The 144179-nt window shown below is 46.9% G+C and overlaps 1 pseudogene; it reads left to right on the forward strand.

Annotated features, from left to right (window-relative positions):
• The first annotated feature begins 42597 nt into the window (after positions 1-42597).
• On the forward strand, positions 42598-97708 carry LOC143803822 (uncharacterized; annotated as a pseudogene).
• The last annotated feature ends 46471 nt before the right edge of the window (positions 97709-144179 follow it).

Genomic DNA, 144179 nt, shown 5'->3' on the forward strand with positions numbered 1-144179 from the left:
GTGCCACCCTGTGGTCGGCGCTCATAGCAATGAGCTTCGCTCCAATGTAGCAGAGCCAATCAGGCTATGCCAGCTTCTAGCCTCCCATGGAGGCTATTGAAGCATCGCAAAAGTATAAAAAAAAAAAAAAAATGTGAAAAAATAAAAAAAATAAAAGTTTAAATCACCCCCCGTTCGCCCCATTCAAAATAAAACAATAAAATCAAATATACACATATTTGGTATCGCCATGTTCAGAATCGCCCGATCTATCAATAAAAAAGGGATTAACCAGATCGCTAAACGGCGTAGGGAGAAAAAAATTAGAAACGCCAGAATTCCTTTTTTCTGGTCACCGCGACATTACATTAAAATGCAATAACGGGCGATCAAAAGAACTTATCTGCAACAAAATTGTACAATTAAAAATGTCAGCTCAGCACGCAAAGAATAAGCCCTCACCCGACCCCAGATCACGAAAAATGGAGATGCTACGGGTATCGTAAAATTGCGCAAATTTTTTTTTACATGAGAGAGACAAATTAAGAGAATATTTGACTCCAAGGATCCCATTTTTATACATTTTTTCAAACATATTTGTAATGGCAAATTTACATTCATATGTTTTATGAAAGTGATATTTTCTCAATAAGTCAGTAAATTAAGAAGGAACCTATATTTTCCATAAGGCTACTATTTAATTTTTTACCACCAGAAATATGTGAATTAAAAGGAACCTAAGAGGAGAAGGGAGTTCTTCCTTCTCAAGAGAAAGGAAAGCCATTTGGGGTGACAGTGTATAGTGTTAAGAAGTTTATTACTTAATGGACAAACCCGATACCATAGATTCTTGATCTTAGGAGAGTTCCAATAAAAATATGCAATAAGTCACTTTTTTCCCACAATTTCTCCAGCAGTTAGGGGGATAAGCTGAATTAATTTTACAAAGTCTAAATGGTGTATAATACAATCTGGTAAGAATCTTCTAATACGATTATTGGAGGGATGTACAGATATTGGATGCTAAAGACAGTTTTATACTCTACTCCCATTGATCTGGTGATAGGATTTTTTAAGTCCTCTACCCATTTAATCATATGAAAGTTTTTTTCAAAGTGACAATCTGTGTTGAGATGATTGTATAAACGATTAGTATTCCAAAATAATTTGTTGTTTGTTTTCCTTAATAACAGTCCTATGATCTCAGAAATAGGAGCTTTGCTAAGATGGAATCTGTTCTTTAATCAATAGGAAATGTAGAAAATCTATGCTAGATAAATATTTTAATTTAAGATCTTTAAAGGAAACTGGCACTAACACACACACATATATATATATATATATATATATATATATATACGGTATATATTTAATCTTTTTAATGCCTACCAGGATGCAATATTCGGGAATTTCTCCTTTACCCAAATAGTTGATGACAGTGAGAGGAAATGTTTTTACTTGATCAAACTTGGATATTCTTTTAGTGCATTTTGCTATTATTTCCATGCTAGGATAAAGGCTCTAATGATGGGATTAAGAGGTTCTGGCTGAATTGTTTCCATGTTTAATGAGTAGTTCTTTAAGAGGAGGATTTTTATTATTAAATATTTCCATTACCAACCAAGCATTCGATGAATGATCTACTAACCAGGTCTTACTTTGATTGATAAGATTGGAGAGGTAATAACAGAATAAATTTGGAAGACCCAGACCGCCTCTAGATTTGTTTTTCCATAGGATACCCCTTGCTATTTTGCCTTTTGTTATTCCAAATATAGTTATTAAGCACAGATTGCAATTTCGTGATAAAAGTAAGGGCGATAAAAAGGGGTATGGCTGTAAAGACAGAAAAAAATTTAAAGGGTGAACATTTTAAATGCCATTATTTTCCCAAACCAGGGCAGTTCAGATTTGCTTAAATTGTTCAAATCTTTTAGGCTATGTGCACACGTTCAGGAAAGTGTGCAGTAGTTGCCTGAGCAAATCCAGACTTTTTCCGCGTTTTTATCGCGTTTTTTTCCAGAGCTTCCCAATGCAATAATATAGCGACAAAAACCCGAAAAATCCACAAAATTAACCCCTTTCTGCCATTGGACGTACTATTCCGTCCATGTGGGGTGGGCCCTAATTCCCAAGGACGGAATAGTACGTCCAGCAGGATCGGCCGCGCTCACGGGGGGAGCGCGGCCGATCGCGGCCGGGTGTCAGCTGCCTATCGCAGCTGACATCCGGCACTATGTGCGAGGAGCGGTCACGGACCGCCCCCGGCACATTAACCCCCGGCACACCGCGATCAAACATGAACGCGGTGTGCCGGCGGTACAGGGAAGCATTGCGCAGGGAGGGGGCTCCCTGCGTGCTTCCCTGAGACCCCCGGAGCAACGCGATGTGATCGCGTTGCTGCGAGGGTCTCTTACCTCCTATCCCTGCAGGCCCCGGATCCAAAATGGCCGCAGGGCTGCATCCGGGTCCTGCAGGGATTACTTCCGGGTGCCGTGCAGGTGCTGGTAAGCCTGCACGGCTGTAAGTGAGATCGGTGATCTGACAGAGTGCTGTGCACACTGTCAGATCACCGATCTGTGATGTCCCCCCCTGGGACAAAGTAAAAAAGTAAAAAAAAAAAATTCCCACATGTGTAAAAAAAAAAATAAAAAAAAAATTCCTAAATAAAGGAAAAAAATATATATTATTCCCATAAATACATTTCTATATCTAAATAAAAAAAATCAAACAATAAAAGTACACATATTTAGTATCGCCGCGTCCGTAACGACCCCACCTATAAAACTATATCACTAGTTAACCCCTTCAGTGAACACCGTAAAAAAAAAAAAAAACGAGGCAAAAAACAACGCTTTATTCTCATACCGCCAAACAAAAAGTAGAATAACACGCGATCAAAAAGACGGATATAAATAACCATGGTACCGCTGAAAACGTCATCTTGTCCCGCAAAAAACGAGCCACCATATAGCATCATCAGCGAAAAAATAAAAAAGTTATAGTCCTCAGAATAAAGCGATGCCAAAATAATTATTTGTTCTATAAAATAGTTTTTATCGTATAAAAGCGCCAAAACATAAAAAAATGATAGAAATGAGGTATCGCTGTAATCATACTGACCCGAAGAATAAAACTGCTTTATCAATTTTACCAAACGCGGAACGGTATAAACGCCTCCCCCAAAAGAAATTCATGAATAGCTGGTTTTTGGTCATTCTGCCTCACAAAAATTGGAATAAAAAGCGATCAAAAAATCTCCCGTGCCCGAGCATATTACCAATAAAAACGTCAACTCGTCCCACAAAAAACAAGACCTCACATGACTCTGTGGACTCAAATATGGAAAAATTATAGCTCTCAAAATGTGGTAACGCAAAAAATATTTTTTGCAATAAAAAGCTTCTTTCAGTGTGTGACGGCTGCCAATCATAAAAATGCGCTAAAAAACCCGCTATGAAAGTAAATCAAACCCCCCTTCATCACCCCCTTAGTTAGGGAAAAATAAAAAAAATTAAAAAATGTATTTATTTCCATTTTACCATTAGGGCTAGGGCTAGGGTTAGGGCTAGGGTTAGGGTTGGGGCTAGGGTTAGGGTTAGGGCTAGGGTTGGGGCTAGGGTTAGGGTTGGGGCTAGGGTTAGGGTTGGGGCTAGGGTTAGGGTTGGGGCTAGGGTTAGGGTTGGGGCTAGGGTTAGGGTTAGGGCTAGGGTTATGGTTAGGGTTAGGGCTAGGGTTATGGTTGGGGCTAGGGTTAGGGTTGGGGCTAGGGTTAGGGTTGGGGCTAGGGTTAGGGTTAAGGCTACAGTTAGGGTTGGGGCTAAAGTTAGGGTTAGGGTTGGGGCTAAAGTTAGGGTTACGGTTTGGATTACATTTACGGTTGGGAATAAGGTTGGGATTAGGGTTAGGGGTGTGTCTGGGTTAGAGGTGTGGTTAGGGTTACAGCTGGGATTAGGGTTAGGGGTGTGTTTGGATTAGGGTTTCAGTTATAATTGGGGGGTTTCCACTGTTTAGGCACATCAGGGGCTCTCCAAACGCGACATGGCGTCCGATCTCAATTTCAGCCAATTCTGTGTTGAAAAAGTAAAACAGTACTCCTTCCCTTCCGAGCTCTCCCGTGCGCCCAAACAGTGGTTTACCCCCACATATGGGGTATCAGCATACTCGGAACACATTGGAGAACAACTTTTGGGGTCCAATTTCTCCTGTTACCCTTGGGAAAATACAAAACTGGGGGCTAAAATATAATTCTTGTGGAAAAAAAAAAAAATTTTATTTGCACGGCTCTGCGTTATAAACTGTAGTGAAACAATTGGGGGTTCAAAGCTCTCACAACACATCTAGATGAGTTCCTTAGGGGGTCTACGTTCCAAAATGGTGTCACTTGTGGGGGGTTTCTACTGTTTAGGTTCATTAGGGCCTCTGCAAACGCAATGTGACGCCTGCAGACCATTCCATCTAAGTCTGCATTCCAAATGGCGCTCCTTCCCTTCCGAGCCCTCCCATGCGCCCAAACGGTGGTTCCCCCCCACATATTGGTTATCAGCGTACTCAAGACAAATTGGACAACAACTTTTGGGGTCCAATTTCTCCTGTTACCCTTGGGAAAATACAAAACTGGGGGCTAAAAAATAATTTGGGGGGGAAATTTTTTTTTTTTATTTTCACGGCTATGCGTTATAAACTGTAGTGAAACACTTGAGGGTTCAAAACTCTCACAATACATCTAGATGAGTTTCTTAGGGGGTCTACTTTCCAAAATGGTGTCACTTGTGGGGGGTTTCTACTGTTTAGGTACATTAGGGCCTCTGCAAACGCAATGTGACGCCTGCAGACCATTCCATCTAAGTCTGCATTCCAAATGGCGCTCCTTCCCTTCAGAGCCCTCCCATGCGCCCAAACGGTGGTTCCCCCCCACATATTGGGTATCAGAGTACTCAAGACAAATTGGACAACAACTTTTGGGGTCCAATTTCTCCTGTTACCCTTGGGAAAATAGAAGACTGGGGGCTAAAAAATAATTTTTGGGGGAATTTGTTTATTTTTTTATTTTCACGGCTATGCGTGATAAACTGTAGTGAAACACTTGAGGGTTCAAAACTCTCACAATACATCTAGATGAGTTGCTTTGGGGGTCTACTTTCCAAAATGGTGTCACTTGTGGGGGGTTTCTACTGTTTAGGTACATTAGGGCCTCTGCAAACGCAATGTGACGCCTGCAGACCATTCCATCTAAGTCTGCATTCCAAATGGCGCTCTTTCCCTTCCGAGCCCTCCCATGCGCCCAAACGGTGGTTCCCCCCCACATATTGGTTATCAGCGTACTCAAGACAAATTGGACAACAACTTTTGGGGTCCAATTTCTCCTGTTACCCTTGGGAAAATACAAAACTGGGGGCTAAAAAATAATTTTGAGGGGAAATTTTTTTATTTTTATTTTTACGGCTATGCGTTATAAACTGTAGTGAAACACTTGAGGGTTCAAAACTCTCACAATACATCTAGATGAGTTGCTTAGGGGGTCTACTTTCCAAAATGGTGTCACTTGTGGGGGGTTTCTACTGTTTAGGTACATTAGGGCCTCTGCAAACGCAATGTGACGCCTGCAGACCATTCCATCTAAGTCTGCATTCCAAATGGCGCTCCTTCCCTTCCGAGCCCTCCCATGCGCCCAAACGGTGGTTCCCCCCCACATATTGGGTATCAGCGTACTCAAGACAAATTGGACAACAACTTTTGGGGTCCAATTTCTCCTGTTACCCTTGGGAAAATACAAGACTGGGGGCTAAAAAATAATTTTGGGGGGAATTTGTTTATTTTTTTATTTTCACGGCTATGCGTGATAAACTGTAGTGAAACACTTGAGGGTTCAAAACTCTCACAATACATCTAGATGAGTTGCTTTGGGGGTCTACTTTCCAAAATGGTGTCACTTGTGGGGGGTTTCTACTGTTTAGATACATTAGGGCCTCTGCAAACGCAATGTGACGCCTGCAGACCATTCCATCTAAGTCTGCATTCCAAATGGCGCTCCTTCCCTTCCGAGCCCTCCCATGCGCCCAAACAGTGGTTCCCCCCCACATATTGGGTATCAGCGTACTCAAGACAAATTGGACAACGACTTTTGGGGTCCAATTTCTCCTGTTACCCTCGGGAAAATACAAAACTGGGGGCTAAAAAATAATTTTTGTGGGAAAAAATGTTCATTTTTTTTTTACGGCTCTGCATTATAAACTTCTGTGAAGCACTTGGTGGGTCAAAGTGCTCACTACACCTCTAGATAAGTTCCTTAGGGGGTCTACTTTCCAAAATGGTGTCACTTGTGGGGGGTTTTAATGTTTAGGCACATCAGTGGCTCTCCAAACGCAACATGGCGTCCCATCTCAATTCCTGTCAATTTTTCATTGAAAAGTCAAATGGCGCTCCTTCCCTTCCGAGCTCTCCCATGCGCCCAAACAGTGGTTTACCCCCACATATGGGGTATCAGCGTACTCAGGACAAATTGTACAACAACTTTTGGGGTCCAATTTCTTCTCTTACCCTTGGGAAAATAAAAAATTGGGGGTGAAAAGATCATTTTTGTGAAAAAATATGATTTTTTATTTTTACAGTTCTGCATTATAAACTTCTGTAAAGCACTTGGTGGGTCAAAGTGCTCACCACACCTCTAGATAAGTTCCTTAGGGGGTCTACTTTCCAAAATGGTGTCATTTGTGGGGGGTTTCAATGTTTAGGCACATTAGTGGCTCTCCAAAGGCAACAAGGCGTCCCACCTCAATTCCTGTCAATTTTGCATTGAAAAGTCAAACGGCACTCCTTCCCTTCCGAGCTCTCCCATGTGACCAAACAGTGGTTTACCCCCACATATGGGGTATCAGCGTACTCAGGACAAATTGTGCAACAACTTTTGGGGTCCATTTTCTCCTGTTACCCTTGGTAAAATAAAACAAATTGGAGCTGAAGTAAATTTTGTGTGAAAAAAAGTTAAATGTTCATTTTTATTTAAACATTCCAAAAACTCCTGTGAAACACCTGAAGGGTTAATAAACTTCTTGAATGTGGTTTTGAGCACCTTGAGGGGTGCAGTTTTTAGAATGGTGTCACACTTGGGTATTTTCTATCATATAGACCCCTCAAAATGACTTCAAATGAGATGTGGTCCCTAAAAAAAAATGGTGTTGTAAAAATGAGAAATTGCTGGTCAACTTTTAACCCTTATAACTCCCTAACAAAAAAAATGTTGGTTCCAAAATTGTGCTGATGTAAAGTAGACATGTGGGAAATGTTACTTATTAAGTATTTTGTGTGACATATCACTGTGATTTAATTGCATAAAAATTCAAAGTTGGAAAATTGCGAAATTTTCAAAATTTTCGCCAAATTTCTGTTTTTTTCACAAATAAACGCAGGTAATATCAAAGAAATTTTACCACTATCATGAAGTACAATATGTCATGAGAAAACAGTGTCAGAATCACCGGGTTCTGTTGAAGCGTTCCAGCGTTATAACCTCATAAAGGGACAGTGGTCAGAATTGTAAAAATTGGCCCGGTCCATAACGTGCAAACCACCCTTGGGGGTGAAGGGGTTAATGAACATGCTGCGTTTTTTTTTACCGCGATGCATTTTTTTCGCGGAAAAAAACGCAGCATGTGCACAAAAATTGCAGAATGCATTAAAAATGATGGGATGCTTATGTAAGTTTTTTTTTTAGCATTTTTTCAGCGGAAAATGGCCAAAAAAACGCAAAAAAATCCTGAGTGTGCACATAGCCTAAGGGTAGTATCAATAATCATGCTCATATGAAGTGTCACAGTTGTATTAAGATTTGTGTGGAAAATCCCCAAATAGGAAAGAGTCATCATCAACCCAATTATAAGAAGAAATCTCTTGTATGTTGTTTATCAATGAAATATCCATGTTGAAGTGTAATATATTAGATTTTTCTGCTTTGATTTTAAAGTACGAGGCTCTAGAGAAGGAATCCAACAAAATTTGAGATTTATTAATAAAGATGAATGGATCTTTCAAGGACAGCAAGAGGTCATCTGCATACAGATCAATTTTTAAATGACAATTTGGAACTTGAATACCTTTGATGTTGGGGTTATTTCTGACTTTTTTTTAGCTAATGCTTGTATGGTGCCATTGGATATAGGAACAGATGTAGAAAAATGATTGTTGGCATAAATCTTGGCAATAGGTTCAGAGTATAAGGTCATTATTTTAGATTTAATTTAGTTATTAAATCGAATTTCAGTAAAGTTGTCTTCAGATAATCCCAATTCATTCAGTCAAAGGCATTCTCTGCATCAAGAGTGATAATCAGAGAAGGAATTTTCGAAGAGCTCATGATGTTGATGATGTTTAGAGCCCTCCTGGTGCCATGCAATGATTGGCGACTCTCAATAAAGTCTAACTGGTCATTGTTAATAATTTTTGGCAATAATTTAGGAATTTACAATGTCTTTGGGGTGGAGTTTAACATTACCGTTAGATGTTACAATTTTATTGTTTTTGGTTTCTAGTCTTGCCTGTTTTTAATGTTCAGCCATATAACTATTTGGTTTGTTAGAAAAGGTATAAAGATTCATTTTTGATGATTTAATGTAAGAATCAAATTCAGAAAATATATTTTTTTAACTCTTGCATTATCTTAAGAATTTCTAATTGCAAAGATGGAATGGGAGAAGCTTTTTAATTCTTGTTTTAACTTAGGGATCATCTCTCTTTTCTTTTTCTTGTTTCTTGAAGAGATCTGCATCAGAGAACCCCTCAAAACAGCTTTGTGAGCGTTCCAAATAGTATGGTAAATGGACATATCGAATCTGAAGCATTGTCTGATTAATACTTTTTAATAGCTAAGAACTTCCTTCTTATGGTCAGGCATATGCAGCAAAAAAAGAGTTAACTTTCCAAAGCATATTAGTCTGAAGTGAAGGGCCCAAGCTGACCTCTCCCAACACCAAGGAATGATCCAAAAACGATTTAGGATTAATTGAGACTTTAATAAATTTAGAAATTGCAAAAATAAGATAAGGTCAATGCGTGATGAGATTTTATGGCCTTCACAGAAATGAATGAATTCTCTTGAGGTCATGTTAATAGATCTAAAAAAAAAAAAATAGCTTTTTTGTATCCAATCTTTAAGCGCCAATGAAGGTGCCAGAGAGGGAGAAGTAGAGTCATTAGAGCAATCAGGAACCATATAAAAGTCTCCTAAAATTTAATTTTCTCCTTTCTTCTTGAATTTTTTTGCTGCGTTGGTCAAGGAATCATACTTGCTTTTTTATTAGGAACAAATATATTTATGATGGAACAAAGTTGATTGTCAAAATTGCAAATTAAAATATGGAATCTTCCTTCTTCATCATGAAATTCTTGAATAAATTTAAAGGGAATTTAATCTTTTATTATTGTAACTCCTCCTGCTTTTTTCATTCTATTAAGAGACATAAATATGTGGGAGTAAATTTTATGGAATAATTTAGGGTGATTTTGTTTAGCCAATTTTATTTTTATTTTTTGTAGACATATTACACATCTGCTTTTGTGTTTTTTATTTCCTTCCATGTAATGTGCCTTTCCCAGGACTGTTAAGACCCCTAACATTAAGGCTATGTGCACACGTTCAGCATCTTTCGCGTTTTTTTCGCGTTTTTAAAAACGTGAAAAAATCACGAAAAAATGCATGCATTAAGCATCCTATTATTAGAATGCAATCTGCAATTTTTGTGCACATGTTGCGTTTTCTTCCACGGCGGAATCACAATCCGGAAAAAAACGCAACATGTTCATTCCTTGTGCGGAATCGCGGGGATTCCGCACTCATAGGAATGCATTGGTCCACTTACTTTCTGCATGTGGCAATTACGGACGTGTGCACATAGCCTAAGGCTAGGTTCACACTGCGTTAACAGCAGCCCGTTCAGCACATACGTTAACGGGCTGCTGTTAACGCAAGTGTCGACTTGTCACATCGCTAGCGCAGATAGAGCATCTGCTAGCTCTATCTGCACTAGCAGGGCTGGACTGAGAAACGCTGCAGCCCGCGTTCCAGGGTCCATCACTCAATGACGGCACATGGCCCATTGTGGGCGTGCGCTAGCGATGCATCTGACATAGGAAGTAATGGCGGCGTTAACGAACTACGTTACACCGCGTTATGCCGCCGTGTAACGTAGTCCTTCTAACGGACGCCACTAGCGCAATGTGAACCCAGCCTAATTGTCAAAATCTTTGTTTTCATAATATAGTAAATATAAACCAAACCTCAGCTACAAATAACAATTAAATTAACAATGAAAAAATAGTATCTTTGTTTTTGATGCTATAAGGCCGGTTTCACATTTGCAGTTGTGTCCGCAGTGTTTCTTCTGCAATTATCCGCATGCGTTGTGTATTCCTATATTTAACATTAGAGATGCATGTGTCTGCGATTGGTTGCGTTTTGCCGCGTTTGGCGACGCATGCGTTGTTTCGTCGTCTGCGGTTTGGCGCGGTAAACGCTACATGTAGTGATTTTAGAGGCGTCAATTTGCCGCCTAGAAATGTATGCGGTTGTTAGCGGATGGAATGCAGCAAAAAAACGCATTGCTGTCTATGTGAACGCATGCGGCTGCAAGCACATGCGTTTGCTTGCGTTTCTGAACGCATGCGTTGCATCACAGGAAAACATGTCTAGACACCAATAAGCCACCCCCCACATACAAGGTGATAAAGGGAGGGAGTGGACATTTGCAGGTCATTACTCAGCAGACAGAGAACCAGACAAGAAAGACGAAAGCACCTTGGAGGAATAAGCCACCCCCCACATACAAGGTGATAAAGGGAGGGAGTGGACATTTGCAGGTCATTACTCAGCAGACAGAGAACCAGACCAGAAAGACGAAAGCACCTTGGAGGAAACAAGACTTTGAACAATGTGAGCATATCCTAGCCAATGCCTTTATTTTCTATTTTCTGTCTCTACATGTACTAATTTCTTCCATTTCTTTCTTTCTGCATGCATCAGAATGTCATCTTCTTCTGAGGAGGAGCAACGTCCTAGGCCTGCACAAGCCGAACATGTCAGTGAAGTGAGTACTCACCTCCTCAGATTGGTAAGTATTCACTGTCACATCTACACATGTGACAATTTTGTTTTCCTTTTTTTAGAGCACCTCTTCCATTGCAGCAGAGGCTGAGCAGTTCACGGTCGGGTGGCAAGGCGGCAGCGTGTAAGTATACCTGGCTGACTGTTTACTGTATCCTCACTTTAGTATTTTTGAATCTTCCTTTCTTTACTTTCCTCTTTCTTTACATTTTTCTTCTGGACTCCTTTTTTATCTTGACTTTCATTATTCATGCCATTTCTATGCCTCTGTTTTCTTTCTTTTCCTTATGTCTCAAACCTTAATGGCTTAATTTATTTTTTAGGTTCCAGAACGTGAGGACCTCATTGACAACAATATCCTCATCTCTCTGGTCCATGAGCGAGTCCCGTTGTGGGACACCCGGGTTCTGCAGCACTCGGACAACGTGACGATCCGGCGGCTATGGAATGAGGTGGCCAAAGCGATGTGGGATGGCTGGGACAACGCCCCGACTCGGGTCTGAAATGCATTTTGTAAGTATTGCAATGCAGTGTGATGCAGCAGAGACCTTGGCCATACTCACAAAACTGTGTGTGATGACAGAAACTCTCAAGAGTTTCTCTCATTACACACAGATGTGTGATCTTGGCCAAAAGTCCATTGTCTAACCATTAATTTTTGTTTTTTCAACAGTGCTCAAAGTCAAAACACATTGGCGTTTGATGAAGGACCGCTTCAACAAGGACCTTCGTCAAGAGAGCCGTGTTCCTAGTGGTTCTGGAGCAAGGATCCGAAAATATAAATACCACCGCATTCTGGCATTTTTAAGACTGGTCCTTGTCCAGAGAACGTAAGTATTTTTTTCGGTGTATTAGGTTGTGTTGTTTTGCCATAATCTGTATATTTCTATTTCACAGGAGTTGGCGTTTTGTAAATGTTTGGTATTATTTTTTTTTCTTTTTTACAGCACATGGAGCAGCACTGTTGACCCAGGTTCTGGAGCGGTCCCTCATCAGACAGCCATGGACCCGTCCCAGCCATCCAGCAGCGCTGCAGCAAGTGGGCCTGCCACACTAACTGGAGACCAGGAGGCTGTTCCATCAGGTGTTCCCCTTTCCCAGTCCTCTGCCTTTGCCCCTTTTTTTGGGGCTTCTCCCGGCAGCGGCAGAGAGCCTCGGACAGGTCACTCATGCCCGAGTTTTTGCACTTGAGCTCGGTTTTTTACGATGGACTCAAGGCGTTGGGTGACCGCCTGGATACTGCCATTAGCCATAAGAATACACGTATCCAGGAGGTCACCAAAAGCCTTGACCAAGTAAAAGCCGACCTCCAGAGGCCAGCACATCATTTTTTTATCAAATTGAACAGGGCATGTCGGAACACCTTACTCCTGATCTACAGCTTAGTGTCATGCAAGCCTGCAATGCTGCTTACGTGCAGGCTATGCAGCAGAGTTGGTATTTTCAGCAGACAGTGGTGGCATATCCACCTGTGCCAACACTGTCACACTTGACCTCAATGCCGACCTCTGCTGCATACCACTGCACGGCCACCTCCATTCCAAGCACTGCCAGACACCACTACAGCACCACCTCCATGCCGAGTGCTGTAGGACAGCCCACCGCCACCACCATGACAACTGCTGCTCCTGCTTGGACCTCCTCCACTGACACCACCATGCAGCAGCAGGACCCTGGCATGGCCTTCCGCTCCGCCACCACGACGCAGCAGGACCCTGGTATGATCTTCCGTTCCACCACCATGATGCAGCAGGACCTTGGCATGGCCTTCCGCTCCACCACCATGATGCAGCAGGACCCTGGCATGGTCTTCCAACCTCCTACCGCAATCATGCAGCAGCAGCAGCGGGGCAAAGACACTGACAGTTCGACCACTATGACCAGGCCGCAAGAAATGAGCCCGCCGAGGCTCCCCAGACCGCAGCGCCGATCCCAAAAAGGGAAAAAAAAATAGCGGACTATTTCTATTCCTCCCCCTCACCTCCCAATGTGTCTGTAATGTCAGGCTTGTCTCACCCTTCCAGTGTGTCTCAGCCCTCTCATGTGTCGAGCCCCATCCCCGATCTGCCAGACCCCAGTAATTTAATTGCCCCTTCTCCTGCCACCCCTGCGTCGTCCACAGTGAGTCAAGCTTTACAGCTACATACCCCCCATTTCCAGCACTCTACCCCAAGCAGGCGCAGTTAATTTTTTTTTTTTAAATAAATAAGAATGTTTTTTGCTCCCAAAAATGTTTTGTTAATGGCGTTTTTTGCCGCCGGCAACACACACCGTGCACCAAATAAAACACTGCGCCGCACACTTTATTTTTTGGCCACATCATAGCTCCAGTAGTTAGCAAGTACAACACTGCAGCTTTGTGTGTCTTTAGTATAGAGATATGAGGTGGGCCAAAAAATTTATACTTGTATTTTCTCCATAATCTCTTTCTTCTGCTTAGGGCTCATTTCCACTTGGGAGAAACACGTCCGTGTCTCGCATGTGGAAACCAAGCTGTGGCGCCAGCACTCCAGAGTGGAGTGTGCGGCCGCATAGGAACACATGGAGCTGCACGCACCGCTCTCGAGTGCCGGTGCCAGAGCTTGGTTTCCACATGCGAGACAAGGACATGTTTCTCGCAAGTGGAAATGAGCCCTTAGCCTATGACTAGTGTTGAAAACTGAAGAGAAAATGGTGGCAATACAATGCAGAACTATACTCAACAGGTCATGTGTCCAAAAACTCATTAGTTAGGACACCTGACCTGGTGAGAAGAGAACTGCCTTGTATAACCTCCACTTTCTCTCATGTGTACGTAATCCATTTCACACAAAGTGAAGGGACGATGGCGGTCATACAAGGCATATCTATGCTCACCTGGCCATGTGTCAGAAATAGTGAATTCATGAGGCTGTTAGATATGCATCATGAATTCATTATTTCTGAAACCTGACTTGCTGAGTATAGATCTGTTTTGTATTAAACACGGGCCAGTACTTAGAGTTTCTGCTGCCCTAGGCACTTTTAGTGCTGCCTCCCCCATTGGTGAGTATGACACTATCGGCAGTGACTTTGCCATAAATCGCTGATGTGAAAGCAGCCTTTTGCAGCAGATCCGGCAGTTTTTCCTCATCTGCCGTGTAACGGATCACTTATGGCAACAGTGTGTTCGGCCTCATTCATTCCCTATGGGACTTGCGGACATGTACGGCACTTGCGGTTTTGCTGCGATCCGGTAAATGCTTTACTTGCAGCAATGGAAAGCACTAGCAGCAGTGTTTTTTGTATCACCGCAAGTGCAAAACCGCAAGTGCCGCACATGTCTGCAAGTAGCCATCACTACCTGTCCCTGCACCTTACTAGCTCTTCCGTAACCATCCCTCCCTGACCTACAACTACACTATAAAGCTTTACAAAATCAATTTATTAACTGCCATATTCCTATGATAATGAGGCTCCAGGTTACGGGGTAGACTGGGACAGGCAGTCTCCGGGTCTCCATTCTCGTTGTGCACACCCTCAGTCCCTGCCTCACTCACTCCACAGACCTCCCTCCACTGGACCCCATAATTGCCGCTCGCAGTAGCATACTGGCAGAGGTGTATCTAGGTTTTCTGGCACCAGGGGCAAGAATTCATTTTGGTGCCCAACCTCCACCAAGGACATATGCGAGTTTCACACTTAGTCTTGTACCCACGAGCCTCTCTCCCTAATGCTCTCAATGTTCAGTGAAAAACAGAGAAGCAGAAGAGAAGCTCGTTGTCACAGGACCACAAGTATGAAAGTCACATATGAGTGAAGTGTCCATGTGACGACTACTGGAACCTGCAGAGTTGAATCCTGACATCGCAGCTTCTGAATTCTCACAGCTAATGCACTGCACACTTTTAGGATTCTCCCTGGCCGGTGGACAGTCATGTCAGCACAAGCATGCGATTTGTATACTTCTGACCACATTCTGACTAGACGTGCCCAGCCTCACTCAGTTCATTTTCATTGATGGAGGGCACACATGTCTAGCCAGAATGTGACCGCATTAATGTAAATCCCCAGCACGAGAGAATGCTGACAGCGTGCAGTGCGCACTGTGAGAACTCAGAAGTCTGCCGTCACAAAGAATGACTTCAGACTCATCACAAACCTGGACATCCCCTTTTAAGCTCCTAACATAAACAAAAACATGAGAGTTAGTTAGTATCACAAATAACATTTACATCTAGGTACCTGATAGATGACGTCACCACTGGAGCCGTTCTCCTTCATTTCTTCATCTTGTCCAGATCCCATGATGCGTTTTCTCATCCACAGCCGTCTCTGCAGACCTCCATCTTCTCCGCTCTTTTGCAGAAAATCTCCACATGACGCCCTTAAGGATACAAGTGTCATAACGCTCCTGAATAAAAAATTGCCCCTCACTATATTGTCTGCACAAAATATGACCCTTACATTGTCCCACTTATGGTACATGCTCTTCACACTGACCTCTCCTTTCCATACCGGCCCCCTCTTCACACTGTCCTCTTACACTGTGTCCCCCCTATAGGGCCCAGTATTTATACTGTACTCTCTCATCACACTCCCCCTCCTTGGTTTACTGTCCCCTCCTGGCTGTGCCCTTACACTGTCCCTCCATGCTACGCCCCCACTACTCAGTTTCTATTCTGTGCCCACTCACTTTTCTCCCTCCCATACTATTCCCCTCCCTCCTCATACTGTCTCTTCTCACATCCCTCCTGTTCACCATACTGTCTCCTCATATATTTACCCCCTCACTTTCTATACTGCCTGCTCACCTGTCTCCCCATACTTTGCCCACATCCCATCACCATCACTCCCCGTACTCTGTTCACATCCATTTTTCACATCGCTACTCATACTGTGTCCACACACATTCCCCGGTTCGCTCCCCATACTGTCTGCACCCATCCCCCCATATTGTTTCCTCATATATGCCCCCATTCCCCCATACTGTTTCCTCATACATGCCCCCCATTCCCCAGTACTGTTTCCTCATAGAGTACAGACCAAAAGTTTGGACACACCTTCTCATTTAAAGATTTTTCTGTATTTTCATGACTATGAAAATTGTAAATTCACACTGAAGGCATCAAAACTATGAATTAACACATGTGGAATTATATACTTAACAAAATAGTGTGAAACAACAGAAAATATGTCTTATATTCTAGGTTCTTCAAAGTAGCCACCTTTTGCTTTGATGACTGCTTTGCACACTCTTGGCATTCTCTTGATGAGCTTCAAGAGGTAGTCACCGGAAATAGTCTTCCAACAATCTTGAAGGAGTTTCCAGAGATGCTTAGCACTTGTTGGCCCTCTTGCCTTCACTCTGCGGTCCAGCTCACCCCAAACCATCTCGATTGGGTTCAGGTCTGGTGACTGTGGAGGCCAGGTCATCTGGCGTAGCATCCCATCACTCTCCTTCTTGGTCAAATAGCCCTTACACAGCCTGGAGGTGTGTTTGAGGTCATTGTCCTGTTGAAAAATAAATGATGGTCCAACTAAACGCAAACTGGATGGAATAGTATGCCACTGCAAGATGCTGTGGTAGCCATGCTGGTTCAGTATGCCTTCAATTTTGAATAAATCCCCAACAGTGTCACCAGCAAAGCACCCTCACACCATCACACCTCCTCCTCCATGCTTCACGGTGTGAACCAGGCATGTAGAGTCCATTCGTTCACCTTTTCTGCGCAGCACAAAGACACAGTGATTGGATCCAAAGATCTCAAATTTGGACTCATCAGACCAAAGCACAGATTTCCACTGGTCTGATATCCATTCCTTGTGTTCTTTAGCCCAAACAAGTCTCTTCTGCTTGTTTCCTGTTCTTAGCAGTGGTTTTCTAGCAGCTATTTTACTATGAAGGCCTGCTGCACAAAGTCTCCTCTTAACAGTTGTTGTAGAGATGTGTCTGCTGCTAGAACTCTGTGTGGCATTGACCTGGTCTCTAATCTGAGCTGCTGTTGACCTGCGATTTCTGAGGCTGGTGACTCGGATAAACTTATCCTCAGAAGCAGACGTGACTCTTGGTCTTCCTTTCCTGAGGCGGTCCTCATGTGAGCCAATTTCTTTGTAGTGCTTGATGGTTTTTGCAACTGCACTTGGGGACACTTTCAAAGTTTTCCCAATTTTTCGGACTGACTGACCTTCATTTCTTAAAGTAAAGATGGCCACTCGTTTTTCTTTACTTAGCTGCTTTTTTCTTGCCATAATACAAATTCTAACAGTCTATTCAGTAGGATTATCAGCTGTGTATCCACCAGACTTCTGCCCAACACAACTGATGGTCCCAACCCATTTATAAAGCAAGAAATCCCACTTATTAAACCGGACAGGGCGCACCTGTGAAGTGAAAACCATTTCCGGTGACTACCTCTTGAAGCTCATCAATAGAATGCCAAGAGTGTGCAAAGCAGTCATCAAAGCAAAAGGTGGCTACTTTGAAGAACTTAGAATAAAATACATATTTTCAGTTGTTTCACACTTTTTTGTTAAGTATATAATTCCACATGTGTTAATTCATAGTTTTGATGCCTTCAGTGTGAATTTATAATTTTCATAGTCATGAAAATACAGAAAAATCTTTAAATGAGAAGGTGTGTCCAAACTTTTGGTCTGTACTGTACATGTCCCCCATCCTCCCATCCTGTATGCATGACTCGGCTCCCCCATCCTCCCATCCTGCATGCATGGCTCCCCCATCCTCTTATCTTGTATGCATGGCTCGGCTCCATCATCCTCCCATCCTGTATGCATGGCTCCCCCACCCTGTATGCATGGCTCGGCTCCCCCATCTTCCCACCCTGTGTGCATGGCTCTCCCATCCTCCCACCCTGTGTGCATGGCTCCCTCATCCTCCCACCCTGTGTGCATGGCTCCCCCATCCTCCTACCCTGTGTGCATGGCTCCCCCATCCTCCCACCCTGTGTGCATGGCTCCCCCATCCTCCCACCCTGTGTGCATGGCTCCCCCATCCTCCCACCCTGTGTGCATGGCTCCCCATCCTCCCACCCTGTGTGCATGGCTCCCCTATCCTCTCACCCTATGTGCACGGCTCCCCCATCCTCCCACCCTGTGTGCATGGCTCTGCTCCCCCATCCTCCCACCCTGTGTGCATGGCTCCCCCATCCTCCCACCCTGTGTGCATGACTCCCCATCCTCCCACCCTGTTTGCATGTCTTAGCTCCCCCATCCTCCCACCCTGCGTGCATGGCTCAGCTCCCCCATCCTCCCACCCTGTGTGCATGGCTCAGCTCCCTCATCCTCCCACCCTGTGTGCATGGCTCGGCTCCCCCATCCTCCCACCCTGTGTGCATGGCTCCCCCATCCTCTCACCCTGTGTGCATGGCTCCCCCATCCTCTCACCCTGTGTGCATGGATCCCCCATCCTCTCACCCTGTGTGCATGGCTCCCCCGTCCTCCCACCCTGTGTGCATGGCTCCCCCGTCCTCCCACCCTGTGTGCATGGCTCCCCCATCCTCCCACCCTGTGTGCATGGCTCCCCCATCCTCTCACCCTGTGTGCATGGCTCCCCGTCCTCCCACCCTGTGTGCATCGCTCCCCTGTCCTCCCACCCTCTGTGCATGGCTCCCCCGTCCTCCCACCCTGTGTGCATGGCTCCCCGTCCTCCCACCCTGTGTGCATGGCTCCCCCATCCTCCTCCCATCCTCCTCCTGTCCTCCTCCATCTTCCTGTCATACTCACCTTTCTCTCACCGCGCAGCGCAGAACTTCCTGTATGAGCTGTCAAGTGGTACTGCTCATTAAGGTGATGAATATGCATCCATATTTATCATCTTAATGAGCAGTACCACGTGACCGCTGAGGATAGGATGAGCTGCCAGTGCTGAGACGGAACTGCAGGCACCGCTGGAGGAAGGTGAGTATGAAGTCTTCAAGGAGGTGGGGGGGTGAGGAGGGGGGGCAGGCACTTGACCTCAGACTTTGTAAAAAAAAAAGAGAAATCCTTGCTCAAATGCGCCCCCCCCCCCCGCATCCTGGTGCCCTAGGCACATGCCCTCAAGTGCCTAGTGGCAAATATGGCCCTAATTAAACAGCCATCGTCTCTTCAGTCTGTGTCCAATAGATACTGCAGAACAGAATCAGGACGCAATGACGTCGACAACCTTTCCCCTAACAACCTAAGTGGCTTGTAGAGGAACTACATAGGAGACACAGTCAAGATACCAAAAAAATTAAGTTTATTAACAAGAAATATTAGGAACATTTAAAACATAACTGGTACAGATCAAAACCCAACAGGACATTTACACAATATTGTCTTGACATGCCAAATGTCCAATATCAGAATTAAAAAAGGCAGCAAATTGGTTCCGCATGTGGCCAACTTCAGCAGTTGACCGCACCGGGTGATGCTGGTAATCTGGCAATGGGTTTGCTACTGGTTCATCCAGTTCAATGTTGGGTTGCTCCTTAGCCATTATGTAATTGTGGAGAACCACACAGGCTTTGACCACCTCATCGACTGTCTCCATTTTTAGATTAATGGCTGTTGCAAGAATGCACCATTTTGAGACTAGAATCCCAAAGGTACACTCTACTGTTCTTCGGGCCCTGGTCAGTCTGTAGTTAAAGATCCTTTTAGTGTGATTCAAGTCCCGACTGGAATATGGCTTCAGCAGGTTTTCACACATCTGAAAGGCCTCGTCCCCAACCATAACAAATGGCATCGGTGGACCTTGAGTGTTGGGGAGAGGTCGTGGCCATGGAAAATTAAAATTTTTGCCATACACATGTCGGCCCATATCCGAGTTCTTGAAAGTCTGGGAATCGTTGCCACGGCCAAAAGCTCCAATGTCCACGGCGATGAAGCGACAGTCCGCATCTGCTATTGCCATGAGCACAACAGAAAAATATTTTTTTATAGTTGAAGTACTCCGATCCTGTTCTGGTTGATTTGATAATGCGGATGTGCTTTCCATACACCGCACCCAAACAGTTGGGGAAATCACACACACTCCAGAATTTCTCTGCAATTCCCATCCACATGTCCTCGGTGGGTATGGGTATAAATTCATCCCGAAGAACATTCCACAAAGCCCGGCAGGTGTCCGTAACTATTCCAGACAAGGTGGAAATTCCAAGCTGGTACTGGAAATGGAGCGATGATAAGCTCTCTCCGTTTGCCAGAAATCTGTAATAAAAAATAAAAAAATTACAATCAATTCTATTTATGGTGTTGTTCTGCTAAAGACATAAAGGAAAATACAAAGAATACATGTCAGACCAACCAAAATTATGACTGGCATTTGTTTAGAATTGTTACGTACCTTAATGTAACCAGCAGATGTTCCTCTGCTAGAATCACTCTACGGAGCTGGGTGTCCTGTCTCCGGATGGCTCCTTGGACACGACCAAGCAAATCACAAAAAGAGTCTTGCGACATCCTGGTATATTCCGGGAATTTGTCCGGGTTGGCATTAAGCTCGCCATATAGCGTGTGATAGGCTCCACGGCTCTCACGGAGTTCGATAATGGGGTGTCATCAAAAACGCCTACGCCGTGTCCTTCTCCATCTTTAGCGATTTCTGTGTTGCTCCAAAGCAAACTCACAGGCAAGAAATAGCTTGATGCTTAAATCCAGGTTGAAATAAAAGCTCTCCATGCGAAGATCCATCATGACATAGGATACAGTAGCACACTGTTAAGATTTCAGCAGTCCTAGGGTCTATATATAGATATCCCATAATACACGCCCTCTGTAGTCCCATTGGCGGTGTCTGGTTATCTATATTTTTCTCCTGTAAAATTTTCCACCATGCGCACAAAAACCGCAAACGCATGACAAAACGCATGGAAAAGCGTGAAAACGCAGCGTTTGTACGTGTTTCTATGTTTTTTTCCTGCACTTGCGGATGCGGATTAAACGCTGCGGATTCGAACGCAAATGTGAAACTAGCCTAAGACAATCAAAGTCCTCCTGAAAAAAACATACTAATCCAGAGTGTTGGCTTCCTATTGGGGAAAATGTTCGTGAAAGGCGATCCGGAAATACCTCTTAGCATTAAAAGAGAATATTAATCCAGATGCAAGTCCTCAGAAGAAAAATTAAAAAGTAAATGTTCCACAAAAGGTGTTACGCTTCTGTATTGTGGGGAAACCAAGTATAAACAGTTAAAAAAAATTTCATGCAAAAAAAAAATTACGGTATATGAAAATAATAAAGACATTTCTTCAACTAATTAAGTAAGTCCTCTACATGTGCAGAAATTAAATTAGAATAAGCAAGGTCCCCCTACCATGAAAACAAAATTAATGTAACCTTAACATGCTATAGAACAGAGGTGTCAAACTGCATCCCTCGAGGGCCGCCAACAGGTCATGTTTTCAGGATTTCCTTAGCATTCCACAAGGTGCTGGAATCATTCTGTGCAGGTGATTAAATTATCACCTGTGCAATACAAGGAAATCTGTTGTGAATTCTGCTCTTGGGTTCCCTCCGGTGGTTGTTGGTGGTAGTGCAGTTGCCTCTGGGTTGCAATCCTGGGCAGGTGTTTCTGCTGATTGCAGCTGTGACTGGGCTATTTAGGTGTGCAGGATCCATTAGCCCTTGCCAGTTGTCAATTGTTCTTGGAGGTGTTACATCTCTGTCTGGTTCCTCCTGCTCTGCTGCCAATTCAGCTAAGATAAGTTTCTGTTTTTGTCTTTGCAGCACACATGCTGTGTGCTTTACAATTCAGTGCAATTCATTGTGTTTATTTGTCCAGCTTAGACTGTGTTTGGATTTTTCAGTCATGTTGGATTCTCAGGAGATGCAGATATACATTCCATGTCTTTAGTTAGATGTGGTATTTTTGTATTATCTGCTGTGGATATTTTTAGGAATTTAATACTCACCGCTTAGTACTCTGTCCTATCCTTTTCTATTTAGCTAGAGGTGCCTCTTTTGCTAAATGCTGTTTTCTGCCTGCGTGTGTCTTTACTCTTATATTCACAGTCAATATTTGTGGGGGGCTGCCTATCCTTTGGGGTTCTGCTCTGAGGCAAGATAGAATTCTAATTTCCATCTATAGGGGTATTTAGTCCTCCGGCTGTGTCGAGGTGTCTAGGATGTGTTAGGTACACCCCACGGCTACTTCTAGTTGCGGTGTCAGTTTAGGGTTTGCGGTCAGTACAGGTACCACCTACTCCAGAGAAAGTCTCATGTGGCTCCAAGGTTACCAGATCATAACAGTACAACTGGCCCACAATAAGTTAAATGCATCTCAGAAGAAGGGAAGAAAGGTGTTGAGCCATTTTTTTTTTCCGTAGCCTACTTTGTCTTTCCTTCCCTCTTTTTTTCTGGGTGACTGAGGAGTTTTGTGCTAGCATGGATGTTCAGGGATTAGCTTCTCGTGTAGACCAGCTTGCTGCTAGGGTACAGGGTATTTCTGATTATATTGTTCAGACTCCGGTTTTAGAGCCTAGGATTCCTGATTTGTTTTTTGGGGACAGGTCCAAATTCTTCAGTTTTAAAAACAACTGTAAACTGTTTTTTTTCTCTGAGACCTCGATCCTCTGGTGATCCCATTCAGCAGGTTAAAATTGTCATCTCCCTGCTGCGTGGCGATCCTCAGGATTGGGCATTTTCCCTGGAATCTGGGAATCCGGCCTTGCTTAATGTAGACGCCTTTTTTCAGGCTTTAGGATTATTATATGATGAACCAAATCTGTGGATCAAGCGGAGAAGACCTTGTTGGCCCTGTCTCAGGGTCAAGAAGCGGCAGAATTGTATTGTCAGAAATTTAGAAAATGGTCTGTGTTGACTAAATGGAATGATGATGCTTTGGCGGCAATTTTCAGAAAGGGTCTTTCTGAATCCGTTAAAGATGTTATGGTGGGGTTTCCCACGCCTGTCGGTCTGAGTGATTCTATGTCTCTGGCCATTCAGATTGATCGGCGCTTGCGGGAGCGCAGAACTGTGCGCGCTGTGGCGTTGTCCTCAGAGCAGATGCCTGAGCCAATGCAGTGTGATAGGATTCTGTCTAGAACGGACAACAAGGATTCAGACGTCAGAATAGGTTGTGTTTTTATTGTGGCGATGCTTCTCATGTCATTTCAGTCTGCCCTAAGCGTACTAAGAGGATCGCTAGTTCAGTTACCATGAGTACTGTACAACCTAAATTTCTGTTATCTGTATCCTTGATCTGCTCATTGTCATCATTTTCTGTCATGGCGTTTGTGGATTCAGGCGCCGCCTTGAACTTAATGGACTTTGAGTTTGCCAGGTGTTGTGGTTTCCCCTTGCAGTCTTTGCAGAACCCTATTCCTTTGAGGGGCATTGATGCTACACCTTTGGCTAAAAATAAATCCCAGTTTTGGACACAGGTGACCATGTGCATGGCACCAGCCCATCAGGAAGATTGTCGTTTTCTGGTGTTGCATAATTTGCATGATGCTATTGTGCTGGGTTTTCCATGGTTGCAGGTACATAATCCTGTGTTGGATTGGAAGTCTATGTCTGTGACTAGTTGGGGTTGTCAGGGGGTTCATAATGATGTTCCTTTGATGTCAATCTCCTCTTCTCCCTCTTCTGAAATTCCAGAGTTTTTGTCTGATTTTCAGGATGTATTCGATGAGCCCAAGTCCAGTTCCCTTCCACCGCATAGGGACTGTGATTGTGCTATTGACTTGATTCCAGGCTGTAAGTTTCCTAAGGGCCGACTTTTCAACCTGTCTGTGCCTGAACATACCGCCATGCGGAGTTATGTTAAGGAGTCTTTGGAGAAAGGGCATATTCGGCCATCTTCTTCACCGTTGGGAGCGGGATTTTTTTTTGTTGCTAATAGGGTTGAGCGACTTTCATTTTTTTAAGATCGAGTAGGGTTTTGGGAAACCCGATTTTGTCCAGAGTCGAGTCGAGTGCAGTCGGCCGATTATCGCTAAAAATCGGGGATCGACCGAAACACGAAACCCAATGCAAGTCAATGGGGAAGCATAGTCGGCAGTGAGTGGAGGCCAGGAAAACACCTACAGTGCCCATTTTAATGCCAAAAACATCCATTCTTGTTTCTGAAGCTTGCCAATCTTAATTAACTGTATAATAATAGTTGGGCATAGGGAATTGGGGGAAAGTTGTGGGGGGAGTAGGGCTGGCTCAAGTTTTTCGTGGGCCCAGGAAATGCGGACTACGTCACGGCGGTGTTGCAGGGAAAGGTAAGTATTTAAAAGTTGCAAGTGCTGTGATCCTGAGCAAGCAGGGGGGGCCCACTCGTTCGCATTGCCACTGGCACAGGGCCCCTCAAAGTACGGCGGTGTGTTTGCATGGCGGGGGCGCCTCCCACCAGCAGCGACACTTTTGCGTACTCTGAGGGGCCCTGTGCCAGTGACGTCGCCAACGAGTATGCCCCCCCACCTGATGAAGGAACCTGCACTTTCATCTGCACCTTCCTCTTTGTCCCTGTGTAAGGTGGTATAACATGCGGGAAGGGGAACCTTACTTTCAGCAGGGACAGATTCTGGCTGTGTAGAGTACAAGGGGAATGTAGTGGTCTAGGTCAATGTACCAGCAGACTCATTTAGCAGTGGCTGGGCAATGGGCAGGATGAGGAGGAAACAGATATAGGGCCAAAGAATAAAGTAGGCTACATGCAGTTCAAAATTGGTAACAGGACTAAACAGGCGGCATTGCTTTGTTCAGTGGAGTAGCAAACCCAAGAGCAGCAGACACTGTTTCAAGGGCCTAACCACACTAGTAGGCCAAATGCAGTTTAATATCTGATAGTATAGGGCGAAAGCCAGAATGTGGAAGCTCAGCTTTGTTCAGTTGAGGACAACACCAGGGAGGGGCAGACACCTTTAGTAGGCCGGAAAAGCCTATTGCATTTTTTAAAATGGTAATTTGGAGCAGAAGGTTGAAGCTCAGCTTTATTTAGTTGAGGGCAACACCAGGGAGGGGCAGAAGCCGTTAGTAGGCCCTAACCACCATTTTTTTTTTTTTTAAAACCACTTAATGAGAGCCGGAAGGTTGAAGCTCAGCTTTATTTAGTTGAGGACAACACCAGGGAGGGGCAGAAGCCGTTAGTAGGCCCTAACCACCATTTTTTTTTTAAAACCACTTAATGAGAGCCGGAAGGTTGAAGCTCAGCTTTATTTAGTTGAGGACAACACCAGGGAGGGGCAGAAGCCGTTAGTAGGCCCTAACCACCATTTTTTTTTTTTTTAAAACCACTTAATGAGAGCCGGAAGGTTGAAGCTCAGCTTTATTTAGTTGAGGACAACACCAGGGAGGGGCAGAAGCCGTTAGTAGGCCCTAACCACCATTTTTTTTTTAAAACCACTTAATGAGAGCCGGAAGGTTGAAGCTCAGCTTTATTTAGTTGAGGACAACACCAGGGAGGGGCAGAAGCCGTTAGTAGGCCCTAACCACCATTTTTTTTTTTTAAACCACATAATGAGAGCCGGAAGGTTGAAGCTCAGCTTTATTTAGTTGAGGACAACACCAGGGAGGGGCAGAAGCCGTTAGTAGGCCCTAACCACCATTTTTTTTTTTTTTAAAACCACTTAATGAGAGCCGGAAGGTTGAAGCTCAGCTTTATTTAGTTGAGGACAACACCAGGGAGGGGCAGAAGCCGTTAGTAGGCCCTAACCACCATTTTTTTTTAAAAACCACTTAATGAGAGCCGGAAGGTTGAAGCTCAGCTTTATTTAGTTGAGGACAACACCAGGGAGGGGCAGAAGCCGTTAGTAGGCCCTAACCACCATTTTTTTTTTTAAAACCACATAATGAGAGCCGGAAGGTTGAAGCTCAGCTTTATTTAGTTGAGGACAACACCAGGGAGGGGCAGAAGCCGTTAGTAGGCCCTAACCACCATTTTTTTTTTTTTTAAAACCACTTAATGAGAGCCGGAAGGTTGAAGCTCAGCTTTATTTAGTTGAGGACAACACCAGGGAGGGGCAGAAGCCGTTAGTAGGCCCTAACCACCATTTTTTTTTTAAAACCACTTAATGAGAGCCGGAAGGTTGAAGCTCAGCTTTATTTAGTTGAGGACAACACCAGGGAGGGGCAGAAGCCGTTAGTAGGCCCTAACCACCATTTTTTTTTTTTAAACCACATAATGAGAGCCGGAAGGTTGAAGCTCAGCTTTATTTAGTTGAGGACAACACCAGGGAGGGGCAGAAGCCGTTAGTAGGCCCTAACCACCATTTTTTTTTTTAAAACCACATAATGAGAGCCGGAAGGTTGAAGCTCAGCTTTATTTAGTTGAGGGCAACACCAGGGAGGGGCAGAAGCCGTTAGTAGGCCCTAACCAAAGTTGAAGGCCAAATGCAGTTTAATTTCTGATACTATAGGCCGAAAGCCAGAAGGTGGAAGTTCCGATTTAGACAGTGGAGGACAATTTGAATTAGGGACTGCAGACAGACTTAGTAGGCTGTCCCCTGTGGACCATGCATCCACCACATTAACCCATTGCGCCGTAATGGACACGTAATCTTCCGTGGCCATGCCTACAGGTCCATGCGTCTGTTGTCAGGTGCACCTTTGTACTCACAGATTGCCAGAGTGCATGGACAATGCGGTCTTCTACATGCTGGTGGAGGGTTGGGATGGCTTTTCTCGCAAAAGAAGTGTCGACTGGTTAGCTTGTAGCGTGGTACAGCGTAGTCCATCATGGCCTTATTAATAGTAAATAAAATATATAACTAGGCTCTATGAACTTTTAAATAGGTTCCAGGGGTACACGGGCAGCATTGGTGTGGTCAGTGGAGGAGTATTGCAAGTAGGGGCTGCAGACAGGCTATCAAAGGCCTAAAATAACAAACAGTAGGCAGTCATGGCAGTTTTACATCGGTTACATGGATACACAGGCAGGCACTCCAGGCAGCATTGTGCTCAGTGGAGGAGTATTGCAAGTAGGGGCCGCAGACAGGCTATCAAAGGCCTAAAATAACAAACAGTAGGCAGTCATGGCAGTTTTACATCGGTTACATGGATACACAGGCAGGCACTCCAGGCAGCATTGTGGTCAGTGGAGGAGTATTGCAAGTAGGGGCCGCAGACAGGCTATCAAAGGCCTAAAATAACAAACAGTAGGCAGTCATGGCAGTTTTACATCGGTTACATGGATACACAGGCAGCTAGGTGGTGAGTGGAGGAGTATTTAAAGTAAGGACCGCAGACAGGCTATCAAAGGCCTAACATAACAAACAATAGGCTCATGGCAGTTTTACAGCGGTTACATGGATACACGGGCAGGCAGCTTGGTGGTGGTGAGTGGAGGAGTATTTAAAGTAGGGACCGCAGACAGGCTATCAAAGGCCTAACATAACAAACAATAGGCTCATGGCAGTTTTACAGCGGTTACATGGATACACGGGCAGGCAGCTTGGTGGTGAGTGGAGGAGTATTTAAAGTATGGACCGCAGACAGGCTTCGAAGGCCTAACACAATAAAATGGGCTGGCTGTAGGCACTTTAAAATTGGTTCCAGGGGTACACGGGCAGCAGTGGTCTGGTCAGTGGAGGCCTAGTGGAAGTATGGACCGCAGACAGGCTTCGAAGGCCTAACACAATAAAATGGGCTGGCTGTAGGCACTTTAAAATTGGTTCCAGGGGTACACGGGCAGCAGTGGTCTGGTCAGTGGAGGCCTAGTGGAAGTATGGACCGCAGACAGGCTTCGAAGGCCTAACACAATAAAATGGGCTGGCTGTAGGCACTTTAAAATTGGTTCCAGGGGTACACGGGCAGCAGTGGTCTGGTCAGTGGAGGCCTAGTGGAAGTATGGACCGCAGACAGGCTTCGAAGGCCTAACACAATAAAATGGGCTGGCTGTAGGCACTTTAAAATTGGTTCCAGGGGTACACGGGCAGCAGTGGTCTGGTCAGTGGAGGACTAGTGGAAGTATGGACCGCAGACAGGCTTCGAAGGCCTAACACAATAAAATGGGCTGGCTGTAGGCACTTTAAAATTGGTTCCAGGGGTACACGGGCAGCAGTGGTCTGGTCAGTGGAGGACTAGTGGAAGGAGGGAGCGCAGAAAGGCTTCAAAGGCCTAAAATAACAAACAATAGGCTCATGGCAGTTTTACAGCGGTTACATGGATACACGGGCAGGCAGCTTGGTGGTGGTGAGTGGAGGAGTATTTAAAGTAGGGACCGCAGACAGGCTATCAAAGGCCTAACATAAAAAAACAATAGGCTCATGGCAGTTTCACAGCGGTTACATGGATACACGGGCAGGCAGCTTGGTGGTGGTGAGTGGAGGAGTATTTAAAGTAGGGACCGCAGACAGGCTATCAAAGGCCTAACATAACAAACAATAGGCTCATGGCAGTTTTACAGCGGTTACATGGATACACGGGCAGGCAGCTTGGTGGTGAGTGGAGGAGTATTTAAAGTATGGACCGCAGACAGGCTTCGAAGGCCTAACACAATAAAATGGGCTGGCTGTAGGCACTTTAAAATTGGTTCCAGGGGTACACGGGCAGCAGTGGTCTGGTCAGTGGAGGCCTAGTGGAAGGAGGGACCGCAGACAGGCTTCGAAGGCCTAACACAATAAAATGGGCTGGCTGTAGGCACTTTAAAATTGGTTCCAGGGGTACACGGGCAGCAGTGGTCTGGTCAGTGGAGGCCTAGTGGAAGTATGGACCGCAGACAGGCTTCGAAGGCCTAACACAATAAAATGGGCTGGCTGTAGGCACTTTAAAATTGGTTCCAGGGGTACACGGGCAGCAGTGGTCTGGTCAGTGGAGGCCTAGTGGAAGTATGGACCGCAGACAGGCTTCGAAGGCCTAACACAATAAAATGGGCTGGCTGTAGGCACTTTAAAATTGGTTCCAGGGGTACACGGGCAGCAGTGGTCTGGTCAGTGGAGGCCTAGTGGAAGTATGGACCGCAGACAGGCTTCGAAGGCCTAACACAATAAAATGGGCTGGCTGTAGGCACTTTAAAATTGGTTCCAGGGGTACACGGGCAGCAGTGGTCTGGTCAGTGGAGGACTAGTGGAAGGAGGGAGCGCAGAAAGGCTTCAAAGGCCTAAAATAACAAACAATAGGCTCATGGCAGTTTTACAGCGGTTACATGGATACACGGGCAGGCAGCTTGGTGGTCAGTGGAGGAGTAGGGACCGCAGACAGGCTATCAAAGGCCTAAAATAACAAACAATAGGCTCATGGCAGTTTTACAGCGGTTACATGGATACACGGGCAGGCAGCTTGGTGCTGAGTGGAGGAGTAGTGCAAGGAGTGTCTGTCCCAGTACTCCCAAAATATAAATAGATGTTAATGTCTCGCAAAACAACCAAAACAAAAAAAAAGATGGCATACTTAGGTACAGGGGTGGGCTCATCTGCTGTGTTTCTGACATAGTAATTTGGCAGTAACTATTTAATGGTGCCAATATAGGACACAGACACAGACTACTTTAAGTTGCATCATAGATGTCTACAAATTTGTATTGTCAGTGCCAGACATTGAATGATGTCAGCGAATAGACTAAAGATTGGTGGAGCTGTGCGACATAATTTTGCACGTAGTAGAGCCCAGTTTGAGCTGGGGTAGGGGGGAACTCTCTTGAGGCCGGCGGGACCGCCCCAGGGCCACTCATGTTACAACGGTGTGTCTGACGTTGGGTGCGCACCACCACCGCCAGAGACACTACATTGTACTATGAGGGACCCAGTAGCAATGCCGTCAACCAAAAGCGAGCACACCCACCTCTTCAGACAAACAGCAGTCTCACGGGTGCTTGCGCCAAGTCGCGATACCACGGCCCCGTGTGGGGAGTTTGGCCATTTAGGGAGGTGTAAACATGTCGTATGCTGTACAATCTGCAGCAGCAAATTAGACATTAGAAAAGTAATTCACAGGCAAGAGCTTTTCATAGGAAAGCTAGGTGTCGGCCGGGCAAGGTGGGGCAAAAGATTTTGAAATCCAGTTGTGGTTCATTTTAATGAATGTTAGATCGTCAACATTTTGGGTAGCCAGACGAGTCCTTTTTTCGGTTAATATTGACCCTGCAGCACTGAATACTCTTTCTGATAGGACACTTGCTGCCGGGCAAGCAAGCTCCTGCAATGCATATTCTGCCAATTCTGGCCAGGTGTCTAATTTGGAGGCCCAGTAATCAAATGGGAATGACGGTTGAGGGAGAACATCGATAAGGGATGAAAAATAGTTAGTAACCATACTGGACAAATGTTGTCTCCTGTCACTTTCAATTGATGCAGCAGTACCTGTCCTGTCTGCGGTCATAGCAAAATCACTCCACAACCTGGTCAGAAAACCCCTCTGTCCAACGCCACTTCTGATGTGTGCACCCCTAACACTCCTAGTCTGCTGCCCCCTGGAGCTCGTGTGAGAACGATCACGTGCGCTGTGTGCTGGGAATGCCTGAAGCAAACGGTCAACAAGAGTTGATTGTTTGGTTGCTAATATTAGTTCCAAGTTCTCATGTGGCATAATATTTTGCAATTTGCCTTTATAGCGTGGATCAAGGAGGCAGGCCAACCAGTAATCGTCATCGTTCATCATTTTCGTAATGCGTGTGTCCCTTTTTAGGATACGTAAGGCATAATCCGCCATGTGGGCCAAAGTTCCAGTTGTCAAATCTCCGGTTGTGATTGGTTGAGGGGCAGTTGCAGGCAAATCTACGTCACTTGTGTCCCTCAAAAAACCAGAACCCGGCCGTGACACGCAACCAATTTCCTGTGCCCCCGTGAAAGTTTCCGCATTAAAAATATACTCATCCCCATCATCCTCCTCGTCCTCCACCTCCTCTTCGCCCGCTACCTCGTCCTGTACACTGCCCTGACCAGACAATGGCTGACTGTCATCAAGGCTTCCCTCTTCCTCTGGTGCAGACGCCTGCTCCTTTATGTGCGTCAAACTTTGCATCAGCAGACGCATTAGGGGGATGCTCATGCTTATTACGGCGTTGTCTGCACTAACCAGCCGTGTGCATTCCTCAAAACACTGAAGGACTTGACACATGTCTTGTATCTTCGACCACTGCACACCTGACAACTCCATGTCTGCCATCCTACTGCCTGCCCGTGTATCCTCCCACAAATAAATAACAGCACGCCTCTGTTCGCACAGTCTCTGAAGCATGTGCAGTGTTGAGTTCCACCTTGTTGCAACGTCTATGATTAGGCGATGCTGGGGAAGGTTCAAAGACCGCTGATAGGTTTGCATACGGCTGGCGTGTACAGGCGAACGTCGGATATGTGAGCAAAGTGCACGCACTTTGAGGAGCAGGTCGGAGAACCCAGGATAAGTTTTCAATAAGCACTGCACCACCAGGTTTAAGGTGTGAGCCAGGCAAGGAATGTGTTTCAGTTGGGAAAGGGAGATGGCAGCCATGAAATTCCTTCCGTTATCACTCACTACCTTGCCTGCCTCAAGATCTACTGTGCCCAGCCACGACTGCGTTTCTTGTTGCAAGAACTCGGACAGAACTTCCGCGGTGTGTCTGTTGTCGCCCAAACACTTCATAGCCAATACAGCCTGCTGACGCTTGGCAGTAGCTGGCCCATAATGGGACAACTGGTGTGCAACAGTGTCATCTGCCGATGGAGTGGTTGGCCGACTGCGTTCTGTGGAAGAGCTGTAGCTTCTGCAGGAGGACGAGGAGGAGGAGGAGGGGGTGCGAACGCCTACAGCCAACTGTTTCCTAGACCGTGGGCTAGGCACAACTGTCCCTAAATTGATGTCGCCTGTGGACCCTGCATCCACCACATTCACCCAGTGTGCCGTGATGGACACATAACGTCCCTGGCCATGCCTACTGGTCCATGCATCTGTAGTCAGGTGCACCTTTGTACTCACAGATTGCCTGAGTGCATGGACGATGCGCTGTTTAACATGCTGGTGCAGGGCTGGGATGGCTTTTCTGGAAAAAAAGTGTCGACTGGGTAGCTCGTATCGTGGTTCAGCGTACTCCATCAGGGCTTTGAAAGCTTCGCTTTCAACTAACCGGTAGGGCATCATCTCTAACGAGATTAGTCTAGCTATGTGGGCGTTAAAACCCTGTGTACGCGGATGCGAGGATAAGTACTTCCTTTTTCTAACCAGAGTCTCATGTAGGGTGAGCTGGACTGGAGAGCTGTAGATCGTGGAACTTTCGGGTGTGCCGGTGGACATGGCAGACTGAGAGACGGTTGGAGACGGTATTGTTTCCGCCGGTGCCCTACATGCAATATTTCCTCCTACAAAACTGGTGATTCCCTGACCCTGACTGCTTTTGGCTGGCAAAGAAACCTGCACAGATACTGCCGGTGGTGCGGAAAATGGTGGCCTTACAGTGACGGAAGGGATGTTGCGTTGCTGACTAGCTTCATTGGCCGAGGGTGCTACAACCTTGAGGGACGTTTGGTAGTTAGTCCAGGCTTGAGAATGCATGGTGGTTAAGTGTCTATGCATGCAACTAGTATTTAGACTTTTCAGATTCTGACCTCTGCTTAAGCTAGTTGAACATTTTTGACAGATGACTTTGCGCTGATCAGTTGGATGTTGTTTAAAAAAATGCCAGACTGCACTCTTCCTAGACTCTGATCCCTTTTCAGGGATTGCAGACTGAGCTTTAACCGGATGGCAACGCTGTGCTCCAACAGGTTTTGGCTTTGACACGCGTTTTGGTCCAGATACGGGCCCGGCAGATGGAACCTGTTGCGATGTTGATGCCTGCTGCGGCCCCTCCTCCACCTCCGCTTCTGAACTACTGCCGCCTGCACCCTGTTCCCCCAATGGCTGCCAATCGGGGTCAATAACTGGGTCATCTATTACCTCCTCTTCGAGCTCGTGTGCAACTTCGTCTGTGTCACTGTGTCGGTCGGTGGTATAGCGTTCGTGGCGGGGCAACATAGTCTCATCAGGGTCTGATTGTGGATCTGTACCCTGAGAGGGCAATGTGGTGGTCTGAGTCAAAGGAGCAGCATAGTACTCTGGCTGTGGCTGTGCATCAGTGCACTCCATGTCAGAATATACTTGTAATGGGCATGGCCTGTTAAATGTTTCACTTTCTAAGCCAGGGACGGTATGTGTAAAGAGCTCCATGGAGTGACCCGTTGTGTCGCCTGCTGCATCCTTCTCTCTTGTTGTAGTTTTTGCTGAGGAGGACAAGGAAGCGACTTGTCCCTGACCGTGAACATCCACAAGCGACGCGCTGCTTTTACATTTACCAGTTTCGGAAGAGGAGGCAAAAGAGCTAGAGGCTGAGTCTGCAATGTAAGCCAAAACTTGCTGTTGCTGCTCCGCCTTTAAAAGCGGTTTTCCTACTCCCAGAAAAGAGAGCGTTCGAGGCCTTGTGTAGCCTGACGACGAAACTGGCTCCACAGCTCCAGACTTAGGTGGAATATTTTTATCCCCACGACCACCTGATGCTCCACTACCACTACCATCATTACCAGCTGACAATGAACGCCCACGACGACCTCTTGCACCAGACTTCCTCATTGTTTTAAAATCTTAACCAAAGTAACTTTATTTGTTGCTATCAAACAACTTACACGGTGAGCTATAACTTCAGTATGATTTCAATATCCCTTAACAGGTTGGTGAGACCACAAGGAAAATCAGGCACAATGTTACACACTCTGTTTTCTGTGGCACAAAATCACAGAGATGACACACACGCAGGACTGTCACTCAAGCACTAATGTCAATATTAATCTCCCACCTAATTTATTTATTTTTTTTTCTCAGGGAGACTTTAGAAACCAAATAATATTAAAAAAAAAAAAAAAAAAGGCTTTCTATGGCCCACAATTAGAGAGAGAGAGGTGGCACAACCAGGAGTCAAGACTGGCGCACAAGCTGAAAGGGCAATATTACTCTCCCACTGTTTTTTATGTTTTTTTTGTTTTTTTCAGGGAGACTTTAGAAACCAAATAATATTAAAAAAACCAAAAAAAAAAAAGGCTTTCTATGGCCCACTGAATGAGAGGGAGAGAGGTGGCACACCCAGGAGTCAAGACTGGCACACAAGCTGAAAGGGCAATATTACTCTCCCACTGTTTTTTTATGTATTTTTTGTTTTTTCAGGGAGACTTTAGAAACCCAATAATATTTAAAAAAAAAAATAAATAGGCTTTCTATGGCCCACTGAATGAGAGGGAGAGAGGTGACACACCCAGGAGTCAAGACTGGCACACAAGCTGAAAGGGCAATATTACTCTCCCACTGTTTTTTTAGGTTTTTTTTTTTTTTTCAGGGAGAATTAGAAACCAAATAATATTAAAAAAAAAAAAAAAATAGGCTTTCTATGGCCCACTGAATGAAAGGGAGAGAGGTGGCACACCCAGGAGTCAAGACTGGCACACAAGCTGAAAGGGCAATATTACTCTCCCACTGTTTTTTTATGTATTTTTTGTTTTTTCAGGGAGACTTTAGAAACCCAATAATATTTAAAAAAAAAAATAAATAGGCTTTCTATGGCCCACTGAATGAGAGGGAGAGAGGTGGCACACCCAGGAGTCAAGACTGGCACACAAGCTGAAAGGGCAATATTACTCTCCCACTGTTTTTTTAGGTTTTTTTTTTTTTTTCAGGGAGAATTAGAAACCAAATAATATTAAAAAAAAAAAAAATAGGCTTTCTATGGCCCACTGAATGAAAGGGAGAGAGGTGGCACACCCAGGAGTCAAGACTGGCACACAAGCTGAAAGGGCAATATTACTCTCCCACTGTTTTTTTATGTATTTTTTGTTTTTTCAGGGAGACTTTAGAAACCCAATAATATTTAAAAAAAAAAATAAATAGGCTTTCTATGGCCCACTGAATGAGAGGGAGAGAGGTGGCACACCCAGGAGTCAAGACTGGCACACAAGCTGAAAGGGCAATATTACTCTCCCACTGTTTTTTTAGGTTTTTTTTTTTTTTTCAGGGAGAATTAGAAACCAAATAATATTAAAAAAAAAAAAAATAGGCTTTCTATGGCCCACTGAATGAAAGGGAGAGAGGTGGCACACCCAGGAGTCAAGACTGGCACACAAGCTGAAAGGGCAATATTACTCTCCCACTGTTTTTTTATGTATTTTTTGTTTTTTCAGGGAGACTTTAGAAACCCAATAATATTTTAAAAAAAAAATAAATAGGCTTTCTATGGCCCACTGAATGAGAGGGAGAGAGGTGGCACACCCAGGAGTCAAGACTGGCACACAAGCTGAAAGGGCAATATTACTCTCCCACTGTTTTTTTATGTATTTTTTGTTTTTTCAGGGAGACTTTAGAAACCCAATAATATTTAAAAAAAAAAATAAATAGGCTTTCTATGGCCCACTGAATGAGAGGGAGAGAGGTGGCACACCCAGGAGTCAAGACTGGCACACAAGCTGAAAGGGCAATATTACTCTCCCACTGTTTTTTTAGGTTTTTTTTTTTTTTTCAGGGAGAATTAGAAACCAAATAATATTAAAAAAAAAAAAAAAATAGGCTTTCTATGGCCCACTGAATGAAAGGGAGAGAGGTGGCACACCCAGGAGTCAAGACTGGCACACAAGCTGAAAGGGCAATATTACTCTCCCACTGTTTTTTTATGTATTTTTTGTTTTTTTCAGGGAGACTTTAGAAACCCAATAATATTTAAAAAAAAAAATAAATAGGCTTTCTATGGCCCACTGAATGAGAGGGAGAGAGGTGGCACACCCAGGAGTCAAGACTGGCACACAAGCTGAAAGGGCAATATTACTCTCCCACTGTTTTTTTAGGTTTTTTTTTTTTTTCAGGGAGACTTTTGAAACCAAATAATATTAAAAAAAAAAAAAAAAAAAAAATATAGGCTTGCTATAGCCCACTGAATGAGAGATAGCGCACACACAGCAGTGGCACACAAGCCCTGACTGAGGCCAATATTTTTCTCCCACTGATTGATGTAGTGTTTCTGTGTTGAGGTAGATTTTAGAACACAAATCACGGAAAAAATAAATAGGCTTTCTATGGCCCACTCAGTGAGAGATGGCACACACAGGGATGGCACTGTAGCAGAAATGCCAATCTTAATCTCCCACAAAAAAAAAACAAAAAAAAAAAAAAAACTGTCCTACAATTACTATCTCCCTGCAGTAATGTAAGCCAGGTATGGCAGGCAGCAATAGGAGTGGACTGATGCACAAATTAAATAAAAAGTGTGGACAAACAAAAAAGATAGCTGTGCAGAAAGGAAGGAACAAGAGGATATGTGCTTTGAAAAAAGCAGTTGGTTTCCACAGTGGCGTACACACAGCAATACAGCTATCACGGAGCCTTCTAGGGCAGCCCAATGAGCTACAGCGCTGAGGGGAAAAAAATAAATAAATAGCTTCCACAGTCCCTGCACACCGAAGGTGGTGTTGGACAGTGGAAATCGCTGCAGCACAAGCGGTTTGGTGGTTAGTGGACCCTGCCTAACGCTCTCCCTGCTTCTGATGAAGCGGCAGCAACCTGTCCCTAAGCTCAGATCAGCAGCAGTAAGATGGCGGTCGGCGGGAACGCCCCTTTATAGCCCCTGTGACGCCGCAGACAGCAAGCCAATCACTGCAATGCCCTTCTCTAAGATGGTGGGGACCAGGATCTATGTCATCACGCTGCCCACACTCTGCGTTCACCTTCATTGGCTGAGAAATGGCGCTTTTCGCGTCATTGAAACGCGACTTTGGCGCGAAAGTCGCGTACCGCATGGCCGACAAGCACAGGGGTCGGATCGGGTTTCATGAGACGCCGACTTAGCCAAAAGTCGGCGACTTTTGAAAATGATCGACCCGTTTCGCTCAACCCTAGTTGCTAAGAAGGATGGCTCCTTGAGACCCTGTATTGATTATCGCCTCTTGAATAAGATAACGGTCAAGTTTCAATACCCTTTACCTTTGCATTCCGATTTGTTTGCTAGGATTAAGGGGGCTAGTTGGTTTACGAAGATTGACCTTCGGGGGGCATATAATCTTGTTCGTATTAAGCAGGGAGATGAATGGAAAACTGCGTTTAATACGCCCGAAGGCCATTTTGAATACCTTGTGATGCCATTCGGACTCTCTAATGCTCCATCTGTTTTTCAGTCCTTCATGCACGATATCTTCCGGACTTATCTTGATAAATTCATGATTGTATATTTGGATGACATTTTAATTTTTTCCGATGATTGGGAGTCTCATGTGGAACAGGTCAGGATGGTATTTCAGATCCTTCGTGATAATGCTTTGTTTGTGAAGGTGTCTAAGTGTCTCTTTGGAGTGCAGAAGGTTTCTTTTTTGGGCTTCATTTTTTCTCCTTCATCTATAGAGATGGATCCGGTTAAGGTTCAGGCCATTCATGATTGGATTCAGCCCACATCCGTGAAGAGCCTTCAGAAATTTTTGGGCTTTGCTAATTTTTATCGCCGTTTCATTGCTAACTTCTCCAGTGTGGTTAAACCCTTGACCGATTTGACGAAGAAAGGCGCTGATATGGCGAATTGGTCCTCTGCGGCTGTCTCTGCTTTTCAGGAGCTTAAACGCCGATTTACTTCTGCCCCTGTGTTGCGTCAACCGGATGTTTCTCTTCCGTTTCAGGTTGAGGTTGACGCTTCTGAGATTGGGGCAGGGGCCGTTTTGTCTCAGAGGAATTCTCTTGGTTCCTTGATGAAACCGTGTGCCTTCTTTTCCCGTAAGTTTTCGCCTGCTGAACGCAATTATGATGTCGGCAATCGGGAGTTGTTGGCTATGAAGTGGGCATTTGAGGAGTGGTGACATTGGCTTGAGGGAGCTAAGCACTGTATTGTGGTCTTGACCGATCATAAAAATCTGATTTACCTCGACTCAAACGGCTGAATCCTAGACAGGCTCGATGGTCCCTGTTTTTTTCCCGTTTTGATTTCGTGGTCTCGTATCTTCCGGGTTCTAAGAATATTAAGGCTGATGCCCTCTCTAGGAGTTTTTTGCCTGATTCTCCTGAGGTCCTTGAACCGGTCAGCATTCTGAAAGAAGGGGTGGTTCTTTCTGCCATTTCCCCTGTTGTGAATTCCGTTCTCGAACTCCCTCCTGTGGTCATGAATGGTACTTCGGCGAGTTCTGTCCGTGGACTCCCTCTGGTGGCTGTGAGTGGAACTGCTGGTTCTTGAGGTTGCTTCCACAGCTGCCCTCGTTTGCGGCTAGGCTGGCTTCTCTATTTAACTCCACTCAGATCGTTACTTCATGCCAGCTGTCAATGTGTCGGTACTGGTTCAGATCTCTCTCGGATCTTTTTGATGACCTGTCTACTCCAGCAGAAGCTAAGTCCCTGCTAGTTTATTTGTTGTTCATTGTGTACTGAATATATTTCTTAGTACTTGCTAAGTTCTAGTCCAGCTTTCTAACATGATATTGCCTTGCTAGCTGGAAGCTCTGGGGTGCAGAGTGGCACCTCCGCACCGTGAGTCGGTGCGGGGGTCTTTTTGCACACTCTGCGTGGCTTTTTGTAGTTTTTTGTGCTGACCGCATAGATCCCTTTCCTATCCTCTGTCTATTTAGTGAAGACTGGCCTCCTTTGCTGAAACCTATTTCATTCCTGTGTTTGTGACTTTCCTCATAACTCACAGTCAATATTTGTGGGGGGCTGCCTTTTCCTTTGGGGAATTTCTCTGAGGCAAGGTAAGGCTTTATTTCCTATCTTTAGGGGTAGTTAGCTCTTAGGCTGTGAAGAGGCGTCTAGGGAGAGTTAGGTACGCTCCACGGCTATTTCTAGTGTGTGTGTTATAGGATTAGGGTTTGCGGTCAGCAGAGATCCCACTTCCCAGAGCTTGTCCTGACGTCTAGTTTAACCATCAGGTCATTCCAGGTGCTCCTAACCACCAGGTCCATAACATTCCCCTGATTTACGACGGGTTCTTCATGAATTTCAGGCTGACAAACCTGACCGCTGTCCAGTGCGGAAACTGTTTGTTCCTGATAGATGGACTAGTAGAGTGATTTCTGAGGTTCATTGTTCTGTGTTGGCGGGCCATCCTGGTATTTTTCGTACCAGAGATTTGGTTGGTAGGTCCTTTTGGTGGCCTTCTTTGTCGCGTGATGTGCGCTCTTTTGTGCAGTCCTGTGGGACTTGTGCGCGGGCCAAGCCTTGTTGTTCCCGTGCTAGTGGGTTGCTTTTGCCTTTGCCGGTCCCTGAGAGGCCCTGGACGCATATTTCTATGGATTTTATTTCAGATCTTCCGGTTTCCCAGAGGATGTCGGTTATCTGGGTTGTTTGTGACCGGTTCTCTAAGATGGTTCATTTGGTGCCTTTGCCTAAATTGCCTTCCTCTTCTGATTTGGTTCCGTTGTTTTTTCAGCATGTGGTTCGTTTGCATGGTATTCCGGAGAATATTGTGTCCGACAGAGGTTCCCAGTTTGTTTCTAGGTTTTGGCGGGCCTTTTGTGCCAGGCTGGGCATTGATTTGTCTTTTTCTTCCGCATTTCATCCTCAGACAAATGGCCAGACCTTGCGAACTACTCAGACTTTGGAAACTTATTTGAGATGCTTTGTGTCTGCTGATCAGGATGATTGGGTGGCTTTCTTGCCATTGGCCGAGTTTGCCCTTAATAATCGGGCTAGTTCAGCTACCTTGGTTTCGCCCTTCTTTTGTAATTTTGGTTTTCACCCTCGTTTTTCTTCGGGGCAGGTTGAGCCTTCTGACTGTCCTGGTGTGGATTCTGTGGTTGACAGGTTGCAGCAGATTTGGGCTCATGTGGTGGACAATTTGGTGTTGTCTCAGGAGGAGGCTCAGTGTTTTGCTAACCGTCGTCAGTGTGTTGGTTCCCGGCTTCGGGTTGGGGATCTGGTCTGGTTGTCTTCCCTTCATGTTCCTATGAAGGTTTCTTCCCCTAAGTTTAAGCCTCGGTTTATTGGTCCTTATAGGATTTCTGAGATTATTAATCCGGTGTCTTTTCGATTGGCCCTTCCGGCCTCTTTTGCTATCCATAATGTCTTCCATAGATCTTTATTGCGGAAATATGTGGTGCCCTTTGTTCCCTCTGTGGATCCTCCAGCCCCTGTGTTGGTTGATGGGGAGTTGGAGTGTGTGGTTGAGAAGATTTTGGATTCTCGCTTTTCGAGGCGGAGGCTTCAGTACCTTGTCAAATGGAAGGGTTGTGGTCAGGAGGATAATTCTTGGGTTTTTGCCTCTGATGTCCATGCTGCTGATTTGGTCCGTGCCTTTCATCTGGCTCGTCCTGATCGGCCTGGGGGCTCTGGTGAGGGTTCGGTGACCCCTCTTCAAGGGGGGGGGTACTGTTGTGAATTCTGCTCTTGTGTTCCCTCCGGTGGTTGTTGGTGGTAGTGCAGTTGCCTCTGGGTTGCAATCCTGGGCAGGTGTTTCTGCTGATTGCAGTTCTGACTGGGCTATTTAGGTGTGCAGGATCCATTAGCCCTTGCCAGTTGTCAATTGTTCTTGGAGGTGTTACATATCTGTCTGGTTCCTCCTGCTCTGCTGCCAATTCAGCTAAGATAAGTTTCTGTTTTTGTCTCTGCAGCACACATGCTGTGTGCTTTACAATTCAGTGCAATTCATTGTGTTTATTTGTCCAGCTTAGACTGTGTTTGGATTTTTCAGTCATGTTGGATTCTCAGGAGATGCAGATATACATTCCATGTCTTTAGTTAGATGTGGTATTTTTGTATTATCTGCTGTGGATATTTTTAGGATTTTAATACTGACCGCTTAGTACTCTGTCCTATCCTTTTCTATTTAGCTAGAGGTGCCTCTTTTGCTAAATCCTGTTTTCTGCCTGTGTGTGTCTTTACTCTTATATTCACAGTCAATATTTGTGGGGGGCTGCCTATCCTTTGGGGTTCTGCTCTGAGGCAAGATAGAATTCCCATTTCCATCTATAGGGGTATTTAGTCCTCCGGCTGTGTCGAGGTGTCTAGGATGTGTTAGGTACACCCCACGGCTACTTCTAGTTGCGGTGTCAGTTTAGGGTTTGCGGTCAGTACAGGTACCACCTACTCCAGAGAAAGTCTCATGCGGCTCCAAGGTCACCAGATCATAACAGAAATCCTGAAAACATGACCTGTTGGCGGCCCTCAAGAAATGCAGTTTGACACCTCAGCTATAGAATGAAAATACACAACTATAAAGGTATTAACCCTTTACACAAATGGGACAATAAAGAAAATATGTAAAAAGGGTCTTTGATAAGGAATTGATTCCACCCTGAATTGCAGAGAGGAAGTTCTTACCCTCTTCAGGAGAACAAACAGGAATCATTTTTACCCTTCTAATGAATCAACAATTTAGTCGGGAAACCCTATCTGCATAAAATTCCCAGATGGCATAAAGATGAGGTGACCTCTGTAGTGAAATATGTATAGGTATGATTGTGTGTAGTGAAATATGTATAGGTTTTTATGTGTAACCAGCAGTAGTTTAGTATCTGTCCTGAAACTGCAGGTCTCACAAAGGTCACAACAGATGAGTCTTGAGAAGGCAGTCTACTTTCTCCAATCTCACTAGGGGGTCTTGCTAACAACCAAGAAGGGAAACATTTCACACCTACTAGCTCTTTGAAGAGATATGTCAATTACAGCCTGACACTATCTATCTGTGGGAAACTTTTACACAGGGAATCACAGAGGAAATAATATATTCATTGGGGGAGTGGCCATGGTCCAATCAAAAACAAGCAATTATAATATTAACACGAGAGGCTGGTCTAGAAATTTGACCTCCAGAGTAACTCTATAAATTAGGCTTGTACGCATATAAAGTTGTTCACATATTGGGGGGCAGCCGAGCTGATATGTTCCAGTCCATATTCATCCCACCCTCAGGGAACAGAAAGCAGACTACAAAGTTAGACATTTCTGTACGTTTCTCCTGTTTATTTCTATAACTGTTTTGCATATTTGAATGTCTTTTTATTACCATATTTTTATACCTTTTTTATTATAAGCACTGTACCTTTTTGTAATAAAGCATAAAACTTTAACAAGTCGAACCTTGTATGTTCTAATGAATCCATAGCATTAAACTGTTTGATCCTCATGAGTGGTAGACATTATTAGTATTAATATTTCCGGGACTCATCGCCCGTGTGTTCGGTGAGTGGTGGCAGCGTGTATAAGCGGGTGCATGACCTGGGTCAGTGTGTGACTTATACTCCCCTTACAGCATAGGACAGAGGTTGAATGCTGGACTGAGAGAGGGGAGATAGATTAACCCTTGCAGGCGCAACCCCAAGTCACGCGCTGAGAGCGGGTACGTTACAAATTGGCGGCAGAGCGGTGGGATAGAATTATTTCTATTAGAGCATTAGTGCATGGTTTAAGCAATTATTCCCTGTACTAAAGAATTGGTATCGTTGCGAGGAGTGCACCAGTTCTATAAGGTTCAACTCAGTGCTTACTTAGACATACTTGCAAACAGTTTCCCCTCCCCGTTTTTCTTTTCTATCTTTTATTTGGCAAGAGCTGTTCATCAATATGGCAGCCCAGTACAAGAAGCAGAGCAAAGAGGCTCTGACTGGCCTCTGTGAGCAGAGAGGAATAGAGACAGCCGACCCGACAAATCCAAGGAGTAGCTGATACGTGTCTTGGTCGAGCAGGACATAGAGCAAAGTACTGAAGCATCTGGCCAAGTTGAGAGTCCATCCCATAGAGACCGAGCATGCCAGCTCTTGCACCTGATGCCTGATGGAAGTGGCAGCAATGCCAGTGCTGAGGAGCCTATGGACTTTACTTTACAAATGGACTTACAACGGCTGGGAACAAGTGATCCCAATCTGCGCATGCAGCTTATTCTACAGCACAGACAGACTGCAGAACTCCGGGACCGGGCCGAGAGAGGCTGTGGAACGCCAGGCTGAGAGACAGTCTGCAGAACGCTGTGAGGTCAGAGCTTTCCAGCTTCAGATGGATCAAATAGAGCGGGGTATCAGTCCTCAGCTAACCCCCTCCCAGGACATAAATCCAAGGAGACCACATCTGGAAAACTTCCCTGTGATGGAGAAGTATACGGACTTAGATATTTTCCTTCGGAGGTTGAAAAAACATGCAGGCAATACCATTTACCCCATGAGCAATGGGTGCAGTATCTAACCCCAGGGTTGAGAGGCAAAGCCCTGGAAGTTTTTGCTGGCCTCCCACCAGAGCTAGATGGGAACTTTGAGGCCATGAAAGAGGCCCTGATCAGGAAATACAACCTAACACTAGAAGTGTATCGGAAAAAGTTCTGGAACCTACAACGTGGATCAACTGACAGCTATGCGGATGTTGTGAGCAACTTGAGGACCACGTTCCACCAATGGATCCGGGGACTTTCTGTTAACAGTTTTGAGGACTTAACAGATCTTATGATCAAAGATCAATTTCTTCACATGTGCCCCACGGATGTACGAGAATTTGTGTGTGATCGGGACCCGCAAACTGCATATGAGGTGGCAAAGATTGTGGACTGCTATGTGACTAACAGGATGCCTGAGGTGTGGAAGCCATCGGGATTCGGCTGGAAGGTAGGTCAGCCAAATGGGAACCCTTCTCCCTCTGCTGGTTAATCATCACCAGTGCTGTCCAAGCCCACCTCCTATGTGGTCCCGGGGACTAGACATTATCTAGGCGATGCACGCCGATATTTCTCCTGCAACAAAGTGGGACATGTTAGCGCTGTCTGCCCTGATAGGGAGAAACGCCCAACTACAACCACAAAGCTATCTGTGTCCCACCGTCTGTCCTCTTTGTGGACGGCTCTGATGTGAGGGCTAATGAGAACTGTCAATCTATCACTGTTGGCAATAAAGTCACGGTTGGTCTCAGAGACACTGGGGCAGAGGTGACTCTGGTGCATTCAGCAATGGTAACCCCTGCCGATATCCTGCCAGGAAAACCTATGTCTATAAGCGGGATTTTAGGGGTCAGCCCTGCCGTGCCCATGGCCCATGTGTACCTGGACTGGGGAGCAGGGAAAGGACTGAGAGAAGTGGGAGTATCAGAGGCTATTCCCACCAATGTGTTGCTAGGCACAGACCTGGGGAGGATGGTGTCCCACTATATTTCTCCCTTGCAAATAAATGCTACAGAGAAGGTGGAAGCAAGTGACCCACCTGAGATCCCGTGCGAGGAGGGAAAATGTACCAATGCACAGGAATGTGCTTATGTGGCAGCTGAGACCTGGAGTCAGGCTGCGGCTCAGACTCAACCCCAGAAGTTAGAGGTTGAGTCTCAGACAGAACTGCCAGAAAAGGAGGCCCATACTGTGGCCCTAGAGCCTCCTCACATGGCAGACCCAACAAGGTCCCTGATAACCAACACTGAAGACTCAGCTTCAGACCAGGGCCTGGCAGTCACACGAGGCCAGGGCCTGCAGACTGACAGTCAAAGCTTCCAGGAGGCCCTGCGGACAGATGTCAGTCTGGAGAAGCTCAGACATCTTGCAGACCAGCCCCCTACTGCTTCTGACAAAGAGAGAGTACACTGGGACCAGGGCAGACTGTATAAAGAGACTCTCCCCACGGATACTACAGAACCTTTGGACGGTGAAAAGTGACTGGTCGTTCCTTATCTATTTAGGGAACCATTATTGAGAATTGCTCATGAGATTCCTCTGGCCGGACACTTTGGAATACAAAAGACTAAAGCTTGCCTGACACATAACATATTGGCCCAAGATGGGGACAGATATTGCCAATTACTGTCGATCCTGCGTAGTTTGTCAGAGAGTTGGAAAGTCCGGGAATGTACAGAAAGCTCCATCGATACCACTGCCTGTGATCGATGAGCCTTTCCAGGGAGTGGCTGTGGATATCAGACCAGAGAAGCTCAGGAGAGGTCTGCCTTTATAATGCCATTCGGGCTGTTTGAGATTCTGGTGATGCCATTTGGCATGAAGAATGTCCCTGCCACCTTCCAGAGGTTGGTCAATCACTTATTGGAAGGGTGTGATGGTTTTGCCATTGCTTATCTCAATGATATAGCCATTTTTAGTAATTCTTGGGAGGAACACCTTGTACATTTTTCTCAGGTGCTGCAAAGGCTTAAAACTGCAGATCTTTCTGTTAAGCCGGGGAAGTGTCAGGTAGCCATGCGGGAAGTACAATACCTCGGACACCGGGTGGGGGGAGGACTGCTAAAACCTGAGCCAGGGAAGGTAGAACCCATTACAGCCTGGTCCACCACATGAACCAAGAAGCAGGTACTGTCCTTCCTGGGTACGGCTGGCTGCTATAGGAGGTTTGTACCAAACTACAGTGCTCTGGCCAAACCGTTAACTGATCTGACCAGGAGGAAGGTTCCCAAAATTGTCTCCTGGAGTCCTCAGTATGAGGAATCATTTTCTGCCCTAAAGTCAGCATTGGTTAGTTCACCTGTCCTTCAGTCCCCAGATTTCACTCGGAGGTTTGTAGGGCAGACAGATGCCAGCACCTATGGGCTAGGTGCGGTTCTCAGCCAGGTGAACCAGCAAGGTGAGGAGCACCCAATTCTCTACCTAAGCAGGAAACTCCTGCCCAGAGAAGTGGCTTATGCCACCATTGAGAAGGAATGTTTAGCAATTGTGTGGGCTCTGCAGAAGCTGCAACCATACCTCTATGGGCGCAACTTCACCGTGATAACAGATCATAACCCATTGAGTTGGCTCAACTGAATAGTTGGGGACAACAGGAAATTGCTTAGATGGAGTCTGATATTACAGCAATATGATTTTACAATTCAGCAGAAGGAATCGATCATGGCAATGCTGATGTTCTATCTCGCCAAGGTCGGGCGGAACCAGATACGCGCTCAGGAGCTGACCTGTAAGTCAACCCCCATGCACGTTCATAAGGAGGGAGGTGTAGTGAAATATGTATATGTATGAATGTGTGACTAGCAGTAATTTAACAATTCATAGACTAGAAGGTAGAAGGTGCTTGAAAAAGACCTTTGATGGTTGAAATGTCGCATTTGGCACAATAATGGAGTTATTTTCACCTGGATTGGATGCTGTCCTTCACTTTGCCTTAGCAGTAATTTAACATCTGTCCTGAGACTGCAGGTCTCACAGGGGTCACAGCATATGTTATCCTGAGAAGGTCTCCAATCTCGCCAGGGAGTCTTGCTAAGAACCAGGAAGAAGGGGAAATGTTTCACACCTTCTGGCCCTTTTGAAGAGAGCTATCAATTACAGCCTGACACTATCTATCTGTGAGAACTTACCCAAAGAATTTCACAGAAAATAATATATTCATTGGTGGAGTGGCCATGGTCCAGTCAAAAACAAGCAATTATAATATCAACCTGAGAGGCTGGTCTAGAAATTTGACCTCCAGGTTGACTATCAATTAGGCCTACACACAAAGAAATTTGTTCACAGACTGAGGGACAGCCAAGCTGATGTGTTCCATTCCATATTCGTCGTCCCCCCCCTCAGGGAGCAGAAAGCAGACTACAAAGTTAGATATTTCTGCAAGTTTTCTCCCGTTTATTTTTATAACTGTTTTGCATATTTGTATGCCACTTTTTATTCCCACATTTGTATACCCTTTTTATTGTAAGCACTGTACCTTTTCTATTAAAGCTTAAAACTTTAATAAGTTGAACCTTGCATGTTCTAAAGAATCCATAGCCTTATGATTGGCAGACAGTAGTAGTAATATTTCTGGGACTCATCGCCCTTGTGTTCGGGGAGTGGTAGCAGCGTGTATGAGCGGGGTGTGTGGACTGTGTTGGGGTGTGATTTATGCTCCCATTACAGCATAGAACAGAGGTTAAATGCTGGACTGAGAGAGAGGAGATAGATTAACCCTTGCAGACGCAACCCCAAGTCGCGTGCTGAGAAGTGGGTATGTGACAATCATGTCTTGGATCAGTTTCTATTTACAATTTTGTGGTCCGTGTTCTACATGTAAACTAAGCGCATGTGCACAAAGAGTATTTTTGAGGCATTCAAAAACTACATGCGAACTGCTTGAGGAAGTACTCGTGCTTTGGGGAGTTTTGGTTTTTCTTATTTCCTGAAGTAGTTTTTAAAAGCTTTTGAAATATTTTGGAAGTTTTTTTCTTTCCTAAGGCTGTTTTTTGCAGCCTTTTCACTGGACATTATCTAGGATTTTGTGGATTCCATAAGGATCCGCTTCAAAGAAGTCATACTTTTTTTTTACAAAAACCTGAAGCTGAAAAAATACTCAAAAATTGAACATATAAACAGCAAACTCGTTTTACAGTCGAAATAAATAGGAAGAGTCTTGAGAAGTGTTTATTTAAAAAGTAACCATCATTTTAATGTTTTATTTCATAAATCAATGGTACAGGGAAAATGAGACACTTTGTAATAAATCTTATCAGAGAAATCTGCATCTTTCTCTTCATACAATGATCCTTTACTCTCAATTCAAGGACAACTCTATAAAATCTGTATTCATTGAATAAAGATTTTACGGATTTTACTCATGAATTAATAGTGAAAGATCAATCTGAAGTTTATTATTTTCATGTGTGTTCTTGCAGAGATGTATGTAGGGGGGGGGCAGCCGGTGCATGTGCCTAATGCGGAGGTCCGCAGTATCTCCCCGGCGGCTGCATTCTGCCGTGCCCCAGACTGGGAGTCAGCTGTTTTCTGTGCCGCCTGTCAAACTGACAGCCGGCGCAGAGAAGCTGCAGCGTGTTGGATCCCAGGGATCAATTGTACTTGCATCTTACAGATGTGAGTACAATGGAAGCTCTAACTGCCGGGTCAGAGCGACACCAGCAGCGTGATCAGATCATGTGTCACTCGCCGCGCTACCAAATTGAAGTGGGGATGGGGAGATTTATTGTGTGGGGGAGAATTGGTGTGGGGATGGGGAGATTTATTGTGTGGGGGGAGAATTGGAGTGGGGATGGGGAGATGTATTGTGTGGGGGAGAATTGGAGTGGGGATGGGGAGATGTATTGTGTGGGGGGAGAATTGGAGTGGGGATGGAGAGATTTATTGTGTGGAGGAGAATTGGAGTTGGGATGGGGAGATTTATTGTGTGGAGGAAAATTGGAGTGGGGATGGGGAGATTTATTGTGTGGGGGAGAATTGGAGTGGGGATAGGTGTGTTAATGTGTGTGGGGAGAATTTGAGTGTGGATGGGGGATTTATTGTGTGGGTGGAGATTTGGAGTGGGGATGGGGATTTAATGTGTGTGGGGGAGACTTGTTATGGAGATGGGGGTGTTTAATGTGTGTGGGAGATTTTCAGTGGGGATGGTGGATTTAATGTGTGGGGGGAGCTTTAGAATGACGATGGGTAATTTAATGTGTGGGGGGAGATTTGGAGTGGAGATGGGGTTATTTATTGTGTGTGGACATTTGTATTGGGGATGGGGGATTTAATGTGTGGGGGAGATTTGAGGACACAAAATGAAGAGCAAAGGGGGTGATGGGGGGCATGTATGAGGAAACAGTACAGGGGAATGGGGACATGTATGAGGAAACAGTACAGGGGAATGGGGGCATGTACGAGGAAACAGTATGGGGGAATGAGGGCATGTATGAGGAATAGAGATGAGCCACCCCTCTAGTGTTCGGGTTCCGTTCGTCGAACAGGGATGTGTTCGACGAACTGTTCGTCGAACGTTTGACGAACACCGTCGAAACCCATTGAAACTAATGGCAGGCAAAAACAAACACATACAAACACATGGAAAACACATAGAAAACACCTTAAAAGGTGTCCAAAAGCTGACAAACTGCTCAGAAGACACAACAAACACATGGAAAAGTCACAACTAGGGTTGAGCGACTTTTACTTTTTCAGGATCGAGTCGGTTTCGCGAAACCCAACTTTGTCAAAAGTCGGGTCGGGTGAAATCGGCCGATTATTGCGAAAAGTCGGGGATCCGACCGAAACACGAAACCCAATGCAAGTCAATGGAGAATCAAAGTCGGCAGTGAGTGGAGGACAGGAAAACACCAACAGAGCCCATTTTAATGCCAAAAACATCAATTCTTGTTACTTAAGCTTGTCAATCTTAATTTACCTTATAATAATAGTTAGCCATTGAAAATTTGGGGGTCATTTGGCAACAGTTGTGGGGGGAGTAGGGCTGGCTCAAGTTTTTCGTGGGCCCAGGAAACGCGGACTACGTCACGGCGGTGGAGCAGGGAGAGGTAAGTATTTCAACTTTGCAAGTGCTGTGATCCTGAACAAGCAGGGGGGCACACTCGTTCGCATTGCCACTGGCACAGGGCCCCTCAAAGTACGGCGTTGTGATTGACGGCGGGGGCGCCTCCCACCGGCAGAGACACTTTTGTATGCTATGAGGGGCCCTGTGCCAGTGACGTCGCCAACGAGTATGCCCCCCCACCTGTTGAAGGAACCTGCACTTTCATCTGCACCTTCCTCTTTGTCCCCGTGTAAGGTGGTATAGTATGCGGGAAGGGGAACCAGACTTTCTGCAGGGTCAGATACTGGCTATGTAGAGTGCAAGGGGAATGTAGTGGTCTGGGTCAATGTACCGGCAGACTCATCTAGCAGTGGCTGGGCAATGGGCAGGATGAGGAGGAAACACAGATATAGGCCCAAAGAATAAAGTAGGCTAAATGCAGTTCAAAATTGGTAACAGGAGTAAACAGGCAGCACTGCTTTGTTCAGTGGAGGAGAACAGCAAGGAGTGGCAGACACCGTTAGTGGGCCCAACCAAACCAGTAGGCCAAATGCAGTTTTAAAATTCCTATAGGCCGAAAGCCTGAAGATTGAAGCTCAGGAGAAAAACACAGGAGAATACCAAGGAGCGGCAGACACTGTTAGTAGGCCCAACCAAACTAGTAGGCCAAATGCACTTTAATATGTGATATCGGCTGCAAATTGAGGCTCTGCTTTGTGCAGTGAAGGACAGCTGTATTGAGTGGCGCAGACAGACACAGGTAGTAGACCTAAATTTAAAAAGTTGGCTCAATGCAGTTTAAAATTGGTTACAGGGGTACACAGGCGGCAGAGCGTTGTTAAGCGGAGGACGATTGTCAGGACTGGAGTGGCCCAGACAGACTTAGTAGGCCTAAAATAAAAAAGTTGGGTCAATGCAGTTTAAAATGGGTAACAGGGGTACACAGGCAGCACTGGTTTGGTCAGCGGAGGACGATTGCTAGGAGTGGCGCAGACAGACTTACTAGGCCTAAAATAAAAAAGTAGGCTCAATGCAGTTCAAAATGGGTAACGGGTACACAGGCAGCATTGTTTTGGTCAGCAGAGGACGATTAGTAAGAGTGGCGCAGACAGACTTACTAGGCCTAAAATAAAAAAGTTGGCTCAATGCAGGTTAAAATGGGTAACAGGGGTACACAGGCAGCATTGTTTTGGTCAGCGGAGGACGATTAGTAGGAGTGGCGCAGACAGACTTACTAGGCCTAAAATAAAAACGTTGGCTCAATGCAGTTTATAATGGGTAACAGGGGTACACAGGCAGCACTGGTTTGGTCAGCGGAGGACGATTGCTAGGAGTGGCGCAGACAGACTTACTAGGCCTAAAATAAAAAAGTAGGCTCAATGCAGTTCAAAATGGGTAACGGGTAGGGTTGAGCGACTTTCATTTTTTTAAGATCGAGTCGGGTTTTGCGAAACCCGACTTTGTCCAGAGTCGAGTCGAGTGCAGTCGGCCGATTATCGCTAAAAGTCGGGGATCGACCGAAACACGAAACCCAATGCAAGTCAATGGGGAAGCATAGTCGGCAGTGAGTGGAGGCCAGGAAAACACCTACAGTGCCCATTTTAATGCCAAAAACATCCATTCTTGTTTCTGAAGCTTGTCAATCTTAATTAACTTTATAATAATAGTTGGGCATTGGAAATTGGGGGTCATTTGGCAAAAGTTGTGGGGGGGTAGGGCTGGTTCAAGGTTTTAGTGGGCCCAGGAAACGTGGACTACGTCACGGCGGTGGAGCAGTGAGAGGTAAGTGCAGCGCCCCAGAGTCCTGGTCGTTGCAGTACTGATGCTCCGCCGCTAAGGGGGGCTATGGTACGTCTGATGGCACTGAAGGAGTTCATCTGACCAGGTATCACAGACACCAATACATTTCACAGTCTGGCCTCCAGGGGGAGCTAAGGGTTCTATTTATTAGGCCACTCCTCACAATCTGTTAAAACTGGGGGTTAGGCAGGAAGTTAGAGAGAAAGCTGACTGGGTTGGAACCAGGCAACACCTTGTGGCAGAGGGTGTTGTAGGGGAAGATTCGGAGGGGTCCCTGTCAGGGGTGGGATCCTGACAGAGGCCTAGCGAACAGAGAGAACGTAACGGGACCGCGCCTGCACGATATAGCGGCGGTACCCCAAGAAAGGACAAGAAGCGAGGTTTATTGTGCTGAGTGAGAAACGAGATCAATGCAACAAGGAGAATACCAGTAGGAGTCGTGATGTGTTATGACCCCAATGGCGAGGGTCTCAGAGGAACGTGGAAATCTGCAGAATACAAAAATCCAGCTCATAGGGCAGTGGTAACTGGGTTAACCATATATCTACTCCTAACGCCAACACTAGAAGTAGCCGGGGATCATTCCTACGTTGATTCTAGATGACACGCGCCAGCCGGAGAATCTAGCTACCCCTAGTAGAGGAAAACAAAGACCTTTCTTGCCTCCAGAGAAGGGGACCCCAAAGCTGGATAGAAGCCCCCCACAAATAATGACGGTGAGGTAAGAGGAAATGACAAACACAGAAATGAACCAGGTTTAGCACAGAGAGGCCCGCTTACTGATAGCAGAATAAAGAAAGGTAACTTATATGGTCAACAAAAACCCTATTAAAATCCACACTGGAAATTCAAGAACCCCCGAACCGTCTAACGGTCCGGGGGGAGAACACCAGCCCCCCTAGAGCTTCCAGCAAAGGTCAGGATATAGATTTGGAACAAGCTGGACAAAAATACAAAACCAAAACAAATAGCAAAAAGCAAAAGGCAGACTTAGCTGATATAACTGGAACCAGGATCAGTAGACAAGAGCACAGCAGACTAGCTCTGATAACTACGTTGCCAGGCATTGAACTGAAGGTCCAGGGAGCTTATATAGCAACACCCCTAAGTAACGACCCAGGTGCGGATAAAAGGAATGACAGAAAAACCAGAGTCAAAAAACTAGTAACCACTAGAGGGAGCAAAAAGCAAATTCACAACAGTACCCCCCCCTTAGTGAGGGGTCACCGAACCCTCACCACGACCACCAGGGCGATCAGGATGAGCGGCATGAAAGGCACGAACTAAATCGGCCGCATGAACATCAGAGGCGACCACCCAGGAATTATCCTCCTGACCATAGCCCTTCCACTTGACCAGGTACTGAAGCCTCCGCCTGGAGAGGCGAGAATCCAAGATCTTCTCCACCACGTACTCCAACTCGCCCTCAACCAACACCGGAGCAGGAGGCTCAGCAGAAGGAACTACAGGCACAATGTACCGCCGCAACAAGGACCTATGAAATATATTGTGAATAGCAAACGACACAGGAAGATCCAGACGAAAAGATACAGGATTAAGGATTTCCAATATCTTGTAAGGCCCAATAAAACGAGGTTTAAATTTGGGAGAGGAGACCTTCATAGGAACAAAGCGGGAAGAAAGCCATACCAAATCCCCAACGCATAGTCGGGGACCCACACCGCGGCGGCGGTTGGCAAAGCGCTGAGCCTTCTCCTGTGACAACTTCAAGTTGTCCACCACATGATTCCAGATCTGCTGCAACCTATCCACCACAGAATCCACCCCAGGACAGTCAGAAGGCTCCACATGACCCGAAGAAAAGCGAGGATGGAAACCAGAGTTGCAGAAAAAAGGCGAAACCAAGGTGGCGGAACTAGCCCGATTATTAAGGGCAAACTCAGCCAACGGCAAGAATGTCACCCAATCGTCCTGATCAGCAGAGACAAAACACCTCAAATAAGCCTCCAAAGTCTGATTGGTTCGCTCCGTCTGTCCATTAGTCTGAGGATGGAAAGCAGACGAAAACGACAAATCAATGCCCATCCTACTACAAAAGGATCGCCAGAACCTGGAAACGAACTGGGATCCTCTGTCTGACACAATATTCTCAGGGATGCCGTGCAAACGAACCACGTTCTGGAAAAACACAGGAACCAGATCGGAAGAGGAAGGCAGCTTAGGCAAAGGAACCAAATGGACCATCTTGGAGAAGCGATCACATATCACCCAGATAACAGACATGCCCTGAGATAGCGGAAGATCAGAAATGAAATCCATGGAGATATGTGTCCAAGGTCTCTTCGGGACAGGCAAGGGCAAGAGCAAACCGCTGGCACGAGAACAGCAAGGCTTAGCTCGAGCACAAGTCCCACAGGACTGCACAAATGACCGCACATCCCTTGACAAGGAAGGCCACCAAAAGGACCTGGCCACCAGATCTCTGGTGCCAAAAATTCCCGGGTGACCTGCCAACACCGAGGAATGAACCTCGGAAATGACTCTGCTGGTCCACTTATCCGGGACAAACAGTCTGTCAGGTGGACAAGACTCAGGCCTATCAGCCTGAAATCTCTGCAACACACGTCGCAGATCCGGAGAAATAGCTGACAAGATAACTCCATCTTTAACCCCTTCACCCCCAAGGGTGGTTTGCACGTTAATGACCGGGCCAATTTTTACAATTCTGACCACTGTCCCTTTATGAGGTTATAACTCTGGAACGCTTCAACGGATCTTGGCGATTCTGACATTGTTTTCTCGTAACATATTGTACTTCATGATAGTGGTAAAATTTCTTTGATATTACCTGCGTTTATTTGCAGAAAAAATGGAAATTTGGCGAAAATTTTGAAAATTTTGCAATTTTCCAACTTTGAATTTTTATGCCCTTAAATCACAGAGATATGTCATGCAAAATACTTAATAAGTAACATTTCCCACATGCCTACTTTACATCAGCACAATTTTGGAACCAAAATTTTTTTTTGTTAGGGAGTTATAAGGGTTAAAAGTTGACCAGCAATTTCTCATTTTTACAACACCATTTTTTTTTAGGGACCACATCTCATTTGAAGTCATTTTGAGGGGTCTATATGATAGAAAATACCCATGTGTTACACCATTCTAAAAACTGCACCCCTCAAGGTGCTCAAAACCATATTCAAGAAGTTTATTAACCCTTCTGGTGCTTCACAGGAATTTTTGGAATGTTTAAATAAAAATGAACATTTAACTTTTTTTCACAAAAAATTTACTTCAGCTCCAATTTGTTTTATTTTACCAAGGGTAACAGGAGAAAATGGACCCCAAAATTTGTTGTACAATTTGTCCTGAGTACGCCGATACCCCATATGTGGGGGTAAACCACTGTTTGGGCGCATGACAGAGCTCGGAAGCGAAGGAGCGCCATTTTACTTTTCAATGCAAAATTGACTGGAATTGAGATGGGACGCCATGTTGCGTTTGGGGAGCCCCTGATGTGCCTAAACATTGAAACCCCCCACAAGTGATACCATTTTGGAAAGTAGACCCCATAAGGAACTTATCTAGAGGTGTGGTGAGCACTTTGACCCACCAAGTACTTCACAGAAGTTTATAATGCAGAACCGTAAAAATAAAAAATCATATTTTTCACAAAAATTATTTTTCGCCCCCAATTTTTTATTTTCCCAAGGGTAAGAGAAGAAATTGGACCCCAAAAGTTGTTGTACAATTTGTCCTGAGTACGCTGATACCCCATATGTGGCGATAAACCACTGTTTGGGCGCATGGGAGAGCTCGGAAGGGAAGTAGCACCGTTTGACTTTTCAATGCAAAATTGACTGGAATTGAGATGGGACGCCATGTTGCGTTTGGGGAGCCCCTGATGTGCCTAAACATTGAAACCCCCCACAAGTGACACCATTTTGGAAAGTAGACCCCCTAAGGAACTTATCTAGAGGTGTGGTGAGCACTTTGACCCACCAAGTACTTCACAGAAGTTTATAATGCAGAACCGTAAAAATAAAAAATCATATTTTTTCACAAAAATTATTTTTCGCCCCCAATTTTTTATTTTCCCAAGGGTAAGAGAAGAAATTGGACCCCAACAGTTGTTGCACAATTTGTCCTGAGTACGCTGATACCCCATATGTGGCGATAAACCACTGTTTGGGCGCATGGGAGAGCTCGGAAGGGAAGTAGCACCGTTTGACTTTTCAATGCAAAATTGACAGGAATTGAGATGGGACGCCATGTTGCGTTTGGAGAGCCACTGATGTGCCTAAACATTGAAACCCCCCACAAGTGACACCATGTTGGAAAGTAGGCCCCCTAAGGAACTTATCTAGATGTGTTTTGAGCGCTTTGACCCACCAAGGGCTTCACAGAAGTTAATAATGCAGAGCCGTAAAAATAAAACAAAAATTTTTTCCCACAAAAATTATTTTTTTAGCCCCCAGTTTTGTATTTTCCCGAGGGTAGCAGGAGAAATTGGACCCCAAAATCTGTTGTCCAAGTTGTCCTGAATGCGATGATATACCATATGTGGGGAGAACCACTGTTTGGGCGCATGGGAGGGCTCGGAAAGGAAGGAGCGCCATTTGGAATGCAGACTTAGATGGAATGGTCTGCAGGCGTCACATTGCGTTTGCAGAGCCCCTAATGTACCTAAACAGTAGAAACCCCCCACAAGTGACACCATGTTGGAAAGTAGACCCCCTAAGGAACTTATCTAGATGTGTGATGAGCGCTTTGACCCACCAAGGGCTTCACAGAAGTTTATAATGCAGAGCCGTAAAAATAAAACAAAAATTTTTTCCCACAAAAATTATTTTTCAGCCCCCAGTTTTGTATTTTCCCGAGGGTAACAGGAGAAATTGGACCCCAAAAGTTGTTGTCCAATTTGTCCTGAGTGCGCTGATACCCCATATGTGGGGGGAAACCACCGTTTGGACGCATGGAAGGGCTCGGAAGTGAAGGAGCGCCATTTGGAATGCAGACTTAGATGGAATGGTCTGCAGGCGTCACATTGCGTTTGCAGAGCCCCTAATGTACTTAAACAGTAGAAATCCCCCACAAGTGACACCATGTTGGAAAGTAGACCCCCTAAGGAACTTATCTAGATGTGTGGTGAGCGCTTTGACCCACCAAGGGCTTCACAGAAGTTAATAATGCAGAGCCGTAAAAATAAAACAAAAATTTTTTCCCACAAAAATTATTTTTCAGCCCCCAGTTTTGTATTTTCCCGAGGGTAACAGGAGAAATTGGACCCTAAAAGTTGTTGTCCAATTTGTCCTGAGTGCGCTGATACCCCATATGTGGGGGGAACCACCGTTTGGATGCATGGGAGGGCTCGGAAGGGAAGGAGCGCCATTTGGAATGCAGACTTAGATGGAATGGTCTGCAGGCGTCACATTGCGTTTGCAGAGCCCCTAATGTACCTAAACAGTAGAAGCCCCGCACAAGTGACCCCATTTTGGAAACTAGACCCCCCAAGGAACTTATCTAGATGTGTTGTAAGAACTTTGAACCCCCAAGTGTTTCACTACAGTTTATAACGCAGAGCCGTGAAAATAAAAAATCCTTTTTTTTCCCACAAAAATTATTTTTTAGCCCCCAGTTTTGTATTTTCCTAGGGGTAACAGGAGAAATTGGACCCCAATGGTTGTTGTTCTATTTGTCCTGAGTACGCTGATACCCCATATGTTGGGGTAAACCCCTGTTTGGGCACACGGGAGAGCTCGGAAGGGAAGGAGCACTGTTTTACTTTTTCAACGCAGAATTGGCTGGAATTGAGATCGGACGCCATGTCGCGTTTGGAGAGCCCCTGATGTGCCGAAACAGTGGAAACCCCCCAATTATAACTGAAACCCTAATCCAAACACACCCCTAACCCTAATCCCAACAGTAACCCTAACCACACCTCTAACCCTGACACACCCCTAACCCTAATCCCAACCCTATTCCCAACCGTAAATGTAATCTAAACCCTAACCGTAACTTTAGCCCCAACCCTATCCCTAACTTTAGCCCCAACCCTAACTGTAGCCTTAACCCTAGCCCCAACCCTAGCCCTAACCCTAGCCCTAATGGGAAAATGGAAATAAATACTTTTTTTTTATTTTTCCCTAACTAAGGGGGTGATGAAGGGGGGTTTGATTTACTTTTATAGCGGGTTTTTTAGCGGATTTTTATGATTGGCAGCCGTCACACACTGAAAGACGCTTTTTATTGCAAAAAATATTTTTTGCGTTACCACATTTTGAGAGCTATAAATGTTCCATATTTTGGTCCACAGAGTCATGTGAGGTCTTGTTTTTTGCGGGACGAGTTGACGTTTTTATTGGTAACATTTTTGGGCACGTCACATTTTTTGATCGCTTTTTATTCCGATTTTTGTGAGGCAGAATGACCAAAAACCAGCTATTCATGAATTTCTTTTGGGGGAGGCGTTTATACCGTTCCGCGTTTGGTAAAATTGATAAAGCAGTTTTATTCTTCGGGTCAGTACGATTACAGCGATATCTCATTTATATTATTTTTTTTATGTTTTGGCGCTTTTATACGATAAAAACTATTTTATGGAAAAAATAATTATTTTTGCATCGCTTTATTCTCAGGACTATAACTTTTTTATTTTTCTGCTGATGATGCTGTATGGTGGCTCGTTATTTGCGGGACAAGATGACGCTTTCAGCGGTACCATGTTTATTTATATCTGTCTTTTTGATCGCGTGTTATTCCACTTTTTGTTCGGCGGTATGGTAATAAAGCGTTGTTTTTTGCCTCGTTTTTTTTTTTTTTTCTTACGGTGTTTACTGAAGGGGTTAACTAGTGGGGCAGTTTTATAGGTGGGGTCGTTACGGACGTGGCGATACTAAATATGTGTACTTTTATTGTTTTGTTTTTTTTATATTTAGGTAAAGAAATGTATTTATGGGAATAATATATGTTGTGAATTTGGATTCTGGGCTCCCCCGGTGGCCGCTTGTGGAATTGGACTTGTCATCCTCTTTCCTGTTTCACCTGGTTCCATCAGTAGTGGGTGTCGCTATTTAAGCTCATTTCTCTGGTGGTTTCTTGCCGGTCAACAATGTTATCTGATGCCTCTCAGTGCTTGTTCCTGCTTCTGACAACTACTAGATAAGTTGGACTTTTGTCCATGTTTCGTTTTGCCTATTTGTTCCAGTTCACAGCTGAAGTTTTGTTACTGTGTCTGGAAAGCTCTCGTTGATCAGGGATTGCTACTCTGGCGTTATGAGTTAATGCCAGAGTTTAAGGTAATCTCTGGATGGTGTTTTGTTAGTGTTTTTCTGCTGACCATGAAAGTATACTATCTGTCTTCTGCTATCTAGTAAGCGGACCTCAAATTTGCTAAGACTATTTTCCTGCTGCGTTTGTTGTTTCATCTGAACTCACCGTCATTATATGTGGGGGGCTACTGTCTTCTTTGGAATATTTCTCTAGAGGTGAGCCAGGTCTTATATTTCCCTCTGCTAGCTATTTAGGTCTTAGGCCAGAGCTGGGCATCTAGCAATAAATAGGAAATGCTACCTGGCTATTTCTAGTTGCGCGGCAGGCTTAGTTCATGGTCAGTATAGTTCCATCTTCCGAGAGCTTGTCCCTCTATAGGCTTGCTATGATCTCTGCCTGCAGAGATCATGACAGTTTGACCGGACTATGAAGTGTTAAAGACCCAGGTTGAGAAAGGAGAGTTATAAGAAGTCTGCTGGAATTTTTTTTTTTTTTTTTTCCTCCAGTTTGCCTTGCTGCAGTTTTTTTTTTTCTCTCTCTCCTCCTAATCTCTGTATGGCTCTGTGTGCACCTGACAATAATGGATCTTCAGAGTGTAACTGCGGGTTTGAATAATCTCATCACGAAAGTACAAAATTTACAAGATTTTGTGGTACATGCTCCAGTATCTGAGCCGAGAATTCCTTTGCCGGAGTTCTTCACAGGGAATAGAGCTAGCTTCCAGAATTTCCGAAATAATTGTAAGCTTTATTTGTCCCTGAAGTCTCGTTCAGCTGGAGACCCTGCTCAGCAGGTTAGGATTGTGATTTCCTTGCTCAGGGGTGACCCTCAAGATTGGGCCTTCTCATTGCCAGCAGGGGATCCTGCGTTGCGCGATGTGGATGCGTTTTTTCTGGCCTTGGGCTTGCTTTATGAGGAACCTCATTTGGAACTTCAGGCAGAAAAAACTTTGATGGCACTATCTCAGGGGCAAGACGAAGCTGAGGTTTACTGCCAAAAATTCCGTAAATGGTCTGTGCTTACTCAGTGGAATGAGTGCGCCTTGGCGGCAACTTTCAGAGAAGGTCTCTCTGATGCCGTTAAGGATGTTATGGTGGGGTTCCCTGTGCCTGCAGGTCTGAATGAGTCCATGACAATGGCTATTCAGATTGATAGGCGTCTGCGGGAGCGCAAACCTGTGCACCATCTGGCGGTGTCTATGGAAAAGACGCCAGAAAGTATGCAGTGTGATAGAATTCTGTCCAGGAGCGAGCGACAGAATTTTAGACGGAAGAATGGATTGTGCTTCTATTGTGGGGATTCTACTCATGTTATATCAGCATGCTCTAGGCGTACAAAGAAGCTTGATAAGTCTGTTTCCATTGGCACCATTCAGTCTAAGTTTATTTTGTCTGTAACCCTGATTTGCTCTTTGTCATCCATTGCTACGGACGCCTATGTTGACTCTGGCGCCGCTCTGAGTCTTATGGATTGGTCCTTTGCCAATCGTTGTGGTTTTGATTTAGAGCCTTTGGAGACTCTTATTCCTCTGAAGGGGATTGACTCCACCCCATTGGCTAATAATAAACCACAATACTGGACACAAGTAACCATGCGTATCAATCCGGATCACCAGGAGATTATTCGTTTCCTGGTGCTGTATAATTTACATGACGATTTGGTACTGGGATTGCCATGGTTGCAGTCTCACAATCCAGTCTTGGACTGGAGAGCAATGTCTGTGTTGAGCTGGGGATGTAAGGGTATTCATGGGGACTTACCTTTGGTTTCTATTTCGTCGTCCATTCCCTCTGAAGTCCCTGAGTTCCTCTCTGATTATCAAGACGTCTTTGACGAACCCAAGCTTGGGTCGTTACCTCCGCACCATGAGTGCGATTGTGCCATAGATTTGATACCGGGTTGCAAATATCCAAAGGGTCGTTTGTTTAATCTGTCTGTGCCGGAACATGCTGCTATGCGGGAATATATAAAGGAGTCTTTGGAAAAGGGACATATTCGTCCATCTTCTTCTCCCTTGGGAGCTGGGTTTTTCTTTGTCTCAAAAAAGGACGGCTCTTTGAGACCATGTATTGATTATCGGCTTCTGAATAAGATCACTGTTAAGTACCAATACCCATTGCCATTGCTTACTGATTTGTTTGCTCGTATAGAGGGTGCTAAGTGGTTCTCTAAAATTGATCTTCGTGGGGCGTATAATTTGGTGCGGATCAGGCAGGGGGATGAGTGGAAGACCGCATTTAATACGCCCGAGGGCCACTTTGAGTATTTGGTCATGCCTTTTGGTCTTTCTAATGCCCCTTCAGTTTTCCAGTCTTTTATGCATGATATTTTCCGCGATTTTCTGGATAAATTTATGATAATATATCTGGATGATATTCTGATTTTTTCTGATGACTGGGACTCTCATGTCCAGCAGGTCAGGAGAGTTTTTCAGGTTCTGCGGTCTAATTCTTTATGTGTGAAGGGGTCTAAGTGCGTTTTTGGGGTCCAGAAGATTTCCTTTTTGGGGTATATTTTTTCTCCCTCTTCCATTGAGATGGATCCCGTCAAGGTGCAAGCTATTTGTGACTGGACTCAGCCCTCCTCTCTTAAGGGTCTTCAGAGATTTTTGGGCTTTGCCAACTTTTACCGTCGATTTATTGCTGGTTTTTCGGATGTCGTTAAACCACTGACTGATTTGACCAGACATGGCGCTGATGTTGCTAATTGGTCCCCTCATGCTGTAGGGGCCTTTCAGGAGCTTAAGCACCGTTTTGCCTCTGCCCCTGTGTTACGTCAGCCTGATGTGAATCTGCCTTTTCAGGTTGAGGTTGACGCTTCGGAGATCGGAGCTGGGGCAGTGTTGTCGCAGAAAGGTTCCGACTGCTCCGTCATTAGGCCTTGTGCCTTCTTTTCTCGCAAATTTTCGCCCGCAGAGCGGAATTATGATGTTGGGAATAGGGAGCTTTTGGCCATGAAGTGGGCGTTTGAGGAGTGGCGCCATTGGCTAGAGGGTGCTAAGCATCAGGTGGTGGTATTGACTGACCACAAAAATTTGATTTATCTTGAGACTGCCAGGCGCCTGAATCCTAGACAGGCGCGCTGGTCTTTATTTTTTTCTCGCTTTAATTTTGTGGTGTCATACCTACCGGGTTCTAAGAATGTTAAGGCAGATGCCCTTTCTAGGAGTTTTGACCCGGACTCTCCTGGTAATGCTGAACCCACAGGTATCCTTAGGGAGGGAGTAATTTTGTCGGCCGTTTCTCCTGATCTGCGGCGGTCCTTGCAAGAGTTTCAGGCGGATAGACCGGATCGTTGTCCGCCTGATAGACTGTTTGTTCCGGATGATTGGACCAGTAGAGTCATCTCTGAGGTACATTCTTCTGCATTGGCAGGTCATCCCGGAATTTTTGGTACCAGGGATTTGGTGGCAAGATCCTTCTGGTGGCCTTCCCTGTCACGAGATGTGCGAGTCTTTGTGCAGTCATGTGACATTTGTGCTCGGGCCAAGTCTTGTAGTTCTCGGGCTAGCGGACTGCTGTTGCCCTTGCCTATTCCTAAGAGGCCTTGGACACACATCTCGATGGATTTTATTTCAGATCTGCCTGTTTCCCAGAAGATGTCTGTCATCTGGGTGGTCTGTGACCGTTTCTCTAAAATGGTCCATTTGGTTCCTCTGCCCAAGTTGCCTTCTTCTTCTGAGTTGGTTCCTCTGTTTTTTCAGAATGTTGTCCGATTGCACGGTATTCCTGAGAATATTGTTTCTGACAGAGGTACCCAATTTGTGTCTAGATTTTGGCGGGCATTCTGTGCTAGGATGGGCATAGATTTGTCTTTTTCATCTGCTTTTCACCCTCAGACTAATGGCCAGACCGAGCGGACTAATCAGACCCTGGAGACATATCTGAGGTGTTTTGTCTCTGCTGACCAGGATGATTGGGTTGCTTTTTTGCCATTGGCAGAGTTCGCCCTCAATAATCGGGCCAGCTCTTCCACCTTGGTGTCCCCGTTTTTCTGTAATTCGGGGTTTCACCCTCGATTTTCCTCCGGTCAGGTGGAATCCTCGGATTGTCCTGGAGTGGATGCGGTGGTGGAGAGATTGCATCACATCTGGGGGCAGGTTATGAACAATTTGAAGTTGTCCCAGGAGAAGACTCAGCGTTTTGCCAACCGTCATCGTCGTGTTGGTTCTCGGCTTTGGGTTGGAGATTTGGTGTGGTTGTCTTCTCGTTTTGTCCCTATGAGGGTCTCTTCTCCTAAGTTTAAACCTCGGTTCATCGGCCCTTATAGAATATTGGAGATTCTTAATCCTGTTTCTTTCCGTTTGGACCTCCCTGCGTCCTTTTCCATTCATAACGTTTTTCATCGGTCGTTATTGCGCAGGTATGAGGTACCTGTTGTACCTTCAGTTGAGCCTCCTGCTCCGGTGTTGGTTGAGGGTGAGTTGGAGTACGTTGTGGAGAAAATTTTGGACTCTCGTGTTTCCAGACGGAGACTCCAGTATCTGGTCAACTGGAAGGGTTACGGCCAGGAGGATAATTCTTGGGTCAATGCATCTGATGTTCATGCTTCTGATCTTGTTCGTGCCTTCCATAGGGCTCATCCTGGTCGCCCTGGTGGATCTGGTGAGGGTTCGGTGCCCCCTCCTTGAGGGGGGGGTACTGTTGTGAATTTGGATTCTGGGCTCCCCCGGTGGCCGCTTGTGGAATTGGACTTGTCATCCTCTTTCCTGTTTCACCTGGTTCCATCAGTAGTGGGTGTCGCTATTTAAGCTCATTTCTCTGGTGGTTTCTTGCCGGTCAACAATGTTATCTGATGCCTCTCAGTGCTTGTTCCTGCTTCTGACAACTACTAGATAAGTTGGACTTTTGTCCATGTTTCGTTTTGCCTATTTGTTCCAGTTCACAGCTGAAGTTTTGTTACTGTGTCTGGAAAGCTCTCGTTGATCAGGGATTGCTACTCTGGCGTTATGAGTTAATGCCAGAGTTTAAGGTAATCTCTGGATGGTGTTTTGTTAGTGTTTTTCTGCTGACCATGAAAGTATACTATCTGTCTTCTGCTATCTAGTAAGCGGACCTCAAATTTGCTAAGACTATTTTCCTGCTGCGTTTGTTGTTTCATCTGAACTCACCGTCATTATATGTGGGGGGCTACTGTCTTCTTTGGAATATTTCTCTAGAGGTGAGCCAGGTCTTATATTTCCCTCTGCTAGCTATTTAGGTCTTAGGCCAGAGCTGGGCATCTAGCAATAAATAGGAAATGCTACCTGGCTATTTCTAGTTGCGCGGCAGGCTTAGTTCATGGTCAGTATAGTTCCATCTTCCGAGAGCTTGTCCCTCTATAGGCTTGCTATGATCTCTGCCTGCAGAGATCATGACAAATATATATATTTTTTTTCATTATTTTGGAATATTTTTTTTTTTTTTTTTTTTACACATTTGGAAATTTTTTTTTTTACTTTTTTACTTTGCCCCAGGGGGGGACAATACAGATCGGTGATCTGCCAGTTTGCATAGCACTCTGACAGATCACCGATCTGATTGAAGTGCAGGCTGCTTCACAGTGCCTGCTCTGAGCAGGCTTCTGTGAAGCCACCTCCCTCCCTGCAGGACCCGGATCCGCGGCCATCTTGGATCCGGGTCTGGAGCAGGCAGGGAGGGAGGTAAGACCCTCGCAGCAACGCGATCACATCGCGTTGCTGCGGGGGGCTCAGGGAAGCCCGCAGGGAGCCCTCTCCCTGCGCGATGCTTCCCTGCATCGCCGGCACATCGCGATCATGTTTGATCGCGGTGTGCCGGGGGTTAATGTGCCGGGGGCGGTCCGTGACCGCTCCTGGCACATAGTGCCGGATGTCAGCTGCGATATGCAGCTGACACCCGGCCGCGATCGGCCGCGCTCCCCCCGTGAGCGCGGCCGATCGGCTATGACGTACTATCCCGTCAAGGGTCAGATAGGCCCAGGTCACCTCGACGGGATAGTACGTCAAAGGTCACAGAGGGGTTAAGAATACCAACAGGATCAGCGACTCCAGGAGCATCAGGCACAAAGCTCCTAGAAAGAGCATCGGCCTTCACATTCTTTGAACCTGGTAAATACGAGACAACAAAATCAAAGCGGGAGAAAAACAATGACCAGCGGGCCTGTCTCGGATTAAGGCGTTTAGCAGACTCGAGATACATCAGATTTTTGTGATCAGTCAAGACCACCACACGATGCTTAGCACCCTCGAGCCAATGACGCCACTTCTCAAATGCCCATTTCATGGCCAACAACTCCCGATTGCCCACATCATAATTTCGCTCGGCAGGCGAAAACTTCCTAGAGAAAAAGGCACAAGGTTTCATAACAGAGCAACCAGGGCCTCTCTGCGACAAAACGGCCCCTGCCCCAATCTCCGAAGCATCCACCTCAACCTGAAAGGGAAGTGAGACGTCAGGCTGGCACAAAACAGGCGCCGAAGTAAACCGGCGTTTCAACTCCTGGAAAGCCTCCACGGCAGCAGGAGCCCAGTTAGCTACATCGGAGCCCTTCTTGGTCATATCCGTCAAAGGTTTCACAATGCTAGAAAAATTAGCGATAAAACGACGGTAGAAGTTAGCGAAGCCCAAGAACTTCTGAAGACTCTTAACTGACGAGGGCTGAGTCCAATCAAGAATAGCTCGGACCTTGACTGGGTCCATCTCCACAGCAGAAGGGGAAAAAATGAACCCCAAAAAGGGAACCTTCTGCACACCAAAGAGACACTTTGAGCCCTTGACAAACAAAGAATTTTCACGCAAAATTTTAAAGACCAACCTGACCTGCTCCACATGCGAATCCCAATTGTCAGAAAAAAACAAAATATCATCCAGATAAACAATCAAAAATTTATCCAGATACTTCCGGAAAATGTCATGCATAAAGGACTGAAAAACTGAAGGCGCAATGGAGAGCCCAAAAGGCATCACCAAGTACTCAAAATGACCTTCGGGCGTATTGAATGCGGTTTTCCATTCATCACCTTGCTTAATGCGCACAAGGTTGTACGCACCACGAAGGTCTATCTTGGTGAACCACCTGGCACCCTTAATCCGGGCAAACAAGTCAGACAACAGCGGTAAAGGATACTGAAATTTGACAGTGATCTTATTTAAAAGTCGATAATCAATACAAGGTCTCAAAGATCCGTCCTTTTTTGCCACAAAAAAGAATCCCGCACCAAGAGGGGAAGAAGACGGACGAATATGTCCTTTCTCCAGAGACTCCTTGATATATGAACGCATAGCGGTATGTTCAGGTACCGACAGATTAAACAGTCTTCCCTTAGGAAATTTACTGCCTGGGATCAAATCTATAGCACAGTCACAGTCCCTATGAGGAGGCAGTGCACTGGACTCAGACTCACTGAAGACATCCTGATAATCAGACAAATACTCCGGAACTTCCGAAGGCGTAGAAGAAGCAATAGACACAGGCAGGGAATCCCCATGAATACCACGACAGCCCCAACTTGAGACTGACATAGCCTTCCAGTCCAGGACTGGATTATGGGTCTGTAACCATGGCAGCCCTAAAACAACCAAATCATGCATTTTATGTAAAACCAGGAAACGTATCACCTCGCGGTGTTCAGGAGTCATGCACATGGTAACCTGTGTCCAATACTGCGGTTTATTTGCTGCCAATGGTGTAGCATCAATACCCCTAAGAGGAATAGGATTTTCTAATGGTTCAAGAGTAAAACCACAGCGCTTAGCAAATGAGAGATCCATGAGACTCAGGGCAGCACCTGAATCTACAAACGCCATGACAGGATAAGATGACAGTGAGCAAATCAAAGTTACAGACAGAATAAATTTAGGTTGCAAATTACCAACGGTGACAGGACTAACAACCTTAGCTATACGTTTAGAGCATGCTGAGATAACATGTGTAGAATCACCACAGTAGTAGCACAAGCCATTCCGGCGTCTATGAATTTTCCGCTCATTTCTAGTCAGGATTCTATCACATTGCATTAAATCAGGTGTCTGTTCAGACAACACCATGAGGGAATTTGCGGTTTTTCTATCACATTGCACCGAATTAGGTGTCTGTTCAGACAACACCATGAGGGAATTTGCGGTTTTGCGCTCCCGCAACCGCCGGTCAATTTGAATAGCCAGTGCCATAGTATCATTCAGACCTGTGGGAATGGGAAAACCCACCATAACATTCTTAATGGCTTCAGAAAGGCCATTTCTAAAATTAGCGGCCAGTGCACACTCGTTCCAATGTGTCAGCACGGACCATTTCCGAAATTTTTGGCAATACACTTCAGCCTCGTCCTGCCCCTGAGACATAGCCAGCAAGGCCTTTTCTGCCTGAATCTCAAGATTGGGTTCCTCATAAAGTAAACCGAGCGCCAGAAAAAACGCATCAAGATCAGCCAATGCCGGATCTCCTGGCGCCAGCGAAAAAGCCCAATCCTGAGGGTCGCCCCGTAAGAACGAAATAACAATTTTTACTTGCTGAGCAGAATCTCCAGATGAACAGGGTCTCAGGGACAAAAACAATTTACAATTATTCACGAAATTCCTAAACTTAAACCTGTCTCCGGAAAACAGTTCAGGAATCGGTATTTTAGGTTCTGACCTAGGATTTCTGATAACATAGTCTTGTATGCCCTGCACATGAGTAGCCAGCTGGTCCACACTTGTAATCAAGGTCTGGACATTCATGTCTGCAGCAAGCATAGCCACTCTGAGGTAAAGGGGAAGAAGAAAAAAAAAAAAACTCAGAATCTTCTTTCTTATAATCCCTCTTCTGCAATGCATTAAACATTTAATACTGGCCTGGCAAACTGTTATGACCCCAATGGCGAGGGTCTCAGAGGAACGTGGAAATCTGCAGAATACAAAAATCCAGCTCATAGGGCAGTGGTAACTGGGTTGACCATATATCTACTCCTAACGCCAACACTAGAAGTAGCCGGGGATCATTCCTACGTTGATTCTAGATGACACGCGCCAGCCGGAGAATCTAGCTACCCCTAGTAGAGGAAAACAAAGACCTTTCTTGCCTCCAGAGAAGGGGACCCCAAAGCTGGATAGAAGCCCCCCACAAATAATGACGGTGAGGTAAGAGGAAATGACAAACACAGAAATGAACCAGGTTTAGCACAGAGAGGCCCGCTTACTGATAGCAGAATAAAGAAAGGTAACTTATATGGTCAACAAAAACCCTATTAAAATCCACACTGGAAATTCAAGAACCCCCGAACCGTCTAACGGTCCGGGGGGAGAACACCAGCCCCCCTAGAGCTTCCAGCAAAGGTCAGGATATAGATTTGGAACAAGCTGGACAAAAATACAAAACCAAAACAAATAGCAAAAAGCAAAAGGCAGACTTAGCTGATATAACTGGAACCAGGATCAGTAGACAAGAGCACAGCAGACTAGCTCTGATAACTACGTTGCCAGGCATTGAACTGAAGGTCCAGGGAGCTTATATAGCAACACCCCTAAGTAACGACCCAGGTGCGGAAAAAAGGAATGACAGAAAAACCAGAGTCAAAAAACTAGTAACCACTAGAGGGAGCAAAAAGCAAATTCACAACAGTGATGTAAGACGAGGCAACATCCTATTGAGGCGCATAACCGGTGGCCGGAACGCCGAGGAAGTATAGAGCTCCAAGCCAAACTTCAAACCTACGGCAGGACAGTCAGTTACAGGCGGGCTGTCTCACCCAGACCCAGGAAGACACAGCGGGGTAACAACAGGAGTGGGGCGACGCTGGAGTCCCGGAAGAGCTCCGAGCTTCCCCGTCATACGGGTGCGTCCTAACCGTAAGATCAGGGGGACGTAGAGGGAGAACATCAGAATCAAGTTGTGAGGGAACACGAGAAACAGACACAACAGTTGTGGGTACTATCCCGTAAGCACAGCAGGGGAGGACCACAACACACAAGCGCAGGAAGGTAGGCACAGATTTCCACTTGCAAAGGGAACTCTGGAGGTGCCATCGGACCGGCCGGACTTGCGCAGCCCGGTTAACCGTATTCCGGATTGAGGACTCAGAAGCCTTCAGTAAAGAGGTAAAGAGACTGCAACCTGGTGTCCTCGTTATTTACCGCGACCGGCACTTCACCGCACCATAACATCATCATCTTACCACCACCTTTCATTGTGCGCCCCTCAGCAGGGTCACGGACCGGGCCTAGTCACCGTGACAACCCCAGAGCAGAGACTCAGAGGCCCGGTACCGGGTACCCCTCGGCCCTGCGGCAGTGGGGGCGCTGCATAAGTATGTCAAGTTTGCAAGTGCTGTGATCCTAAGCAAGCAGGGGGGGCCCACTCGTTGGCATTGGCACTGGCACAGGGCCCCTCAAAGTACAGCGGTGTGTTTGCACGGCGGGGGCGCCTCCCACCAGCAGCGACACTTTTGCGTACTCTGAGGGGCCCTGTGCCAGTGACGTCGCCAACGAGTATGCCCCCCCACCTGATGAAGGAACCTGCACTTTCATCTGCACCTTCCTCTTTGTCCCTGTGTAAGGTGGTATAACATGCGGGAAGGGGAACCTTACTTTCAGCAGGGTCAGATTCTGGCTGTGTAGAGTGCAAGGGGAATGTAGTGGTCTAGGTCAATGTACCAGCAGACTCATCTAGCAGTGGCTGGGCAATGGGCAGGATGAGGAGGAAACACAGATATAGGGCCAAAGAATAAAGTAGGCTAAATGCAGTTCAAAATTGGTAACAGGACTAAACAGGCGGCATTGCTTTGTTCAGAGGAGTAGCAAACCCAGGAGCAGCAGACACTGTTTTAAGGGCCCAACCACACTAGTAGGCCAAATGCAGTTTAATATCTGCTACTATAGGCCAAAAGCCTAAAGACTGAAGCTCAGCTTTATACAGTGGAGGACAACACCAGGGAGCGGCAGACACCGTTAGTAGGCCGTAACCACCAATTTTTGTTTAAAAAAGCACTTAATGAGAGCCAGAAGGTTGAAGCTCAGATTTATTCAATTGAGGACGACACCAGGGAGCGGCTGACACCGTTAGTAGTCCCTAACCACCATTTTTTAAAAAAAAAACACTTAATGAGAGCCAGAAGGTTGAAGCTCAGATTTATACAGTTGAGGACAACACCAGGGAGCGGCAGACACCGTTAGTAGGCCGTAACCAAAGTTGAAGGCCAAATGCAGTTTAATATCTGATACTATAGGCCGAAAGCCTAAAGACTGAAGCTCAGCTTTATACAGTTGAGGACAACACCAGGGAGCGGCAGACACCGTTAGTAGGCCGTAACCACCAATTTTTGGTTAAAAAAGCACTTAATGACAGCCAGAAGGTTGAAGCTCAGCTTTATACAGTTGAGGACAACACCAGGGAGCGGCAGACACCGTTAGTAGGCCGTAACCACCAAGTTTTTTAAAAAACAGCACTTAATGAGAGCCAGAAGGTTGAAGCTCAGATTTATTCAGTTGAGGACAACACCAGGGAGCAGCAGACACCGTTAGTAGGCCGTAACCACCAAGTTTTTTAAAAAACAGCACTTAATGAGAGCCAGAAGGTTGAAGCTCAGATTTATTCAGTTGAGGAAAACACCAGGGAGCGGCAGACACCGTTAGTAGGCCGTAACCACCAAGTTTTTTAAAAAACAGCACTTAATGAGAGCCAGAAGGTTGAAGCTCAGATTTATTCAGTTGAGGACAACACCAGGGAGCGGCAGACACCGTTAGTAGGCCGTAACCACCAAGTTTTTTAAAAAACAGCACTTAATGAGAGCCAGAAGGTTGAAGCTCAGATTTATTCAGTTGAGGAAAACACCAGGGAGCAGCAGACACCGTTAGTAGGCCGTAACCACCAAGTTTTTTAAAAAACAGCACTTAATGAGAGCCAGAAGGTTGAAGCTCAGATTTATTCAGTTAAGGACAACACCAGGGAGCGGCAGACACCGTTAGTAGGCCGTAACCACCAAGTTTTTTAAAAAACAGCACTTAATGAGAGCCAGAAGGTTGAAGCTCAGATTTAGACAGTGGAGGACAATTTGAATTAGGGACTGCAGACAGACTTAGTAGGCTGTCCCCTGTGGACCATGCATCCACCACATTAACCCATTGCGCCGTAATGGACACGTAACCTTCCGTGGCCATGCCTACAGGTCCATGCGTCTGTTGTCAGGTGCACCTTTGTACTCACAGATTGCCAGAGTGCATGGACAATGCGGTCTTTTACATGCTGGTGGAGGGTTGGGATGGCTTTTCTCGCAAAAGAAGTGTCGACTGGTTAGCTTGTAGCGTGGTACAGCGTAGTCCATCATGGCTTTATTAATATTAAATAAAATATATAAATAGGCTCAATGCAGTTTTAAATAGGTTACATGGATACACAGACAGCATTGTGGTCAGTGGAGGAGGATTGCAAGGAGGGACCGCAGACAGGCTAACGAAGGCCTAAAATAACAAAAAATAGGCTCAAGGCAGTTTTAAATCGGTTACATGGATACACAGGCAGCATTGTGGTCAGTGGATGAGGATTGCAAGGAGGGACCGCAGACAGGCTAACGAAGGCCTAAAATAACAAAAAATAGGCTCAAGGCAGTTTTAAATCGGTTACATGGATACACAGGCAGCATTGTGGTCAGTGGATGAGGATTGCAAGGAGGGACCGCAGACAGGCTAACGAAGGCCTAAAATAACAAAAAATAGGCTCAAGGCACTTTTAAATCGGTTATATGGATACACAGGCAGCATTGTGGTCAGTGGATGAGGATTGCAAGGAGGGACCGCAGACAGGCTAACGAAGGCCTAAAATAACAAAAAATAGGCTCAAGGCAGTTTTAAATCGGTTACATGGATACACAGGCAGCATTGTAATCAGTGGATGAGGATTGCAAGGAGGGACCGCAGACAGGCTAACGAAGGCCCAAAATAACAAAAAATAGGCTCAAGGCAGTTTTAAATCGGTTATATTGATACACAGGCAGCATTGTGGTCAGTGGATGAGGATTGCAAGGAGGGACCGCAGACAGGCTAACGAAGGCCTAAAATAACAAAAAATAGGCTCAAGGCAGTTTTAAATCGGTTACATGGATACACAGGCAGCATTGTGGTCAGTGGATGAGGATTGCAAGGAGGGACCGCAGACAGGCTAACGAAGGCCTAAAATAACAAAAAATAGGCTCAAGGCAGTTTTAAATCGGTTACATGGATACACAGGCAGCATTGTGGTCAGTGGATGAGGATTGCAAGGAGGGACCGCAGACAGGCTAACGAAGGCCTAAAATAACAAAAAATAGGCTCAAGGCAGTTTTAAATCGGTTACATGGATACACAGGCAGCATTGTGGTCAGTGGATGAGGATTGCAAGGAGGGACCGCAGACAGGCTAACGAAGGCCTAAAATAACAAAAAATAGGCTCAAGGCAGTTTTAAATCGGTTACATGGATACACAGGCAGCATTGTGGTCAGTGGATGAGGATTGCAAGGAGGGACCGCAGACAGGCTAACGAAGGCCTAAAATAACAAAAAATAGGCTCAAGGCACTTTTAAATCGGTTATATGGATACACAGGCAGCATTGTGGTCAGTGGATGAGGATTGCAAGGAGGGACCGCAGACAGGCTAACGAAGGCCTAAAATAACAAAAAATAGGCTCAAGGCAGTTTTAAATCGGTTACATGGATACACAGGCAGCATTGTAATCAGTGGATGAGGATTGCAAGGAGGGACCGCAGACAGGCTAACGAAGGCCCAAAATAACAAAAAATAGGCTCAAGGCAGTTTTAAATCGGTTATATTGATACACAGGCAGCATTGTGGTCAGTGGATGAGGATTGCAAGGAGGGACCGCAGACAGGCTAACGAAGGCCTAAAATAACAAAAAATAGGCTCAAGGCAGTTTTAAATCGGTTACATGGATACACAGGCAGCATTGTGGTCAGTGGATGAGGATTGCAAGGAGGGACCGCAGACAGGCTAACGAAGGCCTAAAATAACAAAAAATAGGCTCAAGGCAGTTTTAAATCGGTTACATGGATACACAGGCAGCATTGTGGTCAGTGGATGAGGATTGCAAGGAGGGACCGCAGACAGGCTAACGAAGGCCTAAAATAACTAAAAAATAGGCTCAAGGCAGTTTTAAATCGGTTACATGGATACACAGGCAGCATTGTGGTCAGCGGAGGAGGAGGATTGCAAGGAGTGTCTGACACAGTTAGTACTCACAAAAAATAAATAGATGTTAATGTCTCACAAAACAACAAAAAAAAAAGTGTGGCATACTTAGGTACAGGGGTGGGCTCATCTGCTGAGTTTCTGACAAAGTAATTTGGCAGTAAGTATTTACTGGTGTCAATATAGGACACTGACCCAGACTACTTTAACTAGCATCATAGATGTCAACAAGTTGGTATTGTCAGTGCCAGGCATTGAATGATGTCAGCACACAGACTAAATATTGGTGGAGCTGTGCGAGATAATTTTGCACGTGGTAGAGCACAGTTTGAGCTGGGGGGGGGGAACTCTCCTGTGGCCGGCGGTACCGTCCCAGGGCCCCTCATGTTACAACGGTGTGTCTGACGTTGAATGCGCGCCACCACCGCCAGAGACACTTTATTGTACTATGAGGGACCCAGTGGCAGTGCCGTCGACCAAAAGCGGGCACACCCACCTCTTCAGACAAACGGCACTCTAACGGGTGCTTACGCCAAGTGGCGAGACCACGGCCCCGTGGGGGGAGTTTTCCCATTGAGGGAGGTGTAAACATGTCGTATGCTGGACAAACAGCTGCTGCAAATTAAGAGATTGGAACACTCAGTAAGACCAGTCCACAAGCAAGACCTTTTTATAGGAAAGCTAGGTCTCAGCCGGGAAAGGTGGGGCAAAATAATTTGAAATCCAGGAGTGGTTCATTTTAATGATGGTGAGATCATCCACATTTTGGGTAGCCAGACGAGTCCTTTTTTCGGTTAATATTGAACCAGCAGCACTGAATACTCTTTCTGATAGCACACTAGCTGCTGGGCAAGCAAGCACCTGCAATGCATATTCTGCCAATTCAGGCCAGGTGTCTAATTTGGATGCCCAGTAATCAAATGGGAATGACGGTTGAGGGAGAACATCGATAAGGGATGAAAAATAGTTAGTAACCATACTGGACAAATGTTGTCTCCTGTCACTTTGAATAGATGCTGCAGTACCTGTTCTGTCTGCGGTCATTGCGAAATCACTCCACAACCTGGTCAGAAAACCCCTCTGTCCAAAGCCACTTCTGATCTGTGCACCTCTAACACTTCTGCCCTGTAGCCCCCTGCAGCTCGTGTGAGAACCATCACCGGCGCTGTGTGCTGGGAATGCCTGAATCAAACGGTCTACAAGAGTAGCTTGTTTGGTTGCTAATATTTGTTCGAGGTTCTCATGTGGCATAATATTTTGCAATTTGCCTTTATAGCAAGGGTCAAGGATGCAGGCCAACCAGTAATCGTCATCGCTCATCATTTTAATAATGCGTGGGTCCCTTTTGAGGATACGTAAGGCATAATCCGCCATGTGGGCCAAAGTTCCAGTTGTCAAATCTGCGGTTGTGCTGGTTTGAGGGGCAGTTACAGGCAAATCTACGTCACTTGTCTCCCTTAAAAAAACAGAACCCGGCCTTGCAATGCCACTAATTTCTGTTGGCCCAGGAGAAGCTTCCTCATTAAAAAAGTACTCATCCCCATCATCCTCCTCGTCCTCCTCCTCCTCTTCGCCCGCTACCGCGTCCTCTACACGGCCCTGACCAGACAATGGCTGACTGTCATCAAGGCTTTCCTCTTCCTCGGCTGCAGACGCCTGCTCCTTTATGTGCGTCAAACTTTGCATCAGCAGACGCATTAGGGGGATGCTCATGCTTATTATGGCGTTGTCTGCACTAACCAGCCGTGTGCATTCCTCAAAACACTGAAGGACTTGACACAGGTCTTGTAGCTTCGACCACTGCACACCTGACAACTCCATGTCTGCCATCCAACTGCCTGCCCGTGTATCCTCCCACAAATACATAACGGCACGCCTCTGTTCGCACAGTCTCTGAAGCATGTGCAGTGTGGAGTTCCACCTTGTTGCAACGTCGATGATTAGGCGATGCTGGGGAAGGTTCAAAGACCGCTGATAGTTCTGCATACGGCTGGAGTGTACGGGCGAACGACGGATATGCGAGCAAAGTCTGCGCATTTTGAGGAGCAGGTCGGGTAACCCCGGATAACTTTTCAGGAAGCACTGCACCACCAGGTTTAAGGTGTGAGCCAGGCAAGGAATGTGTTTCAGTTGGGAAAGGGCTATGGCAGCCATGAAATTCCTTCCGTTATCACTCACTACCTTGCCTGCCTCAAGATGTACAGTGCCCACCCATGACTGAGTTTCTTTCTGCAAGAACTTGGACAGAACTTCCGCGGTGTGTCTGTTGTCGCCCAAACACTTCATTGCCAATACAGCCTGCTGACGCTTGCCACTAGCTGTCCCATAATGGCACACCTGGTGTGTAACAGTGGCAGCTGCGGATGGAGTGGATGTGCGACTGCGGTCTGTGGACGAGCTCTCGCTTCTGCAGGAGGACGAGGAAGAGGAGGAGGGGGGGCGAACACCTACAGCCAACTCTTTCCTTGACCGTGGGCTAGGCAGAACTGTCCCAATATTGCTGTCCCCTGTGGACCCTGCATCCACCACATTCACCCAGTGTGCCGTGATGGACACGTAACGTCCCTGGCCATGCCTACTGGTCCATGCATCTGTTGTCAGGTGCACCTTTGTAGTCACAGACTGCCTGAGTGCATGGACGATGCGGTCTTTAACATGCTGTTGGAGGGCTGGGATGGCTTTTCTAGAAAAGAAGTGTCTACTGGGTAGCTCGTAGCGTGGTACAGCGTAGTCCATCAGCGCTTTGAAAGCTTAGCTTTCAACTAACCGGTAGGGCATCATCTCTAATGAGATTAGTCTAGCAATGTGGGCGTTCAAACCCTGTGTACGCGGATGCGAGGATGAGTACTTCCTTTTCCTAACAAGAGTCTCATGTAGGGTGAGCTGGACTGGAGAGCTGGAGATCATGGAACTAGCGGTGGTGCCGGTGGACATGGGTGAGTGAGAGAGGGTTGGAGATGGTATTCTTGCCGGTGCCCTACATGCAGTGTTTCCTACTGCAAACCTGGTGATTCCCTGACTGCTTTGGCCTGGCGACGAAAGCTGCACAGATACTGCAGGTGGTGCGGGAAATGGTGGGTTTACAGTGAGGGAAGGGATGTAGCGTTGCTGACTAGCTTCATTGGCCGAGGGTGCTGCAACCTTTAGGGACGTTTGGTAGTTAGTCCAGGCTTGCAAATGCATGGTGGATAAATGTCTATGCATGCAACTTGTATTTAGACTTTTAAGATTCTGACCTCTGCTTAAGGTAGTTGAACATTTTTGACAGATGACTTTGCGCTGATCATTTGGATGTTGTTTAAAAAAATGCCAGACTGCACTCTTTCTACTATCGGATACCTTTTCAGGCATTGCAGACTGAGCTTCTTTAACCGGATGGCCACGCTGTCCTCCAACTGGTTTTGGTTTTGCCACGCGTTTTTGGCCAGATACGGGCCCGGCAGATGGAACCTGTTGTGATGTTGATGCCTGCTGTGGCTCCTCCTCCTCCGCTTCAGAACTACTGCCGCCTGCACCCTGTTCCCCCAATGGCTGCCAATCGGGGTCAACAACTGGGTCATCTATGACCTCCTCTTCTATGTCGTGTGCAACTTCGTCTGTGTCACCGTGTAAGCCGGTGGTATAGCGTTCGTGACGGGGCACCATAGTCTCCGCTGGGTTTGATTCTGCCTCAGTACACTGCGAGGGCAATGTTCTGGTCTGAGTCAAAGGAACAGCATAGCAATCTAGCTGTGGCTGTGCATCTGTGCACTCCATGTCCGATTCAACTTCTAATGGGCATGGCCTGTTAACTGTTTCACTGTCTAACCCAGGAACGGTATGTGTAAAGAGCTCCATGGAGTAACCTGTTGTGTCGACTGACGCATCCTTCTCTGTTGTTCTGGGTGAAGGACACAAGGAAGCGACTTGTTCCTGACCGGGAGCATCCACTGACGATGCACTGCTCTGACATTTGGCACTTTCTGAGGAGGAGGCGAAAGAGCTAGAGGCAGAGTCAGCAATGAAAGCCAATACTTGTTCCTCCTGCTCCGGCTTCAAAAGTGGTTTTCCTACTCCCAGAAAAGAGAGCGTTCGAGGCCTTGTGTAGCCAGACAACGAACCTGGCTCAACAGCTCGAGACTTAGGTGCTGTACTGCTTTTACCACGACCACCTGATGCTCCACCACCACTACCATCATTACCAGCTGACAATGACCGCCCACAGCCACGACCTCTTCCACTAGACTTCCTCATTGTTTGCAAAACGTAACCAAAGTAACGGTATTTGTTACTGTAAAACAACTTATAAGGTGAACTCAAACTTCTGTTGGATTTATATATACCTTTATAGGTGCCTGACACTGAAAGGAAAATCAGGCCCAATGTTACACACTAGGTTTTCTGTGCCCCAATAATTTGAGACAGATGGCACACACAGGACCAGCACTCAAGCAGAAATGCCAATCTTAATCTCCCACTATTTTTTTTTTTTTTCTGGGAGAATTTAAAAAAAAAACAACAATATTACACACTAGGTTTTCTGTGGCACACAATGAGAGACAGATGCCACACACAGGACTGGCACAGAGGCAGACTTGCCAATCTTTATCTCCCAGACTCCCACTATTAATTGTTTTTTTTTACATGGAGAATTTACCCCCTCCCAAAAAAAATGGCCCAGAATTACACAGTGGTTTTCGGTGGCACACAATGAGAGACAGATGCCACACACAGGACTGGCACAGAGGCAGACTTGCCAATCTTTATCTCCCAGACTCCAACTATTATTTTTTTTTTTACAGGGAGAATTTACCCCCCAAAAAAAGAATGGCCCAGTATTACACAGTGGTTTTCGGTGGCACACAATGAGACAGATGCCACACACAGCAATGGCACAGAGGCAGACTTGCCAATCTTTATCTCCCAGACTCCCACTATAAATTTTTTTTTTTACAGGGAGAATTTACCCCCCCCCAAAAAAATGGCCCAGTATTACACAGTGGTTTTCGGTGGCACACAATGAGAGACAGATGCCACACACAGGACTGGCACAGAGGCAGACTTGCGACTTGCCAATCTTTATCTCCCAGACTCCCACTATTAATTTTTTTTTTACAGGGAGAATTTACCCCCCCCAAAAAAATGGCCCAGTATTACACAGTGGTTTTCGGTGGCACACAATGAGAGACAGATGCCACACACAGGACTGGCACAGAGGCAGACTTGCCAATCTTTATTTCCCAGACTCCCACTATTATTTTTTTTTTTACAGGGAGAATTTACCCCCCCCCCAAAAAAAAAAATGGCCCAGTATTACACAGTGGTTTTCGGTGGCACACAATGAGAGACAGATGCCACACACAGGACTGGCACAGAGGCAGACTTGCCAATCTTTATCTCCCAGACTCCCACTATTATTTTTTTTTTTACAGGGAGAATTTACCCCCCCAAAAAAAGAATGGCCCAGTATTACACAGTGGTTTTCGGTGGCACACAATGAGACAGATGCCACACACAGCAATGGCACAGAGGCAGACTTGCCAATCTTTATCTCCCAGACTCCCACTATTAATTTTTTTTTTTACAGGGAGAATTTACCCCCCCCCCAAAAAAAATGGCCCAGTATTACACAGTAGTTTTCGGTGGCACACAATGAGAGACAGATGCCACACACAGGACTGGCACAGAGGCAGACTTGCCAATCTTTATCTCCCACTAATTATTTTTTTTTTACAGGGAGAATTTAGAAAAAAAAAATGGCCCAGTATTACACACTGGTTTTCGGTGGCACACAATGAGACAGATGCCACACACAGCAATGGCACAGAGGCAGACTTGTCAATCTTTATCTCCCTGCAGTAATCTCAGAAAAGTATGGCAGGCAGCTATAAAAAGGACTGCTGCACACAAAAGTGTGGACAAACACACAAGATAGCTGTGCAGAAAGGAAGGAACAACAGGATTTGTGCTTTGAAAAAAGCAGTTGGTTTGCACAGTGGCGTACACACACAGCAATGCAGCTATCAGGGAGCCTTCTAGGGCAGCCCAATGAGCTACAGTGCTGAGGAAAAAAAAATGTAGCTTACACTGTCCTGCAAACAAAAGGTGGTGTTGGACAGTGGAAATCGCTACAGCACAAGCGGTTTGGGGGTGAATGTACCCTGCCTAACACTGTCTATCCCTGCTTCTGACAAAGCGGCACCTCTCCCTATGCTCAGATCAGCAGCAGTAAGATGGCGGTTGGCGGGAACGCCCCTTTATAGCCCCTGTGACACGGCAGAAAGCAAGCCAATCACTGCAATGCCCTTCTCTAAGATGGTGGGGACTGAGATCTATGTCATCACGCTGCCCACACTCTGCGTCCACCTTCATTGGCTGAGAAATGGCGCTTTTAGCGTCATTGAAATGCGACTTTGGCGCGAAAGTCGCGTACCGCATGGCTGACCCCACGCAGGGATCGGGTCGGGTTTCATGAGATGCCGACTTTGCCAAAAGTCGGAGACTTATGAAAATGAACGATCCGTTTCGCTCAACCCTAGTAACGGGTACACAGGCAGCATTGTTTTGGTCAGCGGAGGACGATTAGTAGGACTGGCCCAGACAGACTTACTAGGCCTAAAATAAAAAAGTTGGCTCAATGCAGTTTAAAATGGGTAACAGGGGTACACAGGCAGCACTGGTTTTTTCAGCGGAGGACGATTGCTAGGAGTGGCGCAGACAGACTTACTAGGCCTAAAATAAAAAAGTAGGCTCAATGCAGTTCAAAATGGGTAACGGGTACACAGGCAGCATTGTTTTGGTCAGCGGAGGACGATTAGTAGGACTGGCCCAGACAGACTTACTAGGCTTAAAATAAAAAAGTTGGCTCAATGCAGTTTAAAATGGGTAACGGGTACACAGGCAGCACTGTTTTTTTCAGTGGAGGACGATTGCTAGGAGTGGCGCAGACAGACTTACTAGGCCTAAAATAAAACAGTAGGCTCAATGCAGTTCAAAATGGGTAACGGGTACACAGGCAGCATTGTTTTGGTCAGCGGAGGACGATTAGTAGGAGTGGCGCAGACAGACTTACTAAGCCTAAAATAAAAAAGTAGGCTCAATGCAGTTCAAAATGGGTAACGGTACACTGGCAGCATTGTTTTGGTCAGCGGAGGACGATTAGTAGGACTGGCGCAGACAGACTTACTAGGCCTAAAATAAAAAAGTTGGCTCAATGCAGTTTAAAATGGGTAACAGGGGTACACAGGCAGCACTGGTTTGGTCAGCGGAGGACGATTGCTAGGAGTGGCGCAGACAGACTTACTAGGCCTTACATAAAAAAGTTGGCTCAATGCAGTTCAAAATGGGTAACGGGTACACAGGCAGCATTGTTTTGGTCAGCGGAGGACGATTAGTAGGACTGGCCCAGACAGACTTACTAGGCCTAAAATAAAAAAGTTGGCTCAGTGCAGTTCTAAACTGGTAACAGGAGTAAACTGGTGGCACTGCTTTGTTCGGTGGAGGACAACTGGAATAAGTGGCTGACACAGTACGTTGGCGTAAATAATAAAGCGGGCTAAATGTCTGCAAAAAAAATGTTCATAAATAAACAGGTGGCAAAGCAACGTACAGGGGTGGGTTCCTCTGCTGAGTACCAGATAGTGGTAGTTCGCTCACAGTATTCACAGGTCAAAATGGAGGGCATGGTCCCTGTATATATTTACTATCATCTCTCAATTTGTATTGGCAGTGCCATTGAAGGATTTAACAGCACCGACTAAACAGCGGTGGAGCACTGTTTGAGCTGGGGGGGGGGAACACTCTCTCGTGGGCGGCGGTACTGGCCCAGGGCCCCTCATATTACGACGGTGTGTCTGACGTTGGATGTGCACCCCCACCGCCAGAGACACTTAATTGTACGATGAGGGACCCTGTGCCAGTGCCGTCGGCCAAAAGTGGGCACACCCACCTGTCCAGGCAAACGGCACTCGCACGGGTGCTTGCGCCAAGTGGTGACCACAGGCCCATGGGGGGAGTCAGCCCATTTAGGGAGGTGTTAAAAATGGCCTATGGTGGACATTCAGCAGCAGCAAATGGAGCAATTGGAGCAGTCAGTAAGAGGAGTCCAAAAGCAAGACCTTTTTAAAGGAAAGCTACGTGTCAGCAGGGGAAGGTGGGGCAAAAGAATTTTAAATCCATGATTGGTTCATTTTAATGAAGGTTAGATCATCAACATTTTGGGTAGCCAGACGTGTCCTTTTTTTGGTCAGTATTGAACCAGCAGCACTGAAGACTCTTTCTGATAGCACACTGGCAGCAGGGCAAGCGAGCTCCTGTAATGCATATTCTGCCAATTCAGGCCAGGTGTCTAGTTTAGATGCCCAGTAATCAAAGGGGAATGACCTGTGAGGGAGAACATCGATAAGGGAGGAAAATTAGTTTGTAACCATACTGGACAAATGCTGTCTCCTGTCACTTTGAATCGATGCAGCTGTCCCTGTCGTGTCAGCGGTCATTGAAAAATCACTCCACAACCTTATCATAAAACCCCTCTGTCCAACGCCACTTCGGATTTCTGCACCGCTAGCACCTCTGCCATGTTGCCCCCTACGGCTCGTGTGAGAACCATCACCGCCGCTGTGTGCTGGGAATGCCAGAACCAAACGGTCTACAAGAGTTGCTTGTTTGGTAGCCAATATTTGCTCTAGGTTCTCATGTGGTACGATATTTTGCAATTTCCCTTTGTAGCGTGGATCCAGTAGGCAGGCCAACCAGTAATCGTCATCGGTCATCATTTTGACAATGCAGGGGTCCCTTTTTAGGATACGCAAGGCATACTCAGCCATGTGGGCCAATGTTCCAGGTGTCAATTCACTGCTTCTGCTGGGTTGAGGAGCACTTTCTTGCAAATCTACATCACAAGTGTCCCGCAAGAAACCTGTACCAGACCTTGCAACGGCACCAGTTTCTATTGCCCCCTGAGAAGCTCCCTCCTCCCATACATATTCAGCCCCATCATCCTCCTCCTCATCCTCTTCGTCCGCCACCTCGTCCTGGACAGTTCCCTGACCAGACAATGGCTGACTGTCATCAAGGCTTCCCTCCTCCTCGGCTACAGACGCCTGCTCCTTAATGTGCATCAAACTTTGCATCAGCAGACGCATAAGTGGGATGCTCATGCTTATGATGGCGTCGTCTGCACTTACCAGCCGTGTGCATTCCTCAAAACACTGAAGGACTTGACAGAAGTCTTGTAGCTTCGACCACTGCACACCAGACAACTCCATGTCTGCCATCCAACTGCCTGCCCGTGTATGTGTATCCTCCCACAAATAAATGACAGCACGCCTCTGTTCACACAGCCTCTGAACCATGTGCAGTGTGGAGTTCAACCTTGTTGCAACATCAATAATTAGGCGTTGCTTTGGAAGATTTAGCGATCGCTGATGGTTCAGCATACGGCTGGAGTGTACTGGCGACCGGCGGATGTGCGAACAAAGTTTTCGCACCTTCAGGAGCAGGGCTGGTAACTCCGGATAATTTTTCAGGAAGCACTGCACCACCAGGTTCAAAGTGTGAGCCAAGCAAGGTATGTGTTTAAGTTGTGAAAGGGCTATGGCAGCCATAAAATTCCTTCCGTTATCACTGACTAACTTGCCTGCCTTAAGATGTACACTGCCCAGCCATGACTCACTTTCTTGCTGCAAGAACTCGGCCAGTACTTCCGCGGTGTGTCTGTTGTCGCCCAAACACTTCATTTCCAACACAGCCTGCTGACGCTTACCACTAGCTGTTCCATAATGAGACACCTCGTGTTCAACACTGGCAGCTGCGGATGGATTTGCCAGGCGACTGCGCTCTGTGGACGAGCTGTCGCTTCTGGAGGAGGAGGAGGAGGGGTGTCGAAAGCCTACTGCCAACTGTTTCCTAGACCGTGGGCTAGGCAGAACTGTCCCACTATGGCTGTCCCCTGTGGACCCTGCATCCACCACATTAACTCAGTGCGCCGTGATGGACACGTAACATCCCTGGCCATGCCTACTGGTCCATGCATCTGTGGTGAGGTGCACCTTTCCACTGACAGACTGCCTCAGTGCATGGACAATGCGGTCTTTGACATGCTGGTGGAGGGCTGGGATGGCTTTTCTCGCAAAGAAGTGGCGACTGGGTAGGTCATAGCGTGGTACTGCATAGGCCATCAGGTCTTTGAAAGCTTTGCTTTTGACCAACCGGTAGGGCATCATCTCTAATGAGATTAATCTGGCAATGTGGGCGTTCAAACTCTGTGTACGCGGATGAGAGGATGAGTACTTTCTTTTCCTCATGAGAGTCTCTTCTAGGGTGAGCTGGACAGGAGACCTGCAGATGGTAGAACTAGCGGTGGTGGTGGTGGTGGACATGGCGGATTGAGAGACAGTTGGTGATGTTGGCCTACATACAGTGCTTCCTACCAATAACCTTCTGATTCCCTGCCTGCTTTGGCCTTGCAATGATCCCTCCACATTTGCTGCTGGTGGTGTCCGAACCGGTGGGCTTACAGTGAGGGAAGCAATGTAGTGTTGCTGACTACCTTCATTCTGACCTGGTGCACCAACGGTACAGGACGTTTAAATTTTGAAGAATCTTCCCTCTGCTAAAGGTCTTTGAGCATTTCTTACAGATCACTTTAGACTGATCATTGGGATCTTGGTCAAAAAAATGCCACACTACACTCTTCCTACTATGGAATTCCTTTTCAGGCATTGCACGCTGTGCAACTTTCAGCGGTTGGCCACGCTGTCCTAAAACTGTTTTTGTCACACGTTTTGGCCTGGCTGATGACAGCTGTTGCGATGTAGATTGGTGTTGCTGCGGATAACCCTCCTCCGCATGTGAGCTAGTGCCAGCGGCACCCTCTTCCCCCAATGGCTGCCAATCTGGGTCAAGAACTGGGTCATCTATCACCTCCTCCACAATGTCATGTGCACCTTCCTCAGTGTCACCGTGTAAGCCGGTGCTATAGCGTTCGGGACAGGGCACCAAAGTCTCATCAGGGTCAGATTCTGGCTCAGGAAACTGCGAGGTCAATGTAGTGATCTGAGTCAATGGAACAGCATCATAATCTAGCTGTGGCTGTGCATCAGTGGCTTTAATAAAGATTGTTTGATCGAAACGCGTTGCCGTTTAGCCTCTCATGCTGGAGGGCACCCACCAGAGGGAGTTTGTTACCTTGTTCATGTTCATGTGAATTTTATCAATTGGATATCATTAAAGACTGAAAATTTTAAGGAGCTGGAACTCAACTTTTTTCTTTCCTGAGCATCAGTGCACTCCATGTCCGATTCTTCTTGTAATGGGCAGTGTACAATTTCCCTTTCTAACCCTGGCACGGTATGGGTAAAGAGCTCCATGGAGTAACCTGTAGTGTCGCCAGACGCATCCTTCACTTTTGGTTTGGGAGAAGGACACAAGGAAACGTCTTTTTCCGGACCGGAAGCATCTACTGACGACTGGCTGCTCTTAGATTTTGAACTTTGGGAAGAGGAGGCGAAAGAGCTAGAGGCTGAGTCAGCAAGGAAAGACAAAACTTTTTCCTGCTGCTCCGGCTTTAAAAGCTGTTTTCCTACTCCCAGGTAAGGGAGCCTTCGAGGCCTTGTGTAGCCAGACGATGACGCAGGCTCAACACCTCCAGCCTTAGGTGCTACTGTGCTTTTGCCACTACCACCAGATGCAGCACCACCACCACCATCAGTACTAGCTGGCAACCCCCGCCCACGGCCTCTTCCACCAGACTTCCTCATTTTTTGGGGGGAGACACTGAACCACAACTCTGGCCCAGTGGTATAACACAACACTATGAACGTGGCAGAAAGTGGCTGCCTGATATATGACACACTAGCAGTACAGCAGAATATAAATTGTGTGAGAATTACTATCTCACTTTTGGGGGGAGAAACTGAACCACAACTCTGGCCCAGTGGTATAACACAACACTATGAATGTGGCAGAAAGTGGCTGCCTGATATATGACACACTAGCAGTACTGCAGAATATAAACTGTGTGAGAAATACTATCTCACTTTTGGGGGGAGACACTAAACCACAACTCTGTCCCAGTGGTATAACACAACATTATGAACGTGGCAGAAAGTGGCTGCCTGATATACGACACACTAGCAGTACAGCAGAATATAAACTGTGAGAAATACTATCTCACTTTTGGGGGGAGAAACTGAACCACAACTCTGGCACAGTGGTATAACACAACACTATGAACGTGTCAGAAAGTGGCTGTAATTATTATAAAAAAAAAAAAAATTACTGCAATAACACGCTCCCTAGTCCCTACAATGATCTCAGAACAAGTATGGCAGCAATAAAAAGGACTTCAGAACAAAAAAGTGTGGACAAATAAACAAGACAGGTAACTGTGCAGAAAGGAGCAACAGAATTTTTGCTTTGAAAAAAGCAGTTGGTTTGCACAGCACCGTGCACACAGCTATGCAGCTGCTGCACTAAAATACGACCTCCACTGTCCCTGCACAAAAAGGTGGTGTGGGACAGTGAAAATCGCTCCAGCACAAGCGGTTTGGGGGTTTATATTTCCTCCCTAACTCTGTCCCTGCTTCTGACTAACTGCAGCAAACTCTCCCTATGCTCAGATCGGCAGAAGTAAGATGGCGGTCGGCGTGCACGCCACTTTATAGCCCCTGTGACGCCGCAGACAGCAAGCCAATCACTGCCATGCCCTTGTCTAAGATGGTGGGGACAGAGACCTATGTCATCACGCTGCCCACACTCTGCGTCCTCCTTCATTGGATGAAAAACGGTGGTAACAGCGTCATACGAAACGCGACTTTGGCGCTCTGATCGTGTACCGCATGGCCGATCCCACACTAGGATCGGTTCGGGTTTCATGAAACCCGACTTTGCCTAAAAGTCGGCGATTTCTGAAAATGACCGATCCGTTTCACTCAACCCTAGTCACAACTACATATAGTCATGCGAAAAGAAAAGAGATGGAGGAGTAAAAGGAGGAGGAGACAAAGGTATATGCATGTCATGCCCTTCTAAAATCAAGAAAGGCTGGAGTAAAAATCTAAACTCACTCTACCAACACCCAGACGTCTTGACAAAAAAAATAAAAAAATAAATGTCTTTAGGTAGTATGGCGGCAGGTCCATTCAGAACACTTTCCTTAGAAGACGTAGTGGTACCCCCGTTGGGAGTTGTGCCAAAAAATGAACCCAATACATTCAGACTAATCCACCATTTGTCATATCCAAGGGGCAGGTCAGTAAACAACAACATCGACGCGGAACCAAGTACAGTACTATGTACTGTACCTCCTTTGACGAGGCAATCAGGCGGGTCAAGAAGTTGGTAAGGGGCACCCTAATGGCCAAAACAAACATTGAGGGGGCATTCCGGTTGCTACCTGTGCCTCCGAATAGTGTCCTCCTTTGGGCTGCTTCTGTGAAGGAGCATACTACATAGATCGCTGTTTGTCCATGGGGTGCTCCATATCCTGCTCACTGATTGAGGCGTTTAGTTGCTTCCTCGAATGTGTCGTCATGGACGTTTGTAAGGCGGCACATATTATCCATTACCTCGACGACTTCTTATGCCTGGGCCCAAAAGATTCGCCACAGTGTGAAAACACGCGGTAGTCCACCTGTGAGAAGGAGGGAGCTGGAGGGAGAGTGGACACCCCAGAGCCGAGGGGTTAGATTGAGAAAGAAAGAAGGTGGTGTAGCTTGCTTCATGGGTGGGGTACGCTGCTGAGTAGCACTAAATTCTGCTAGGACCAAAAGGATTTCCCGGGCTAGATGCCGTTTCAAAATAGTAGTTAGGTAAACAGGCGGTGTAGCTTGCTTCATGGGTGGGGTACGCTGCTGAGTAGCACTAAATTCTACAAGGCCCAAAAGGATTTCCCAGGCTAGATGCCGTTACAAAATAGTAGTTAGGTAAACAGGCGGTGTAGCTTGCTTCATGGGTGGGGTACGCTGCTGAGTAGCACTAAATTCTACAAGGCCCAAAAGGATTTCCCAGGCTAGATGCCGTTACAAAATAGTAGTTAGGTAAACAGGCGGTGTAGCTTGCTTCATGGGTGGGGTACGCTGCTGAGTAGCACCAAATTCTACTAGGCCCAAAAGGATTTCCTGGGCTAGATGCCGTTACAAAATAGTAGTTAGGTAAACAGGCAGTGTAGCTTGCTTCATGGGTGGGGTACGCTGCTGAGTAGCACTAAATTCTACTAGGCCCAAAAGGATTTCCTGGGCTAGATGCCGTTACAAAATAGTACTTAGGTAAACAGGCGGTGTAGCTTGCTTCATGGGTGGGGTACGCTGCTGAGTAGCACCAAATTCTACTAGGCCCAAAACGATTTCCTGGACCAGATGCCATTAAAAATAGTACTTAGGTAAACAGGCGGTGGGTGGCTGGGCTACTCTGCTGACTAGCAGACACTGAAGCTTTGGAGGAGACCTCTGAATCCCAGGCTATAGTATGAGTAAACTACTCTGCAGATGACCCCACCCACCTGGAATTGACGATGGCAACCTCATGTAAAACTCAGCAAGGGGACTAAATAAAAGTCAATTTTTTCAAAAAATTCGGCCACAGACACCACTTAAGTGGCATCAATTTCGCCAGAGTTTATTAAAACGGTTGGTGAGGTGATTTTCAAAAATGATCAAGCTTTTAGTCTCCCCAAGATGACACAGGGGTAGAAAAGTCCTTGTGGATCCAGGATTTGTTCATCTTGATGAACTTTAGTCTGTCTACATTGTCACTGGACAGCCGCGTGCGCTTATCTGTCAGCACACCACCAGCAGCGCTAAACACACGTTCAGAGAGAACGCTGGCTGCGGGGCACGACAAGATCTCCAAGGCGTGAGTGGCGAGCTCAGGCCATTTTTCAAGATTGGAAGCCCAAAATGAGCAAGGTTCCACAGTCATGGCATCGATGTTAACTTGAAGATACTCTTCTACCATCCTCTCTAGGCGTTGGCTGTGCGTCAGACTTCTTGTCTCCTGTGGCCTTGCAAAGGATGGTCTAAAAAAATCTTGAAACGATTGGAAAAAATTGCTGTTACCACCAGATACGATGTTACTGTTACGGTTAGAGTGATGACTCGATAGTCCCACAGTTGGCAACTTAGAACTCAGAGATTGACTACGTGCACCACTGGTGTTTTGTGGAAAAGCAGATGTTAGATTCTGTAACAGTCTCTGCTGATACTCCTGCATGCGTGAATCCCTTTCTATGGCAGGAATTATTTCGCCAAATTTGCTTTTGTACCGGGGATCTAAGAGTGTGGCAACCCAGTAGTTGGCATTACTTCGGATTCTGACAATCTGAGGGTCATGTTGCAGGTAGTGCAGCAAGAAGGCACTCATGTGTCTTGCGCATCCAGGAGGACCAAGTCCTTGTTGTCTTGGTGGTGGCGAGGTGAGAATCATGCTTCCTTCGTCTGCCCTCTCCCCCCAACCTCGCACAACAGAAATTTGATCAAGGTCTCCCTCATCTGATGAGTCTTCCATGCCCAGCGCCAGTTCGTCCTCCACTTCTTCCTCGCCTCCTGCACCTTCCTCAACAGTTTGGCTGCTACCATGTGCCCTCGGTAATCCCTCTCCCCCAGCCTCCAATGCCAGCTGCCTTGGTGCTGCCAACCTTCTTGACCTTGGAGATATGATCCCTTCCGCATACGACTCCTCCTGTTCCTCCTCCTCCTTTTGTTGTTCCACCACCTGACTCCGGACATTGTGTAAGGTGTGCTCCAGCATGTAAATCACCGGTATGGTCATGCTGATAATGGCATCGTCAGCACTAAACATCCTCGTTGCGATTTCAAAACTGTGCAGAAGGGTGCATAGGTCCCTGATCTGAGACCACTCCTGCAGCGTGATTTGCCCCACCTCTTGATCTCGTTGGCCCAGGCTATAACGTATTGCACCAGGGCTCGTCGGTGCTGCCACAGTCGCTGCAACATGTGCAGAGTTGAATTCCACCGTGTGGGCACATCGCATTTCAGCCGGTGAACTGGCAGGCCCAACGACTTCTGTAGAGATGCAAGTCGTCGAGCTGCAGGATGCGAACGGCGGAAGTGAGCACACAGCGACCGTGCCCTCTGCAGAAGCCCATCTAGTCCGGGATAGTGGGATAAAAATTGCTGGACAATCAGGTTCAAAACATGAGCCATACAAGGCACGTGTGTGAAATTGCCCTGGCGAAGGGCCGCACCCAGGATTGCAGCATTGTCGCACACAGCCTTCCCTGGCTGCAGGTTGAGTGGAGACAACCATTGATGGAACTCGGTCTCCAGAGTTGACCACAACTCCTCAGCTGTGTGACTCACATTTCCTAGACATTTCAATGTAAACACTGCCTGATGCCGTTGAGCCCTGGTGACAGCATAGTGAGGAGCTGTGCAGGATTCCTTCTGCGCAGTTACAACACGGGTGGCATTACCAGACAGGCTTTGGGTGCAGGTGGAGGACCGAGAGGAGGTTGAGGAGGCAGAAGCAGTGGAGGAACTTCTAGATGCAGAGGATCGACGAGCAACTCGTGGGGACAGCAAGACTTGGACAGCAGCCCCTTCTCCTGATGTCGCCGTAGTTACCCAGTGCCCAGTCACCGACATGTAACGCCCCTGTCCATGTCTACTCGTCCAAGTGTCTGTGGTGAAACGCACCCTGTCACACACAGAGTTTCTCAAGGAAGCGGTGATGTTGTGTGCGACATGCTGGTGTAGCGCAGGCACAGCTGTCTTTGAGAAGTAGTGGTGACTGGGCATCTGGTACTGGGGCACTGCGACAGACATAAGGTCTCGAAAAACCTCTGTGTCCACCAGGCGGAAAGGCAGCATTTCTGTAGCCAACAGCTTGCAGATGGAGAAATTCAACCTCTTAGCTTTGTCATGGCTAGGAGGAAATGGTCTTTTACTTGTCCACATCTGAGGGACTGAGGGCTGGCTGCCGTGCTTAGACGGAGTTGAGTAGGGTGTCCCCGGCAAACTGCTGGTCTGTGAGGAAGGCGAAGGCGGAGATGTTATGTTGCCTTGATCAAAATGTGCTGTCGATGTCGGAGAGCGCTCAACACCAGCAGGTGTTTCCACTTGCAAATGTCCTGATGACCTGCCAATCACACTGTCTGTTTCGGGTAAAGAGGTGGAAGGTCTTCATCCAAAACCAAGTGCGACTGCTGTACCCACAGTCACAGAGGATGAAGAGGACGCGGATGCTCTTGATGGGGCAGACGGTGGTTGACCCGGCCCACTAGGCCACATTGTAGCACAGTGAGCTTCCCACTGCAACTTATGCCTCATATCCATGTGACGGTTCATGCATGAAGTACTCAAGCTAGTGATTTTTTGGCCTCTACTGAGATTTTGTTGACAAATCTTACAGAAAACATGAGTTGGGTCATCCTTTGCGATGTCAAATAATGCCCAGGCTATGCAAGCCTTAGAGCGACCTGAAGAGCCACCACGACTTCTGGTCTGAGGCACAGTTGGGGTTAAGGATGCAGTAGTTGACGTGCTTCCAGTACTCCATCTCTGTCCAGGAAGGCGCACCGTTACCTCGTTGTCAGACTCGTCACTAGCATCCTCCTCCGCCTCCTCTGCTGACCTCATGGACTGGCGGACTGGGGGTTGACAGTAAGTGGGGTCTACAACCTCGTCATCATCATCCTGTGTGTTCTCACACTCGTCCTCAGAGCCAACCTCTTCCTGCCTCGACAGAAAAGTCAAGTTTTCGTTCCAGTCGGGTATCTCAGTCTCATCATCATCTTCCTCATTGTCTCCACCAACAGGAGTTACAGTTTAGGAACGGGGGTCTACATTATGCTCAGAACCTTCTTCATCTGGGCCTGGATCCGACTCACAAAGATTCTGGGCATCAGTGCAGTTCATTTCCTCGTCTGGATTCACAGAAGCTCTGGAGCAGACCTCTGATTTCCAGGCTATAGTATGCGTAAACAGCTCTACAGACTCAACCATGTGTGTTACCCCATGCTCAGACGGGCAGCTGGAGACTTGGGACCTGTGAGGAAGCAAGTGCGATTGGGGTGACAACTCTGAGGACAGGAGTAGTTGTGATGTTGAAGTTGACATGGAGGAGAGCACGCTTGAACGAGCACTTGATATCCGTTCAAGCACTTGCTGTTTTTGTGCCTCATCTGGAATTTTTGGCGATGCTTGTAGCGATGGTCATAAGAAAGGGATCATATCAGATTGTCCACGAAAAGAAGTAGACATCTTACTTTGGCTGGAAGATGGTCTTTCTTCTGCAGATGTTACTGTTGCTTTACCACCTACCCCACGGACACAACCTTTTTTTCCCTTTCCAACACGCCTATTCCCCTTTCCACCAGCAGCAGGCCTTTTGCCACTCATTTTAGTGCTTAACTAATTGGCAACTCTGTATCTGTAGTTGTTGGCACAACAACCGATGGATGAAAACCAAGCAGAACTGAGTGGCCAAACTGTGGTACTAGGCCCAAAACTATTAACTGGATTAGATGCAGTGAAAATTGAGATACACAGGTGGTGTAGTTAGTTTCACAGGCGGGCTACTCTGCTGACGTGCAGACACTGCTCCTAGGCCCAAAACTATTAACTGGATTAGATGCAGTGAAAATAGAGATACCCAGGCGGTGTACTTAGTTTCACAGGCGGGCTTCTCTGCTGACGTCAAGACACTGCTCCTAGGCCCAAAACTATTAACTGGATTAGATGCAGTGATAATTGTATACACAGGCGGTATAGGTCGTTTCACAGGCAGGCTACTCTGCTGACGTGCAGACACTGCTCCTAGGCCCAAAACTATTAACTGGATTAGCTGCAGTGAAAATTATAGTACACAGGCGGTATAGTTTGTTTCACAGGGGGGCTACTCTGCTGACGTGCAGACACTGCTCCTGGGCCCAAAACTATTAACTGGATTAGATGTAGTGAAAATTGAGATACACAGGCGGTATAGTTTGTTTCACAGGCGGGCTGCTCTGCTGACGTGCAGACACTGCTCCTGGGCCCAAAACTATTAACTGGATTAGATGCAGTGAAAATAGAGATACACAGGCGGTGTAGTTAGTTTCACAGGTGGGCTACTCTGCTGACGTGCAGACACTGCTCCTAGGCCCAAAACCATAGCTCCCAACCGTCCCTCATTGTGCGGGGTTGTCCCGGTTTTCAGCCTCTGCCCCGCACTCCCGCATGGGACGCTCTAATCCCGTGGAGCAGACAGCAGGACCGACACGCCCCCTTGTATAGTTAAGCCATGCCCCGGGCCCTTACCCTTTTGTATGGCTGCCTGCTTTCTGCGCACAGGACCTGTGATGAGGAGTCAGGGGTCACATGATCAGCAGATCGGGACCTCAGTGGATTGCAGGACTTGGCTGTGCTGGTTGCTGCCACCTTGCCACATGGTCCTGCAGGAGGTAAGTAATGCCTTGTATGGGGTCAGGAGGTGTACAGTGTGGATGTAGCAGAGCCGTGTGTGTACGAGGTGTGCGGAACAGAGCCGTGTGTGTACGAGGTGTGTGGAGCGGAGCCGTGTGTGTACGAGGTGTGCGGAGCGGAGCCGTGTGTGTACGAGGTGTGCGGAGCGGAGCAGTGTGTGTAAGAGGTGTGCGGAGCAGAGCCGTGTCTGTACGAGGTGTGCGGAGCGGAGCCGTGTGTGTACGAGGTGTGCAGAGCGGAGCCGTGTGTGTACGAGGTGTGCGGAGCGGAGCCGTGTGTGCACGAGGTGTGCGGAGCGGAGCGGAGCCGTGTGTGTACGAGGTGTGCGGAGCGGAGCCGTGTGTGTACGAGGTGTGCGGAGCCGAGCCGAGCCGTGTGTGTATGAGGTGTGCAGAGTGGAGCCATGTGTGTATGAGGTGTATGGAGCGGAGCACGTGTGTTCGGAGCGGAGCCATGTGCAAAGTGTACGTAGCGCAGCCGCGTGTGTAGGAGTAGCTATGTGTGACCATTATATGGTACGAAGTATCATGTGCGGCCAATATACAGTATGGAGCATCATGTGCGGTCATTATACAATATGGAGCATCATGTGTGGTCATTATACAGTATGGAGCATCATGTGCGGTCATTATACAGTATAGAGCATCATGTGGGGTCATTATACAGTATGGAGCATCGTGTGCGGTCATTATACAGTTTGGAGCATCATGTGGGGTCATTATACAGTATGGAGCATAATGTGCGGTCATTACAGTATGGAGCATCATGTGGGGTCATTATACAATATGGAGCATCATGTGCAGTCATTATACAGTATGGAGCATCATGTGGGGTCATTATAGTATGGAGCATCATGTGTGGTCATTATACAGTATGCAGCATCGTGTGCGGTCATTATACAGTTTGGAGCATCATGTGGGGTCATTATACAGTATGGAGCATAATGTGCGGTCATTACAGTATGGAGCATCATGTGGGGTCATTATACAATATGGAGCATCATTTGCAGTCATTATACAGTATGGAGCATCATGTGGGGTCATTATAGTATGGAGCATCATGTGGGGTCATTATAGTATGGAGCATCATGTGTGGCCATTATACAGTATGGAGCATCATGTGCGGTCATTATACGGTATGGAACATCATGTGCAGCCAATATACAGTACGGAGCATCATGTGCGGTCATTATACGGTATGGAGCATCATGTGCGGTCATTATACGGTATGGAGCATCATGTGCGGTCATTATACAGTATGGAGCATCATGTGCAGCCAGTATACAGTATGGAGCATCATGTGCAGCCAATATACAGTATGGAGCATCATGTGCGGTCATTATACAGTATGGAGCATCATGTGTGGCCATTATACAGTATGGAGCATCATGTGTGGCCATTATACAGCATGGAGCATCATGTGCGGTCATTATACGGTATGGAGCATCATGTGCAGTAATTATACGGTATGGAGCATCATGTGCAGCTAGTATACAGTATGGAGCATCATGTGCGGTCATTATACGGTATGGAGCATCATGTACGGTCATTATACGGTATGGAGCATCATGTGCGGTCATTATACAGTATGGAGCATCATGTGGGGCCATTATACAGTATGGAGCATCATGTGGGGTCATTATACAGTATGGAGCATCATGTGTGGCCATTATAGAGTATGGAGCATCATGTGCGGTCATTATACGGTATGGAGCATCATGTGCAGTAATTGTACGGTATGGAGCATCATGTGCAGCCAGTATACAGTATGGAGCACCATGTGCGGTCATTATACAGTATGGAGCATCATGTGTGGCTATTATACAGTATGGGGCACTGTGTGGCCATATTTTTTTGTTTATAATTATTGTATATGAAACAGTGTGATCAGCAGTGCTAAATGGGTATGGTTGGGACGTGGATATGGGTGTGGCTAATTATGAAGGGGTGTGGTCAGAGGCGTGGCCTAAAATTTGCCGCGGTGCGCTGCGCGCGCCGCAAACTTTGTCCCTGTTTCCCATCTTCAAAAGTTGGGAGGTATGCCAAAACTATTAACTGGATTAGATGTAGTGAAAATTGAGATACACAGGCAGTATAGTTTGTTTCAAAGGCGGGCTGCTCTGCTGACGTGCAGACACTGCTCCTGGGCCCAAAACTGTTAACTGGATTAGATGCAGTGAAAATAGAGATACATAGGCGGTGTAGCTAGCCTCACAGGCTGGCTACTCTGCTGACGTGCAGACACTGCTACTAAGCCAAAAACCCCAAAACGATTTACTGGGTTAGATGCAGTAAAAATTGAGATACACAGGCGGTGTAGCTAGCTTCACAGGTGGGCTACTCATATGACTATCAGACAATGCTACTAGCCCAAAAGGATTGGCTGAGCTAGATTACACCAAATGCTGTGACTAACACTTGCACAGCACTGGCTCAGACTTGCCTGGCAAACAGTGCTATGAACTGCTGTAACCTACCCTGAAAAGGGCTGATATTACAACTAGTCCCGACTCCTCCGACTCCCTAAACCTATCTCTCTGACAATTCGCTCCAAAAAAACACTCTTAGTCTGTATAGCGCCCACAGCAGCAGCGGTGCCGTCTAACACTAAGCTGTAGCAGTGAGGAAATGGTGGCGACGGGGCAAATGGCTGGTTCTTATAGGGCAAGGACATGTGACATACACAGCCAATGACACATGCCCTTGCTTGTGTGCATCACATGCACATTGCTGTGTGTGTGTGCACTGCTGATAGGCTGAGAGACTGCACCGCCCCTCTGTAAATGCGGGAAAGAAAAAAAAATGGAGATCGGCATTATTTCAGCACAGATCTATCCCCCTCCCCCCCCCCCGCCCACTATACACTGAAACAGTCCATTGACAATGATAAACAGTTTTAATGTGCAAATCAAGCTAGGCTTTTGGCGAACGAACAGTTATCGAACAGAAACTCGAACGGACGAATTTTAAGCAAATTGTTCGGGTTCGTCGAACGACTCGAACACCGCCCAAAACAGCTCGAATTTGAAATTGGCAAACAGTTCGACTCGAACACCGCTCATCTCTAATGAGGAAACAGTACTGGGGAATGGGAGGCATGTACGAGGAAACAGTACAGGGGAATGGTGGGCATGTATGAGGAAACAGTACATGGGAATAGTGGGCATGTATGAGGAAACAGTACTTGGGAATGGGAGGCATGTACGAGGAAACAGTATGGAGGAATGGGGGCATATATGAGGAAACAGTATGGGGGATGGATGCAGACACAGTGTGTTGAGTGGGGATGGGTGCAGACAGTATGGGGAGCGAACGGGGGAATGTATGTGGATACAGTATGAGTAGCGATGTGAAAAATTTATGTGAACAGAGTACAGGGAGTGAGGGTGATGGGATGTGTGCAGACACAGTATGGGGAGTCAGTTGAGCAGGCAGTATAGAAAGTGAGGGGGTAAATATATGAGGAGATAGTATGGTGAACAGGGGGATGTGTGAGGAGACAGTATGGGGGGAGAAAAATGAGTTGGCACAGAATAGAAACTGAGTAGTGGGGGTGTAGCATGGGGGAACAGTGTAAGGGCACAGCCAGGAGGGGACAGTATACCAAGGAGGGGGAGTGTGATGAGGGAGTACAGTATAAATACTGGGCCCTATAGGGAGGACACAGTGTGAGAGGACAGTGTGAAGAGGGGGCCGGTATAGAAAGGAAAGGTTAGTGTAAAGAGCATGTACCATAAGAGGGACAGCGTGGGGGTCATATTTTGTGCAGACAATACAGTGAGGGGCAATTTTTTATTCAGGAGCGTTATAATGACACTTGTATCCTTAAGGGTGTCATGTGGAGATTTTCTGCAAAAGAGCGAAGAAGATGGAAGTCTGCAGCGACGAGCTGTGGATGAGAAAACGCATCATGGGGTCTGGACAATATGAAGAAAAGAAAGGAGAACAGCTCCAGAGGCGACGTCTTCTATAAGGTACCTGGATGTAAATGTTATTTGTGATACTGACTAATTCTCATGTTTTATTTATGTTAGGAGCATTAAAGGGAATGTATAGGTTTGTAATGAGTCTGAAGTCATTCTTTGTGACTGCAGACTTCTGACTTTTCACAGTGCGCACTGCACGCTGTCAGGATTCTCTCATGCTGGCGATTTACATACATGCGGTCACGTGCTGACTAGACATGTGTGGCCTCACTCAATGAAAATGAACTGAATGAGGCTGGGCACGTCTAGTCAGAATGTGGTCAGAAGTATACATATCACATAGTTGTGCTGACATGACCGTCCATCGGCAAGGGAGAATCCTAAAAGTGTGCAGTGCATTAGCTGTGAGAATTCCGAAGCTGCGATGTCAGGATTCAGCTCTGCAGGTTCCAGTAGTCGTCACATGGACACTTCACTTATATGTAACTTTCATACTCATGGTCCTGTGACAACGAGCTTCTCTTCTGCTTCTCTCAGTTTTTCACTGAACATTGAGAGCATTAGGGAGAGGCGAGGCGCCAGACTGAATTCTTGCCCAGGGTACCAGAAAACCTAGATATACCTCTGTATTCTTGATGTATGGACTAAGAAATAAAATGACTGTTACACTTAAAAATATGCTTAAAGACTCCTCAAAAAACTCTGTGTTCCTGTACCCTTAAAGGGTATGTGCACACGTCAGGATTTTGTCAGGATTTTGTCAGGCTTTTTCCTCAGGTTTTGTAGCCAAAACCAGGAGTGGGTGATAAATGCAGAAGTGGTGCATATGTTTCTATTATACTTTTCCTCTAATTGCTCCACTCCTGGTTTTGGCTACAAAACCTGAGGAAAAAGCCTGACAAAATCCTGACAAAATCCTGACGTGTGCACATAGCCTAAGGGTATGTTTCCACAGTCAGGAAACGCTGCTTTTTTGACGCTGCGCAGAGCTGCAGCGTCAAAAAAGCAGCGTCCAGATGTTCCAGCATAGTGGAGGGGATTTTATGAAATCCCGTCTCCACTATGCGTGGAAACCCGCACGCGGCGGCCCTGCGACTCCGGACATGCTGCGCGTCTTCAGATCGCAGCATGTCCGTACACCTTGCGGGGACGCAGCGTCCCCGCAAGGCATATCACAGGGCCCTATGGGAGCGAGCGATCATCCCGGATGTGAAGAGTTAACACATCCGGCATGATCGCGTCCCAGAAAGGGGGCGGGGCTTAGCGCCGAGCGGCTTCGCCGCTGCGGCGATCCCGCCAGCCATCCTGAAAGTGGAGACATAGCCTTATACTTCAACTGATTCTTCTTCTTTTAATACTTGTCCACTCTTTTTGATGTCATAGATCAGTTATGGAGCTGCTGACCATTTCTTGGGCGATAGACAACATTTCCCACACTTTTTCCGGACAATCCAAACTGAATATTACATAAGTTACAATTTAGCAAAACTTATCAAACACTTCGGATGGACTTGGGTTGGAATTATCACATCCAATGATGAGAGCGGAGATAATGAGTCCAATATGCTGTTTCGATTTCTAACGCACTTTCACATTTGTGTCGCTTTTATATTCAGAAATTCTGTGAGAACAGATGATTCTACAAGAGCTGCTCATGAACATGTTAAAAATTTAGCTGTGAAGGTTGTTATACTTTGTGGCAGCTATCATGATCTGATCTTCGAACCCTCTGTCTCTAAATGGCTCAATAATGTGACGATAATCTTGACACCTTCCTGGGGACCGAACATCGTTCTCATTGAGAAGTTTCCAGAGATTTTCAATGGAAGCTTGTCCCTGGAACCACTCTCAAAACATAATGCAGAACTGAAGCATTTCATTGATGGCTTCTGTCCTGCAAATTATCCGGAAGACATGTTACTTGAGGATTTATGGATGATATTATGCCATTGTGCGTCAGAGAAAAAAGATAAGGATCAATTGTATGAAAAGACTTATGGAATTTCCTTTCAGAATTGCACAGGACGGGAACGTCTAAAGGATTCCTGGAATTACTTGCAGGATCAAGTTTATGATCCAGTATCTCATGCGGTGACCATTATGGCCCATGTCATAAATCTAATACATTATTCCAAAAACAACTGGTTAAGAACAGACGCATCCTATCGATTCCAGGTAAATGGAAGAAGTCTACCTTATCCAGTCTTACTCATATAGGAGAACAGGGGTTCCCTTATCTGTCTTTGCCTTGACTGGGTATATATATATATATCTACCGTATATCTTATCTTTGGGTGAAGGACATCCTGTTATTACCAGCACTCATCATGTGGGGGCGCTCATAGCTGTTGCTAGTGACTGATTAAGAGGTTTTCCACTTAATAGCTATCCCTGATGGGCTCAAGGTGATATAATAGATCAGACACCTATACCCCCCTCCTGCAGCAGCGCTATGTGTTGTGTTCCCAGATAGCCTCTAATGGAGGAGGTGTCATAGGACCACTGCAGCCAAACATTCTGAAGGTAAACGAATCAAATTTGCAGACGATGTAAAGCTAGGAGGGATGGCTAAGGCCATGTGCACATGTTCAGTATTTTTCGTGTTTTTTTCGCTATAAAAACGTGATAAAAACGCGAAAAAAACGCGAAAAAAACACTTACATATGCCTCCCATTATTTTCAGTGTATTCCGCATTTCTTGTGCAAATGTTGTATTTTTTTCCGCGAAAAAATCGCATAGCGGAAAAAAAAGCAACATATTCATTAAATTTGCGGAATTGCGGGGATTTCGCACACCTAGGAATGCATTGATCTGCTTACTTCCCGCACGGGGCTGTGCCCACCATGTGGGAAGTAAGCAGATTATGTGCGGTTGGTAACCAGGGTGGAGGAGAGGAGACTCTCCTCCACGGACTGGGCACCATATAATTGGTAAAAAAAAAAAGAATTAAAATAAAAAATAGTCATATACTCACATTCGATGGCCCCCGGAGTCTTCCCGCCTCTCAGCGGTGCATGCTGCCGCTTCCGTTCCTATAGCTGGTGTGTGTGAAGGACCTGCGATGACGTCGCAGTCACATGACCGCGATGACGTCGCGGTCACGTGACCGCGACGTCATCGAAGGTCCTGCACACACACACCATCTATAGGAACGGAAGCCGCTGAGGAGATCGGCTGTCTGCAGGTGAGTATAACCATTTTTTTAATTTTTTTTAAACATTCTATCTTTTACTATTTATGCTGCATAGGCTGCATCTATAGTAAAAAGTTGGTCACACTTGTCAAACACTATTGACAAGTGTGACCAACCTGTCAATCAGTTTTCCAAGCGATGCTACAGATCGCTTGGAAAACTTTAGCATTCTGCAAGCTAATCACGCTTGCAAAATGCTAAAAAACCCGCGAAAAAAACGGGGAAAAAACGCAAAAAAAAAAATGCGGATTTCTTGCCGAAAATGTCAGGTTTTCTTCAGGAAATTTCTGCAAGAAATCCTGACGTGTGTGTAGCGCCCCCACTGCCGCAGGGCCGAGGGGTACCCGGTACCGGGCCTCTGAGTCTCTGCTCTGGAGTTGTCACGGTGGCTAGACCCGGTCCGTGACCCTGCTGAAGGGCGTACAGTAATAGATGTGGATAGTGGTGGTGGTGCGGTGCAGTAAATAACGAGGACACCAGGTTGCAGTCTCTTTACCTCTTTACTGAAGATCTCTGGGTCCTCAATCCGGAATACGGTTAACCAGGCTGCGCAAGTCCGGCCGGTCCAATGGCACCTCCAGAGTTCTCTTTGCAGGTGGAAATCTGTGCCTTCCTGCTAGCGCTATGTGTTGTGGTCCTTCCCTGCTGTGCTTACTGAAAGTCCCCACAACTGTTGTGTCTGTTTCTTAAGTTCCCTCACAACTCGATTAGATGATGTTCTGCTAATCTTCCGTCCCTCCCTGATGTTACGGTTAGGACGGCACCCGTATGACGGGTAGGCTCGGAGCTCTTCTGGGACCCTAGAGTCGCCCCTCTCCACAAGTTGCCCCCTATGTCTTCGTAGGTGATTTAGGTGAGACAGCCCGCCTATGACTGACTGTCCTGCCGTTGGTTTGAAGTATTGCTTGAAGCTAGATGTATGAATACTTCCTCGGCGTTCCGGCCGCCGGTTGTGCGCCTCAGTAGAATGTTGCCTCGGTCTCACAGCACGACTCCTACTGGTATTCTCCTTGTTGCTTTGATCTCGTTTCTCACTCAGCACAATCTATCTCGCTTCTAATCCTTCCTTGGGCACTGCCGCTATGCTGAGCAGGCACGGTCCTGTGACATTCTCTCAAGTTGCCAGGCCTCTGTCAGGATCCCACCCCCGACAGGGGCCCTACCGAATCTTCCCCCACAACACCCTCTGCCACAAGGTGTTGCCTGGTTCCAACCCAGTCAGCTTTCTCCCTAACTTCCTGCCTGACCCCCAGTTTTACCAGTATGTGAGGAGTGGCCTAATGAATAGAACCCTTAGCTCCCCCTGGAGGCCCGACTGTGAAATGTATTGGTGTCTGTGATACCTGGTCAGATGAACTCCTTCAGTGCCATCAGACGTACCATAGCTCCCCTTAGTGGCGGAGCCACAGTACTGCAACGACCAGGACTCTGGGGCGCTGCACTCCCCCCCCGGTTAAATCCAGTACTCCTGGACTGGGAAGAAAACACCAATACAGGTTAGCAAAAAGACATACAATTTTGAAAATGCAATAACAATAAGTAAGCTTGAACAGAGCTTCCCTTTATGGGAGGTGAGGACACTTGAATGTTACAAACATGGTTAAACATTATAAATTACAGGCTGTAAACAACTCCTGTTACCCAACCGGGTATTCTACTCAGTGCAAACTTCTGAATAATAAGTTAACATTGTCCTTAAGGACATACACTTCCTATCCACTAAAGACGTTACTTATAAAACATTATGAAACTGACTTCTTCTTCAAGGGCGTACAGACTAAACCCACTAAAGAATTATTCTGAACTCTTTCTCTTTCATTCTCCTTCATTAAATCTGCAGGACCGCCTGTCCTAACTGCTCCAGGCCTACTGCCTCTCCTTTCTTTACAGGACCGCCCCTTTCAGCCCGGGCCTACTGCCTTTTCAACTACTATACACAGTATAGAACATAACATTTACTTTCGGTTTGAAATCACTGAGCCATCTCTATATGGCTTTTAAGAGGACTCACTGACTAACCCCGTACGGGTTCACTCTCTGTCCTCATTTTTCTATCAACGTTACCAATCATTTCTTACAATTAACTAGTTAGTTACACTTAACGTTTTCATATCAGCATTATTACTTTCTTTCAAGACATCATTATCACTTTACTGTTTTAAGACAGTACTACTCATAAGTGCACAGGTAAACATCCCCTTTAAGAGGGGACCAAGTCTTTATGAGGTAGTGCAGCTTCTTCAGCTACCAGTCCATACACCGTAAGGACTCCGGTACAAGTTCCAATAACCGTATCTTCGCAAAGAGTCCGTCTTTTATATAAAACCAGTAGGTAGCACCTTTAAGAAGGTGCAAACTATATACAAGAAGTTTGTATCATGCATTGTTCATGATTCAGCAGTTCTTTGATAACATGTGCAAAAACGTAGAAAACAAACAAAAACAATAGGGATCCCGGGTCAACAAAGGGATCCCTTTAAGAGTTAACCCTGGACGGGTTTTAGCAGCAACATAGCAGCAAAACAAACAGTTTGAAGAACTATTTACAAGTTATGCAGAGTTTTAAGATCTTACTCTTGTGGTGCAGAAGGTGGTTTCCTTCTGGGCCTCACCAGACCAACGGGTCGCGCTGCCGATCCAAGGAGCGGTTCCTGCCCCAGCAATGACAGGATCCCTCGCCGTGATGCTCTTCTCACTGATGGACCGGCACGCCCCCAAGGTACGTGGTGGGTCCGGGTTCCCCGTTGCTCCGCAGGGACAGGTTCCGTTGCCTTTTCAGCAGGAGGTACGTCTTCTGATGTTCCAGCAGCGGCCTGGAGTGCGACGCACCGCTGGACGCCCCGAGCTATCCAGCCAGCTTCACCTGTTTCCCTCCTCCACCTGGTGTAGGTTACAGCGTCACCTGGCTCCAGGTCGCGAGCGAACCTTCCTCCGCAGGGCTCTACTGTTATGACCCCAATGGCGAGGGTCTCAGAGGAATGTGGAAGTCTGCAGAATACAAAAATCCAGCTCATAGGGCAGTGGTAACTGGGTTGACCATATATCTACTCCTAACGCCAACACTAGAAGTAGCCGGGGATCATTCCTACGTTGATTCTAGATGACACGCGCCAGCCGGAGAATCTAGCTACCCCTAGTAGAGGAAAACAAAGACCTTTCTTGCCTCCAGAGAAGGGGACCCCAAAGCTGGATAGAAGCCCCCCACAAATAATGACGGTGAGGTAAGAGGAAATGACAAACACAGAAATGAATCAGGTTTAGCACAGAGAGGCCCGCTTACTGATAGCAGAATAAAGAAAGGTAACTTATATGGTCAACAAAAACCCTATCAAAATCCACACTGGAAATTCAAGAACCCCCGAACCGTCTAACGGTCCGGGGGGAGAACACCAGCCCCCTAGAGCTTCCAGCAAAGGTCAGGATATAGATTTGGAACAAGCTGGACAAAAATACAAAACCAAAACAAATAGCAAAAAGCAAAAGGCAAACTTAGCTGATATAACTGGAACCAGGATCAGTAGACAAGAGCACAGCAGACTAGCTCTGATAACTACGTTGCCAGGCATAGAACTGAAGGTCCAGGGAGCTTATATAGCAACACCCCTAACTAACGACCCAGGTGCGGATAAAAGGAATGACAGAAAAACCAGAGTCAAAAAACTAGTAACCACTAGAGGGAGCAAAAAGCAAATTCACAACAGTACCCCCCCCCCCTTAGTGAGGGGTCACCGAACCCTCACCACGACCACCAGGGCGATCAGGACGAGCGGCATGAAAGGCAAGAACTAAATCGGCCGTATGAACATCAGAGGCGACCACCCAGGAATTATCCTCCTGACCATAGCCCTTCCACTTGACCAGGTACTGAAGCCTCCGCCTGGAGAGGCGAGAATCCAAGATCTTCTCCACCACGTACTCCAACTCGCCCTCAACCAACACCGGAGCAGGAGGCTCAGCAGAAGGAACTACAGGCACAATGTACCGCCGCAACAAGGACCTATGAAATACATTGTGAATAGCAAACGACACAGGAAGATCCAGACGAAAAGATACAGGATTAAGGATTTCCAATATCTTGTAAGGCCCAATAAAACGAGGTTTAAATTTGGGAGAGGAGACCTTCATAGGAACAAAGCGGGAAGAAAGCCATACCAAATCCCCAACGCGTAGTCGGGGACCCACACCGCGGCGGCGGTTGGCAAAGCGCTGAGCCTTCTCCTGTGACAACTTCAAGTTGTCCACCACATGATTCCAGATCTGCTGCAACCTATCCACCACAGAATCCACCCCAGGACAGTCAGAAGGCTCCACATGACCCGAAGAAAAGCGAGGATGGAAACCAGAGTTGCAGAAAAAAGGCGAAACCAAGGTGGCGGAACTAGCCCGATTATTAAGGGCAAACTCAGCCAACGGCAAGAATGTCACCCAATCGTCCTGATCAGCAGAGACAAAACACCTCAAATAAGCCTCCAAAGTCTGATTGGTTCGCTCCGTCTGTCCATTAGTCTGAGGATGGAAAGCAGACGAAAACGACAAATCAATGCCCATCCTACTACAAAAGGATCGCCAGAACCTGGAAACGAACTGGGATCCTCTGTCTGACACAATATTCTCAGGGATGCCGTGCAAACGAACCACGTTCTGGAAAAACACAGGAACCAGATCGGAAGAGGAAGGCAGCTTAGGCAAAGGAACCAAATGGACCATCTTGGAGAAGCGATCACATATCACCCAGATAACGGACATGCCCTGAGATAGCGGAAGATCAGAAATGAAATCCATGGAGATATGTGTCCAAGGTCTCTTCGGGACAGGCAAGGACAAGAGCAAACCGCTGGCACGAGAACAGCAAGGCTTAGCTCGAGCACAAGTCCCACAGGACTGCACAAATGACCGCACATCCCTTGACAAGGAAGGCCACCAAAAGGACCTGGCCACCAGATCTCTGGTGCCAAAGATTCCCGGGTGACCTGCCAACACCGAGGAATGAACCTCGGAAATGACTCTGCTGGTCCACTTATCCGGGACAAACAGTCTGTCAGGTGGACAAGACTCAGGCCTATCAGCCTGAAATCTCTGCAACACACGTCGCAGATCCGGAGAAATAGCTGACAAGATAACTCCATCTTTAAGAATACCAACAGGATCCGCGACTCCAGGAGCATCAGGCACAAAGCTCCTAGAAAGAGCATCGGCCTTCACATTCTTTGAACCTGGTAAATACGAGACAACAAAATCAAAGCGGGAGAAAAACAATGACCAGCGGGCCTGTCTCGGATTAAGGCGTTTAGCAGACTCGAGATACATCAGATTTTTGTGATCAGTCAAGACCACCACACGATGCTTAGCACCCTCGAGCCAATGACGCCACTCCTCAAATGCCCATTTCATGGCCAACAACTCCCGATTGCCCACATCATAATTTCGCTCGGCAGGCGAAAACTTCCTAGAGAAAAAGGCACAAGGTTTCATAACAGAGCAACCAGGGCCTCTCTGCGACAAAACGGCCCCCGCCCCAATCTCCGAAGCATCCACCTCAACCTGAAAGGGAAGTGAGACGTCAGGCTGGCACAAAACAGGCGCCGAAGTAAACCGGCGTTTCAACTCCTGGAAAGCCTCCACGGCAGCAGGAGCCCAGTTAGCTACATCGGAGCCCTTCTTGGTCATATCCGTCAAAGGTTTCACAATGCTAGAAAAATTAGCGATAAAACGACGGTAGAAGTTAGCGAAGCCCAAGAACTTCTGAAGACTCTTAACTGACGAGGGCTGAGTCCAATCAAGAATAGCTCGGACCTTGACTGGGTCCATCTCCACAGCAGAAGGGGAAAAAATGAACCCCAAAAAGGGAACCTTCTGTACACCAAAGAGACACTTTGAGCCCTTGACAAACAAAGAATTTTCACGCAAAATTTTAAAGACCAACCTGACCTGCTCCACATGCGAATCCCAATTATCAGAAAAAAACAAAATATCATCCAGATAAACAATCAAAAATTTATCCAGATACTTCCGGAAAATGTCATGCATAAAGGACTGAAAAACTGAAGGCGCATTGGAGAGCCCAAAAGGCATCACCAAGTACTCAAAATGACCTTCGGGCGTATTGAATGCGGTTTTCCATTCATCACCTTGCTTAATGCGCACAAGGTTGTACGCACCACGAAGGTCTATCTTGGTGAACCACTTGGCACCCTTAATCCGGGCAAACAAGTCAGACAACAGCGGTAAAGGATACTGAAATTTGACAGTGATCTTATTTAAAAGCCGATAATCAATACAAGGTCTCAAAGATCCGTCCTTTTTTGCCACAAAAAAGAATCCCGCACCAAGAGGGGAAGAAGACGGACGAATATGTCCTTTCTCCAGAGACTCCTTGATATATGAACGCATAGCGGTATGTTCAGGTACCGACAGATTAAACAGTCTTCCCTTAGGAAATTTACTGCCTGGGATCAAATCTATAGCACAGTCACAGTCCCTATGAGGAGGCAGTGCACTGGACTCAGACTCACTGAAGACATCCTGATAATCAGACAAATACTCCGGAACTTCCGAAGGCGTAGAAGAAGCAATAGACACAGGCAGGGAATCCCCATGAATACCACGACAGCCCCAACTTGAGACTGACATAGCCTTCCAGTCCAGGACTGGATTATGGGTCTGTAACCATGGCAGCCCTAAAACAACCAAATCATGCATTTTATGTAAAACCAGGAAACGTATCACCTCGCGGTGTTCAGGAGTCATGCACATGGTAACCTGTGTCCAATACTGCGGTTTATTTGCTGCCAATGGTGTAGCATCAATACCCCTAAGAGGAATAGGATTTTCTAATGGTTCAAGAGTAAAACCACAGCGCTTAGCAAATGAGAGATCCATGAGACTCAGGGCAGCACCTGAATCTACAAACGCCATGACAGGATAAGATGACAGTGAGCAAATCAAAGTTACAGACAGAATAAGTTTAGGTTGCAAATTACCAACGGTGACAGGACTAACAACCTTAGCTATACGTTTAGAGCATGCTGAGATAATATGTGTAGAATCACCACAGTAGTAGCACAAGCCATTCCGGCGTCTATGAATTTTCCGCTCATTTCTAGTCAGGATTCTATCACATTGCATTAAATCAGGTGTCTGTTCAGACAACACCATGAGGGAATTTGCGGTTTTTCTATCACATTGCACCGAATTAGGTGTCTGTTCAGACAACACCATGAGGGAATTTGCGGTTTTGCGCTCCCGCAACCGCCGGTCAATTTGAATAGCCAGTGCCATAGTATCATTCAGACCTGTGGGAATGGGAAAACCCACCATAACATTCTTAATGGCTTCAGAAAGGCCATTTCTAAAATTAGCGGCCAGTGCACACTCGTTCCAATGTGTCAGCACGGACCATTTCCGAAATTTTTGGCAATACACTTCAGCCTCGTCCTGCCCCTGAGACATAGCCAGCAAGGCCTTTTCTGCCTGAATCTCAAGATTGGGTTCCTCATAAAGTAAACCGAGCGCCAGAAAAAACGCATCAAGATCAGCCAATGCCGGATCTCCTGGCGCCAGCGAAAAAGCCCAATCCTGAGGGTCGCCCCGTAAGAACGAAATAACAATTTTTACTTGCTGAGCAGAATCTCCAGATGAACAGGGTCTCAGGGACAAAAACAATTTACAATTATTCACGAAATTCCTAAACTTAAACCTGTCTCCGGAAAACAGTTCAGGAATCGGTATTTTAGGTTCTGACCTAGGATTTCTGATAACATAGTCTTGTATGCCCTGCACACGAGTAGCCAGCTGGTCCACACTTGTAATCAAGGTCTGGACATTCATGTCTGCAGCAAGCATAGCCACTCTGAGGTAAAGGGGAAAAAGAAAAAAAAAAACTCAGAATCTTCTTTCTTATAATCCCTCTTCTGCAATGCATTAAACATTTAATACGGGCCTGGCAAACTGTTATGACCCCAATGGCGAGGGTCTCAGAGGAACGTGGAAGTCTGCAGAATACAAAAATCCAGCTCATAGGGCAGTGGTAACTGGGTTGACCATATATCTACTCCTAACGCCAACACTAGAAGTAGCCGGGGATCATTCCTACGTTGATTCTAGATGACACGCGCCAGCCGGAGAATCTAGCTACCCCTAGTAGAGGAAAACAAAGACCTTTCTTGCCTCCAGAGAAGGGGACCCCAAAGCTGGATAGAAGCCCCCCACAAATAATGACGGTGAGGTAAGAGGAAATGACAAACACAGAAATGAATCAGGTTTAGCACAGAGAGGCCCGCTTACTGATAGCAGAATAAAGAAAGGTAACTTATATGGTCAACAAAAACCCTATCAAAATCCACACTGGAAATTCAAGAACCCCCGAACCGTCTAACGGTCCGGGGGGAGAACACCAGCCCCCTAGAGCTTCCAGCAAAGGTCAGGATATAGATTTGGAACAAGCTGGACAAAAATACAAAACCAAAACAAATAGCAAAAAGCAAAAGGCAGACTTAGCTGATATAACTGGAACCAGGATCAGTAGACAAGAGCACAGCAGACTAGCTCTGATAACTATGTTGCCAGGCATAGAACTGAAGGTCCAGGGAGCTTATATAGCAACACCCCTAACTAACGACCCAGGTGCGGATAAAAGGAATGACAGAAAAACCAGAGTCAAAAAACTAGTAACCACTAGAGGGAGCAAAAAGCAAATTCACAACACTCTACTTCCTCCCGGTCTACACGGACCTGTAGCGGCTCCCCAATCTCCTGTATAACTCCCCTTCCATGTCAGGAGTTAAAGGACACCACTACACCCCAGTGTGACGGCGGGGTTTCTTCCACGCTGGTCAGGTCAATCTGGGCTGCAGGCTGGGGCCGGCTCCGCCACGCCGTCAACAGGCGCCGCAGGTGTTCGGCCTCCGGCAGGATCCTCATGCCCTGTGTCTACAGCGTACCTTCAGCCGCGGGCGGGTTGGGAGGAGCAGGGGACACCGGAGACAGGCGGACCTCCGTGGGCTGGCCCAGCCGAGCGAGCACGCGGGCATCAGCCTCCAAGCGGCGTGCTATCTGTCGGGCCTCGGCTGCGGCCACACACTCCTCGGACATCTGCCAGTTAGGTCGACCCATCGGTGGTTTCGTGAGAGCCAGTCCCCGCAATGATGGCGTCTCCGAGGCTGTGTCCGGTGATGCGGCTCCATGCCGAGTCGGGTCATCCCCACGCGGTGCACCCGGCGTCGCCATCTTTATCTCCTCCCCAGCGTCTTCTTCCCGCGGTCTCTTTCGTGGGTGGCCCCGTCTCCATGGTCTCCACCCTCCAAACAGGATCAGGAGGTGGACCTCGGCTGTTGACGGACACGTCCTCAGGACACAGAAATATTTAGACTGGGCGGCCATTGTCGTTCGCGCTCTCCAGCTTGTCCACGCCTACTCCACGCCCCTCTTCTCCTGCGCTCTCCTCAGCGCTGTAATGGCGGCGGATTTTGGTGGCAAGTGGCACAGCACAGTCTTTGCAATAAAGTACAGTCCAAGCACAATAAATCACAGTTCCAAGGCACACATGACCTGATTCTTCAGGCTTAAGTAGATCCTGTTCGTGACGCCAAGTTGTAGCGCCCCCACTGCCGCAGGGCCGAGGGGTACCCGGTACCGGGCCTCTGAGTCTCTGCTCTGGAGTTGTCACGGTGGCTAGACCCGGTCCGTGACCCTGCTGAGGGGCGTACAGTAATAGATGTGGATAGTGGTGGTGGTGCGGTGCAGTAAATAACGAGGACACCAGGTTGCATTCTCTTTACCTCTTTACTGAAGGTCTCTGGGTCCTCAATCCGGAATACGGTTAACCAGGCTGCGCAAGTCCGGCCGGTCCAATGGCACCTCCAGAGTTCTCTTTGCAGGTGGAAATCTGTGCCTTCCTGCTAGCGCTATGTGTTGTGGTCCTTCCCTGCTGTGCTTACGGAAAGTCCCCACAACTGTTGTGTCTGTTTCTTAAGTTCCCTCACAACTCGATTAGATGATGTTCGGCTAATCTTCCGTCCCTCCCTGATGTTACGGTTAGGACGGCACCCGTATGACGGGTAGGCTCGGAGCTCTTCCGGGACCCTAGAGTCGCCCCTCTCCACAAGTTGCCCCCTATGTCTTCGTAGGTGATTTAGGTGAGACAGCCCGCCTATGACTGACTGTCCTGCCGTTGGTTTGAAGTATTGCTTGAATCTAGATGTATGAATACTTCCTCGGCGTTCCGGCCGCCGGTTGTGCGCCTCACTAGAATGTTGCCTCGGTTTCACAGCACGACTCCTACTGGTATTCTCCTTGTTGCTTTGATCTCGTTTCTCACTTAGCACAATCTATCTCGCTTCTAATCCTTCCTTGGGCACTGCCGCTATGCTGAGCAGGCACGGTCCTGTGACGTTCTCTCAAGTTGCCAGGCCTCTGTCAGGATCCCACCCCCGACAGGGGCCCTACCGAATCTTCCCCCACAACACCCTCTGCCACAAGGTGCTGCCTGGTTCCAACCCAGTCAGCTTTCTCCCTAACTTCCTGCCTGACCCCCAGTTTTACCAGTATGTGAGGAGTGGCCTAATGAATAGAACCCTTAGCTCCCCCTGGAGGCCCGACTGTGAAATGTATTGGTGTCTGTGATACCTGGTCAGATGAACTCCTTCAGTGCCATCAGACGTACCATAGCTCCCCTTAGTGGCGGAGCCACAGTACTGCAACGACCAGGACTCTGGGGCGCTGCATGTGCACATACCCTAACACTAGAGAACACAGAGAAAGGATTCAGAAGGATCTAGATAAGCTTGAACAATGGGCAGCGACTAATAGAATTGTATTTAACCGGGAGAAATACAAGATTCTACATCTGGGCAAGGAAAAGGAGAGTCTGTGCCAGTGCAGAGGGTGAAGATACATTTTTTTTTAATTTTTAAACCACCATATGGCTTTATAAGATGATTTCCTAGAGTAGCAGACAACCCCTTTAAGATCAGTATAGGTCTCTGAGAGCTACCTTGGGAACTTGACTGCTCTTGATCATCTATAACAGTTACATATCTTGTAAGAGAAGTGGTAAGCCATGCACACGAGCCTTTAGGGTATGTGTCCATGGTCAGGATGGCCGGCGGCATCGCCGCAGCGGCGAAGCCGCTCGGCGCTAAGCCCCGCCCCCTTTCTGGGACGCGATGATGCCGGATGTGTTAACTGTACACATCCGGGATCATCGCTCTCTCCCATAGCGCCCTGTGATATGCCTTGCGGGGACGCTGCGTCCCCGCAAGGTGTACGAACATGCTGCGATCTGAAAAGACGCGCAGCATGTCCGGAGTCGCAGGGAAGACGAATGCGGGTTTCCACGCATAGTGGACACGGGATTTCCAAAAATCCCCTCCACTATGCTGGAACATCTGGACGCTGCGTGTTTGACGCTGCAGCTTTGCGCAGCGTCAAACACGCAGCGTTTACTGACCGTGGAAACTCACCCTTAAGTTCTATTCTAGCACCCCCATTAGAATTCAAAAGAGAAATTCACACGTGCGGTCAAAGGTTGACTCTTCTCAGCTGAAGAGGATCACCATAATGCCATCAGGATGTTATGGGGTCATCTGTCCATGTGGATCCTTTAAAAAATAACCATCATTTTAATTTTGATTTCATAAATCTATAGTACACATGAAAATAAGCAGATTTGTAATATATATTTCAGATAAATCTGCTTCTTTCTCCTCCTGGATAGATCATTCATACTTCTCAATTCACAGGTAAAATCTGTATTCAGTGAAGAAAGATTGTTACATTACTGATACCGGAGATGGCAGTGGTTACTGATCACATTCTATCAGGGCTGGCTCCAGGTTTTTGAGGGCCCCGGGCGAAAGAGTCTCAGTGGGCCCCCCCCCCTTTAACACATACCACGATTCATGATGCCCAGATACAGCAGAGAAATATAGGTATAGTACAATGCCAGATTTCACTTCATACATGAGTGATAGTTATTGAAAATTCTCCAGTGTATATATACAGGGCAGGAGGAGTGGTACTGTACAGTGTATATACACTCACCGGCCACTTTATTAGGTACACCTGTCCAACTTCTTGTTAACACTTAATTTCTAATCAGCCAATCACATGGCGGCAACTCAGTGCATTTAGGCATGTAGACATGGTCAAGACAATCTCCTGCAGTTCAAACCGAGCATCAGTATGGGGAAGAAAGGTGATTTGAGTGCCTTTGAACGTGGCATGGTTGTTGGTGCCAGAAGGGCTGGTCTGAGTATTTCAGAAACTGCTGATCTACTGGGATTTTCACGCACAACCATCTCTAGGGTTTACAGAGAATTGTCCGAAAAAGAAAAAAAATCCAGTGAGCGGCAGTTCTGTGGGCGGAAATGCCTTGTTGATGCCAGAGGTCAGAGGAGAATGGGCAGACTGGTTCGAGCTGATAGAAAGGCAACAGTGACTCAAATCGCCACCCGTTACAACCAAGGTAGGCCTAAGAGCATCTCTGAACGCACAGTGCGTCGAACTTTGAGGCAGATGGGCTACAGCAGCAGAAGACCACACCGGGTACCACTCCTTTCAGCTAAGAACAGGAAACTGAGGCTACAATTTGTACAAGCTCATCGAAATTGGACAGTAGAAGATTGGAAAAACGTTGCTTGGTCTGATGAGTCTCGATTTCTGCTGCGACATTCGGATGGTAGGGTCAGAATTTGGCGTAAACAACATGAAAGCATGGATCCATCCTGCCTTGTATGGAGCATCTTTGGGATGTGCAGCCGACAAATCTGCGGCAACTGTGTGATGCCATCATGTCAATATGGACCAAAATCTCTGAGGAATGCTTCCAGCACCTTGTTGAATCTATGCCACGAAGAATTGAGGCAGTTCTGAAGGCAAAAGGGGGTCCAACCCGTTACTAGCATGGTGTACCTAATAAAGTGGCCGGTGAGTGTATACAGGAGGAGCGGTACTGTGCAGTGTATATATAGAGGGGAGTGGTACTGTGCAGTGTATATATACAGGAGTGGTACTGTGCGGTATATATATATACAGGGGAGAGGTACTGTGCAGTGTGTATATATACAGGGGAGAGGTACTGTGCAGTGTGTATATATACAGGGGAGAGGTACTGTGCGGTGTATATATACAGGAGTGGTACTGTGCAGTGTATATATACAGGAGGAGTGGTACTGTACAGTGTATATATACAGGAGGAGTGGTACTGTGCAGTGTATATATACAGGAGGAGCGGTACTGTGCAGTGTATATATAGAGGGGAGTGGTACTGTGCAGTGTATATATACAGGAGTGGTACTGTGCGGTATATATATACAGGGGAGAGGTACTGTGCAGTGTGTATATATACAGGGGAGAGGTACTGTGCGGTGTATATATACAGGAGTGGTACTGTGCAGTGTATATATACAGGAGGAGTGGTACTGTGCAGTGTATATATACAGGAGGAGTGGTACTGTGCAGTGTATATATACAGGAGGAGCGGTACTGTGCAGTGTATATATACAGGACAGGAGGAGCGGTACTGTACAGTGTATATATACAGGAGGAGTGGTACTGTGCAGTGTATATATACAGGAGGAGCGGTACTGTGCAGTGTATATATACAGGAGGAGCGGTACTGTGCAGTGTATATATAGAGGGGAGTGGTACTGTGCAGTGTATATATACAGGAGTGGTACTGTGCGGTATATATATACAGGAGGAGAGGTACTGTGCAGTGTGTATATATACAGGGGAGAGGTACTGTGCGGTGTATATATACAGGAGTGGTACTGTGCAGTGTATATATACAGGAGTGGTACTGTGCAGTGTATATATACAGGAGGAGTGGTACTGTGCAGTGTATATACAGGACAGGAGGAGTGGTACTGTGCAGTGTATATATAGAGGGGAGTGGTACTGTGCAGTGTATATATACAGGAGTGGTACTGTGCGGTATATATATACAGGAGGAGAGGTACTGTGCAGTGTGTATATATACAGGGGAGAGGTACTGTGCGGTGTATATATACAGGAGTGGTACTGTGCAGTGTATATATACAGGAGGAGTGGTACTGTGCAGTGTATATATACAGGAGGAGTGGTACTGTGCAGTGTATATATACAGGACAGGAGGAGTGGTACTGTGCAGTGTATATATACAGGACAGGAGGAGTGGTACTGTGCAGTGTATATATACAGGACAGGAGGAGTGGTACTGTGCAGTATATATATACAGGACAGGAGGAGTGGTACTGTGCAGTGTATATATACAGGACAGGAGGAGCGGTACTGTGCAGTGTATATATACAGGAGGAGCGGTACTGTGCAGTGTATATATACAGGACAGGAGGAGTGGTACTGTGCAGTGTATATATACAGGAGGAGTGGTACTGTGCAGTGTATATACTTCAACAGCCGCCCAGCCCAGGCCCCCAGCACCTGTCCTGTATATATATTATATACACTGTATCTATACAGGCTGTGCTGGGGGCCTGGGCTGGGCGGCTGCTGTAGTATATATATATATGTCAGCTGCAGCCGCCCAGCCCATGGCTGCCCCAGATCACCCACACTGTCAGAACATACAGCGATATAGCATTGCATTGCACTCACTCAGGTGCTGGTAGGAACTCCGTCTCCTCCGGAATCTGCCTGACTGTGCCTGATAAGTTCAGCACTGAGAGCAGAGCAGGAGAAGTCACGCTGGCTGTGTCCTTAACCCCTACGTGCCTGGCCCTGCACTGACAGTGAGAAGATGCTTGTGCCAGCTCAAATTGAAAGGGTAGAAAGGGTTAAAGCGGCCAGATGGATCTATGACTGTGTGAGTGGGCCCCCCTGTCTCGTCAGGGCCCCGGCACTTGCCCGGGTACGCCAGGTGCTGACACCGGCCCTTGTTGTGAATTTGGATTCTGGGCTCCCCCGGTGGCTACTGGTGGAATTGAACTGGTGTCTTCATCTTCTCTGTTCACCTGTTCCCATCAAGATGTGGGAGTCGCTATATAACCTTGCTTCTCTGTTAGTTGCTTGCCGGTCAACAATGTTATCAGAAGCCTCTCTGTGCTTGTTCCTGCTCCTAGACAACTACTAGATAAGTTGGACTCTTGTCCATGTTTGTTTTTGCATTTTTGTTCCAGTTCACAGCTGTAGTTTCGTTACTGTGTCTGGAAAGCTCTTGTGAACAGGAATTGCCACTCTGGTGTTATGAGTTAATGCCAGAGTTTTAAAGTAATTTCTGGATGGTGTTTTGATAGGGTTTTCAGCTGACCATGAAAGTGTCCTTTCTGTCTTCTGCTATGTAGTAAGTGGACCTCAAATTTGCTAAACCTATTTTCATACTACGTTTGTTATTTCATCTTAACTCACCACCAATACATGTGGGGGGCCTCTGTCTCCTTTCGGGGTATTTCTCTAGAGGTGAGCTAGGACTAATATTTTCCTCTGCTAGCTTTATTTAGTCCTCCGGCTGGTGCTGGGCATCTAGAATCAAAGTAGGCATGCTACCCGGCCACTGCTAGTTGTGCGTTAGGTTTAGTTCATGGTCAGCTCAGTTTCCATCTTCCAAGAGCTAGTTCCTATATATGCTGATGCTATGATCTCTTGCCATTGAGATCATGACAGTTTGACCGGCCCACAAAGTGTTAATTGTTTGGGCTGAAGCAGGAGATAGAGAAGTGTTTAAGGGAAATTTTTTTTTTTTTTTTTTTTTTTTTTCCCTTCAGAGTTTTGCTGCCTAGCCCTTAATTGCTGTCTAGCTGCTTCTTACCTCCTCTTAACCCTTGAATGGCTCTGTGTCCACCTGTTTGTAATGGATCTTCAGAGTGTAACTGCAGGTTTGAATAATCTCGCCACGAAGGTACAAACATTGCAAGATTTTGTTTGTCATGCACCTGTATCTGAGCCGAGAATTCCTTTGCCGGAATTTTTCTCGGGGAATAGATCCGGGTTTCAGAATTTTCGAAATAATTGCAAATTATTTTTGTCCCTGAAATCTCGCTCTGCCGGAGACCCTGCACAGCAGGTCAGGATTGTGATTTCCTTGCTCCGGGGCGACCCTCAAGACTGGGCTTTTTCATTGACACCAGGGGATCCTGCGTTGCTCAATGTGGATGCGTTTTTTCTGGCCTTGGGGTTGCTTTATGACGAACCTCATTTGGAGCTTCAGGCAGAAAAAACTTTGATGTCCCTATCTCAGGGGCAAGATGAAGCGGAAATTTACTGCCAAAGATTCCGTAAATGGTCTGTGCTTACTCAGTGGAATGAGTGCGCCCTGGCGGCGACTTTCAGAGAGGGTCTCTCTGATGCCATTAAGGATGTTATGGTGGGGTTCCCTGTGCCTGCGGGTCTGAATGAGTCCATGACAATGGCTATTCAGATCGATAGGCGTCTGCGGGAGCGCAAACCAGTGCACCATCTGGCGGTTTCCACTGAGAGGTCGCCAGAGAGTATGCAGTGTGATAGAATTCTGTCCCGAAGCGAGCGGCAGAATTTTAGACGGAAAAATGGGTTGTGTTTCTATTGTGGTGATTCTACTCATGTTATATCAGCATGCTCTAAGCGCACTAAAAAGCTTGGTAAATCTGTTTCCATTTGCACCTTACCGTCTAAGTTTATTCTATCTGTGACCCTGATTTGCTCTTTGTCATCTATTACCACGGACGCCTATGTCGACTCTGGCGCCGCTTTGAGTCTCATGGATTGGTCCTTTGCCAAACGCTGTGGGTATGATTTAGAGCCTTTGGAGACTCCTATTCCTCTGAAGGGGATTGACTCCACCCCATTGGCTAATAATAAACCACAATACTGGACACAAGTAACTATGCGTATTAATCCGGATCACCAGGAGATTATTCGCTTTCTGGTGCTGTATAATCTACATGATGATTTGGTGTTAGGATTGCCTTGGCTGCAATCTCACAACCCAGTCCTCGACTGGAGAGCTATGTCTGTGTTGAGCTGGGGATGTAAGGGGGCTCATGGGGATGTACCTGTGGTTTCCATTTCATCATCTATTCCCTCTGAAATTCCTGAGTTCCTGTCTGACTATCGTGACGTCTTAGAAGAATCCAAGCTTGGCTCGTTACCTCCGCACCGAGAGTGCGATTGTGCCATAGATTTAATCCCGGGTAGTAAATACCCAAAGGGTCGTTTATTTAATCTGTCTGTGCCTGAACATGCTGCTATGCGAGAATATATAAAGGAGTCCTTGGAAAAGGGACATATTCGTCCATCGTCATCTCCCTTAGGAGCCGGTTTTTTCTTTGTGTCAAAAAAAGACGGCTCTTTGAGACCATGTATTGATTATCGGCTTTTGAATGAAATCACTGTTAAATATCAATACCCATTGCCGTTGCTGACTGATTTGTTTGCTCGCATAAAGGGGGCCAAGTGGTTCTCTAAGATTGACCTTCGGGGGGCGTATAATTTGGTGCGAATCAGGCAGGGGGATGAGTGGAAAACCGCATTTAATACGCCCGAGGGCCACTTTGAGTATTTAGTGATGCCTTTTGGTCTTTCAAATGCTCCGTCAGTTTTCCAGTCCTTTATGCATGATATTTTTCGCGATTATTTGGATAAATTTATGATTGTGTATCTGGATGATATTCTGATTTTTTCGGATGACTGGGACTCTCATGTCCAGCAAGTCAGGAGGGTTTTTCAGGTTTTGCGGTCTAATTCTTTGTGTGTGAAGGGTTCTAAGTGTGTTTTTGGGGTACAGAGGATTTCCTTTTTGGGATATATTTTTTCCCCCTCTTCCATTGAAATGGATCCTGTCAAGGTTCAAGCCATTTGTGATTGGACGCAGCCCTCTTCTCTTAAGAGTCTTCAGAAATTTTTGGGCTTTGCTAACTTTTATCGTCGATTTATTGCTGGTTTTTCGGATATTGCTAAGCCATTGACCGATTTGACTAAGAAGGGTGCTGATGTTGCTGATTGGTCCCCTGATGCTGTGGAGGCCTTTCGGGAGCTTAAGCGCCGTTTTTCCTCTGCCCCTGTGTTGCGTCAGCCTGATGTTGCTCTACCTTTTCAGGTTGAGGTCGATGCTTCTGAGATCGGAGCTGGGGCAGTGTTGTCGCAGAAAAGTTCTGACTGCTCCGTGATGAGGCCTTGTGCCTTCTTTTCCCGTAAATTTTCGCCCGCTGAGCGGAATTATGATGTTGGGAATCGGGAGCTTTTGGCCATGAAGTGGGCTTTTGAGGAGTGGCGCCATTGGCTTGAGGGGGCCAGACATCAGGTGGTGGTATTGACTGACCACAAAAATTTGATTTATCTTGAGACCGCCAGGCGCCTGAATCCTAGACAGGCGCGCTGGTCATTATTTTTCTCTCGGTTTAATTTTGTGGTGTCATACCTACCGGGTTCTAAGAATGTTAAGGCGGATGCCCTTTCTAGGAGTTTTGAGCCTGACTCGCCTGGTAACTCTGAGCCCACAGGTATCCTTAAGGATGGAGTGGTATTGTCAGCCGTTTCTCCAGACCTGCGGCGGGCCTTGCAGGAGTTTCAGGCGGATAGACCTGATCGTTGCCCACCTGATAAACTGTTTGTTCCTGATGATTGGACCAGTAGAGTCATCTCTGAGGTTCATTCTTCTGCGTTGGCAGGTCATCCTGGCATTTTTGGTACCAGGGATTTGGTGGCAAGGTCCTTCTGGTGGCCTTCCCTGTCACGAGATGTGCAAGGCTTTGTGCAGTCTTGTGACGTTTGTGCTCGGGCCAAGCCTTGTTGTTCTCGGGCTAGTGGATTATTGTTGCCCTTGCCTATTCCTAAGAGGCCTTGGACGCACATCTCGATGGATTTTATTTCAGATCTGCCGGTTTCTCAGAAGATGTCTGTCATCTGGGTGGTGTGTGACCGTTTTTCTAAGATGGTCCATTTGGTTCCTCTGCCCAAGTTGCCTTCTTCTTCCGAGTTGGTTCCTCTGTTTTTTCAAAATGTTGTTCGTTTGCATGGTATTCCTGAGAATATCATTTCTGACAGAGGGACCCAATTCGTGTCTAGATTTTGGCGGGCATTCTGTGCTAGGATGGGCATAGATTTATCTTTTTCGTCCGCTTTCCATCCTCAGACGAATGGCCAGACCGAGCGGACTAATCAGACCCTGGAGACATATCTGAGGTGTTTTGTGTCTGCTGACCAGGATGATTGGGTTGCTTTTTTGCCATTGGCGGAGTTCGCTCTCAATAATCGGGCCAGCTCTGCCACTTTGGTGTCCCCGTTTTTCTGTAATTCGGGGTTTCATCCTCGATTTTCCTCTGGTCAGGTGGAATCTTCGGATTGTCCTGGAGTGGATGCTGTGGTGGAGAGATTGCATCAGATCTGGGGGCAGGTGGTGGACAATTTGAGGTTGTCCAAGGAGAAGACTCAGCTTTTTGCCAACCGCCACCGTCGTGTTGGTCCTCGGCTTTGTGTTGGGGATTTGGTGTGGTTGTCTTCTCGTTTTGTCCCTATGAGGGTCTCTTCTCCTAAGTTTAAGCCTCGGTTCATCGGCCCGTATAAGATATTGGAGATCCTTAACCCTGTTTCCTTCCGTTTGGACCTCCCTGCATCCTTTTCTATTCATAACGTTTTTCATCGGTCATTATTGCGCAGGTATGAGGTACCGGTTGTGCCTTCCGTTGAGCCTCCTGCTCCGGTGTTGGTTGAGGGTGAGTTGGAGTACGTTGTGGAGAAAATCTTAGACTCCCGTGTTTCCAGACGGAGACTCCAGTATCTGGTCAAGTGGAAGGGATACGGTCAGGAGGATAATTCTTGGGTGAATGCATCTGATGTTCATGCCTCTGATCTGGTTCGTGCCTTTCATAGGGCCCATCCTGATCGCCCTGGTGGTTCTGGTGAGGGTTCGGTGCCCCCTCCTTGAGGGGGGGGTACTGTTGTGAATTTGGATTCTGGGCTCCCCCGGTGGCTACTGGTGGAATTGAACTGGTGTCTTCATCTTCTCTGTTCACCTGTTCCCATCAAGATGTGGGAGTCGCTATATAACCTTGCTTCTCTGTTAGTTGCTTGCCGGTCAACAATGTTATCAGAAGCCTCTCTGTGCTTGTTCCTGCTCCTAGACAACTACTAGATAAGTTGGACTCTTGTCCATGTTTGTTTTTGCATTTTTGTTCCAGTTCACAGCTGTAGTTTCGTTACTGTGTCTGGAAAGCTCTTGTGAACAGGAATTGCCACTCTGGTGTTATGAGTTAATGCCAGAGTTTTAAAGTAATTTCTGGATGGTGTTTTGATAGGGTTTTCAGCTGACCATGAAAGTGTCCTTTCTGTCTTCTGCTATGTAGTAAGTGGACCTCAAATTTGCTAAACCTATTTTCATACTACGTTTGTTATTTCATCTTAACTCACCGCCAATACATGTGGGGGGCCTCTGTCTCCTTTCGGGGTATTTCTCTAGAGGTGAGCTAGGACTAATATTTTCCTCTGCTAGCTTTATTTAGTCCTCCGGCTGGTGCTGGGCATCTAGAATCAAAGTAGGCATGCTACCCGGCCACTGCTAGTTGTGCGTTAGGTTTAGTTCATGGTCAGCTCAGTTTCCATCTTCCAAGAGCTAGTTCCTATATATGCTGATGCTATGATCTCTTGCCATTGAGATCATGACAGGCCCTGCATTCTATGTAGATGAGAGGGTGGAGGAAGAGCTAGAGGCAGAGCTCATCCCGCCTTTTCTCACCACCGTCTATAAAGAATCTTATCAGTAACCACTGCTATCTCCAATCTCAGTAATGTAATAATTTGTCTTCTCTGAATACAGATTTTACCTGTGAATTAAGAATTATGAAAACAAATGATTCATCCAGGAAGAGAAAGAAGCTGATTCCTGTGCTAAGATATATTGCAAAATTGCTTATTTTCCATGTACTATTTATTGATTTATAATATAAAATTAAAATGACAATTACTATTTAAGTTGCAGGTCAGGGTTAGCAGGATGGAACAGAGACGATGGCGCTGCAAAGCAGGTCTTGAGGTAGGACATGAGGATTAGCAAGGACCAGGACAGGGTGTATACAAGAGCAGGAAGCACCAGAAGAAGCAGAGTGAGGCGTGAGGAACCACATGGAAACAGGAGATAATAATAATAATTTTATTTCTACAGCGCTGACATATTCCGCAGCATTTTAGAAGGGATTGTACATACAATAGACATTACAGCATAACAATAATCACATAGATCAAAACAGATACCAAGAGTAGTGAGGACCCTGCTGCTCGCAAGCTACAATCTAAGAGGAAAAGGGGAGACACGAGAGGTGGATGGTAACAATTGCTTTCATTGTTCGGACCAGCCATAGTGTAAGGATTGGGTGTTCATGTAAAGCTGCATGATTCGGTTAACAGCCTAAGTATGTAGCAGTACAGACACAGAGGGCTATTAAATGCATAAAGTGTATGAGAACATGATACGAGGAACCTGATTATGGTAAAAATTTTGAATGGGCCACACAGGGATAGTTAGGTTAATGCGTTGAGGCGGTAGGCCAATCTGAACAAATGCGTTTTTAGGGCACGCTTAAAACTGAGGCGATTGGGGATTAATCATATTAACCTGGGTAGTGCATGAATTTCAAAGAATTGGCGCAGCACGTGTAAAGTCTTGGAGACGGGAGTGGGAGGTTCCGATTATTGAGGATGCTAACCTCAGGTCATTAGCAGAACAGAGGGCATGGGTAGGGTGGTAGATTAAGACGATGGAGGAGATGTAGGGTGGTGCTGAGCCATGGAGAGCTTTGTGGGTGAGGGTAATAAGTTTATACTGAATTCTGGAGTGGATGGGTAACCAGTGTAATGACTGGCACAAGGTAGAGGCATATGTGTAACGATTGGTGAGGAATATGATCCTGGCTGCAGCATTCAAGACAGATTGGAGAGGGGAGAGTTTGGTAAGACGGAGCCCGATTAGTAGAGAGTTACAATAGTCCAGACGAGAATGAATAAGAAAGGGTTGAATTCTAGAAATGTTTTTGAGGTGCAGATAACAAGAGTGAGCCAGTGTCGGATGTGGGGGGTGAATGAAAGCTCGGAATCAAGTATGACCCCAAGACAGCGGGCATGTTGCTGGGGAGTAATGGTGGAACCACACACGAAAATGGCAATGTTGGGCATAGGTACATTACTAGAGGGAGGAAGCACATGGAGTTCACTTCATGACAGGTGCAGTGTCAGATGGAGGGAGGACATGATGTTGGAGACAGTGGTAAGACAATCACTGGTGTTATCTAAAAAGGCAGGCGTGATATCAGGAGAATAAGTGTACAATTGGGTGTCATCAGCATAGAGATGGTACTGGAAACCAAATCTACTGATTGTTTGACCAATAGGGGCAGTATACAAAGAGAAGAGGAGGGGGCCTAGGACTGATCCTTGAGGAACCCCAACAGTAAGAGGAAGGAAGAGGAAGATGAGAGGAGGAGCCAGCAAAAGATACAGTGAAGGATAGGTCAGAGAGATAGGAGGAGAACCAGGAGAGAACAGTGTCCTTGAGGCCGATGGAGTGGAGCATAGTGAGGAGGAGCTGAAGATCCACAGTATCAAATGCTGTGGAGAGATCCAAGAGAATTAGCATGGAGTAGTGACCATTAGGGTTGAGCGACTTTCATTTTTTTAAGATCGAGTCGGGTTTTGTGAAACCCGACTTTGTCCAGAGTCGAGTCGAGTGCAGTCGGCCGATTATCGCTAAAAGTCGGGGATCGACCGAAACACGAAACCCAATGCAAGTCAATGGGGAAGCATAGTCGGCAGTGAGTGGAGGCCAGGAAAACACCTACAGTGCCCATTTTAATGTCAAAAACATCCTTTCTTGTTTCTGAAGCTTGTCAATCTTAATTAACTTTATAATAATAGTTGGGCATAGGAAATTGGGGGTCATTTGGCAAAAGTTGTGGGGGGTAGGGCTGGTTCAAGCCTTTAGTGGGCTCAGGAAACGTGGACTACGTCACGGCGGTGGAGCAGGGAGAGGTAAGTATTTCAACGTTGCAAGTGCTGTGATCCTGAGCAAGCAGGGGGGGGCACACTCGTTCGCATTGGCACTGGCACAGGGCCCCTCAAAGTACGGCGGTGTGTTTGCATGGCGGGGGCGCCTCCCACCAGCAGCGACACTTTTGCGTACTCTGAGGGGCCCTGTGCCAGTGACGTCGCCAACGAGTATGCCCCCCCCCACCTGATGAAGGAACCTGCACTTTCATCTGCACCTTCCTCTTTGTCCCTGTGTAAGGTGGTATAACATGCGGGAAGGGGAACCTTACTTTCAGCAGGGTCAGATTCTGGCTGTGTAGAGTGCAAGGGGAATGTAGTGGTCTAGGTCAATGTACCAGCAGACTCATCTAGCAGTGGCTGGGCAATGGGCAGGATGAGGAGGAAACAGATAGGGCCAAAAAATAAAGTAGGCTTAATGCAGTTCAAAATTGGTAACAGGACTAAACAGGCGGCATTGCTTTGTTCAGTGGAGTAGCAAACCCAAGAGCAGCAGACAGTGTTTCAAGGGCCCAACCACACTAGTAGGCCAAATGCAGTTTAATATCTGATACTATAGGCCGAAAGCCAGAAGGTAGAAGCTCAGCTGTATTCAGTTGAGGGCAACACCAGGGAGGGGCAGACACCGTTAGTAGGCCCTAACCACCAATTTTTAAAAACACAGCACTTAATGAGAGCCAGAAGGTAGAAGCTCAGCTGTATTCAGTTGAGGACAAACACCAGGCATGGGCAGACACCGTTAGTAGGCCCTAAACACCATTTTTTTTATTTAAAACACAGCACTTAATGAGAGCCAGAAGGTAGAAGCTCAGCTTTATTCAGTTGAGGACAACACCAGGGAGGGGCAGACACCGTTAGTAGGCCGTAACCAAAGTTGAAGGCCAAATGCAGTTTAATATCTGATACTATAGGCCGAAAGCCAGAAGGTAGAAGCTCAGCTGTATTCAGTTGAGGGCAACACCAGGGAGGGGCAGACACCGTTAGTAGGCCCTAACCACCAATTTTTAAAAACACAGCACTTAATGAGAGCCAGAAGGTAGAAGCTCAGCTGTATTCAGTTGAGGACAAACACCAGGCATGGGCAGACACCGTTAGTAGGCCCTAAACACCATTTTTTTATTTAAAACACAGCACTTAATGAGAGCCAGAAGGTAGAAGCTCAGCTGTATTCAGTTAAGGACAAACACCAGGCATGGGCAGACACCGTTAGTAGGCCCTAAACACCATTTTTTTATTTAAAACACAGCACTTAATGAGAGCCAGAAGGTAGAAGCTCAGCTTTATTCAGTTGAGGACAACACCAGGGAGGGGCAGACACCGTTAGTAGGCCGTAACCAAAGTTGAAGGCCAAATGCAGTTTAATATCTGATACTATAGGCCGAAAGCCAGAAGGTAGAAGCTCAGCTGTATTCAGTTGAGGGCAACACCAGGGAGGGGCAGACACCGTTAGTAGGCCCTAACCACCAATTTTTAAAAACACAGCACTTAATGAGAGCCAGAATTTAGAAGCTCAGCTGTATTCAGTTGAGGACAAACACCAGGCATGGGCAGACACCGTTAGTAGGCCCTAAACACCATTTTTTTATTTAAAACACAGCACTTAATGAGAGCCAGAAGGTAGAAGCTCAGCTGTATTCAGTTGAGGACAAACACCAGGCATGGGCAGACACCGTTAGTAGGCCCTAAACACCATTTTTTTATTTAAAACACAGCACTTAATGAGAGCCAGAAGGTAGAAGCTCAGCTTTATTCAGTTGAGGACAACACCAGGGAGGGGCAGACACCGTTAGTAGGCCGTAACCAAAGTTGAAGGCCAAATGCAGTTTAATATCTGATACTATAGGCCGAAAGCCAGAAGGTAGAAGCTCAGCTGTATTCAGTTGAGGGCAACACCAGGGAGGGGCAGACACCGTTAGTAGGCCCTAACCACCAATTTTTAAAAACACAGCACTTAATGAGAGCCAGAAGGTAGAAGCTCAGCTGTATTCAGTTGAGGACAAACACCAGGCATGGGCAGACACCGTTAGTAGGCCCTAAACACCATTTTTTTATTTAAAACACAGCACTTAATGAGAGCCAGAAGGTAGAAGCTCAGCTGTATTCAGTTGAGGACAAACACCAGGCATGGGCAGACACCGTTAGTAGGCCCTAAACACCATTTTTTTATTTAAAACACAGCACTTAATGAGAGCCAGAAGGTAGAAGCTCAGGTTTATTTAGTTGAGGACAACACCAGGGAGGGGCAGACACCATTAGTAGGCCGTAACCAAAGTTGAAGGCCAAATGCAGTTTAATATCTGATACTATAGGCCGAAAGCCAGAAGGTGGAAGCTCCGATTTAGACAGTGGAGGACAATTTGAATTAGGGACTGCAGACAGACTTAGTAGGCTGTCCCCTGTGGACCATGCATCCACCACATTAACCCATTGCGCCTTAATGGACACGTAATCTTCCGTGGCCATGCCTACAGGTCCATGCGTCTGTTGTCAGGTGCACCTTTGTACTCACCGATTGCCAGAGTGCATGGACAATGCGGTCTTTTACATGCTGGTGGAGGCTTGGGATGGCTTTTCTCGCAAAAGAAGTGTCGACTGGTTAGCTTGTAGCGTGGTACAGCGTAGTCCATCATGGCCTTATTAATAGTAACTAAAATATATAACTAGGCTCTATGAACTTTTAAATAGGTTCCAGGGGTACACGGGCAGCATTGGTGTGGTCAGTGGAGGAGTATTGCAAGTAGGGGCCGCAGACAGGCTATCAAAGGCCTAAAATAACTAACAATAGGCAGGCATGGCAGTTTAAAATCGGTTACATGGATACACAGGCAGGCAGTATTGTGGTCAGTGGAGGAGGATTGCAAGTAGGGGCCGCAGACAGGCTATCAAAGGCCTAAAATAACTAACAATAGGCAGGCATGGCAGTTTAAAATCGGTTACATGGATACACAGGCAGGCAGTATTGTGGTCAGTGGAGGAGGATTGCAAGTAGGGGCCGCAGACAGGCTATCAAAGGCCTAAAATAACAAACAATAGGCAGGCATGGCAGTTTAAAATCGGTTACATGGATACACAGGCAGGCACTCCAGGCAGCATTGTGGTCAGTGGAGGAGTATTGCAAGTAGGGGCCGCAGACAGGCTATCAAAGGCCTAAAATAACTAACAATAGGCAGGCATGGCAGTTTAAAATCGGTTACATGGATACACAGGCAGGCAGTATTGTGGTCAGTGGAGGAGGATTGCAAGTAGGGGCCGCAGACAGGCTATCAAAGGCCTAAAATAACTAACAATAGGCAGGCATGGCAGTTTAAAATCGGTTACATGGATACACAGGCAGGCAGTATTGTGGTCAGTGGAGGAGGATTGCAAGGAGTGTCTGACACAGTTAGTACTCCAAAAAAAAAAAAAAATTTAATGTCTCGCAAAACAACTATAATTAAAAAAAGGGTGGCATGCTTAGGTACAGGGGTGGGCTCATCTGCAGAGTTTATGACAAAGTAATTTGGCAGTAAATTAGTATTTACTGGTGTCAATCTAGGACACTGCCCCAGACTACTTTAACTAGCATCATAGATGCAAACAAATTGGTATTGTTTGTCAGTACCAGGCATTGAATGATGTCAGGGCATAGACTAAACATTGGTGGAGCTGTGCGAGATAATTTTGCACGTGGTGGAGCACAGTTTGAGCTGGGGGGGGGGGGACTCTCTTGTGGCCGGCGGTACTGCCCCAGGGCCCCTCATGTTACAACGGTGTGTCTGACGTTGGGTGCGCACCACCACCGCCAGAGACACTACATTGTACTATGAGGGACCCAGTGGCAGTGCCGTCGACCAAAAGCGGCCACACCCACCTATTCAGACAAACAGCACTGTAACGGGTGCTTGCGCCAAGTGGCAAGCAACGGCCCCGTGGGTGGATTTTTCCCATTGGGGGAGGTGTAAACATGTCGTATGCTGGACAAACAGCTGCTGCAAATAAAGAGATAGGAAGACTCAGTAAGACCAGTCCAGAAGCAAGACCTTTTTATAGGAAAGCTAGGTGTCAGCCGGGAAAGGTGGGGCAAAATAATTTGAAATCCAGGAGTGGTTCATTTTAATGAAGGTGAGATCATCCACATTTTGGGTAGCCAGACGAGTCCTTTTTTCGGTTAATATTGAACCAGCAGCACTGAATACTCTTTCTGATAGCACACTAGCTGCTGGGCAAGCAAGCTCCTGCAACGCATATTCTGCCAATTCAGGCCAGGTGTCTAATTTGGATGCCCAGTAATCAAATGGGAATGACGGTTGAGGGAGAACATCGATAAGGGTTGAAAAATAGTTAGTAACCATACTGGACAAATGTTGTCTCCTGTCACTTTGAATAGATGCTGCAGTACCTGTCCTGTCTGCGGTCATTGCGAAATCACTCCACAACCTGGTCAGAAAACCCCTCTGTCCAACGCCACTTCTGATCTGTGCACCTCTAACACCTCTGCCCTGTAGCCCCCTGCAGCTTGTGTGAGAACCATCACCGGCGCTGTGTGCTGGGAATGCCTGAATCAAACGGTCTACAAGAGTAGCTTGTTTGGTTGCTAATATTTGTTCGAGGTTCTCATGTGGCATAATATTTTGCAATTTGCCTTTATAGCAAGGGTCAAGGATGCAGGCCAACCAGTAATTGTCATCGCTCATCATTTTAATAATGCGTGTGTCCCTTTTCAGGGTACATAAGGCATAATCCGCCATGTGTGCCAAAGTTCCAGTTGTCAAATCTGCGGTTGTGCTGGTTGGAGGGGCTGTTACAGGCAAATCTACGTCACTTGTCTCCCTTAAAAAAACAGAACCCGGCCTTGCAACGCCACTAATTTCTGTTGGCCCAGGAGAAGCTTCCTCATTCAAAAAGTACTCATCCCCATCATCCTCCTCGTCCTCCTCCTCCTCTTCGCCCGCTACCGCGTCCTCTACACGGCCCTGACCAGACAATGGCTGACTGTCATCAAGGCTTTCCTCTTCCTCGGCTGCAGACGCCTGCTCCTTTATGTGCGTCAAACTTTGCATTAGCAGACGCATTAGGGGGATGCTCATGCTTATTATGGCGTTGTCTGCACTAACCAGCCGTGTGCATTCCTCAAAACACTGAAGGACTTGACACAGGTCTTGTAGCTTCGACCACTGCACACCTGACAACTCCATGTCTGCCATCCAACTGCCTGCCCGTGTATGTGTATCCTCCCACAAAAACATAACAGCACGCCTCTGTTCGCACAGTCTCTGAAGCATGTGCAGTGTGGAGTTCCACCTTGTTGAAATGTCGATGATTAGGCGATGCTGGGGAAGGTTCAAAGACCGCTGATAGTTCTGCATACGGCTGGAGTGTACGGGTGAACGGCGGATATGCGAGCAAAGTCTGCGCACTTTGAGGATCAGGTCGGGTAACCCCGGGTAACTTTTCAGGAAGCACTGCACCACCAGGTTTAAGGTGTGAGCCAGGCAAGGAATGTGTTTCAGTTGGGAAAGGGCTATGGCAGCCATGAAATTCCTTCCGTTATCACTCACAACCTTGCCTGCCTCAAGATGTACAGTGCCCAGCCATGACTGAGTTTCATTCAGCAAGAACTCGGACAGAACTTCCGCGGTGTGTCTGTTGTCACCCAAACACTTCATTGCCAATACAGCCTGCTGACGCTTGCCACTAGCTGTCCCATAATGGCACACCTGGTGTGCAACAGTGGCAGCTGCGGATGGAGTGGATGTGCGACTGCGGTCTGTGGACGAGCTCTCGCTTGTGCAGGAGGAGGAGGAAGAGGAGGAGGGGGGGCGAACGCCTACAGCCAAATCTTTCCTTGACCGTGGGCTAGGCAGAACTGTCCCAATATTGCTGTCCCCTGTGGACCCTGCATCCACCACATTCACCCAGTGTGCCGTGATGGACACGTAACGTCCCTGGCCATGCCTACTGGTCCATGCATCTGTTGTCAGGTGCACCTTTGTAGTCACAGACTGCCTGAGTGCATGGACGATGCGGTCTTTAACATGCTGTTGGAGGGCTGGGATGGCTTTTCTAGAAAAGAAGTGCCGACTGGGTAGCTCGTAGCGTGGTACAGCGCAGTCCATCAGCGCTTTGAAAGCTTCGCTTTCAACTAACCGGTAGGGCATCATCTCTAATGAGATTAGTCTAGCAATGTGGGCGTTCAAACCCTGTGTACGCGGATGCGAGGATGAGTACTTCCTTTTCCTAACAAGAGTCTCATGTAGGGTGAGCTGGACTGGAGAGCTGGAGATCGTGGAACTAGCGGTGGTGCCGGTGGACATGGCAGACTGAGAGAGGGTTGGAGATGGTATTCTTGCCGGTGCCCTACATGCAGTGTTTCCTACTGCAAACCTGGTGATTCCCTGCCTGCTTTGGCCTGGCGACGAAAGCTGCACAGATACTGCCGGTGGTGCGGGAAATGGTGGGTTTACAGTGAGGGAAGGGATGTAGCGTTGCTGACTAGCATCATTGGCCGAGGGTGCTGCAACCTTTAGGGACATTTGGTAGTTATTCCAGGCTTGCAAATGCATGGTGGATAAATGTCTATGCATGCAACTTGTATTTAGACTTTTAAGATTCTGACCTCTGCTTAAGGTAGTTGAACATTTTTGACAGATGACTTTGCGCTGATCATTTGGATGTTGTTTAAAAAAATGCCAGACTGCACTCTTTCTACTATCGGATAACTTTTCAGGCATTGCAGACTGAGCTTCTTTAACCGGATGGCCACGCTGTCCTCCAACAGGTTTTGGTTTTGCCACGCGTTTTTGGCCAGATACGGGCCCGGTAGATGGAACCTGTTGATGTTGATGCCTGCTGCGGCTCCTCCTCCTCCGCTTCTGAACTACTGCCGCCTGCACCCTGTTTCCCCAATGGCTGCCAATCGGGGTCAACAACTGGGTCATCTATGACCTCCTCTTCTATGTCGTGTGCAACTTCGTCTGTGTCACCGTGTAAGCCGGTGGTATAGCGTTCATGACGGGGCACCATAGTCTCCGCTGGGTTTGATTCTGCCTTAGTACACTGCGAGGGCAATGTTCTTGTCTGAGTCAAAGGAACAGCATAGTAATCTGGCTGTGGCTGTGCATCTGTGCACTCCATGTCCGATTCAACTTCTAATGGGCATGGCCTGTTAACTGTTTCACTGTCTAACCCAGGAACGGTATGTGTAAAGAGCTCCATGGAGTAACCTGTTGTGTCAACTGACGCATCCTTCACTGTTGTTCTGGGTGAAGGACACAAGGAAGCGACTTGTTCCTGACCGGGAGCATCCACTGATGATGCACTGCTCTGACATTTTGCACTTTCCGAGGAGGAGGCGAAAGAGATAGAGGCAGAGTGAGCAATGAAAGCCACTACTTGTTCCTCCTGCTCCGGCTTCAAAAGTGGTTTTCCTACTCTCAGAAAAGAGAGCGTTCGAGGCCTTGTGTAGGCAGACGACGTTTTTGGCTCAACAACTCGAGACTTAGGTGCTGTACTGCTTTTACCACGACCACCTGATGCTCCACCACCACTACCATCATTACCAGCTGACAATGACCGCCCACGGCCACGACCTCTTCCACTAGACTTCCTCATTGTTTGCAAAACGTAACCAAAGTAACGCTATTTGTTACTGTAAAACAACTTATAAGGTGAACTCAAACTTCTGTAGAATTTATATATATCTTTATAGGTGCCTGACACTGAAAGGAAAATCAGGCCCAATGTTACACACTCGGTTTTCTGTGCCCCAATAATTTGAGACAGATGGCACACACAGGAGCAGCACTCAAGCAGACTTGCCAATATTTATCTCCCACTATTTTTTTTTTTTTTGAAAAGGGAGAATTTACCAAAAAAAAAAAAAAGGCCCAGTATTACACACACACTGCTTTTCGGTGGGACACAATGAGAGACAGATGCCACACACAGGACTGGCACGGAGGCAGACTTGCCAAGATTTATCTCCCACTAACTTTTTTTTTTTTTTGAAAAGGGAGAATTTAACCAAAAAAAAGAAAAAAAGGACCAGTATTACACACTGCTTTTCGGTGGGACACAATGAGAGACAGATGCCACACACAGGACTGGCACGGAGGCAGACTTGCCAAGATTTATCTCCCACTAACTATTTTTTTTTTTTAAAAGGGAGAATTTAACCAAAAAAAAAAAAAAGGACCAGTATCACACACTGCTTTTCGGTGGGACACAATGAGAGACAGATGCCACACACAGGACTGGCACGGAGGCAGACTTGCCAAGATTTATCTCCCACTAACTTTTTTTTTTTGAAAAGGGAGAATTTAGACAAAAAAAAAAAAATGGCCAAGTATCACACTGGTTTTTTCGGTGCCACACAATGAGAGTGAGATGCCACCCACAGCAATGGCACGGAGGCAGAGTTGCCAAGATTTATCTCCCACTAACTTTTTTTTTGGAAAAGGGAGAATTTAGACAAAAAAAAAAAAAAAATGGCCAAGTATCACAGTGGTTTTTTCGGTGCCACACAATGAGAGTGAGATGCCACCCACAGCAATGGCACGGAGGCAGACTTGCCAAGATTTATCTCCCTGCAGTTATCTCAGAAAAGTATGGCAGGCAGCTAGAAAAAGGACTGCTGCACACAAAAGTGTGGACAAACACACAAGATAGCTGTGCAGAAAGGAAGGAAATACAGGATTTGTGCTTTGAAAAAAGCAGTTGGTTTGCACAGCGTCGTACACACACAGGCACAGCAACGCAGCTATCAGGGTCAGGGAGCCTTCTAGGGCAGCCCAATGAGCGACAGCGCTGAGGAAAAAAAAATGTAGCTTCCACTGTCCCTGCAAACAAAAGGTGGTGTTGGACAGTGGAAATCGCTACAGCACAAGCGGTTTGCAGCTTTATGTACCCTGCCTATCACTATCCCTGCTTCTGAAGAAGCGGCAGCAACCTCTCCCTACGCTCACATCAGCAGCAAGATGGCGGTCGGCGGGAATGCCCCTTTATAGCCCCTGTGACGCCACAGAAAGCAAGCCAATCACTGCAATGCCCTTCTCTAAGATGGTGGGGATTGAGATCTATGTCATCACGCTGCCCACACTCTGCGTCCACCTTCATTGGCTGAGAAATGGCGCTTTTAGCGTCATTGAAACGCGACTTTGGCGCGAAAGTCGCGTACCGCATGGCCGACCCCACACAGGGACTTATGAAAATGAACGATCCGTTTCGCTCAACCCTAGTGACCATTAGATTTAGCTGTTAGTAGATCATTAGAGACTTTAGTGAGGGCAGTTTCAGTAGAGTTTAAAGGGTGGAAACCAGATTGTAGGGGGTCGAGAAGGGAGATATCTGAGAGATAGCGGATAATATGGGAGTGGACCAGGCATTCCAGAAGTTTAGAGATGAAGGGAAGAAGAGAAACAGGTCTATAGTTAACGGCGCAGTTTTGGTTGAGGGATGGTTTTTTAAGTAATGGATGTATGATGGCATGCTTAAATGAGGACGTAAAGTTACCAGAAGAGAGAGGTTGAATTTTAGGTGAGTTGTGACAGCAAGGGAAAGGGACTGGAGGAGATGTGACAGAATGGGGTCACTGGTGCAAGTGGTCAGGTGAGAACCAGGAGCCTGGTTACTTCTTCTTCTGTGACTGGTTCAAAGTCAGAGAGTGAGCTAGATGCAGTGGGGGAGGGAGGACAGTGCATGGTATGAGGGGATTGGGAGATAATTTCCTGTCGGATATGATCTATTTTTTCTTTTAAATAATTGGCCAGATCGTCAGCGTGGAGATCCGTGGTTGGGGCCTGCACTCTTGGGTTGAGCAGGGAATGAAATGTGTCTAAGAGACGTTTCAGGTTATTAGCTAGTGAGGTGATGAGGGTGTTGAAATAGGTTTGTTTGGAGAGGTGAAGGGCAGAGTTGTATGTTTTAAGCATAAACTTATAATGGATGAAATCTTTGGGTAGGAAACATGATTGCAGCGTGTGCCAGGGTTATCGCCCTCTGTGCCGTGTTGTTCTATGTATAAGTAGGGTTGAGCGACTTTCATTTTTTTAAGATCGAGTCGGGTTTTGTGAAACCCGACTTTGTCCAGAGTCGAGTCGAGTGCAGTCGGCCAATTATCGCTAAAAGTCGGGGATCGACCGAAACACGAAACCCAATGCAAGTCAATGGGGAAGCATAGTCGGCAGTGAGTGGAGGCCAGGAAAACACCTACAGTGCCCATTTTAATGCCAAAAACATCCATTCTTGTTTCTGAAGCTTGTCAATCTTAATTAACTTTATAATAATAGTTGTCCAATGGAACTTGGGGGTCATTTGGCAAAAGTTGTGGGGGGTAGGGCTGGTTCAAGGTTTTAGTGGGCCCAGGAATCGTGGACTACGTCACGGCGGTGGAGCAGGGAGAGGTAAGTATTTCAACGTTGCAAGTGCTGTGATCCTGAGCAAGCAGGGGGGCACACTTGTTCGCATTGGCACTGGCACAGGGCCCCTCAAAGTACAGCGGTGTGTTTGCACGGCGGGGGCGCCTCCCACCAGCAGCGACACTTTTGCGTACTCTGAGGGGCCCTGTGCCAGTGACGTCGCCAACGAGTATGCCCCCCCCACCTGATGAAGGAACCTGCACTTTCATCTGCACCTTCCTCTTTGTCCCTGTGTAAGGTGGTATAACATGCGGGAAGGGGAACCTTACTTTCAGCAGGGTCAGATTCTGGCTGTGTAGAGTGCAAGGGGAATGTAGTGGTCTAGGTCAATGTACCAGCAGACTCATCTAGCAGTGGCTGGGCAATGGGCAGGATGAGGAGGAAACAGATATAGGGCCAAAGAATAAAGTAGGCTAAATGCAGTTCAAAATTGGTAACAGGACAGGACTAAACAGGCGGCATTGCTTTGTTCAGTGGAGTAGCAAACCCAGGAGCAGCAGACACTGTTTTAAGGGCCCAACCACACTAGTAGGCCAAATGCAGTTTAATATCTGATACTATAGGCCCAAAGCCAGAAGGTTGAAGCTCAGCTTTATTCAGTTGAGGGCAAACACCAGGGAGGGGCAGACACCGTTAGTAGGCCGTAACCAAAGTTGAAGGCCAAATGCAGTTTAATATCTGATACTATAGGCCGAAAGCCAGAAGGTTGAAGCTCAGCTTTATTCAGTTGAGGAAAAACACCAGGGAGGGGCAGACACCGTTAGTAGGCCCTAACCACCAATTTTTAAAATAACAGCACTTAATGAGAGCCAGAAGGATGAAGCTCAGCTTTATTCAGTTGAGGACAAACACCAGGCAGGGGCAGACACCGTTAGTAGGCCGTAACCAAAGTTGAAGGCCAAATGCAGTTTAATATCTGATACTATAGGCCGAAAGCCAGAAGGTTGAAGCTCAGCTTTATTCAGTTGAGGAAAAACACCAGGGAGGGGCAGACACCGTTAGTAGGCCCTAACCACCAATTTTTAAAAACACAGCACTTAATGAGAGCCAGAAGGATGAAGCTCAGCTTTATTCAGTTGAGGACAAACACCAGGCAGGGGCAGACACCGTTAGTAGGCCGTAACCAAAGTTGAAGGCCAAATGCAGTTTAATTTCTGATACTATAGGCCGAAAGCCAGAAGGTTGAAGCTCAGCTTTATTCAGTTGAGGAAAAACACCAGGGAGGGGCAGACACCGTTAGTAGGCCCTAACCACCAATTTTTAAAAACACAGCACTTAATGAGAGCCAGAAGGATGAAGCTCAGCTTTATTCAGTTGAGGACAAACACCAGGCAGGGGCAGACACCGTTAGTAGGCCGTAACCAAAGTTGAAGGCCAAATGCAGTTTAATTTCTGATACTATAGGCCGAAAGCCAGAAGGTTGAAGCTCAGCTTTATTCAGTTGAGGAAAAACACCAGGGAGGGGCAGACACCGTTAGTAGGCCCTAACCACCAATTTTTGAAAACATAGCACTTAATGAGAGCCAGAAGGTTGAAGCTCAGCTTTATTCAGTTGAGGAAAAACACCAGGGAGGGGCAGACACCGTTAGTAGGCCTTAACCATCAATTTTTAAAATAACAGCACTTAATGAGAGCCAGAAGGTTGAAGCTCAGCTTTATTCAGTTGAGGGCAAACACCAGGCAGGGGCAGACACCGTTAGTAGGCCGTAACCAAAGTTGAAGGCCAAATGCAGTTTAATATCTGATACTATAGGCCGAAAGCCAGAAGGTTGAAGCTCAGCTTTATTCAGTTGAGGAAAAACACCAGGGAGGGGCAGACACCGTTAGTAGGCCCTAACCACCAATTTTTAAAATAACAGCACTTAATGAGAGCCAGAAGGATGAAGCTCAGCTTTATTCAGTTGAGGACAAACACCAGGGAGGGGCAGACACCGCTAGTAGGCCGTAACCAAAGTTGAAGGCCAAATGCAGTTTAATATCTGATACTATAGGCCGAAAGCCAGAAGGTTGAAGCTCAGCTTTATTCAGTTGAGGAAAAACACCAGGGAGGGGCAGACACCGTTAGTAGGCCCTAACCACCAATTTTTAAAAACACAGCACTTAATGAGAGCCAGAAGGATGAAGCTCAGCTTTATTCAGTTGAGGACAAACACCAGGCAGGGGCAGACACCGTTAGTAGGCCGTAACCAAAGTTGAAGGCCAAATGCAGTTTAATTTCTGATACTATAGGCCGAAAGCCAGAAGGTTGAAGCTCAGCTTTATTCAGTTGAGGAAAAACACCAGGGAGGGGCAGACACCGTTAGTAGGCCGTAAGCAAAGTTGAAGGCCAAATGCAGTTTAATATCTGAAACTATAGGCCAAAAGCCAGAAGGTTGAAGCTCAGCTTTATTCAGTTGAGGACAAACACCAGGCAGGGGCAGACACCGTTAGTAGGCCATAACCAAAGTTGAAGGCCAAATGCAGTTTAATTTCTGATACTATAGGCCGAAAGCCAGAAGGTTGAAGCTCAGCTTTATTCAGTTGAGGAAAAACACCAGGGAGGGGCAGACACCGTTAGTAGGCCCTAACCACCAATTTTTAAAAACACAGCACTTAATGAGAGCCAGAAGGATGAAGCTCAGCTTTATTCAGTTGAGGACAAACACCAGGCAGGGGCAGACACCGTTAGTAGGCCGTAACCAAAGTTGAAGGCCAAATGCAGTTTAATTTCTGATACTATAGGCCGAAAGCCAGAAGGTTGAAGCTCAGCTTTATTCATTTGAGGAAAAACACCAGGGAGGGGCAGACACCGTTAGTAGGCCGTAAGCAAAGTTGAAGGCCAAATGCAGTTTAATATCTGATACTATAGGCCGAAAGCCAGAAGGTTGAAGCTCAGCTTTATTCAGTTGAGGACAAACACCAGGCAGGGGCAGACACCGTTAGTAGGCCATAACCAAAGTTGAAGGCCAAATGCAGTTTAATTTCTGATACTATAGGCCGAAAGCCAGAAGGTTGAAGCTCAGCTTTATTCAGTTGAGGAAAAACACCAGGGAGGGGCAGACACCGTTAGTAGGCCCTAACCACCAATTTTTGAAAACATAGTGCAGCGCCCCAGAGTCCTGGTCGTTGCAGTACTGTGGCTCCGCCACTATGGGGAGCTATGGTGCGTCTGATGGCACTGAAGGAGTTCATCTGATCAGGTATCACAGACACCAATACATTTCACAGCCGGGCCTCCGGGGGGAGCTAAGGGTTCTATTCACTAGGCCACTCCCCACCATAGTGGGTAAACTGGGGGTCAGGCAGGAAGTTAGATCAGAAAGCTGACTGGGTTGGAACCAGGCAACACCTTGTGGCAGAGGGTGTTGTGGGGGAAGAAACAGTAGGGTCTCTGTCAGGGGTGGGATCCTGACAGAGGCTTGGCAACTTGAACGAACGTAACGGGACCGCGCCTGCTCAGCATAGCGGCGGTGCCCAAGGAAGGATTAGAAGCGAGATAGATTGTGCTGAGTGAGAAACGAGATCACGCAAAAGGAGAAATACCAGTAGGAGTCGTGCTGTAAGACCGAAGCAACATCCTACTGAGGCGCACTACCGGTGGCCGGAACGCCGAGGGAGTATCAAACATTCAGCTTCAAGCAATACTCCAAACAGCGGCAGGACAGTCAGTTTAAGTCAGGCTGTCTAACTTAAATCACCTATGCAGTCTTGGGGGGCAACTTGTGGAGAGGGGCGACTCTAGGGTCCCGGAAGAGCTCCGAGCCTACCCGTCAAACGGGTGCCGTTCCAACCAGAACATCAGGGAGGGACGGAGGATTAGCAGAACATCATCTAATCGAGTTGTGAGGGAACTTAAGAAACAGACACAACAGTTGTGGGGACTTTCTGTAAGCACAGCAGGGAAGGATCACAACACATAGCGCTGGAAGGAAGGCACCGATTTCCACCTGTGAAGAGAACTCTGGAGGTGCCATTGGACTGGCCGGACTTGCGCAGCCTGGTAAACCGTGTTCTGGACTGAGGACCCAGAGACCTTCAGTAAAGAGGTAAAGAGACTGCAACCTGGTGTCCTCGTTATTTACTGCACCACACTACTACAGCATCACCGCCGTCACCCGTCACATCATTCATTGTGCGCCCCTCGGCAGGGTCACGGGCTGGGCCTAGCCACCGTGACAACCCCAGAGCAGAGACTCACAGGCCCGGTACCAGGTACCCCTCGGCCCTGCGGCAGTGGGGGCGCTCCAACTTGGCGTCACGAACAGGATTTACTTAAGCCTGAAGAATCAGGTCATGTGTGCCTTGGAACTGTGAGTTATTGTGCTTGGACTGTACTTTATTGCAAAGACTGTGTGCTGCGCCATTTACCACCAAAATCCGCCGCCATTATAGCGCTGAGGAGAGCGCAGAAGAAGAGGGGCGTGGAGTGGGCGTAGGCAAGCTGGAGAGCGCGAATAACAATGGCCGCCCAGTCTAAATATTTCTGTGTCCTGAGGACGTGTCCGTCAACAGCTGAGGTCCGCCTCCTGATCCTGTTTGGAGGGTGGAGACCATGGAGACGGGGCCGCCCACGAAAGAGACCGCGGGAAGAGGACACTGGAGAAGGAGAAAAGATGGCGATACCGGGAACACCGCGTGGGACTGACCCGATTCAGCCTGAGGCTGCGCCACCTGACACAGCCCCAGATGCGCCAACGTTGCGGGGACTGACCCTCACGGAGTCACCGATGGGCCGACCCCCCTTGCCACCGTCTGAGGAGTGTGTAGCTGCAGCCGAGGCCCGCCGGATAGCACGCCGCTTGGAGGCTGATGCCCGCGTGCTTGCTCGGCTGGGCCAGCCTACGGAGGTCCGTTTGTCTCCGGTGTCCCCTGCTCCTCCCAACCCGGCCGCGGCTGAAAGTGCGCTGCAGACGCAGGGCCTGAAGATCATGCCAGAGGCCGAACACCTGCGGCGCTTGGTGGCTGCATGGCGAGACCGACCACAACCGGCAACCCAGGTTGATCTGACCAACGTTGCAGAGGTCCCATCATCCCACTGGGGTGTAGTGGTCTCCTTCAATCCCCGACATGGAAGAGGGGTTATACAGGAGATCGGGGAGCCGCTACAAGTCCACGTGGACCGAGAGGAGGTAGAGCCCTGCGGAGGAAGGTCCGCTCGCGACCTGGAGCCAGGTGATGCTGTGACCTACACCAGGTGGAGGAGAGCAACAGGCGAAGCTGGCTGGATGGCGCGGGGTGTCCAGCAGTGCGTCGCGCTCCAGGCCGCCGCTGCAACGTCTGAAGATGAACCTCCCGCCGAAAAGGCCACGGAACCTGACCCTGCGGAGCAGCGGGGAACACGGACCCACCATGTACCTTGGGGGCGTGCCGGATCCTCAGTAAAAAGAGCATCGCGGCGAGGGATCCTGTCGTTGCTGGGACCAGAACCGCTCCCTGGATCGGCAGCGCGACCCGTTGGTCTGGTGAGGCCTGGAAGGAAACCACCTTCTCTACCGAAGAATGAGTAAGCATAATTGCTTTATCAATATGTAAATAGTTACTGTTCTCGTATGTTGCTGCTAAAACCCGTCCAGGGTTAACTCTTAAGGGGATCCTTTTGTTGACCCGGGATCCCTATTGTTTTGTTTGATTTTTCTAAAGTTTTTGCACAAAGTTTCCAGAACTGCCGCAATCATGAACAGTGCATGATACAAACTTTTTGTACATAGTTTGCACCTTATTAAAGGTGCTCCCTACTGGTTTTACTTAAAGAAGGACTCTTTGTGAAGATACCACACTGGAACCTTTGCTGAGTATGGACTGGTAGCTTGAGAAGGCGTGCTACCTCAAAGAGACTTGGTCCCCTCTTAAAGGGGATGTTCATTTGTCGCACTTAAACGGTGATATTGCTTTAAGACAGGTAGCAATAATGTTTTGACGAAAGAAAGTGATGATAATGTTTACATGAGAAAGTTATATGTATTCAACTAGTTAATTGTGAAGAAATGCTGATGATGTTCCCTGAAAGAAAGTGAAAGATGGAAGAGAGTTTAATGTTCTATAGGAAATGCTTGATAATGTTGATAGACAATGGGGATAGAAGGTGAACCCTGAGTCCTCCTAGGAGCCATATAGAAACTGCTCGGTGCTCTTAAACTGAAAGTAATGTTGTGTTCTATACCGTGTATAGTAGTTGAAAAGGCAGTAGGCCCGGGCTGAACGGGGCGGTCCTGTAATAGAAAGGAGAGGCAGTAGGTCTGGAGCCGTTAGGACAGGCGGTCCTGCAGATTTAAAGAGGGAGAATGAAAAAGTTAAATTGCCTTATAATGTGATTATAAGAAGGTCTTTAGTGGATTCAGAGTGTATGTCCTTAAAGGCGATGTTAAATTATTGTTCCACAATTTTGCACTTAGTAGAATACCCGGTTGGGTAAGAAAAGTTAATTGTAGCATGTTGCTATGATATCTAACCATGTTTGTAACGTTCAAGTGTCCTCACCTCCCATAAAGGGAAGCTCTGTTTAAATATGCTTATTGTTATTGCACTCAACAAAACTGTATGTCTTTTTGCTAACTTGTATTGTTGTTTTCTTCCCAGTCCCGGAGTACTGTGTTTAACCAGGGGGGAGTGCAGCGCCCCAGAGTCCTGGTCGTTGCAGTACTGTGGCTCCGCCACTATGGGGAGCTATGGTGCGTCTGATGGCACTGAAGGAGTTCATCTGATCAGGTATCACAGACACCAATACATTTCACAGCCGGGCCTCCGGGGGGAGCTAAGGGTTCTATTCACTAGGCCACTCCCCACCATAGTGGGTAAACTGGGGGTCAGGCAGGAAGTTAGATCAGAAAGCTGACTGGGTTGGAACCAGGCAACACCTTGTGGCAGAGGGTGTTGTGGGGGAAGAAACAGTAGGGTCTCTGTCAGGGGTGGGATCCTGACAGAGGCTTGGCAACTTGAACGAACGTAACGGGACCGTGCCTGCTCAGCATAGTGGCGGTGCCCAAGGAAGGATTAGAAGCGAGATAGATTGTGCTGAGTGAGAAACGAGATCACGCAAAAGGAGAAATACCAGTAGGAGTCGTGCTGTAAGACCGAAGCAACATCCTACTGAGGCGCACTACCGGTGGCCGGAACGCCGAGGGAGTATCAAACATTCAGCTTCAAGCAATACTCCAAACAGCGGCAGGACAGTCAGTTTAAGGCAGGCTGTCTAACTTAAATCACCTATGCAGTCTTGGGGGGCAACTTGTGGAGAGGGGTGACTCTAGGGTCCCGGAAGAGCTCCGAGCCTACCCGTCAAACGGGTGCCGTTCCAACCAGAACATCAGGGAGGGACGGAGGGAGGATTAGCAGAACATCATCTAATCGAGTTGTGAGGGAACTTAAGAAACAGACACAACAGTTGTGGGGACTTTCTGTAAGCACAGCAGGGAAGGACCACAACACATAGCGCTAGAAGGAAGGCACCGATTTCCACCTGTGAAGAGAACTCTGGAGGTGCCATTGGACCGGCCGGACTTGCGCAGCCTGGTAAACCGTGTTCTGGACTGAGGACCCAGAGACCTTCAGTAAAGAGGTAAAGAGACTGCAACCTGGTGTCCTCGTTATTTACTGCACCGCACTACTACAGCATCACCGCCGTCACCCGTCACATCATTCATTGTGCGCCCCTCGGCAGGGTCAAGGGCTGGGCCTAGCCACCGTGACAACCCCAGAGCAGAGACTCACAGGCCCAGTACCGGGTACCCTCGGCCCTGCGGCAGTGGGGGCGCTACAATAGCACTTAATGAGAGCCAGAAGGTTGAAGCTCAGCTTTATTCAGTTGAGGAAAAACACCAGGGAGGGGCAGACACCGTTAGTAGGCCCTAACCATCAATTTTTAAAATAACAGCACTTAATGAGAGCCAGAAGGTTGAAGCTCAGCTTTATTCAGTTGAGGGCAAACACCAGGCAGGGGCAGACACCGTTAGTAGGCCGTAACCAAAGTTGAAGGCCAAATGCAGTTTAATATCTGATACTATAGGCCGAAAGCCAGAAGGTTGAAGCTCAGCTTTATTCAGTTGAGGAAAAACACCAGGGAGGGGTAGACACCGTTAGTAGGCCCTAACCATCAATTTTTAAAATAACAGCACTTAATGAGAGCCAGAAGGTTGAAGCTCAGCTTTATTCAGTTGAGGACAAACACCAGGCAGGGGCAGACACCATTAGTAGGCCGTAACCAAAGTTGAAGGCCAAATGCAGTTTAATTTCTGATACTATAGGCCGAAAGCCAGAAGGTGGAAGCTCCGATTTAGCCAGTGGAGGACAATTTGAATTAGGGACTGCAGACAGACTTAGTAGGCTGTCCCCTGTGGACCATGCATCCAACACATTAACCCATTGCGCCGTAATGGACACGTAATCTTCCGTGGCCATGCCTACAGGTCCATGCGTCTGTTGTCAGGTGCACCTTTGTACTCACAGATTGCCAGAGTGCATGGACAATGCGGTCTTCTACATGCTGGTGGAGGGTTGGGATGGCTTTTCTCGCAAAAGAAGTGTCGACTGGTTAGCTTGTAGCGTGGTACAGCGTAGTCCATCATGGCCTTATTAATAGTAAATAAAATATATAACTAGGCTCTATGAACTTTTAAATAGGTTCCAGGGGTACACGGGCAGCATTGGTGTGGTCAGTGGAGGAGTATTGCAAGTAGGGGCCGCAGACAGGCTCACAAAGGCCTAAAATAACAAACAGTAGGCAGTCATGGCAGTTTTACATCGGTTACATGGATACACAGGCAGGCACTCCAGGCAGCATTGTGGTCAGTGGAGGAGTATTGCAAGTAGGGGCCGCAGACAGGCTCACAAAGGCCTAACATAACAAACAGTAGGCAGTCATGGCAGTTTGAAATCGGTTACATGGATACACAGGCAGGCGGCATTGTGGTCAGTGGAGGAGTAATGCAAGTAGGGACGGCAGACAGGCTATCAAAGGCCTAAAATAACCAACAATAGGCTCATGGCAGTTTTATATCGGTTACATGGATACACAGGCAGGCAGCATTGTGGTCAGTGGAGGAGTATTGCAAGTAGGGGCCGCAGACAGGCTCACAAAGGCCTAACATAACAAACAGTAGGCAGTCATGGCAGTTTGAAATCGGTTACATGGATACACAGGCAGGCAGCATTGTGGTCAGTGGAGGAGTAATGCAAGTAGGGACGGCAGACAGGCTATCAAAGGCCTAAAATAACCAACAATAGGCTCATGGCAGTTTTGTATCGGTTACATGGATACACAGGCAGGCAGCATTGTGGTCAGTGGAGGAGTATTGCAAGTAGGGGCCGCAGACAGGCTCACAAAGGCCTAAAATAACAAACAGTAGGCAGTCATGGCAGTTTTACATCGATTACATGGATACACAGGCAGGCACTCCAGGCAGCATTGTGGTCAGTGGAGGAGTATTGCAAGTAGGGGCCGCAGACAGGCTCACAAAGGCCTAAAATAACAAACAGTAGGCAGTCATGGCAGTTTTACATCGGTTACATGGATACACAGGCAGGCACTCCAGGCAGCATTGTGGTCAGTGGAGGAGTATTGCAAGTAGGGGCCGCAGACAGGCTCACAAAGGCCTAACATAACAAACAGTAGGCAGTCATGGCAGTTTGAAATCGGTTACATGGATACACAGGCAGGCAGCATTGTGGTCAGTGGAGGAGTAATGCAAGTAGGGACGGCAGACAGGCTCACAAAGGCCTAAAATAACAAACAGTAGGCAGTCATGGCAGTTTGAAATCGGTTACATGGATACACAGGCAGGCACTCCAGGCAGCATTGTGGTCAGTGGAGGAGTATTGCAAGTAGGGGCCGCAGACAGGCTCACAAAGGCCTAACATAACAAACAGTAGGCAGTCATGGCAGTTTGAAATCGGTTACATGGATACACAGGCAGGCAGCATTGTGGTCAGTGGAGGAGTAATGCAAGTAGGGACGGCAGACAGGCTCACAAAGGCCTAAAATAACAAACAGTAGGCAGTCATGGCAGTTTGAAATCGGTTACATGGATACACAGGCAGGCACTCCAGGCAGCATTGTGGTCAGTGGAGGAGTATTGCAAGGAGTGTCTGACCCAGTACTCCCAAAATATAAATAGATGTTAATGTCTCGCAAAACAAACAAAAAAAAAATAAAAAGGGTGGCATACTTAGGTACAGGGGTGGGCTCATCTGCTGAGTTTCTGACATAGTAATTTGGCAGTAAATATTTAATGGTGCCAATATAGGACACTGACCCAGACTACTTTAAGTAGCATCATAGATGTCTGTCTACAAATTGGTATTGTCAGTGCCAGACATTGAGTGATGTCAGCGAATAGACTAAACATTGGTGGAGCTGTGCGAGATAATTTTGCACGTGGTACAGCACAGTTTGAGCTGGGGGGGGGGGAACTCTCTTGTGGCCGGCGGTACCGCCCCAGGGCCCCTCATGTTACAACGGTGTGTCTGACGTTGGGTGCGCACCACCACCGCCAGAGACACTACATTGTACTATGAGGGACCCAGTGGCAATGCCGTCGACCAAAAGCGGGCACACCCGCCTCTTCAGACAATCAGCACTGTAACGGGTGCTTGCGCCAAGTGTCGAGACAACGGCCCCGTGGGGGGATTTTTCCCATTGGGGGAGGTGTAAACATGTCGTATGCTGGACAAACAGCTGCTGCAAATTAAGAGATAGGAAGACTCAGTAAGACCAGTCCAGAAGCAAGACCTTTTTATAGGAAAGCTAGGTGTCAGCCGGGAAAGGTGGGGCAAAATAATTTGAAATCCAGGAGTGGTTCATTTTAATGAAGGTGAGATCATCCACATTTTGGGTAGCCAGACGAGTCCTTTTTTCGGTTAATATTGAACCAGCAGCACTGAATACTCTTTCTGATAGCACACTAGCTGCTGGGCAAGCAAGCTCCTGCAACGCATATTCTGCCAATTCAGGCCAGGTGTCTAATTTGGATGCCCAGTAATCAAATGGGAATGACGGTTGAGGGAGAACATCGATAAGGGAAGAAAAATAGTTAGTAACCATACTGGACAAATGTTGTCTCCTGTCACTTTGAATAGATGCTGCAGTACCTGTCCTGTCTGCGGTCATTGCGAAATCACTCCACAACCTGGTCAGAAAACCCCTCTGTCCAACGCCACTTCTGATCTGTGCACCCCTAACACCTCTGCCATGTAGCCCCCTGCAGCTTGTGTGAGAACCATCACCGGCGCTGTGTGCTGGGAATGCCTGAATCAAACGGTCTACAAGAGTAGCTTGTTTGGTTGCTAAGATTTGTTCGAGGTTCTCATGTGGCATAATATTTTGCAATTTGCCTTTATAGTGAGGGTCAAGGATGCAGGCCAACCAGTAATCGTCATCGCTCATCATTTTAGTAATGCGTGGGTCCTTTTTGAGGATACGTAAGGCATAATCCGCCATGTGGGCCAAAGTTCCTGTTGGCAAATCTGCGGTTGTGCTGGTTTGAGGGGCAGTTACAGGCAAATCTACGTCACTTGTCTCCCTTAAAAAAACAGAACCCGGCCTTGCAACGCCACTAATTTCTGTTGGCCCAGGAGAAGCTTCCTCATTAAAAAAGTACTCATCCCCATCATCCTCCTCCTCCTCCTCTTCGCCCGCTACCGCGTCCTCTACACGGCCCTGACCAGACAATGGCTGACTGTCATCAAGGCTTTCCCCTTCCTCGGCTGCAGACGCCTGCTCCTTTATGTGCGTCAAACTTTGCATTAGCAGACGCATTAGGGGGATGCTCATGCTTATTATGGCGTTGTCTGCACTAACCAGCGGTGTGCATTCCTCAAAACACTGAAGGACTTGACACAGGTCTTGTAGCTTCGACCACTGCACACCTGACAACTCCATGTCTGCCATCCAACTGCCTGCCCGTGTATGTGTATCCTCCCACAAAAAAATAACAGCACGCCTCTGTTCGCACAGTCTCTGAAGCATGTGCAGTGTGGAGTTCCACCTTGTTGAAATGTCGATGATTAGGCGATGCTGGGGAAGGTTCAAAGACCGCTGATAGTTCTGCATACGGCTGGAGTGTACGGGCGAACGGCGGATATGCGAGCAAAGTCTGCGCACTTTGAGGAGCAGGTCGGGTAACCCCGGATAACTTTTCAGGAAGCACTGCACCACCAGGTTTAAGGTGTGAGCCAGGCAAGGAATGT

This window comes from Ranitomeya variabilis, chromosome 2, assembly GCF_051348905.1.
Source record: "Ranitomeya variabilis isolate aRanVar5 chromosome 2, aRanVar5.hap1, whole genome shotgun sequence".
NCBI lineage: Eukaryota > Metazoa > Chordata > Amphibia > Anura > Dendrobatidae > Ranitomeya > Ranitomeya variabilis.